The sequence below is a fragment of the Selaginella moellendorffii genome, unplaced genomic scaffold (genome assembly GCF_000143415.4).
Source record: "Selaginella moellendorffii unplaced genomic scaffold, v1.0 SELMOscaffold_107, whole genome shotgun sequence".
Classification (NCBI taxonomy): domain Eukaryota; kingdom Viridiplantae; phylum Streptophyta; class Lycopodiopsida; order Selaginellales; family Selaginellaceae; genus Selaginella; species Selaginella moellendorffii.
In genome coordinates, this window is record NW_003314368.1 from 81,518 (window position 1) to 206,024 (window position 124,507).

At 46.4% G+C, this 124,507-nt stretch overlaps 34 protein-coding genes and 3 long non-coding RNA genes across 52 annotated transcripts; 22 read left to right on the forward strand and 15 right to left on the reverse strand.

Annotated features, from left to right (window-relative positions):
• Window positions 1–2,358: 2,358 nt before the first annotated feature.
• LOC9630810 (histone deacetylase 5) lies at window positions 2,359–5,312 on the reverse strand. Its single transcript, XM_024664077.1, has 13 exons — window positions 5,173–5,312; window positions 4,907–5,111; window positions 4,697–4,843; window positions 4,495–4,604; window positions 4,224–4,435; window positions 4,099–4,163; window positions 3,864–4,034; window positions 3,673–3,753; window positions 3,279–3,620; window positions 3,036–3,229; window positions 2,855–2,981; window positions 2,743–2,807; window positions 2,359–2,687 (listed from the first exon to the last, which is right to left on the reverse strand). The coding sequence occupies exons 1-13, from the start codon at window positions 5,301–5,303 to the stop codon at window positions 2,525–2,527; spliced, it is 2,013 nt and encodes a 670-aa protein (XP_024519845.1). The 5' UTR covers window positions 5,304–5,312; the 3' UTR covers window positions 2,359–2,524.
• Window positions 5,313–5,314: 2 nt separating this feature from the next.
• LOC9631000 (4-coumarate--CoA ligase-like 7) lies at window positions 5,315–10,021 on the reverse strand. 5 transcript variants are annotated; one of them, XM_002990285.2, is made up of 8 exons: window positions 7,592–7,916; window positions 6,467–7,530; window positions 6,298–6,414; window positions 6,062–6,248; window positions 5,866–6,011; window positions 5,736–5,803; window positions 5,569–5,671; window positions 5,315–5,501 (listed from the first exon to the last, which is right to left on the reverse strand). In XM_002990285.2, the coding sequence occupies exons 1-8, from the start codon at window positions 7,806–7,808 to the stop codon at window positions 5,400–5,402; spliced, it is 2,004 nt and encodes a 667-aa protein (XP_002990331.2). In that variant the 5' UTR covers window positions 7,809–7,916; the 3' UTR covers window positions 5,315–5,399. The 5 variants fall into 5 exon arrangements, 4 of the variants coding, with proteins under 4 accessions (XP_002990331.2, XP_024519846.1, XP_024519847.1 ...); XM_024664078.1 differs by having other exon boundaries at window positions 7,582–7,819; XR_002990950.1 differs by having other exon boundaries at window positions 5,388–5,501; window positions 5,741–5,803.
• Window positions 10,022–10,183: 162 nt separating this feature from the next.
• Window positions 10,184–11,004, reverse strand: LOC9631002 (40S ribosomal protein S19-1). Its single transcript, XM_002990287.2, has 4 exons — window positions 10,869–11,004; window positions 10,723–10,813; window positions 10,471–10,654; window positions 10,184–10,395 (listed from the first exon to the last, which is right to left on the reverse strand). Exons 1-4 carry the CDS (start codon window positions 10,953–10,955, stop codon window positions 10,317–10,319), a joined length of 441 nt encoding a protein of 146 aa, XP_002990333.1. The 5' UTR covers window positions 10,956–11,004; the 3' UTR covers window positions 10,184–10,316.
• Window positions 11,005–11,093: 89 nt separating this feature from the next.
• LOC9631003 (ethylene receptor) lies at window positions 11,094–15,811 on the reverse strand. Its single transcript, XM_002990288.2, has 12 exons — window positions 15,711–15,811; window positions 15,518–15,630; window positions 15,185–15,402; window positions 14,952–15,118; window positions 14,674–14,755; window positions 14,002–14,562; window positions 12,872–13,876; window positions 12,450–12,818; window positions 12,138–12,392; window positions 11,947–12,074; window positions 11,683–11,880; window positions 11,094–11,562 (listed from the first exon to the last, which is right to left on the reverse strand). The coding sequence occupies exons 7-12, from the start codon at window positions 13,784–13,786 to the stop codon at window positions 11,178–11,180; spliced, it is 2,250 nt and encodes a 749-aa protein (XP_002990334.2). The 5' UTR covers window positions 13,787–13,876; window positions 14,002–14,562; window positions 14,674–14,755; window positions 14,952–15,118; window positions 15,185–15,402; window positions 15,518–15,630; window positions 15,711–15,811; the 3' UTR covers window positions 11,094–11,177.
• Window positions 15,812–16,108: 297 nt separating this feature from the next.
• LOC112342406 lies at window positions 16,109–16,449 on the forward strand. Its single transcript, XR_002990958.1, has 3 exons — window positions 16,109–16,128; window positions 16,218–16,311; window positions 16,374–16,449. It is a non-coding gene; the product is annotated as an uncharacterized LOC112342406 (long non-coding RNA).
• A 4,050-nt stretch (window positions 16,450–20,499) lies between these two features.
• On the forward strand, window positions 20,500–21,444 carry LOC9631004. Its single transcript, XM_024664128.1, has one exon. It carries the CDS (start codon window positions 20,500–20,502, stop codon window positions 21,442–21,444), a length of 945 nt encoding a protein of 314 aa, XP_024519896.1.
• A 2,470-nt stretch (window positions 21,445–23,914) lies between these two features.
• Window positions 23,915–26,936, reverse strand: LOC9630812 (malonate--CoA ligase). Of its 2 annotated transcripts, none has more exons than XM_024664117.1 (17): window positions 26,822–26,936; window positions 26,593–26,754; window positions 26,385–26,540; window positions 26,155–26,332; window positions 26,017–26,105; window positions 25,890–25,959; window positions 25,776–25,828; window positions 25,620–25,727; window positions 25,469–25,567; window positions 25,317–25,409; window positions 25,186–25,263; window positions 25,041–25,139; window positions 24,902–24,992; window positions 24,773–24,846; window positions 24,559–24,720; window positions 24,453–24,506; window positions 23,915–24,387 (listed from the first exon to the last, which is right to left on the reverse strand). In XM_024664117.1, exons 2-17 carry the CDS (start codon window positions 26,749–26,751, stop codon window positions 24,331–24,333), a joined length of 1,620 nt encoding a protein of 539 aa, XP_024519885.1. In that variant the 5' UTR covers window positions 26,752–26,754; window positions 26,822–26,936; the 3' UTR covers window positions 23,915–24,330. The 2 variants fall into 2 exon arrangements, with proteins under 2 accessions (XP_024519885.1, XP_024519884.1); XM_024664116.1 differs by having other exon boundaries at window positions 26,593–26,758.
• On the reverse strand, window positions 26,936–28,138 carry LOC9631005 (universal stress protein PHOS34). Its single transcript, XM_002990290.2, has 3 exons — window positions 28,059–28,138; window positions 27,122–27,677; window positions 26,936–27,060 (listed from the first exon to the last, which is right to left on the reverse strand). Exon 2 carries the CDS (start codon window positions 27,674–27,676, stop codon window positions 27,134–27,136), a length of 543 nt encoding a protein of 180 aa, XP_002990336.1. The 5' UTR covers window position 27,677; window positions 28,059–28,138; the 3' UTR covers window positions 26,936–27,060; window positions 27,122–27,133.
• A 1,312-nt stretch (window positions 28,139–29,450) lies between these two features.
• Window positions 29,451–30,684, reverse strand: LOC9631006 (peroxisomal adenine nucleotide carrier 1). The gene is made up of 5 exons (XM_002990291.2): window positions 30,554–30,684; window positions 30,270–30,501; window positions 30,065–30,208; window positions 29,849–30,000; window positions 29,451–29,786 (listed from the first exon to the last, which is right to left on the reverse strand). The coding sequence occupies exons 1-5, from the start codon at window positions 30,682–30,684 to the stop codon at window positions 29,507–29,509; spliced, it is 939 nt and encodes a 312-aa protein (XP_002990337.1). The 3' UTR covers window positions 29,451–29,506.
• Window positions 30,685–30,758: 74 nt separating this feature from the next.
• LOC9631007 (craniofacial development protein 1) lies at window positions 30,759–32,009 on the forward strand. Its single transcript, XM_024664175.1, has 3 exons — window positions 30,759–30,952; window positions 31,003–31,170; window positions 31,594–32,009. Exons 1-3 carry the CDS (start codon window positions 30,791–30,793, stop codon window positions 31,939–31,941), a joined length of 678 nt encoding a protein of 225 aa, XP_024519943.1. The 5' UTR covers window positions 30,759–30,790; the 3' UTR covers window positions 31,942–32,009.
• A 1,265-nt stretch (window positions 32,010–33,274) lies between these two features.
• Window positions 33,275–37,308, forward strand: LOC9630813 (pentatricopeptide repeat-containing protein At5g27270). Its single transcript, XM_024664129.1, has 8 exons — window positions 33,275–34,094; window positions 34,175–35,588; window positions 35,639–35,938; window positions 35,991–36,077; window positions 36,172–36,259; window positions 36,313–36,434; window positions 36,493–36,557; window positions 36,621–37,308. Exons 1-8 carry the CDS (start codon window positions 33,300–33,302, stop codon window positions 37,140–37,142), a joined length of 3,393 nt encoding a protein of 1,130 aa, XP_024519897.1. The 5' UTR covers window positions 33,275–33,299; the 3' UTR covers window positions 37,143–37,308.
• A 2,887-nt stretch (window positions 37,309–40,195) lies between these two features.
• LOC9631008 (villin-3) lies at window positions 40,196–44,458 on the reverse strand. The gene is made up of 21 exons (XM_024664081.1): window positions 44,132–44,458; window positions 43,962–44,061; window positions 43,826–43,894; window positions 43,530–43,766; window positions 43,303–43,480; window positions 43,118–43,253; window positions 42,883–43,045; window positions 42,680–42,827; window positions 42,529–42,629; window positions 42,323–42,481; window positions 42,204–42,272; window positions 42,090–42,158; window positions 41,879–42,016; window positions 41,691–41,819; window positions 41,478–41,636; window positions 41,287–41,427; window positions 41,102–41,227; window positions 40,987–41,052; window positions 40,763–40,931; window positions 40,567–40,703; window positions 40,196–40,503 (listed from the first exon to the last, which is right to left on the reverse strand). Exons 1-21 carry the CDS (start codon window positions 44,185–44,187, stop codon window positions 40,390–40,392), a joined length of 2,664 nt encoding a protein of 887 aa, XP_024519849.1. The 5' UTR covers window positions 44,188–44,458; the 3' UTR covers window positions 40,196–40,389.
• Window positions 44,459–44,639: 181 nt separating this feature from the next.
• On the reverse strand, window positions 44,640–46,377 carry LOC9631009 (syntaxin-32). 2 transcript variants are annotated; one of them, XM_024664084.1, is made up of 6 exons: window positions 45,989–46,377; window positions 45,667–45,914; window positions 45,472–45,593; window positions 45,354–45,392; window positions 45,065–45,289; window positions 44,640–44,979 (listed from the first exon to the last, which is right to left on the reverse strand). In XM_024664084.1, exons 1-6 carry the CDS (start codon window positions 46,245–46,247, stop codon window positions 44,820–44,822), a joined length of 1,053 nt encoding a protein of 350 aa, XP_024519852.1. In that variant the 5' UTR covers window positions 46,248–46,377; the 3' UTR covers window positions 44,640–44,819. The 2 variants fall into 2 exon arrangements, with proteins under 2 accessions (XP_024519852.1, XP_024519853.1); XM_024664085.1 differs by lacking the exon at window positions 45,354–45,392.
• Window positions 46,378–46,536: 159 nt separating this feature from the next.
• On the forward strand, window positions 46,537–49,359 carry LOC112342382 (pentatricopeptide repeat-containing protein At5g16860-like). Its single transcript, XM_024664082.1, has 2 exons — window positions 46,537–46,586; window positions 46,703–49,359. Exon 2 carries the CDS (start codon window positions 46,788–46,790, stop codon window positions 49,080–49,082), a length of 2,295 nt encoding a protein of 764 aa, XP_024519850.1. The 5' UTR covers window positions 46,537–46,586; window positions 46,703–46,787; the 3' UTR covers window positions 49,083–49,359.
• On the reverse strand, window positions 49,276–51,626 carry LOC9631010 (basic leucine zipper 6). The gene is made up of 4 exons (XM_024664083.1): window positions 50,801–51,626; window positions 50,288–50,363; window positions 50,084–50,210; window positions 49,276–49,990 (listed from the first exon to the last, which is right to left on the reverse strand). The coding sequence occupies exons 1-4, from the start codon at window positions 51,430–51,432 to the stop codon at window positions 49,626–49,628; spliced, it is 1,200 nt and encodes a 399-aa protein (XP_024519851.1). The 5' UTR covers window positions 51,433–51,626; the 3' UTR covers window positions 49,276–49,625.
• A 376-nt stretch (window positions 51,627–52,002) lies between these two features.
• Window positions 52,003–53,336, forward strand: LOC112340451. Its single transcript, XM_024664094.1, has 6 exons — window positions 52,003–52,412; window positions 52,465–52,607; window positions 52,664–52,729; window positions 52,801–52,998; window positions 53,064–53,192; window positions 53,251–53,336. Exons 1-5 carry the CDS (start codon window positions 52,010–52,012, stop codon window positions 53,184–53,186), a joined length of 933 nt encoding a protein of 310 aa, XP_024519862.1. The 5' UTR covers window positions 52,003–52,009; the 3' UTR covers window positions 53,187–53,192; window positions 53,251–53,336.
• LOC9631011 lies at window positions 53,258–53,961 on the forward strand. The gene is made up of 2 exons (XM_024664130.1): window positions 53,258–53,356; window positions 53,407–53,961. Exons 1-2 carry the CDS (start codon window positions 53,258–53,260, stop codon window positions 53,959–53,961), a joined length of 654 nt encoding a protein of 217 aa, XP_024519898.1.
• Window positions 53,962–53,965: 4 nt separating this feature from the next.
• Window positions 53,966–55,190, forward strand: LOC9630815 (nascent polypeptide-associated complex subunit beta). Its single transcript, XM_002990250.2, has 6 exons — window positions 53,966–54,092; window positions 54,188–54,255; window positions 54,319–54,467; window positions 54,682–54,738; window positions 54,798–54,836; window positions 54,910–55,190. Exons 2-6 carry the CDS (start codon window positions 54,188–54,190, stop codon window positions 55,098–55,100), a joined length of 504 nt encoding a protein of 167 aa, XP_002990296.1. The 5' UTR covers window positions 53,966–54,092; the 3' UTR covers window positions 55,101–55,190.
• A 41-nt stretch (window positions 55,191–55,231) lies between these two features.
• LOC9630816 (mitochondrial fission 1 protein A) lies at window positions 55,232–56,178 on the forward strand. Its single transcript, XM_024664096.1, has 5 exons — window positions 55,232–55,395; window positions 55,450–55,591; window positions 55,663–55,784; window positions 55,861–55,924; window positions 55,982–56,178. The coding sequence occupies exons 1-5, from the start codon at window positions 55,315–55,317 to the stop codon at window positions 56,068–56,070; spliced, it is 498 nt and encodes a 165-aa protein (XP_024519864.1). The 5' UTR covers window positions 55,232–55,314; the 3' UTR covers window positions 56,071–56,178.
• An 8,330-nt stretch (window positions 56,179–64,508) lies between these two features.
• Window positions 64,509–66,012, reverse strand: LOC112342385. 2 transcript variants are annotated; one of them, XR_002990952.1, is made up of 5 exons: window positions 65,680–66,012; window positions 65,359–65,631; window positions 65,122–65,306; window positions 64,892–65,066; window positions 64,509–64,820 (listed from the first exon to the last, which is right to left on the reverse strand). XR_002990952.1 is itself a non-coding variant. In XM_024664097.1 (4 exons), exons 2-4 carry the CDS (start codon window positions 65,527–65,529, stop codon window positions 64,994–64,996), a joined length of 429 nt encoding a protein of 142 aa, XP_024519865.1. In that variant the 5' UTR covers window positions 65,530–65,631; window positions 65,680–66,012; the 3' UTR covers window positions 64,509–64,993. The 2 variants fall into 2 exon arrangements, 1 of the variants encoding a protein (XP_024519865.1); XM_024664097.1 differs by having other exon boundaries at window positions 64,509–65,066.
• Window positions 66,013–69,204: 3,192 nt separating this feature from the next.
• Window positions 69,205–69,862, reverse strand: LOC9630819. The gene is made up of 2 exons (XR_002990953.1): window positions 69,589–69,862; window positions 69,205–69,506 (listed from the first exon to the last, which is right to left on the reverse strand). It is a non-coding gene; the product is annotated as an uncharacterized LOC9630819 (long non-coding RNA).
• A 712-nt stretch (window positions 69,863–70,574) lies between these two features.
• Window positions 70,575–73,170, forward strand: LOC9631012 (telomere repeat-binding protein 5). Its single transcript, XM_002990254.2, has 9 exons — window positions 70,575–70,966; window positions 71,054–71,192; window positions 71,296–71,421; window positions 71,481–71,537; window positions 71,613–71,692; window positions 71,748–71,962; window positions 72,015–72,443; window positions 72,527–72,590; window positions 72,656–73,170. Exons 1-9 carry the CDS (start codon window positions 70,862–70,864, stop codon window positions 72,812–72,814), a joined length of 1,374 nt encoding a protein of 457 aa, XP_002990300.2. The 5' UTR covers window positions 70,575–70,861; the 3' UTR covers window positions 72,815–73,170.
• LOC9630820 (oxysterol-binding protein-related protein 3B) lies at window positions 73,030–75,268 on the reverse strand. Its single transcript, XM_002990297.2, has 11 exons — window positions 75,122–75,268; window positions 74,961–75,057; window positions 74,760–74,876; window positions 74,638–74,710; window positions 74,455–74,573; window positions 74,277–74,398; window positions 74,045–74,221; window positions 73,846–73,990; window positions 73,609–73,787; window positions 73,252–73,535; window positions 73,030–73,132 (listed from the first exon to the last, which is right to left on the reverse strand). Exons 1-10 carry the CDS (start codon window positions 75,208–75,210, stop codon window positions 73,277–73,279), a joined length of 1,377 nt encoding a protein of 458 aa, XP_002990343.1. The 5' UTR covers window positions 75,211–75,268; the 3' UTR covers window positions 73,030–73,132; window positions 73,252–73,276.
• Window positions 75,269–76,709: 1,441 nt separating this feature from the next.
• On the forward strand, window positions 76,710–77,715 carry LOC9631013 (peptidyl-prolyl cis-trans isomerase). Its single transcript, XM_024664095.1, has 4 exons — window positions 76,710–77,067; window positions 77,125–77,239; window positions 77,309–77,386; window positions 77,467–77,715. The coding sequence occupies exons 1-4, from the start codon at window positions 76,855–76,857 to the stop codon at window positions 77,562–77,564; spliced, it is 504 nt and encodes a 167-aa protein (XP_024519863.1). The 5' UTR covers window positions 76,710–76,854; the 3' UTR covers window positions 77,565–77,715.
• A 222-nt stretch (window positions 77,716–77,937) lies between these two features.
• LOC112342383 (pentatricopeptide repeat-containing protein At3g24000, mitochondrial-like) lies at window positions 77,938–80,741 on the forward strand. 8 transcript variants are annotated; one of them, XM_024664088.1, is made up of 6 exons: window positions 77,938–78,130; window positions 78,202–78,487; window positions 78,544–78,896; window positions 78,951–79,124; window positions 79,183–79,296; window positions 79,356–79,468. In XM_024664088.1, the coding sequence occupies exons 2-5, from the start codon at window positions 78,480–78,482 to the stop codon at window positions 79,287–79,289; spliced, it is 642 nt and encodes a 213-aa protein (XP_024519856.1). In that variant the 5' UTR covers window positions 77,938–78,130; window positions 78,202–78,479; the 3' UTR covers window positions 79,290–79,296; window positions 79,356–79,468. The 8 variants fall into 8 exon arrangements, 7 of the variants coding, with proteins under 7 accessions (XP_024519856.1, XP_024519861.1, XP_024519860.1 ...); XM_024664093.1 differs by having other exon boundaries at window positions 78,202–78,482; XM_024664092.1 differs by having other exon boundaries at window positions 79,359–79,431.
• An 815-nt stretch (window positions 80,742–81,556) lies between these two features.
• On the forward strand, window positions 81,557–82,036 carry LOC9630821. The gene is made up of 3 exons (XR_002990954.1): window positions 81,557–81,674; window positions 81,725–81,857; window positions 81,912–82,036. It is a non-coding gene; the product is annotated as an uncharacterized LOC9630821 (long non-coding RNA).
• A 1,286-nt stretch (window positions 82,037–83,322) lies between these two features.
• Window positions 83,323–90,358, forward strand: LOC112342392. Its single transcript, XM_024664131.1, has 5 exons — window positions 83,323–83,468; window positions 83,583–83,640; window positions 83,799–83,897; window positions 84,038–84,178; window positions 88,460–90,358. The coding sequence occupies exons 1-5, from the start codon at window positions 83,323–83,325 to the stop codon at window positions 90,356–90,358; spliced, it is 2,343 nt and encodes a 780-aa protein (XP_024519899.1).
• A 9,048-nt stretch (window positions 90,359–99,406) lies between these two features.
• Window positions 99,407–101,400, forward strand: LOC9630822 (proteasome subunit alpha type-2-B). 2 transcript variants are annotated; one of them, XM_002990257.2, is made up of 12 exons: window positions 99,407–99,518; window positions 99,577–99,653; window positions 99,709–99,773; window positions 99,856–99,902; window positions 99,979–100,054; window positions 100,112–100,179; window positions 100,236–100,305; window positions 100,359–100,444; window positions 100,503–100,565; window positions 100,629–100,694; window positions 100,748–100,837; window positions 101,296–101,400. In XM_002990257.2, exons 1-11 carry the CDS (start codon window positions 99,484–99,486, stop codon window positions 100,794–100,796), a joined length of 702 nt encoding a protein of 233 aa, XP_002990303.1. In that variant the 5' UTR covers window positions 99,407–99,483; the 3' UTR covers window positions 100,797–100,837; window positions 101,296–101,400. The 2 variants fall into 2 exon arrangements, with proteins under 2 accessions (XP_002990303.1, XP_024519939.1); XM_024664171.1 differs by lacking the exon at window positions 101,296–101,400 and having other exon boundaries at window positions 100,748–100,872.
• Window positions 101,401–103,864: 2,464 nt separating this feature from the next.
• LOC9631014 lies at window positions 103,865–105,439 on the forward strand. Its single transcript, XM_002990258.2, has 4 exons — window positions 103,865–104,163; window positions 104,246–104,596; window positions 104,674–104,908; window positions 104,991–105,439. Exons 2-4 carry the CDS (start codon window positions 104,513–104,515, stop codon window positions 105,365–105,367), a joined length of 696 nt encoding a protein of 231 aa, XP_002990304.2. The 5' UTR covers window positions 103,865–104,163; window positions 104,246–104,512; the 3' UTR covers window positions 105,368–105,439.
• On the forward strand, window positions 105,421–106,490 carry LOC112342404. The gene is made up of 2 exons (XM_024664163.1): window positions 105,421–106,254; window positions 106,318–106,490. The coding sequence occupies exons 1-2, from the start codon at window positions 105,439–105,441 to the stop codon at window positions 106,483–106,485; spliced, it is 984 nt and encodes a 327-aa protein (XP_024519931.1). The 5' UTR covers window positions 105,421–105,438; the 3' UTR covers window positions 106,486–106,490.
• Window positions 106,491–106,498: 8 nt separating this feature from the next.
• On the reverse strand, window positions 106,499–107,431 carry LOC9630824 (ataxin-3 homolog). Its single transcript, XM_002990299.2, has one exon. The coding sequence runs from the start codon at window positions 107,391–107,393 to the stop codon at window positions 106,569–106,571; it is 825 nt and encodes a 274-aa protein (XP_002990345.2). The 5' UTR covers window positions 107,394–107,431; the 3' UTR covers window positions 106,499–106,568.
• Window positions 107,432–107,521: 90 nt separating this feature from the next.
• LOC9631015 (probable phospholipid hydroperoxide glutathione peroxidase) lies at window positions 107,522–108,687 on the forward strand. The gene is made up of 6 exons (XM_002990259.2): window positions 107,522–107,858; window positions 107,913–107,989; window positions 108,061–108,122; window positions 108,176–108,294; window positions 108,350–108,517; window positions 108,574–108,687. Exons 1-6 carry the CDS (start codon window positions 107,550–107,552, stop codon window positions 108,595–108,597), a joined length of 759 nt encoding a protein of 252 aa, XP_002990305.2. The 5' UTR covers window positions 107,522–107,549; the 3' UTR covers window positions 108,598–108,687.
• Window positions 108,688–110,772: 2,085 nt separating this feature from the next.
• LOC9630825 (homogentisate solanesyltransferase, chloroplastic) lies at window positions 110,773–112,578 on the forward strand. Its single transcript, XM_024664099.1, has 11 exons — window positions 110,773–110,921; window positions 110,980–111,054; window positions 111,111–111,211; window positions 111,264–111,410; window positions 111,471–111,696; window positions 111,749–111,822; window positions 111,875–111,967; window positions 112,043–112,160; window positions 112,207–112,269; window positions 112,328–112,360; window positions 112,418–112,578. The coding sequence occupies exons 1-11, from the start codon at window positions 110,835–110,837 to the stop codon at window positions 112,490–112,492; spliced, it is 1,092 nt and encodes a 363-aa protein (XP_024519867.1). The 5' UTR covers window positions 110,773–110,834; the 3' UTR covers window positions 112,493–112,578.
• Window positions 112,352–116,158, reverse strand: LOC112342386 (RNA-binding protein 28-like). Its single transcript, XM_024664098.1, has 16 exons — window positions 116,038–116,158; window positions 115,926–115,986; window positions 115,789–115,825; window positions 115,386–115,736; window positions 115,188–115,321; window positions 114,989–115,128; window positions 114,883–114,933; window positions 114,747–114,829; window positions 114,639–114,690; window positions 114,486–114,585; window positions 114,011–114,419; window positions 113,724–113,946; window positions 113,603–113,673; window positions 113,365–113,533; window positions 113,197–113,305; window positions 112,352–113,136 (listed from the first exon to the last, which is right to left on the reverse strand). Exons 1-16 carry the CDS (start codon window positions 116,128–116,130, stop codon window positions 112,496–112,498), a joined length of 2,724 nt encoding a protein of 907 aa, XP_024519866.1. The 5' UTR covers window positions 116,131–116,158; the 3' UTR covers window positions 112,352–112,495.
• A 10-nt stretch (window positions 116,159–116,168) lies between these two features.
• Window positions 116,169–118,922, forward strand: LOC9630826 (urease accessory protein D). The gene is made up of 10 exons (XM_002990261.2): window positions 116,169–116,310; window positions 116,370–116,435; window positions 116,490–116,564; window positions 116,641–116,685; window positions 116,750–116,980; window positions 117,035–117,117; window positions 117,177–117,312; window positions 117,371–117,669; window positions 117,725–118,009; window positions 118,082–118,922. Exons 1-8 carry the CDS (start codon window positions 116,197–116,199, stop codon window positions 117,488–117,490), a joined length of 870 nt encoding a protein of 289 aa, XP_002990307.2. The 5' UTR covers window positions 116,169–116,196; the 3' UTR covers window positions 117,491–117,669; window positions 117,725–118,009; window positions 118,082–118,922.
• Window positions 118,224–118,856, forward strand: LOC9630827 (germin-like protein subfamily 3 member 2). The gene has a single exon (XM_002990262.2). It carries the CDS (start codon window positions 118,224–118,226, stop codon window positions 118,854–118,856), a length of 633 nt encoding a protein of 210 aa, XP_002990308.2.
• A 975-nt stretch (window positions 118,923–119,897) lies between the features above and the next one.
• LOC112342393 (germin-like protein 1-1) lies at window positions 119,898–120,515 on the forward strand. The gene has a single exon (XM_024664132.1). It carries the CDS (start codon window positions 119,898–119,900, stop codon window positions 120,513–120,515), a length of 618 nt encoding a protein of 205 aa, XP_024519900.1.
• Window positions 120,516–124,507: the final 3,992 nt, after the last annotated feature.

Sequence of the window (124,507 nt, forward strand, 5' to 3'; positions counted from 1 at the left end):
CGCTTCGTGGTGTTATCCTATGGTAAATCACCATAGGATAAAGGGTCAAAACCACGTGCGCTACAACCTAAAACATTAGTTTGGCTTCCACTAGCTTGTGTCACTCTTTGTTCTATGTCTAACTTGGGTCGAAGCCCAAACTCCATGCTACTCTAATCGATACCCTCCTCCTCACGTTAGGCTACTAGTATGCTGAAATTGTGCCAAACACTGTCTAACACTATTTTGTATGCAAGTGTTGGATACGGGGAGCCAATGCTCATAGAATTGAGAGTGTACTACACCCTCATCTTGTAGTGCAACGGCCTTGAAGTTCAACTCTAAATTCAAGTGTGCTATAGTGATGCCTTTTGCAAAAACTCTATAAGGGTTTAAATATAGAAAAAAAAAGGCCCATAAATAAAAGTGCATCCCATTTTTTAATTAATTGGGATATTTAGGGTTAAGTGTCCTTGGATTTGAGTAGTATTGGGCTAGGTGACCTCATGGGAAGTTTGAATCAAAGAATTTACATTTGGTATCAGAGGGGTCTTGGGTTTGACTCTATTAGTTAGTTAAGTTGAGAGGAGCAAATGCCACTAGTGAAATTGCTAAAAACATTATCGATCTCAAGCCTTTAAATGGAGCTGCATATATCTTTCTCTCAAACATGGGGAACTACACCATATATTGAGATTGATATTTGGCAAGTCCAATTTGCCTCCAGTTGGGCTCGACCTAAGGGGTAAGTTGTCAACTCAATCATGATATCCCCTATTACCAGAGAAGCCTCGTGTCCTAGCAAAAATGGACTCTTACATGTGGGTGCTAGTATGAAAAACACTATTCCATGAATTAGGACAAGTCAAAAAAAATGTTGCGTGATGGATATAGACACTCCATCATCATAGATGCATAAAGAAAACCACATTGTATTGGGCAACTAATGGGGGATCTCACAAATAAAAGTGTTTCAAGTGTGGAGTATCATCCCACTAGAGAAATTCTTCAAATGCTTATGATTCAATAATAGCGTGAGCAAGCAACATTGATCTTGGTTTAAGAAAATAATTGAAAGTACATATTCTCTATATGTTCTTCTCTCAGACTTCTAACAAGAGCTCTTGCAAAGATGGATGGCAAGTGGATAACAAAAGTCCATAATTTCATTTTAGACTCACCCAAATTTTGTTCAAGTGAATTAATATGGGTTTGGTGCAATTCACAAAGCCCCTTAAGATAGCCCTCTAGTGGACTGCAGTTGACACTAGCCCCCATCCTTTCAAAGAGTCCTTGCAACCCATTTTTTTATAATCTTATGTGATTGTTGTAGAATGTTTTTAGATAATTAATACAATTGTCATCTAAGTCTCAAAGCATATGAAAACAGGAATATAGAATAAAATAGTTATATAGTTAACAACAAATGGTAAACCAAATATTCTAAAGATCCAGCAAAATACCCTTAGAATTGTTGTTCCACTTCACAAGAGAACATATTGGATCCAATTTATGTGTCTAGAACTATGGAATATCCTTCATGGGCATCACTTTAGAGAATCATAAATTGATTAGTCCCCCATAACCATTTTCTTCATCAAACAATTGTTTGGCAAATAATGGTTTTTGTTTGCCTCGCTAGGAGGTATGGTAGTGCATCCATTTTCTTATGTCACATTAGGAGTATAAGCAAAGGAGTGGGGATAAGAATAGTGCACTGTAAGAAAAGTTCTATAAAGTCAATAAAGTCATGGGCATTCTTGGAGGAGCTCTAAAAACACTTTAAAACCCACCCTCAATTATGCCATACCAAGTGAGACACTAGAAATTTATAAATCATAGAACTAACATGAACTTCAACTAAAAAAATTCACTACTTTACAAAGTTATCTTCCAGCTTCTCTTTCTTTTATTCTATGACATTAATGCTCAATAAAGTCTAGATTCAAAAACTTGAGGTATTTTTCCTTCTTATTTCAAATGCCAAGACAAGTCTTTTTATCCCCATTAGTCATTTTGAGATTGAGAAGGTTTGAAAGAACTTTGAACATCCCTTTGTTTCATTTTGAAGATAGCTAAATTATTAGAGCGCAAGAGAAATGAACCTTATACCAAGATTTGAATCTTGCTCATATATTGAATTTGGATTCTATTTTCTCAATGTTTCCTTGAAACTAGAGATCCACTTGGACTAAAGTGCAACTTCCATCACAATGCAATAAATATAGTAAAAAAATTTCATAACACTCAGGATTTTCAAAAAACTCATCTAAAGAATCTTACATGGGATCATTTACAGTGATATCTAGAATGGCATGGATGAATGGGATCATGATCCATAATGTGACCCATGCATGGCCCATTGGTGCATAGGATGGGTACATAAATATGAATGATATGGATATTAGATACCAAATATATACCATTCCATGTGAAGAGGTGTGGGCATATTTTACAAAATGTCCAATAGGTATAAACCACGTGGCATAAGCATAGTAGGTGTCACGCTCCATCTAATCCGGAATAAAATACAATGGCCAAAACTTTAGCTCCTTGGTGCTCGAGACGTCACGTACGCGAGGATTTGCTCGTGCGACATATCTCCCTTTTCAAGTAGGCCATTGATTAAAGTGTTTTGATACGCCACCGAAGGAGCCCGGGTGGGAAGCTCCCCACACTCGAAACGTTTTGCATCTCTTTGCGAGCACCTGGAGGAATGTAAAACATGCATTGCATACCACTGTGTAAAACAGAAGCACTTACGTGATTGTGAGAATCGGCGCTCCATTTTTGTCGCCAAGATATAAGACGCTGCCATACCACGCGTTCTACAACAAAAAACCAATAAAAACCATGCACAGTAACAAGAATCTACCTCAATGAAGTCCACAATATGAGGTGAACTTTTCAGCGTCTCAAAGTGGGATGGAGAAACCAAGCCGCTAGCTGCCACTGAGTCGAGCCTGTTCTCTTGAGCGAGTATACCATTGAACTGTTCTAGCCTGCACACAAAGGAACGAACATCAGCCCAAAATGGATCGGGTAGTTTGCCGGACGTTATTTTGTATGCTCGGAGATGGCAATTGTCGCCATCAGATGGCACTGGATTCAGGAACGCAACGCCTCCATTGCCCCACGAAAGAGATCTCTCTCGTCCAAAAAATAGTCGATGTGGAGCTGACAGCCAAAAGTCTTCCAGCGGCGGAGTTTTTTCAAGTAGACCTTGTCCTGGCACTTCAATACCTTCGACCTGCGAAGACAATGAGGAACCAGAAATCCAGAAGTAAGAAACACTATACCTTGCCACCTTGGATGTAGCACATCAACCGAGCTGGCCACATATTAGAGCCATAAGTTGCGTACCATATGTATGGACTCGGGCTGTGAGGACTAGAGACCTCAGAACTCACGGATATCTGGACAATCTCCACAGTTTCTGAGCGAACAAAAACCTCACCATCGTGTGTTTCTTCGACTGCATCAGCCTCGGTAGTAAGCCTTTCGAAAGCCTTAACAAGTTCTCCATGGCCCGTAGTATTGCTGATTTCTGTAGTCACGACCACCTTTTCATCGAAGCTAAGCTTAGGTGTCTCCAGCTCTTCCTCCACCTCTTCCTCTGATTCCTCTTCAAATTCATATTCCTAGAGGGATAAAGAAGCAATGGATTATGCAAGATTAAACAAAAGTTTGTACCTTGGGAGGAGAGGATCTGGAAGCCGGCATTTCGATCTTTTCACGCAGAACAGGCCAGTATTGACACAGCTCCTGTCGGACCTGCCAAATAGCAGCTACACTTTCTTCACTATCACTCACTTAAGCACATTGCCCTGTGAGTGAGTCCAGAGATAAATAAAGAAATGCAGTATCGCGGAAGAGAGTCTTACCTTGTCAATGGTAGTCCATGTAGACTCGTAAGCTTGCTCAATCTCGTGGCGCTCACTTTGAATATCTCCAAGTAGAACTTGAACGCATGCCAAATACGATTCAGCAATCGACTCAAGGTTGTAGCCTCCCTCAAGAGCTAGAACAATTTTTCCTCCAGCCAGTTGCATAAGCTAAGTAGAAAAACAGAAGAAAAAGAAAGATTAGAAGGCACAACGACAATGCTTAGCTACTTACTTCCTGTGTCATGATCGAGTAACCTAGTGGTGTAAGCTTACAGCCACCCAACGGATCTCCTCGAGCTGAAAACACAAAAAAGATTAGATAGTTCACCTTCTATTATAAACTCATTCAAATGCGACCTGAATCAAAACCTCCCGATATAAGAACTATGTCAGGATTGAACTCCCTGGCCACTGGCATCAATACGTGCTCCCAAACAGCGACATAATCCGCGTCGCTATATCCACCACGAGGCCACGGGACATTGATATTAAACCCCGCACCGGCACCTCCTCCAACTTTATCGAAATTCCCTTCCTGACCTCCAGGGTAGAAGTATCCATCGTCATATCTTTCGCATGAAAAACCGTTATAGAAACAAATAGAAACAAACGAGAGCTGAGTCCATACCTGTGGACAGAGAAGTATAAAACGTTGGGATCTTGCCAAAACATGTTTTGGGTTCCATTTCCATGGTGAACATCCCAATCAACGATCAAGACTTTGTGCGACCCCGCCACCTACATCGAACAAAGCGCGTAAAGAAAGTAGAAACTTAAAAAAAAAGAGCAAACGAACAAGAAAAAGCAAAACAAGAGAAAAGAACACTCACTTTTCCCGATGAAAGAATTTGAGCTGCTACAGCAACGTTGTTAAATAGGCAGAATCCCATAGCTTCATCCGCTTCAGCGTGGTGCCCGGGTGGTCTCACTATAGCAGCGGCGGACGCGAGCTCTCCTCGAGCAACTTTGAGAGAGAGCTGTGGAATGTGAAGAAAGAAACTAGATTTCATTCCACACGAAAAAAGAAGAGGGAAGGTTACCTCCACGACGGATCCGGCAGCTAGAAGTGCCGATTCCGACGAGCCATCGTTGAAATATATCGAGTTGTAGCGCCTCGCGAGAGCTGCTCGTCCTTCTTTCCCATAAGCTCTGCTGCTCACGGACGACATCTTCTCGATGTGCCTCTCCGTGTGGACTGTCGCGAGCTCTTCCGCCGTCGCTGGCCTCGCGTCCACTCGCACGCACCTGGCCAAGCATCCATCGCGCGGACGATCGAAATATTTCCACCGCGCAAAGAAAATGTTACCTGTCCAAGACGCCTGCATCCTCGAGGCGCTGCCAGATCGCTGTAATCCTCGCCGGCTGCTCTGGATGGAGCTTGTTGAAAGGATCGCGGTGCGCGCACATTCGCCGATCATACACCACTCCCACCGCCATTGCTCTCTCAAGAACCCTAAGTTTTAGCTTATAATGTTAAAAATCAAGCCACGTGTACACAAAAGCTATCCTACATGGCATAAACTATCTTCCACGTCACGCCTTTAATGCCAGATCCTTTCGCAAAATCTTCCCCGACGGCGTCTTTGGAATCGCATCGATGAAAGTCACTCTTCGTACTCTCTTGTGAGCAGCCACCTTTGTAAAAAATCCCCAAAAAATTCATGAGCGATCCAGGAAGAACACGAATCTAAAAGAATCTTACATTTCTAGCGACGAAAACTCTCACTTCGTCCTCCGTGAGCTCTCCATCAGCGCTAGGAACGACAAATGCCACGGGAATCTCCCCGGCCTCCTCGTCTTTGGACCTGATCAATCCATATCAGGTAGAACGCAATGGACAAAAACTTAGCTCGAGGAACCAAAGCTTACGCTACCACAGCAGCGTCCAAGACAAGAGGATGGGTTAATATCAATGCTTCTAGCTCAGCCGGGGCGACCTGGAAACACGAAAAAGAAATTTTTGATCCACAAGAACTTCAAGGCTTTCGCTTGGTGGTACCTGAAGGGTCTTGTACTTGATGAGCTCTTTGATCCTGTCCACCACGAACAAGTTCTCCGCGTCGTCGAAGTAAACAAGATCTCCAGTTCTCAGCCAATCATCGCTGATTATGCTAAGCTTCGTTGCCTCCGGATTGCTAATGTAGCCTGTAAAGCACACCATGCTTTAGAAACCTCAAACAAAAAGTTCCTTGTACCGAGCATCGTTGTCGGAGAGCGTAAAAACAATTCTCCCTGGCAGTTTGGAGGCAGCGCGGCACCGCTACGAACGTCAAGAACTTTGGCTTCCACATTGGAGAGAAGGGTTCCAGCTGATGCTGTGTTACCACTTGCGACTGTGTCGTTCAAGGTGAGAGCCCCTGTCGCTTCGGTGATGCCATAAAGCTGAGAAAAAAACACTAATGTACTCAGTCCGGCAGAGTGAAAGCCTCACCTGAAAGAAAAATGCGTTTGGAAGTAAATGACTTAGAGTAAGCACCAGGTCCTCTCCCAGTGGGGCTGCACCACATAAACTAGCTCGCAAGGATGTAAAGTCGTGCATCGTTGTGGTCTTGAGAAAAGAGAGCGTTAAAACACTGGAGTTCTTAGAAATGTGAGCTTACCTTTTGCAAAAACTTCGCGAGAGTGATGATCACCGGAGGAACGACATAGATGTGCGAGATCCGGTAGCTTTCGACCGCCGCTAGCATCGTACGCAGCTCAAAGCCCGGAAGGATCACTAGCCGGTTCCCAAGGTAGAGCTGCTTCAAAGTCACTGCAACCAGTCCAAAGATGTGTGACATTGGCAAGGCGCAAAGAGGAACGTCGTATGAAAGTTTTCGTCCGGCAAGAGCACTCTCATATAATTCTTCGCGAGCAAGCTGCAAGATTTGCGCGACGACGTTGGCGTGAGACAGCACCACTGCCTTGCTCATCCCGGTCGTTCCCGACGAGTACAAAATAGCTGCTGGATCGTCTCTGTGAATTCGTGGCTGGACAGTCGAGGAAGCTCGTACTTTCACTGCCTTTCCGGGATCTTCTGCTAGAGAAAACGATCCATCGTCATCCATGACTATAGTTTCCAGGCCCAGTCCTCTTGTCTTGAACAAGAGCTCGCTAGTTGTGATCACCATCTTCGCGTTTGCAAGCCTTGCTTGGAACTCGACGTCTTTAGCAGATCCCATTGGACTGGGAGTAGCAACCACAGCTCCAATCCTGGCAATGGCCATCACTGCAAGCGGATAGTATATCGAGTTTGGAGCCAGTAGCATCACAACATCCCCCTGCTCGATCCCCAAGTGATGGAGACAAGTTGCCAGAGATACTGTTTCTTCCATGACTTGATCAAATGTAAGCTCTCGTCCCGTGACTCCATCCATCAGCGCGACATTGTTGGCCGGATTTAAGATGTTTTTCGATGAAACGAATGTTGCAAAGTCCAGCAGCTCGCCCTCCGGAAACACGATATCACAGCGGTCACTGGCGTAGATCCCAGACTGGCGATCGTAAGCTGCGCTGGTGACTTTTCTTTTACTCGTGACGCCCATGCTACTGAACACCAGATAGCTCTTCCTCTGGCTTTGATGGCCCTTAAAGAGCATGGAGGTCTGGAGAGCGCACGAAGCAGCAGCCATTAATCCGCTGAGAAGTACATATCTTCGTATCTGATATACAAGGAGGGCGGTCTCTACAAAGAAGCTTTAGTGTCAGGAGGGAAAAATCCAGTACAATACTTAACTAGATTTTACCAGCGGAAATTCTTCCATTCCCGACGTCTGTGATCTTGTCTTTCCTCCGCCTGTGAAGAACAGCAGCTCTCGGCGGCACAATCTTCGCTCTCGCTCGCAGTTTCCCATTCGGATTCCTCCTGGCCCTCAGGGGCAGATAGATCGTCTTCCACTTCGCTGCTCGAGCCAATATCACCACCACCTTCTCGTTCGCCACCTTCGCATTGTACTCCTCCATGCTTCGCAGCAGCCTCGTTAAACAGCCATATCGCCTGCATCTGCTTCTTGATCAGCTGATCCACGTATCTGGGAACTTTGCTGTTTCCCTTGCCCTCCGATTCGCCAAAAGACTCGTTGACGAATAAGATGGCGTCCAAAAGGCTCTCCTTGGCCAGTCCCAGGCAGTCGTAAGCCTGTGATCTTCTCCACAGGCTCTTTCCATGTCGGTTGACTGGGTTGTGAATGCACAGCGCTCGGGTAGTGTCGCTGATCGCAGCCTCGGGATTCTGGAGAAGTAGCTGGCACTGAGCTCTGTTGCTATGAAGTGTGACTCTTTCCTTCTTAGCCTTGATCGGACAAAGTGCTAGAGCCTCGGTGTACTTCGTTGCGGCTCCTTGAATGTCACCAGCTGAAAAGTAGGCGTTCCCCTCCAGCTTGCTCACGAGAGCTGCTGCGAGCCTGATTTGCACGTCCTCTTTCGGTAAATTCTTCTCCATTCTTACTCGATCGTGAAAGGCCTCCAGCTGCTTTATCAAAGATCTTGTTCGCGGTTGGAATTTCTTGGAAAGGTCGACTTCGTTCTTAAACACTAGGTTCTGCACGAGTAAATTTCCAAGCCTCTTGTATTCCCCTATGGTTGGTAGTTCTGCCAAATCAATAAGAGCAAGAAGTGCTTTGTCGAGAACCTGGCAAAAAAGAAAATTTTAAAAGAAAATCAGATTGAAACGAACTTCCAAAGAAAACATGAACTTGCCTTGGACCTACTGTCAACGTCTTGGATCAACCACACAAGACAGTCCACCGCCATGTGTTGCCAGTCATCCGACGAGCGAGAGACGTTGCATAGAGTTTCAATCACCGCATCACACTCCGCAACAGCCTGCTTACCCAGCCTTCGATGGCATAAAGTTCTTATCAGCCCGACACCAGCGGGCGAGTTCTCGTTCGCAAGGCCTCCCCACGTACCAGAAAGCTTGATCAGATACTCCGGTTGACAGATGGTCGACAAGAACTCATCCTTGAACGCAAAGCAGTTGATGAGTTGCAATGACCAGCACTGAAGCTGGCTCGCCCAGGCCTCGGCATTTCTCGACTCAACCTCCAAGCCTCCAACTCCTCTGGTAAGAAGGTCACAGTGGTAAGCCAGCCTCTTGTCCACGAACTGGAGGAAATGCGTGTAGACAATCTCCGGAGCATCGACTGATAGTTGCATGGAGAGGTCCAGAATCTCACCATAAGCTGCAATGTAAGGAAAGGTAACGTCGTAGCTAGCCAGGTGACCAAGAGCACGCACCGCCACCCTCTGTTCCACCCAAGTCATCCTCCCTCGAAGAAGCTCCAGAAGCGCTGGAATCACTCCCGCCGAGACTGCTCTCTCGGCAAAGTCCTCCACCACCATGGTATACGAGCCGATGATGTGAGCTGCGTAGTAAGGAATAAAGATGTTTTGGTCGTGCGCCAGCCATCGCCTGTTGGTGAGGCCTTTCCAGATCAATGCGGCCATGCATTCGAAGACCCCGAGATCGACGAACTCGGCATTGCTTGGCTGTGCCATGGCGCTGTTCCATAAGCCGCTGATCGGGATAACCTGTCCATCGTCGTCTTCACCGGGGAGATCCTTGAAGAACTTTGCAATGCTGGGGCGGCGCTTGGATGGATTTACGTCTCGCATGAGGCAGAAGAAGCATCCGGGGTATGGACAATCGGAATCGCTCTTGTCCATCCTTGCGCCTATAAAATCCTATAGAAGTAGCTCCATCAGACCTGGAGAAGGAAGAAAAACAAAGTTTGATCACCCGATCATTGCTGAGAAGTGAAAGGAAATCGAATGGGAGTACCTTTTGGATCACAAGCTTGGGCAAATCGGCATCGCTAAGTCAACAGCTCCACTAAATGCTATCACTCGGGCCGTCCGGCAGCATTGACCTCTTGGGGGAAGTATTGGAAGGAGTGAGAAGATCAGAGCAGGGAGTGGACTTTTTGACAGAAATATCTGGCGCTCCTCACCTCGATCGCTGCGCAGGGATCAAGAACACTGGATCTTGCGAGGCGCGGTAGCTGAATGCTGATGCCAGGCTGAGAATCACCGCAATGCCGCTACGGCGCCCGGCAGGAACGAGCGGGCGATCGATGGATCGTCCGGGCGCCTTGCGCGCGAGTGACCTAGGGTAGACTGGTACCTGCGTGGCCGCATTCAATACTACTCTACTACCACGGCTGTTTCAGTGGATTTCTATATGCAGAGAATATCTTTACCATGATCAGGAATATTCTAGCTTTTGCTTTTAAATTTTCTTCAGCTCGCGTGCTCAACGTCATGGACCATCGCATTTGGACGGATTTTGTTATGACATTGACGGGCCCATAGCCATGACATCGACGTGTAAAGCTCTATTTCGACGTGGACAGCTGGACTATAAAGGTTAAAAGCTAAACGAGAAAAAGCTTACTGCCAGATAAGCTGCTGACTAGTGCCAGCGTGGCAAAACTTGATGACATGTCATGAAAACAAAAATCGTGGTGCCACCTAAGCAACCGGCGGCACAGCCACTCTTCCAGCCACTTGATCCAAGTCTCTTCGTCCCTGGGAGGTGATTCTCCGCCCACTGCGAAGAACACACAGAAACTCAATCCCCCAAGTTTTCTTTCGATCGATCGAGAGAGATTTTCTCTTCGCTTACCCCTTGGGTTCCTTCTCAATGATGTCGATCTTCTCAAGCTGCTTTAGAACGTGCCTGGCGATGGCACCGCTGCTTTTGCAGAAATGCGAAGGCCGGGCACCATTCCTCTTGCTGCCGCCATAGATCTTCTTGAAAGCCCCGACGCCAATGCCGCCGCGGAGGTAAATCTTCCTCGCCATGGACGCTGTGATTCAACCCAAATCACGAATCAATCAATCACTCGATCAAAAGCATTCTCTCTGTAAATCTCACCAGCGCGCACGTAGAACCAGTCCGGATCGTAGGGAGCGAGCTCCTTGGCGACAGAGGTCTTGACAATGTCAGTCCAGGGCGGAAGCTCGACCTGAATTGGAGCAAGACAGTAATTTCCATCAATCGAGTCGCGAGCGCTGCCATACCTTGCCAGATCTCTTGAGATGCGCAGCGTAGGCACGGACGAACTCGTGCGAGGAGACATCCTTCACCGTCTTGGAAGTAGCCGCCATCGCGCTCTCAAGCCCTAAGCCCTAACCCTAAACCCCAAAAAGTAGATTCCTCTCGTATATACCAAGGCTTTATATATTGAGCTTGTTGAACGAATATTTGTAGGCACAGTCACAGAATATTCAAAAGAATATTCGATATTTAAGAACTTTTGAACGGGAAAACGTTTTGTTCTTGCGATTCAGTAGGAACAAAAAACTCTCTTTTCTTCGTTTCTTGCCAAATCACGAGGACAGCTTTCTCGGATAGCAATCATCAAAGAAGGAGCCCTTATCGACGAGCTGTGCGAGCGCGCTTCTCATCTTCTCCAGCGAGATTGGCTTGAAGATGACACCGTCCATGCCGATGCTGGAGCACCGCTCGCTCGTTTGCCGGTCGTGAGCCGCGGTGAGCGCTACCACCAGCGGCCTCTCGTGCCGCTTAAACATGTCCTGGATCTTCACAGCCACCTCGAATCCGTCCGACTCCGCCATATATACATCTACCAGAACTAATCTAAAGCTTCTACCTGGTTGCGCCAGCAGCTGGAGGCACTCGCGAGGAGATCCCACCGCAAAAGCATCGCACCCCAGTCGTAGCAAAAGACCCCTCGTCACCATCCTGTTTGCTCTGTAGCGACGAAAAGGAAAAAACGAGAGTTTTAGAGTTTCTTCTTCTTGCTTTCGATCGATCGAAAGAGCAAATCTCTTTCGACCGATCGGAAGAAAAGAAAGCGCAAACTTGACGTACCCGTTGGCATCCATCACCAGGACCCTGAGACCGGTGACGCTTGTTCTTGGAGACGAGGATGGTGGTACTTGTTGGAGAGCGTACGAGACCTGATCCACTGCGTCTGGGATCGCAAGCCTGACAACGTAGGAAACTGTACAGCCGCGATTTAATCCCTCGCTTTCGAACCATATGTTCCCGTCCATCAAGCTCACGAGGCTGAAGAACAACGATCCTCGTCTTAGATGAAGATCTAGCAATACAAAAGGAGGATGAATCTAGTACCGTTTGGAGATGGCAAGGCCGAGTCCTGTGCCAACTTGCTTTCTCGATGACACTGCCGGCGCTTGGATAAACTTGTTAAAGAGTTTGGGAATGTCTTGTGGATTGACTCCAATGCCTGTGTCTTGGACCTGGAAAACGGAGCAAGCAAAAGTTAGATTATGGAAGGAGAGAAAAAACAAAGCGAAAGCTACCTGTACTCTTATGTAGCAGTGTTTTTCACTCGGGACAACGTAATCGGAAGCCTGGAAGGACTCAGGTTTTTCCAAACGTACTGTGATGGAGACGCTCCCCTCCTTTGTGAACTTGACAGCATTGCCAACAATGTTTAAGGCGATTTGCACGAACCTCTTGTCGTCCCCGCAAACAAACTCCGGAAGCTCTGATCCCAGGCAGAGCGAGATTGCCAGCTTTCGCAGCGAAGCCACAGGCTTCACCAAGTTTAGTACCTGCAACAACTTCAAAGTCTTAGATCGAGACTTCCTTAAAAGGATCTTTGTACACACCTCTCGAAAAGTCGCAGGCAAGTTGAAGGTACGTTTCTCCAGCTCCAAGCTGCCGTCCTCGAGCCTTGAAACGTCCAGGACATCATTGATGAGCGTTGCCAGTAAGTTGCTGCTGTTGAGAATGGTGTCCACCATCGCTCGCTGCTCCTGGCTCAAGCTCGTATCTTGCAGATGCGACGACGCAGCAATGATCGTCGACATGGGAGTCCGCATTTCCCGATCCATGACTGCCAAAAAGTCGTTCCTCGATCGCAAAGCCATCTCGGCCTCCCGCTTGGACGCGTCCAGCTTCACATTCTGAGCGATGAGAGTGTCCCTCTGCCTGATCGATTCCTCGAGTATAGCCGCGTGAGAGAGAGCCACGGCCACCTAGAAGAACCATTGTGAGAAACAAAGCAAAAAATCGGTTTTTCTTCTCGTACCTGGCCAGCCACAGCTTCGACGAGCTCGAGCTCGTGTAAGTGCCAAGTCCGAGCACTGTCCGAGGGAAGCATGAGCACCAAAAGCGCGTAGGGAACGTCGCCACCTTCCGGCCAGTAGCTGATGTTAAAGTTTTCGACGTGTAGAAGCGGTACTCTGACGGCCACTACCTCTCCCGGGAGATACTTCCCAGCTCTCGGTCTGATAGCAGCCACCGGACTCGTCGCTGGGATGTTCCTCGCTCGGTGCGTGCAAAAGACCGGCTGGATCGAGGGGTGATGCACAGGAACCGTAACTCGTCCGGGATTTGTACTGCCGAGCGTCCGGCAGAGATGAAGTTCTAGGCCATCCCTTGATGGCATCCAAAGAGCGCATTCTTCCAAGGCTAGAGCTTTCCCGAGCTCCACCAGAGTGGTGTTTAAGATGGTGTCTCGGACGAGCGTGAAACGGATCTCGTGAGTGAGCATCCGGACGTGCTGGACTGCCTCGGCCTGTGTCCGGATCAGTCCCATCTCTCGGTCGAGCTCGTCGGCCTTGTTCTTGAGAAAGAGCTCCCTGGTCTTGACGCTGAGGAGATCCGGGATGATGGTCACGAGTGTCACTGCCGTGGCACACGAAACGATGGCCGTGAGGATCTTGGACATGATCATGATGAAAGCCACGGTTCGCGAGTGAGAGGTCATAGTGAGCATGTTGATAGCGTGAGTGGAGCCGCAGAGAACGATGAAGGCCCCGAACTGGACGAGCACCCACTTGTATGGAAAGACTGCCGATTTCTTGACGAAGTAGATGAGCTCGCAGGGAATGGAGAAGTAGGCCAAGGCGATGAAGAAGTCCGACACATACTGCGACTTTGTGTAGATGTCCTCCGGCAGCCACGGCCAGAGCGAGTCCATACAATTGCAATCCATATCCATGATCCAGGAGCTGAGGTGAGTGTTGTCGATGCTCAAGGCGTGATTTTTCCACCAGAAAAACGCGATTTTGCTCACACCATGGAGAAGATCCTGCACACCACCGAGAGGACCATCTCCGTGAGAAGAGTTTTCTCAAGGGGCTTCTAGCTGGAATGGCTTGTAGACTAGTAAGTGATCCTGAATCTAGCAAGTCTAGGCGCAAAACCGAAGCTTACCCGGATGTGTGGGATGCTATCGGGACAGCCTGAGCTTCCACCTGAGCTTGGGCCAATTCCAGCAGCTCTTGCCCGCCTTGGGAGTCCCGAGCATCAACTTCTCCATCGAATCCAGCGGCACCAGAGAGAACAGCTTCACTGCCGCTGGCCCCAAAACGCTTCCTTCCCCGGACAAGCGGAGGCTCTGAAACGCTCCCGGAGGAAAGAGTAAGAAACCCGCCCCCTCCCTTGTTCCTGCTCTCGTCGCGGGCCAGCAGCAGCAGCAGCAGCAATGGTAGCAGCAGCGCCAACAGATTGAGCAAACTTCCCTTGAGATCCGAGCAGAAAAATGGCTCTTTTCTGAGCCGCAGTGCGTTGTAGGCGTCGTAGCAGTGCTGCTGTGTGAGCAGTCGAATGCTGGAGAAGATGACCACTGTGTGGATGCATATAGTCATGGAATGAATACTACTAGTTGCCTTCTCCTGTTCATCCCCCCTGGATCAGCGTCAAAGCAAAACCCTGCTGCTTATTGTTTTTGCGAGAGTGCGTGTAAACGCTTTTTCCAACCATTTTTTTCCGGCCCTGTAGGTAGATTAAATAAACACAAGCCATCAGCAAAGCGATCAGGCAAATGACTGTAGGTAGAAAAACGATCATCGTAAATCTTAACTCAAGGAGAAAAACTTATCCTACCTCCTGCCACTTGCAAGTTTGCTTTCGCTTCCATTCCGCGTCGCCGGTTCGTAGCAAATTGCAACTCCAACTCTCGAGATGCCTGTGAAATCAACATTCCAAGTTGCGTAAAACAATGCTAAACCTGACAAAACAGGAATCCTAGATCGACAGTAAGAACCATAGCAAGAACAGAAACAAAGAAAAAAAAAAGGATGACAAGAACAACTTACTTAATTCACTCACGCAAGCAACCAAGCAATCAGTCGATCGAGAGTGCGAAAAAGAGAGGAACAGACCAAGGGATCAAATTGCTACGGTCTTGGTTGCAACGAGGAGGTGCCGCAATCACTCGAAGGCGCGTGTCCCCAAGCATGCCTTTTCTATTCTTTTCTCTTTTCCTCTCGCGTTGCTCTACACAAGCAACTTTGTCCGTTGGCCTATTGTCAACCAGTTTGTCAGCCACCTTGTATGCAAGATATATTCCACGATGAGAAGCACAGACATAAAAAAAGAGCAATAAAAAGCTTACCCCGCACCGGTTTCCTGACGAGATTCAAGGCACTGTGATTCATTTCGGTGAACTAGAAAACGATTTAGATGAAATCAATGACGACGGACCAGCTAGCAGGACCGATTCGATTACTAAACAATGGAAACAATGAATCCAGAGGAGCTTAAGTTACGAGTTTTCTGGGTATCGGGATTATCTCTCACATGGCAAGCAGGTTGGTACAACGAAAACAGTGCCTGCAACGAGAACGAAACAAAAGGGAAAAAAAATGTTAACTTTGATCCATCAGTCTCGAAGAAGGCCAAGAGAGAGAGAGGGAGAGAGAGAGAAATTGATCTAAGCGTGGCTTACCAGTACGTGGTACGAAGTGCGAATCGAGATGATCTCATTCCACTTCCTGTAGCTTTTGGCATGGTATAAAGAATTGGGAATCTTTGCGCTTTGGAAATGGCCAAAACAAAGATCTGATTTGTGCAAGGCATTCAAATCGACCGTGTGAGTGATGGATGGATCAAGAAACGATTAAAGAATGCAGCACACAAACCTTGTTCCTTGATGCGCAGCATAAAAAACTGGAAACCAGCGCATCCCCTTTGGCCGCGTATCGCAATTCCTGTTCAGTCATTGCGACTGCCAAAAGCCCTATCCTAAGAACCCTAAAATTTAAATTTCTGGGGTCCTCATTTTATGTCTTGGATTGGCGGGGAGGTTACTCTCCTGCTGGAAATCACTGTGTGATCCTCTCGATCCTGCGGCGCCAGTTTTTTCTTCCTTTTTTTTCCAGCGAGTTCGTGGAAGCCATCGAAAAATCTTCCAAGGATTACTGTTTGAGAATGCTCGCCTTTTGGTTTATTGCAGCGATCCTATTCGCTAACGCTGCGATCAAACTTCTATCCAGATGATGAAAAGCGTCCTTGATGCTCGCACTTTGGGCGAGAGTTTTTGTGGATCGCAAGCATGAGGTCAGTGAAAGGGTTTCTTTCTTCCTTGTTCTAATCTTGTCTTTCTTTTTTTTCGTTTTGGTCACGCTCGAGAATGAATGATCCAACAGGGGGAATTTTCTAGAGAGGATCTTTCAGTAGAACAGCGCTGCAAGCATGACGAAGTCGAGCTGGTCCAGCGGAAAAGGAGCGTACACTGTTTTGGTAAATTTTCTCACTGTTAGATCTTGTGCTACTGCTGATCAAACGTCGCAAAGTTTCCACAGAAAATCTGTCAAATCTGGACGACGTAGAGAGGCGGTATGAGAAGAAAAATGGGAGCGTATCACGAGACGCTACATGTATGGTGATTTACTCTCGCGTCTGCTGCTCTGACTCGTCTTTGTTTTTTTTTTTTTTTCTTTCTTGTCCTTGCTTTGCTCATGTTCTATTCCTATGCAGGACAGGACAATCTATGTTCTTGCCTTTCAACTGTCGAATGCTCTGCTTGTGATCTTTGTTTTCTTGTGATGTTGGGTTTCCATTTCTGACTTTTGAAAGCACACCAGGCTGGGATGAACGATGCCAGGAGAGAAGTTGTGGAAGTTTCGACAAAGAAATCATGGCTCGCAAAGGTACGTGGATCGAAGTTTTGCAGTAGGACAATTGGAGTTTTGGAAGGTTGATCAAAAAAGATATGCTACTTTGAGAGGATCGAGTTTATGTGTCACCCGCATTTGCATCATAATAGTCTATTCGTTCCTTTTTTGTCAGCGAAAGGACTATCCATCCAAATAAGCGGCTGGCCATGCGAGATCGACGCTATTCCTTACAGGACAAGAGGTTACGGTTGATCAAGTCATGGAAGAAACAGTAACTCTAGCAAGGCGTTGGCGGGCAAGGGGATGTTGTCATGCTACTGGCAAACTATCCGCTCGCAGTGACGGTCATTGCCAGGATTGGAGCTGTAGCTGCAACTCCCAGTGATCTGCTAAAGACGTCGAGTTTCCAAGCCAGGCTTCCAAACGCGAATATGACTAGCCTCCTGGAAACTATAGTTGGGGACGAGGATGGATCGTTTTTTCTAACAGAAAATCCCGGAAAGCCAGTGAAAGTACGAGCTGTCCAAGCTGCACAGAGAATCCAGCAGCTATCCTATACTGAGAATTATATGGCAGTGCTCTTCCCGGCCATACAACGTTGCTCTCTGCATCTTCTCCGGGCTGGTAGCAGTGACTTTGAAGCAGCTCTACCTTGGGAACCGGCTCGGTTGTGAGCTGCGTACAATGCTAGCGGCGGGCGAAAGCTCCACCGAATCTCGCACTTTGCAAAGTTCTTGCGAAAGGTAGCCCACATTTTCTAAAACCTCCGGTGTTCTAACGCTCTCTCTTTTATCTTCTCAAAACCACTACGTACGAAGCTACATCGTTTTGAGTTACTTCCGTTCAAATGCTTCTTTCTTTCAGGTGTGGCTTTCTTCTGCCGGACTGAGTAAAATGTTTTTTTGTCAGCTGAGCTCTCACCTTGACCGCAAGTGGTAACACAGCTTCAGTTGGAACTCTGTTCTCCATTGTGGAAGCCAAAGTTCCCGACGTGCCTTGGAGGACGGCACACTGTTGGGAGGAGTACTCTTCAACAACAATGCACAAGGAACCTTTTATTTTCTAAAGTACGGTGTTTATCCAGGCCACGCCTTTACAGGCCAATCGGGGTGATCTTGTTTTACTTTGACGGAAACTTGTTTGTGGTGAACAGGCTCAAAGAGCTCATCTCCCTTCAGGCCTCCAAGATACTTTTTCGTAGGACGACGATTCCAAAGACGCCGCCAGGGATTTTTTTGCATCATCCATCCGACCGGATTTTTGCACGCACCAAGCGAGGAACATCCCAGCGAATGAGAGCTGGCCAAGTATCTCTCCGAGGCCGGAAGTTGACGACGTCTCTTTGGACAGTTCTCGGGCTTGGCACTTACACGAGCTCGAGGCATTGGAAGAAGAAGATTTCTTGTTTCATCCAATGGTTTTTCTTCTCGCATCATAAGGTGGCTGGCTCTCTTGCACGCGCCTATACTCGAGGAATCGGAGGAACTAGTTCATGATCGGAGATGCGACTATCATTGTTGCATCAGTTGCCAAGATCCGTACGCAACAAGCGGTATTCTCAACAGCAGCAATTTACTGGGAACGCTCATCAATGATGCATCCTTCAACTCGCCTGCAACGCAAGGGGTGGTGGAGGAATCTCGGACTTGATGCCCGAGCTTGTATCGAGGAATCGTTGGCAGGCTTCCATTCTCGGGTGTCCTCAGCTCCAGATGCGTGTGCCGGGCGTGGAAAACGAGCCCAGCTTCCGGACCTCCTACATGGACAGCACTAGGTTCTTCCCTCATAAGGATTGTATCCAGGACGGCAAGGTGATGCACTGGGATCCTTGCAGTGACACAGTGTGCCGTCTCCCAAGACTTGCTCCACAAAGTTCAGAAATCTCTACGTCGGGAATCCCATTGCCAACAGGTGGGAAGAGATCCCCTGGGGATATGTCGAGGGTGTTCCTCTTGGCCATTGCAGAGCAGGAGTTCAGGGTTGTGGTAGATCGTCCACACGTTCACTCGCGAGAGGCAGAATGGTGTCAAACCATGGTGTCTCTTCTCTGTCAACCGCACCCAGTGCTCATACAAAACAAACTGGTATGGACTCAGCGTTTAGCAGGTTTGTTCAGTTTGATGTGGCAACCAACACGATCACGTACAAGAATCTCGGGATCACGCTATACAATAAGCTTGGGCTGTCGTGTACGGTAAGTCTGGCTAGCTGGAGGGGAAAGCTCTACATAGTGTGGCTAAGGCAGGTGTTTGGTCAGAATGAAAGAGGTTTGTGCTGAGTCGAGTGATGAGTGTAGAGTATTTGAAAGGATTACATCCCAAGTTTGGTGGTCAAGCTGATAACTACTTGAATTTTTATTATTATTATGGATGTAATACTCCTGATAAGCAGTTTGCGGACGTTCTGGAAAGTTGGGATGAGTTGGATGTTGTTGTGCTTCTGGCCAGTGCCTTCTCATTCCTCAAAGGACTGCAAAAGATGGATCCAATCCCAGATGGAAGATGAGGAGATTGTCCCAGAAATAATAGAATACAGGCACACCAAGTCCGTGTCAATGGACCTTCTCATCACAACAAAGATTATGTAATTTACTATTTGGATCGTGCAAAGGTGTAAGGTGTATAAAGAGCTTCTAGGAGCTGCTAAAAGAAAGTGACAAGGTCCTGCTACTTTGCGTGGACGAGGCTGCTGAACTAAGTTCTCTAACTTTTGCGCATGCTCAAGTATGTGTCTACAGCAATGTGCTTTTTCAGCATTGTTATTGGGACAGACAAAAGAGTGGCAGAATTTATGGCCAAAGCTCGCGAGCAAGGCTGTTAAGCAGCATGAACAAGCTGTGGGAAGAGCGACGTGCATGCAGGCAGTGAAACGAGCCCGAAACGAGTGCTGCAACACGGACGGCCTCTCTGGGATGCCTATATGACTCGTGTTGAGACGGAGAACAAGGTCATGGCCACGGCTAATCTAAGAAGCTCATTGAAAAGGATGTCACTTTTCCAAGGTGGGTTGCTGTAGAAGTTGCGGTTGCCGTATTTGCATGCCTCATTGGGGGCGCTGCCACAGCAACTAACTGCTGGCATGTGAGGACCATTATCAAGATTTCTAAGAACAGAAGACGGGTGTACACTGCTAGTGCTGTAAAGCCTGCTCTTGCTGTTGCAGGTGCTGATTTGCTTCACTACAACGAGGATATATCCAAGCTGATAGAGGTTTGTGTGGATGGGCTGGTGCTGGAAGGTGTTCGTGGAGAGATGGCAGACTTGTCATGCTCTTGGAGTGCACAAAGTCACAGCAGTACATCAAACCTGTCAGTATCTGGAAACTTTGTTTGGTAAAGTGGCCATGGAGGAGCTGATGCAGTGCTGCGGTGATTTTTTAGGCAGCATTGTCTTCTTTAATTGTTTCATTCCCCCTTTAAACAAACTATATAGTAAGTATTACAAAAGGTAGGAGAAACGAGAGCATTCTGGACCTGATCATTCCAATTAAAACCTCTGAACAGTCTGGTCTTTGAGTTTGAGCAGGAGCCCAATAAAATCCGTCGGACTGGGTATAACTCAACCATTTTCTGGTTTTTTTTTTCCTTTTTTTCCCTTTTTTAAATTTGCAGTAAGTGGCCATTCCACCAAGGAAAGTAAGTTGGACGAGGAAAGACTGGATCAACAACTTAGCATGCCTTTTCAAGCTGGAGCAACTGAGTGGTACAACTTTACCAAAGATCAGAAGGTGACGGATTTGCTATATTCAAAGATGCAATCTTTGACCTTAACCAATAAATAAATTCTTTCATAAGGTTCTTTGCTAGGGTACAATGTCGGGCTTGATGCCAGAGCTTGTGGGATATATCCTTCGCAGGCTTCCAATTTCGAGTGTCCTCGCCTCCAGATGCGTGTGCCGCGCGTGGAAAGCAGCGGTGGATGACCCCAGCTTCCAGAGCTCCTACACAGACAGCGCTAGGTTATTCCCCGAGAATAATTATATTCAGGACAGCGGTGGCAAGATGATGTGCTGGGAGCCTCGCAGTGACAACGCTCCCGACTGGCTGTGTGCCGCCTCCCAAGACAACAAGCACCTTGTGCTGGCTCGCTCCACAAAAGTTAGAAAACTCTACGTTGGGAATCCCTTCTTCAACAGGTGGGAAGAGGTCCCCTACTTGGAAATTTGGGACGTGTCCAGGGTGTTCCTCTTGGTCACTGCCGGGCAGCAGTTCAAGATTGTGGTGTGGTTCTGGGATGGCACCATCCACACCTTCAGTCGTGGCCAGACGCAATGGTGTCAACACATGGTGGCTATGTCCCCGCTGAGCCCGGTGCTCATACAAAACAAATTGGCTTGTATAGATGCCCTCTATCGCGAGTTTGTTCAGTTTGATGTGGCAAGCAACACGATCACAATCAAGGATCTCAATCCCTTTCCCGCGGAGGTTCAGTCCATCTGCCTTGCTAGCTGGAGGGGAAAGCTTTACATGGTATGGCTGTTTGCCAAAGGCCCACGTTTCAACACTTCTATGTTTACAATCCAGGAGGTTTGTGCTGAGAGTGGCGATCCCATTGCTGTGGTGAGCACCCATGTGGTACAAGAATTGCATCACTTCACCTTTGATGGCCAAGCTGATAACTATTTGAATGTTTGTGGATATAATAAGTATAAGGTTGTTAAATTGTACCCATTTTCATATGATTTCGCTACAGATAGTTGGGCTGATAAAATCTATAGTCCTCCCTCAGCACCTCTAGATGTGAGGCTTTGTAAATGATCATACAAAAATATATTAACTTCCAAAATCTATAAATGTATATTAATACACTTTGAAAATTAAACGATCATTTATATGATCATTTAATACTTATAATATAATAAAGTTATAGGAAAAATAAATAAATTTATATGTAACAGTTTTATATGATATGAAATATATTAAAGTTGCCTAAACTATAATACAGAGACTAATTTCCAAGTTGCGAGATCATGGCCGCACCCTTGAAGATTCAGGGTGACAAGAAGCCTGGGGATACATTCCAGGTCTCTAAAGAACGTGTGGTTTTCCTTAATAGCTTCTTGGCTATGGAGCTATGTATTTCAAGATGTTCTCACCGTTGTTCTACGGCAGATGGGTATCGAGGGAGATACAGGGATTGCGTCTTCGGACGTCGGCAACGATCTGCCGGCACTTGTGCTTGCAAGACGTACGGTGAGGCGATTCTTTTGTTTCAGCTCTCAGACCCAACAAAGGCTGCAGCGATGGCTTATCTCGGGCAAGACATGGATGCGGCCAGGAGTGCTTGGAAGATTGATTACACTGGATATGGCGTTGTGGGGAAGTGCGTGAGGAGATATGCGGCTTGTTGGCATCCAGAAGAGAAGTGCGTTCCTTTGGCACCTTCGATTCAGAGCAGTGGCAAATCGCGACTCGTGTACGAGCTCTGGCGCGCAGGCATGCATGCATGTCCTGTACATTTCCTGCCTCAAGGAGAAGAGCACGGGCTTTCCTCGTCGCACCAAGCATCTTCCGGACATTCTGGAAAGTTGGGATGAGTCGGATGTTATTGTGCTTGTGGCCAGCGCCATCTCAGTGCTCAATAGATCCTCAAAGGACTGCCAAGCATGGATCCAGTCCCAGATGGACGATGAGGAATTGTCTCGGAAATAATGACAGAATACAGGCACACCAAACCTCTTGTCCACGTACCTTCCTGTGACAACAAAGACGATGCAACTTACCATCTGGATTGCACTAAGGCATATGGGAACCTTCTAAAACCGAAGCTAAAGCTGCTAGAAAAAAGTGGCAAGTTCCTGCTGCTCTGCGTGGACGATGCTGCTGAACTAAGTTCTTTGATCTTTGCACGATTCAGGAGGATGCTCAAGTATGTGCCGGCAGGAAAGTGCTTTTTCAGCATTGTTATTGGGACAGACAATGCTGGCAAACTTTAGGACTTCCAATATTATAGCCACATCGTACAAGGACGATCCAAGCTTTGCGAGCAAGGCTGTTAAACAGCGTGAATAAGCTGTAGGACCCAATTTGGTTGATAGGGAAGAGCGACGTGCTGGTTGGCCATGCAGGCAGTGAGATGAGTCCGGAACATGTGTTGCAATATGGACGGCCTCTCTGGGCCGCATACATGAGTTGCGTTGAGACAGGGAACAAGGTCGAGGCCACTATTCAGCTGGCCATAAAGAAGCTCCTTGGAAAGAATGTCAACTTGAATGCTCCAGGACTATCGTTAAGATTTCCAAGGACAGCACTGCTAGTGCTGCGGAGCCCGCTCTTGCTGTTGCAGCTGCGGAGTTGCTTCACTGCAACGGCGATGCTTACCTGTGCGAGTTTATATCGAAGCTGATTGAGGTTTGCGTGGACGGGCTGGTGCTGGAAGGTGTTTGTGGAGAGATGGCGATCAGACTTGTCATGCTCTTGGCCATGCACGAGTGCACGAAATCACAGAAGTACATCAAACCTGTCCGCCTGCAAGAGTACTTGGAAACACTGTTTGGGAAAGTAGCCATGGAGGAGCTGAAGCAATGCTGCGGTGACTTTTCAAGCAACATGGTCTTCTTCAACTGTTTCATTGCCACCATGTCAATGCCTTCAGTTAAACAATATAGGGACTATTACAAGAGGGCCTCTGCCATAATCTGTAGGAAAAACGAGAGCATTCTGGGCCTGATCATTCCAGCTAACCAGGAACCCTGTCAGGCCTTTAAGTTTGAATGAGATTCGTCAGACTGGGTATATCTGATCAACGCTCTTTCAAGCTGGAGCAAATGAGAGCGAAATAATTGTGGAGGATGGTTGTGTGGTTGCCAAAGGACTGGATTACAGTTTCACCAAAGATCCGAAGGTGCAGGCACAAACGATTAGGAGAAGAGGTTTTAGAGGGTTTAATTCCTTTGGTAAACTATGATTCATTTATTGGTTCCACACTGATAACATCGCCAGCTTCTTGTCATTTCCTCAAACTTCTTAAAGAAGGAAAGAAAAAAAGAGAAATTTGGGCAAAGAAAGCAAGCAAGAAGATGCATAGCCACTGGATCAGTGTCACCAACATCATCATCCGGTTCCTGGGGATCATCTTCTCCCTGGTCGCATTCTCTTTGATGGCTTCCGCAAACAATGGAGCTCACGACGATTCCAGGATCTCTTACGCTTCCTTCAGTGCTCTCAAGTAAGAGTTTCTTCTTTCGTCAGTCCATCCTTTTCAATTCCCTCGTTCCTAGATATGTGATAGCCGTCAATGTTGTGGCTTGCCTCTACTCCATCATCCAAGTCATTCTTTTCATCGTACACTTTGTCTCCAAAGGATGGATCCACGTCCCCACTCCCGAGCTATACTACTTCACATACTTTTTCGACCAGGCAAGATCTCGCAACCTCTATTTCTTTTTCTCGTGTCGACCGTGTCCCGAGAAGCAATTAAATCACTCACGAACGAATCAAATCTCCTCGTCTCTATCTTACAGGTGTTGGCGTACCTCTTGTTCTCGTGTTCTTCTAGCGGAGCCACGGCAATCGACATGATCGCCGATTTCAAGCCAGCCGAGCTCTCGGGTTTCTACTCCAATGCCGCTGCTTCAGTTGCTACGAGCTTCATGGCTTTTGCCGTGCTCGGCGTGTCTAGCTTGATGACGGGCTACCACCTCGTCAAAAGCGGCTAGACGCGATTGTGGTCAACAAGCTTTTGAGCTCTTTTTTGTTCACCTGGAAGTACAAAGTATACGTTAGCCAAGAGCTCAGTAGAAATTCTTTGTTTTAAGTTGCTTGACCTTGCCCATTGCATTGCGGGGAAGTGATTCCCATACGTGTAGCCTCTGAGGGATCTGAAAGGAAGAATAATTTAAAGAAAACAAGCAAACTCTCTTGGGATATTACCTTGTATGGGGCCATTCTTTTCAATGCCCAGTCTCGGAGTTGAGGCAGCGTCATCTTCACATCGCTTTGGTTCTCCGTGTCTAGAATCACGACCGCGGCTATCACCTCGCCGTAATCCTTGTCTGGAATCCCCAGCACAGCACACTCCGATATATCTGGGTGCTGTTACGTAACACATATATAATAAAACGGTAACAACACACAACACAAATACCTCTAGTAGCATAGATTCGATTTCCAATGCTGAGAGCTTGTATCCTCCTGACTTGAGTATATCCACGCTTGTTCCTTCATTCACAATGTAAAAAACGAGAAGAAATAAGTTAATAACAGCTAAGCTTACTCCCAAGGATTCGAATGTAGCCATCACTCTCTTGCTTGACAAAATCTCCTGTTTTGAAAAATCCATCCTCATCAAATGCTTCCTGTGTGACCTGGGCGAAAAGGCCATTGTTGTTTGCTACATACATATAGGAGCATACCGTAGGTTGATTCCAATATCCACTGAACATGGATGGACTCTTAACACACAGCTCCCCAGTGCCAGGCTCGGACTCAGCACTTTCTGGCTCAATCTTCACCTGATAAAATCCGTAAGAAGCTGCAAGGAACTGAGTATGTACTAACCACTACACCTGGCAAGGGCACTCCAACACTACCAGGCCTGCGTTCTCCATCAAGAGGATTTGACAGTCCCATTCCAAACTGCATCACTCAAATTTGATTATCGAAGGACAAATTCCATAGCCATTGCGTACCTCAGTCATTCCGTAACGTTCCAAAAGCCGATGGCCTGTTACTTTCTCCCAATGTATAAAGACTGGCAGCGGAAGAGCGGAAGATCCACACATCTAGCCATATCATCATGAAAGAACGATCGATACAGAAATAAAAATAGCTATTGTGTTACCATAAGACGCAAACGACGCGCTGCGGAAGCAGCGGCCTCTCGTGACGCAGCGTTCATTGATTCGTAACCTTGCAACAATCTTACGTACATGGTTGGAACCTGAAAAGAAAGAAAAATCAGAATACAGAACCTTTTATGACACGTTTCTTACTCCCGTGAAACAAGTGATAGGATTTTCAGCTTGTGAGTTTTTACTCGGATAAGATTCACGCCAGCACTGCCATACTCCAGTCACACTGAACTTTGGAATGAAATGGACCTGGGCGCAAAAAGAAATTACTACCTTACAAGTAAAAGCCAACGTTACCGAAGAGCCAGCATAAAGAGGTGCAAGCAGTGCGTTGAAAAGGCCATGAACATGTAGCTACACTGTCAAGGTAAACATTCCAGCAAAAAACAAATGGAAGGAATGTAAGGATATGGTGCAAAGGTAAACAGTGAAGGAACCGATCAGACGGCTTATATTGCCATGCACTAGAGAGCATAGCAACCTGTTTGCATGAAAATGCGTTAAAGCTTTGTCACATGAACGTGGAGATAAGTTATACCTGCGCAGCCAATGCACCTTGCGAATGAACAGCTCCCTTCGGCCTACCAGTAGTGCCACTAGTGTAAATTATCAGTCCTAGCTCCTCATCTGCAAGAAAATTGAGACTGTGCCAAGAGCAAAACCAAGAATGTAATACCTTTGACATGCGACAAGGACAAAACTTCGTCCAAGATTTGATCGTATCCTTCACTTCCGTCGGCACCTTCTTCGAGTGAAGGGATTGAAGGCAGGATAAAAAGACGAGCAGCAGCTTTCTGAGAAACACCTTCAACCAGGCTTTTGTGATCATCTGTAGAGATGACCAGTGTTATATTCTGGAATGGAAAAGCGTAAAGACACAGATTTTCAAACACTTGCAGAGCTTACCGCATCAGTGAAAACATGGTGGAGTTCGCTCTCTGGGTGACTCAATGCCAAAGGCACAGCGACCCCACCGCTCAACCACGTTCCCCAAATCCCCACTACAAATTCGGCAGAGGGAGCTGCCACGATTCCAACGCGAGCACCTTGTAAAGCCTTATTCTATACAGAAAACCATTTACAACTCCACCATCAGAATCAAAAGACATCATACCTTGTGCTCTAGGCCATCACGGTCGTCTCGCAGCTTTGTCGAGAGCTCCCATGCAGACCGCAGGAGCTGGGCATAGCTGTGAGTCCTGTTTCCGGAGGTTACAGCTGCAATTTTGTGTGCTCCAGATCCAAGCTTTACGGCTGCTCTTATTACTTCCATCGCCTGTCTGATCGGTAAAACGATGATTCCAAGTCAGTGAAAAGCAACAAGAAACAAAGGACACGCATACCCTCGAATCTAGAGTGAAGAAGATGCAAATGGGTAGCGCCTATCAATTGAATTCCTGTGAACACCTGGAATGCATGGCGGCTGTCGACTAATGCGAATCGAACACGAAGTCAAAGACAATCCAAAGCAAAATACATTTCAAAAGGAAAGCCAACACCAAGCTGGATGGAAATATCTGGACCGAAAACAAGCACAACCCAACCTCAACCTAGATTCTGTTCTCTTGTCTCTCTCAGTTCACTGCAAAACATTGAGAAACTTAGAGCGAAAAAGCTACAAACAAAACGAAAAGAAAGCTTACCACTGAGAAGTATCAAGCGACATCAATGGAGGAACTCATCTCCCTCAGAGAGTTGCCTTGCTTGTTCTCCGGAAGCCTCACCACCACAACCGCGCAATCGCAGTGATGGACACAGTAGTCACTGACGCTCCCGAGCCTGGCCCTGCGGGTCCGCCTCTCAGCACCAATCCCTCGGCTTCCCATGATCATCACGTCCACGCCGAGTCTCTCCACTTCCAGGCAGATCCTCTCCTTCATGTCGTGGTCCTTGACGATGTGAATCCTGAAAGGAATGTTGGCCTCCTCGAGTGGCTTGGCGAGCTCGGTGCTCTTGGCCGAAGTGAAGGCCTCCATGTCCTCCTCCATTTTTTGCTGGACTGACGCATCGGGTCCAGCGGTAGTGTCTGCCGGTCCCCAGTCGGCTCCATAGAGAACGCTCGTTGGCTGGACGTGAAGAACGATGACACTGTCACCTTGTCGAAGGTAGTGAGCGACGGCCCATTTCACTGCGTACGCACTCTCGGCGCTCAAGTCCACGGCTATGGCGATTTTTCGCTCTCCTGGTGTTGTTAGCATCCTATCACAGGAAGAAATCAATCAGCTATTCTTTTCTCCTCTTGTGGAGCATTCACAGATGAAGGTATCACACACAAAACATTTTTTTCTTCAAGCGCCAAGCAAGAAACTCCATGGATCAATCGAAGGGGCTAAGAACAAAGTTTTAGTACATATTTGATGCAAGAGCTCACACCATGCAAGGCTCCCGAGCTCCAAAGAAAGAAAAATCAAGAAATCCTTGGAGCCAAGGGTGAAATACGGGCATTTCAGCTCAGGGAAGAGATCGATGGACGAAATATCGTCCGGGAGCTGGAAACTGCCCTGACTTTTGCCCCGGATGGAAACAATCGATAAAAAATGCAATCGCCAAGAAATACCGGGCGAGAGAGAAGTAGCATACCTGATCGAGGATCGCACTGCGCTGCTCGAAAACCTAGCTTGAGCGCAAGAGCTCAATAACGGTCAGTCGAAGAACCCTAAAAAGACACTGAAATTAGACAATGCGCTTCCATTTTATTTACTTAGCCGCAAAAAGAATTTATCGGAGGATACAAATTTACTCTTTACTAATTCTCGTAGTAGATTGTAGATGGTGGTGGTGGAGATTGGTACCAGTAGATTGGTGGCGATGGCGGGGGTGGGGATTTGTGGTGGTGGTGGGGTGGTGGCGGCGGTGGGGATTTCGGTGGTGGTGGTGATTTGTATTCGTATGGTGGTGGTGGTGGTGGAGACTCGTATTTATACGGTGGCGACGGAGGTAGAGACTGTGGTGGTGGTGGAGATTTGTACTCGTATGGAGGTGGCGAGTCCTCACATTTTGGTGGTGGTGGAGATTTGTACTCGTACGGCGGTGGCGATTTCTCGCATTTTGGTGGTGGAGGCGGTGGAGATTTGTACTCGTACGGAGGAGGTGGTGGCGGTGGGGATTTCTCATATTTTGGCGGTGGAGGTGGCGGAGACTTCTCGCATTTTGGTGGTGGTGGTGGTGGAGACTTGGGTGGCGGAGGAGGTGGAAACTTCTCGCATTTCGGTGGTGGTGGTGGCGGAGACTTTGGTGGCGGAGGAGGTGGAGACTTCTCGCATCTCGGTGGTGGTGGTGGTGGAGACGTGGGCGGTGGCGGAGGTGGAGATTTCTCGCATTTCGGTGGTGGTGGTGGTGGAGATTTGGGTGGCGGAGGAGGTGGGGATTTCTCGCATTTTGGTGGTGGTGGTGGTGGAGATTTGGGTGGTGGCGGAGGTGGAGATTTCTCACACTTTGGTGGAGGTGGTGGCGATTCAACAGGCGGTGGTGGAGATTTGTGATGGTGAGGAGGTGGTGGGGATTCAACTGGCGGAGGTGATTCTACCGGTGGTGGCGGGGATTTGTAGCAGTACGGAGGTGCATTAGGAGGGCACAAACGATTTGGAAACCACCAGGGCCTTCTCAGCCACGGCCTCCAACAGAAGAAATCGATCGTGCTCTTAGGAATTCCAAACCCGAAGTTCTTGGCATCTCCAAAACCTGCATTTCGATCCAAAAGCTCCTGATCACACCTGACAGTAGAAACCAGGAGAAGCAGCAAAAGCATGCTGCATGCCTTGAAGAAAATCATTGCGCTCTCCAAGATCACTGGAAAGAGAGACCTTTTCTGTGATGCTACAAAAATTTCCAGCTTATAAAGCCTAGCACTGTGTCTTGGAACCCACAGCTTTCAAAATAGTAATCCTTTAGAAATCGATGGCTCTGTGCTATTTAGCGCCTGGTTATCACATTTTCGTGTAAATTTTCTCATCTCACAAATTATTTCTAATATTTACTAGGAAAGTTATTTATTCACTAATAACAAATAACTTTAATCTTTTTTACTTTTATGCTTTGCTGCCTTGCAAAAGAAAAGATCGTCGCCTAGAAGAGTTCCATCGTTGAAAAGCAAGCATAAATACCCATGTAGCGCGCGAGACCTTCTCTTTGATCATCATGAGAAAGGCGGCACTTAGAATTGTCTTAAGAACCTGTGCTTGGATTCCCTTGTAAAATCCGAGAATTCCTTCTTGTTTCTGGATGAGAGTAAACGCGTCCACCATTCTCTTTGGCCTCGAGTACTCTTCGTCGTCTTTCTTGTCACCCGACTGGATCATAACTTTGCACCTAAAGCCGGAAGAAATCCTGAATTGAGAACTCTTCTTTACGGAGTAACCTGAGGACTTTACCTGATTGCTGGATACGTGATGAGAGTTGCCACCGTCTTAGAGATCGCTCCCAGAAGAAACGCGTGGAATGCTGATAGAACCAGCGGCGATGATCCAGCTTTTCTCACTCTTTGCTGTAGCAATCGCGTTTTGAGTTGCTCAAAGACTGTGTACTGGCAAAACCAGAGCATTATCAAGTCGAAGCTAGGAAAACCAAGGAAGAAGAAAAATGCAAACCTGGATTGCCGGATTACATGTAAGAAAAAGAGAAGCTCCCAATCCATCGAACGATTCCTTCCAGTTCGCGGACAAAGTAGCCCAGAGTCCCTTGGATTTTCCAAAGCCGCTGGTTTGCATTCGTGAAGAAGCAGTGTCAAGAGGCTAAAACGAGAAACGAAAGATAGTTATCTTCGATCGTCAATCTCGAGCTAGGAAAACTTACTTGAGTGACGATCGAATTGCAAGCGCCGGCAGCAGCAGCGACGACGAGATTTGCTCCCAATCCCATGCTCTTGTTCTTGCTCCGCTGGAGATATAGCCGCTTCAAGTAGCTATAGCTGTAAAAATAGATGAACTGCGAGAGGAGCGATTGCAAGTTCTTGGCGCCCAGGCCCTGATACAGCGCCAGCACCCGGTTGGATGCAATGGCTTCGCGAAGAACATCCAGGAGCGACCTACAATCGCCCCCAAAATCTGAAATGGATAGTTTGTGCGATCGCTTCTTACCGATATTTGTATGAATTCCCCGCCTTGAGCTCCGCTTGATACTTGGATTTGCACGTATCGAGGGGATAGAGGATCGTCGTGGTGAAGAGGCCGCCGATCGCGCCCGCGGTGGCATCGGCAAGGGCCTCCATTTTGCTCTAGAACCCTAAAACTTTCAAATAATAGAAGTTCCTTTAGCCCATAAGAATACGAAATGTACGAAACGGCTATGGAGGCTAGGGTTTTGAGAGGCGGCGCATGGCACAGGTGGAGGAGAAGACGAAGGCGAGCGCGGCGTGGGAGGAGCTAAGGTCGAGAGATTCTTCTCTAAAGGCGAGGGCCGAGGCTGTCCTCCAGCGCGCGTATGGGCGGAAGGATTCGCCAGCAGTGAAGCCCACGAAATCGTCTTCGTCTCCACCAGTAGGGCTTGTTCTTGCAAGATTTCGTCTAATCCTCGCAGTGTGATCTAGGGATGGATGATCAGCCTTGGAATGGTGCCCAAAAAGAAGGATGCGGCCGAAATTTCTTCCACCGATCCGCCTGAAATCGACAATGTTTCAGATGCCGATCGAGAGGATACTCGCAGGATAGCGGCTGCTGCTCTCGCGGCTACTAGATCTGGAGCGCCAGCGCCAAAGGTATTTTCTCGATTCTCTTTCTTTCTATAGAGCCAACAGGTATCTAGATTCAATACATTCTCGTATTGTCTCTTCGTGGTTTGGCTGAGATTATCCCGGGTTTTGCGACATGGAGTGGAGCATTACCTCCACGTCCATTACTGATTTGCCTGGAAAATGTCCCTTTTTTCCTTGTTTTGCTACTAGCCAACGGTATCTTGATTCAATACAGCTTCTATGCATTGTTTCATCGAAGTTTGGCTGATAGTTTTCTCAGGTTTTGCGACATGGAGTGGAGCATTACCTCCTCTTCCATTACTGATTTTGCCTGGAAAATTGTCCTTTGTTCAGAGACTCCATTTCGGAAGATCTTTCTTAGCGCTAGTTGTGTGTTCGTGGCTTTTCAAGTACTTGGTTCGTCGATTTTGATCACCTCTCTCGCAGGTTGTTGCTGCTGCTGCTGCTACTGCTGTGCCTCCCCAGAGCGATGCAAAGTCTAGCGACGCTGGAGAGAAGCGTAAACTATCATCCGGACTGGACAATCTGCTAGAACAAATCCAGAAGAAACCGAAAGCGAACATCCTGGACAGATCGAAGAAGGATTGGGGCGAGTTTAAAGACGAGAAGGGTCTCACGGAAGAACTTGAGGCATACAAGAAGAGCGGTGACAAGTACTTGGACAAAGTAGCGTTTTTGCAGCGAGCGGACGATAGGGAGTACGAGAAAGAGCGTGACGCGCGTTTAGAGTACCAAGCAAAGCGTAGACTAGGAGCAAGCTATCAAGACGATTAAAATCTCTTTAATCATGTTTATAAGTTCTCAAATTAAGCCAAGTTTTACCAAAATGGTTAAAAGCAAAATTTCTCTAATAGGTGTTTTGCTAATAAAAACGAGAGATTGTGAGGAAAAGATGAGGAATTCTCTATCAAAAGCTTTTTGTGTTGGGAGAGTAGGACGAGAAAAAAGAAAGACACACAAAATGTTGTTGTGTATCTCTTTTATTCTTGGTTTAGCTTTAGCATCGAATTCTTCTTCTTCTTCTTTCACTTCTAGATCGTCAGTACTAATTTCACCATCGGATGCATCTTCAGCAGCTCCGACAGCCAGTCCGAGCAATGTGTCGCACTCCGCCACTGCCCCATCCATCGAGCAATTCGATGCCAGTGACAGCGATTTATATGATGACGACGATGATGGTCCCAAGGATCGGCTCCATAGATTCGCCAAGCACACATTCAAGCTCGCCATTGTGTGTGTATGTGGTGTGGCGTTCTTGATTCTTGTGCTCGCTTTCTTCTGGGCGATCGTGAGCATTGGCTGGAAGAGCATGTAAGTTTCAATCTATTCCACTATTGTTTCAAGTCATGCAGTCGATTTCTCTTCCAGGAAATCTGGATGCGCGAAACCATCGCAAGACGCGGAATTTGGATCAAGAAGGAGCGAAGATCTGATGGGGAGAGGTAGAAGTCATAGTCATCCATTCGACTGTAAATTCTAGATTTTTTCCTCCGATCATCGGCTAAATGATCTATTCTTTACTGTACAGTGAAAGAATAAAGAGGAATGTTCTTCCCTCGCTCGCATGGAACTTGTGATCCACTATTGTGGGAAAGGATGGTTGATTTGATCGTTTCCATTTGGCTAGGGATTGGTTTGCGCGATTGAATTCGAGAATGGATCGTCTGGCTTGGATCGCGCTGGTGTTCTTGGTAGGATTTGCGATTCTGGCGACAATTCCTTGCTTTGCGCAAGAATGTGATGCTCCATGCTGTGGATACCTCCCGCAGGGCGGGAATGGATTTTGCTACGATGGCTACTGCTGTAGCGAGAGTGGATTTTGTGGAATCGGAGAGTACTACTGCGGGAATGGCTGCCAGCGAGAGTTTGGCGATTGCTACGACTTCTAGCAAGATTTAAACGAGCGAAAAGATTCTCGAATAATCATGTACGAAAATATTTCTGGAATGTACGGTGCTGGAACTCGCGGGAATTCATCCTTCACAGGTCTCGTACGTGACGACAATGAATAAATCTCGAGCAAAGTATAAAAGTGTTCTTGTCTTTCAATCGTGACGTGTTCGTTTAATGTGAAATAATGCCGCTAGCCGAGCTAGCTAGGGTTTGGTGATGACGCTTGGAGAGGGAGAGGGATGAGTGATTGCGCTGCTCCGGTAAGCGTTTCCTCGGCTTGTTTCCTTGCCGGAGCCAAGAATCTCTCTAGCGCCTCCAGTTTCTATCGATTCTCAGATCCTCGCGCCAGAGGATTCGGAGGAACAGGGAAGATTTTGAGGACTGGGAGTAGAAATCAATGCAGTTCTTCTGAGATTCAAGCCAGGGATGGAAATATTTCGATAGCTGGAGCTCGACATCGGCATAGCGGCGACCGATCGCCAGACTTCCAGGCGAGGGATGGAAATATTTCGAGAGCTGGAGCTAGGAATGACGAGAATCGATCGAGTGACGATGGAAGCCGCGGCATTGTCCCCTTCCAAGGCGCCGGTCTCGAGCAATGGAAGCTTAGCGATGCCAGGAGCAGTGAGTGGGTGTGGCGGCGGCAGCAAAGGAAGCGATTGCTGCGTCGTGTGAGAAGGCCGCCGAGTGATCCTGGAATTCGCGATCTGATACAGCGGCGGCGAGAATGGGAGAAGCGATTGCGAAGAGCTCAGCCACAGGCAGTGGCTCCAAAGTGGACGCGCTTGACTCCAGAGCAAATGGCCGAGTACCACGCTCACGGTGGCTACGCTGCCTATCCCATGCGGTATAAGAGTCACGTCGAGTCCGCCATCGCCACGGTCCGCGGGCTTGCAACTCAAGAATCTTACGACATTCGTCGCGTGATGGCTCCTTGGGTTGGGAGATTGACGTTCCGGGAGCTCTGCACGGTGCTCAAGTGGCAACAAGGATGGAAAGAAGCCCAGGAGTTCTTCGCGTGGATGAAACTCCAGGTAAGACTTGTGATGAAGTTGGAAGAGAGAAAAGATTAGAGTGTCTTGAGATTTACTGACTGCGAACTTTGGTTTTGCAGCTGTCCTACATTCCAAGCGTGATTGTTTACTCGATGCTGCTCAAGGTGTATGGCAGGGACAAACAGATTGGTTTGGCCGAGGCCGCGTTTCAGGAGATGCTGGATCAGAAGCTGGATCCCGACGAGGTGGCGTTCTCGACAATGATCCTCAACTACGCAAACGCGGAGATGTTCGACGAGATGCTCACCATGTACGAAGCGATGATGAGCCGGGGGATTGTTCCGTCGTCGGTGACGTACACGACGATGCTGATCCATCTCAACAAGGCCGAGAGGCTGGCGGATGCTGCTTTGCTGTGGGAAGATCTGGTGGAGGAGTCTGTGGAGCTGAGTCCTCTGGCTTATGCGTTGATGATCACCATCTATAGGAAGCTGGGGCGGTTTGAGGAAGCCTTGGAAGTCTTTGAGGCTATGCTAGGTGCTGGCTATTACCCGGACTCTCTCATCTACAACATGGTTCTTCATATGCTGGGAAAGTTGGGACGCTATGACGAGGCGGTCGACGTTTTTACCGCGATGCAGCGGCAGGAGCTGTGTACCAGTAAGTACTCGTATGCTACTATGCTGCACATCTGTGAGAAAGCTGACAAGTTTGAGCTCGCTGCGTCGATCTTCTCTGACATGCAGATGAAGAGATGCCCGGTTGACGAAGTTGTCTACACGAGTGTGATCAGCATCTACGGGAAGGCCGGGCTTTATGACGAAGCGGAGAAGCTGTTCCAGGAGATGAATGAGCTACGGCTTTTGGTTGACGTGAAGACGTTCTCGGTGATGGCCAACGTTCGTTTGAAGGCTGGCAAGTATAACGAAGCTGTGCAAGTCATGGAAGAGCTGCTTGCTAAAGGGCTCAACCTGGACGACATGGCATGGAAGACGCTGCTGCATTGTTATGTCAAGGCTGGGAACGTAGAGCGTGCTACGAAGACTTTCAAGACTCTGGTGGAGTCTGGAATTGCGGATCTGATGGCATACAACGATGTGCTCAGCCTCTACGCCGAGTTTGATATGTTGGAGGATGCCAAGCTCCTATTCCAGCAGCTCAAGAGCTCGTCCATACAGCCAGATCAGGTGTGGTTTGGGACCATGGTGAAGCTTTACTGCAACGCTAATATGGTGGCGGCCGCGGAAGAAGTTCTGAGGCAAATGCGAGAGAAGGGGTTCACGCCGGATCACATTACTCAGGGGATACTGATCAACGCTTATGGTGAGGCAAACAGGATCGAAGAGGCTGCGGGCTTGTTGGAAGCGTCGGCAAAAGAAGATGAAAGCGAAGCTGCCGCGATTTCGAGGATTTACTTGTGCCTCAAATTTCGCCTCTTTGACAAGGCGACCTTGCTGCTCCATCGCGTTCTGGAATCCTTTACCCTGGACTCTGCCGCGTACAACCAGCTGACCATCAATTTTCTCAAGGCTGGTATGTTTGCTGCCTGTGTTTTACTTGCGAGTGAGCGTTTGATTGTGCAGGCCAAGTTCTACCAGCGGAAATGTTGCACTCAAGGATGCAGGATAAAGGTTTTGACGTGGAGGACTCGACACTTGGCCATTTAATCGCGGCCTATGGAAAGGCAGGTCGCTACGAAGTTCTGACGAGGCTGAAACCCGAGTTGCCGAGGAACAATTTTGTCTATTCGTCAATGGTTGGAGCTTTGATAAACTGCAACCAGCTGGAAGAAGCTGCTGGATTGGTGGAGAAGATGAGGCAGATCGGTCTCAAGTGCGACAGCGTTTTGGTCAGTATACTTCTCAATGCATACAGCAAAGCTGGTGAGCAGAAAATCTTTTCTTTTTCAGTCTATCTAAAAGCCATTTCTTGCAGGACTTGTGGAGGACGCCGATGCTCTAATTCATATGGCCAGGGGCGATGGTATCCTGCTGGATATTGTTGCCTACAACACGATCATATTGTTGCCTACAACACGATCATAAAAGCAGATCTGAGACCTGGTCAGTAGTACTTCTTTTCTACCGAAAGAAACTTGTTTGATTTTTCCTTTCAGGTCGCCTAAAGAAAGCAATAGACACATACTCATCACTTACAAACTTGGGGCTGCGGCCGTCCCTTCAAACATATGATACTATGATAAGGTACTTGGCCTCCTGTTCGTCACAAGCTTTAAACATGGAATTTGTTCGTGCAGTGTCTTTGCGAAGTCTGGAAGGACACGGGATGCAGAGAAAATGTTCAAAGATCTAAAGTCCGCTGGCTTTCAACCGGACGAGAAGGTGTACAGTCAAATGATGAACTGCTATGCTAAATCCGGTTGGTATTCAAGCGTTCCTGTATCCTAAAGTCATGTGTGGATGGATGGATGGATCAGGCATGTACGAACATGCTGCGGATTTATTTGAGGCCATGAAGCTGAGAGGCCTGAGGCCACACGAGGTGAGAAAGCTCGTTTTGTGTTATGGTCTGTGGCGTAACAGCGCTGGTTTCTTTATTTCACAGGTTAGTTACAACAATTTGATCGATGCTTACGCTCGAGCTGGCCAATTCGCGAAAGCAGAGCAGCTGCTGGTTGAAATGGCCAAAGCCGGATGTCCTCCGAGCTCGGTCACGTTTCTTCTTCTCATCTCTGCCTACGCACACCGGGGGAAATGCAACGAGGCTGAGAATGCTTTAGAGAGGATGCAAACGGCCGCGATACGCCCAACCGTGAGGCATTACAACGAAGTTATGCTTGCTTTCTCCAGGGCCAGGCTCCCTAGACAAGCCATGGAGAGTTACTTGAAGATGGAGAGGTCAGGAATCCAACCCGACGTAGTCTCGAGCAGGACAATGATCCGGATACTTCTCGAGGGCTCGATGTTTGAAGAGGGACTTTCTCTGTACAAGAAAACCGAGGCAAAACTCGTCAGCGACAGCCTGAGCCGGGAAATGGTGGCGAAGCTGTATCAAGGCGCTGGCAAACACTTCGAGGCCAAATACATATTGCGGCAAACATCTGGTGCGTGTTTCTGGCTCTCTTAAAACTTTGATAAACGTTCCTTTCAAAACAGGTGATAGAGAGGTGGTTTCCTAGCGCTAAAAACATGAACACGCGAGAGATGAGAAGAATACAAAAAACGACCTTGGAGTTCTCAGCTACAAGAAAGATGAGCTCCAAGCAAGACGCAGCAAAACGAAAACTAAAAAACAAGAACCAAAGCAACACGGGACAAAGCAAAAAGACAACTAGAAGAGCTGTTGTCTGTCACATGAGGCATTCCACCCGAAAGCCTTTGTCTTCGGCGAACCAGCACTTGCAAACGCGGTACTCGACAAGTCCTCCAACCTCCATAAAGTTCTCCAGCGCGGCCTCAAAGTACGACTGAAGAACCTTCCAGGCCAGGCAGGCGCACTGCGATCCATACGCCGCCGTGAACTCGTCCATAAGAAAGTGGCAGACGTCCGAGGGGCTCTCCCGGAACCTCGCAAGATACGACATGAACACCAGCGTCTTGGGGTGGCCGGGAGCGGTGGAGTGCAGCAGCCGGAAGAGCCTGTCCGGGGTGATGAGCTTGAGAGCCTCATGGCCGCCGGAAGCATCAGCCGACTTCTTCCCGCTCACGGACAGGGGCCCGTAGAAGTCGAAGAGCGTGACCCGGATCAAGTCTTTGTCATCCTTGGACATCCCGGCGACTCGTCCCAGCCGCTCCTCGACGCTGGCCAGCAGCTGCGTACACTTCTCTATGCTGTCATACTTGAGCGAGTCGTCCAGCGGCAGCAAATCTCGCAACAGTTCCTTGTTGCTCCGCTCCAAGCAGCACCTCCGGCAGTGGCACTCGAACCCCCAGTCCTCCACCAGCGCCTTCCTCCGCTCGGTGCTCCACGGAGCGTATGGATCCACGTACGAGATGAGCAGCTCGTCGCCGGCGTGCAAGTCCCTGGCCGCGTGAAACATGGTGGCCTTGCCAACCTCGAGCTTGGAAACGTTTGGAAGACACGAGTGATTGACGAACGCCGGCAGCCCCCACACCCGCGACTTGCTACACTCGGACTGTCCCAGCATCGTCCACGGGAAGTAGGCCGCCTTGACGGCCCCCTGGATCCTGGCCACGTCCAGCGGCGGAGCTTCTTCCGGCGGCATTGCTCCTTCGTAGCCGAGGTTTGGCCGGAAGATCTTCATGCTCGGCACCGAGGCCGCATCGTCGATGGCGTAAAGTTGGTGGATGATCTTCTGCGACGAGCGGCACGCCTTGAGCGCCCCGACCAGCAGCTCCGACTCGGCGGCCCCGGCCTCCTCCTTGACACAGCTCGCGAAGCTGATGTTGTTGCTCACCAGCAGGAGCTCTCCCAGCCGGACCTTCTTCGTCACAAACAGGCCCCGGCCGCGACCGTCCCTCGTCAGCCGGACCTCCACGGGGCCGACGTAGTCACTGCATTTTGGAGCGTGCTCGGCGTTGCAGCCGCTCGAGACGTAGTCGCCAACGTCGTACACTCCCTTCTGGCTCTGCTGGAGGAACACCTTGCACTTGGCCAGCGCTTCCAGGATCTCCTTCTTGGCATCACCATCGGACGAGTACTTGGCAGCCGACTTCAAGCTGACGCGGGCCTCAACGTGCTCCTGGATCGCCATGAGCGCTCGGCCCTTCCGGTAGAAGCTCTTGGCGTGGAAGGCGTCCATCCCGATGGCCCGGTTGGAGTCGGCGATGGCCTTCTCGTACATCCCAAGCTTGAGCCACGCCTCGGCCCGGTTGGAGATGGCCAGCACCGCCTCGAGCTTCATCTCCTCGCCGCCATCTTTCCTGCCGAGGCTGGCGGCGACGCAGTCACTGTAGTACTGGATCGCCACCAAGTAGCTCCCCTGCGCGAAGAGAGCGTTGCCTTCCTTGCGGAGCTCCTGGGGTGGCATGGCGACGAGCTTCTCGGGCGGCGAGGTGGCGACGCCGACGAAGTCCAAGTTCCCGGGGCTCTGGACGTAGAGAACCACCGGGGTGACGCTGGGGTGGAGGCAGCCGATGGAGGGACGCGTGATCACCACCTTGATCCCTTTCGGGAACATCTTGCGGAGCTCCTCCTGGCGGGAGGAAGGCTGCATGGCGTTGAAGACGTGGAGGATGCAAGTGGTTCCATCGTCGGCCTCGACGACGGTGAGCACGGAGATGCCGCGGCGGGTGGCGTCGACGCAGAGGCTGCCGAGGAGGAGGCGCTGCTCGTACCAGCGGTGGAGGAGCAGCTTGTTGTCCTGGAGGAGCTTCTGGTTGTTGCGGGCGCGGCGGTAGAGGTCCTGGACGATGTTCTTGAGGTGGACGGGCTTGAGCTGCGAGGCCGGGGTGGTGGGGGGGACGCCAAACAGCTGCTGGCTCGAGAGGCTGGCCAGCTTCTTGCAGCCCGAGCAGCGCCGCCGCTCGATGCATTTGAAGGTGCCGTTACACATGTCGTAGTAGTCGCGGAGAACGTCCTCTTTCTTCATCGACACCGCCGCCACCTTGCTCGCTCGATTCGATCGTCTTCTTCTATTTTGCTTCCTTCTTCCGTGAAGATCTTTCCTTCTTCTCTACTTCCTCGCGATCTTCTTCTATCACTTCCTTGTTCTTCGAAGATGATCTTTCTTCCTTCTTACTCGCTGAAGAGATCTTCTTCGTTTTCCTTCTTCCCAAGCGAAGTTCTCCTCCGCTACTAAGTACTGCCTTTCCTTCTTTGCTACTCTTCTTTTTCGTTCCTTTGCCACTTCGTTCTTTGCTTAGAAACTACTTCGCTGGACTGGAATCACTGATGAAATCTCTCCAATCCACTGGAATACGGCCAGCGCTCGCCGCGCAAAAGTATTTTTCCAGCAGCGATTTTGGCTCTGACTGACCTTGGAGAGTTTTGGCGGAGATTTGGCGAAGCCCGAGCAATGGTGGCGGCAAAATCTCTCTGGAGAGCTGTGGTGGCGAGCAGGGATCGAATGTAGGAAGGGAGCGAGAGACTTACGAAGAGAGCGATGAGAGCGCAGCGCCCCCAAAATTCCTTGGAGAAAACCCTAGGAAGAGCTACCAGATCGCACGGCCGGGAGGGGGACACGTGGCACGCCTAGATCAGGTTATACTACTACACAAAACTATGACGCTTTTTTTTTTTATGTATTTATTTTACTTTACATCTCGTCTCGCAACTCGCAACGCCAAAAACTTTGTCAAAACCTCACCTTGGGAAAGAGAAGAGAGGAAGAAAAAAATAATCCACGAAGACAATGCCAACCTCGAGAAGATGAGAAGATGGGATGGAAAAAAAAAGAAGAGAGGACAAAAAGTCAGAAGAGATCCGCTGCTTTCTTGTATTGATCTTGCTTCCACTTTGGCAGTGCTCGGAACTGATCCACTTCCATGCCGAAAACGCTCTTGAATTCCTCGGGCGATAAGTAGCTCTGCTCGGCGACAAAGGGAGAAGTTAATCTCACTCAATCAAGATCAAGATCTTGCGTAGTTACCTCTCGTTTTGTCACGTCGATTCCAGGAGGATTGCTCGAGGATTTTACCCTGAGGATCTCATAGCTGAAAGGCCCAGTCGCCGCAGGAGGTGGTGGAGCGTCTGAGCTCTCGGAAGTTGTAGGAGTTGGATCCACCACTGGACAAGATTCGAAGGCGTTAGACAAAGGTTGGAAACAAAGAAAGTTTTGGTGTTACCAGGTTCTGGAGATGGCTCCTTGCTCTCGACCGGTGACTTTCTCGGCGTGAAAGATGGCCTGGGTGTGAGGGGCGATTGTCTTTGAGAGGACGCCATGGGAGATGACGAATCCGCGTCGAGTTTTGGTTCGTTCGCACCATTGGTAGCTGTTCGTTTCTTTGGAGGCGTCTGCACGAGGAGAGAAGTAAGCGACACAACGTAGAACAAAAAAACTGTGGCGTACATCGTGTCCTTGCGCTGGTCTGCCCTGTAGCGCCGCGAGTCGTCTCTCAAAGGGATCAACATAGGCCTGTGATTTGTTTTAGAACAAAACAACAAGAAGTAAAGAACAAGCTTACAGCTGATTTTGATGGATCCCAGGCAAAGTGTCTTGTAAAAAATGCTGGCTCACTGCCCTCTAGAATTTTGAATATTGGGATGTCTTTGGAAAGACCATCAAGTCTACTGGCCCGCTCAACGTATTTCTACACACACACACACACACACAAATATCAAGGATGTTTCCAGAAATTTCAGAACAAACCTCGGCAATTGCAAATCCCTGTTTCTTGTCCTTGGGGCTAACGTTTTGACCAATCCAAACACTCAGTTCACACCGGGTATCAAGGATCATGATGTCGTCACTCAGGAGATCGTCTTGAGTGAAATTAAAAGTTTCTTCAAACTGTATGACACAAAGTTACACATACTAGCCCCAAGTTCAAGAATGCGTACCAATAGATTGCCTGGCTTTCTTGTGTACTCAAACAAGCGTGGATCCTTATCGGAGTCAACAAGTTCTCTCTGGCTGGGATATACCTTCTTTCCTCCAAGAGCATTCCAAAATGTAGGAGGCTCAGAACCTTCTTTCAGTGACTTGGGAGATGATTCACTCTATACATCATTTAGAATAAGCATTAAAGACGATACCAAAAAGATGGGAGTTACCTTCAATGACGTAGCAATTCGTGCGGCAACTTGTTGTTCCTCAAGGGTACTGAAACTTCCAAACCATAGCAAATAAGTCTTAGCAGACTGAAAAATGAAGCAGTCCGAGGAGTTTAACGAGGCAGAAACCTGCGTAGCATGACGGTGTCACCATCTGACAGTTTCTGGCAATTTCAAACACAGCTTACGGGCTCAACTTGGACGGCCAGACTGTTGTAAGGCTTTGTTCCACGTACTCGAAATAAAGCAAGACCGTCCTCTGTGTATGTTTCGTCTTCCGACGCACTCTCTGATACAAGTGTCTTGTATCCCGAGCTCTGACCACCCTGATAATAGGAAGGAATGCACCAGTTTTATCCATGCAAAAGATAGTAGTTGACGAAAAATTGTGATCGATACCTTGAAAATGACCAGGCTTGAAAATAACGCAATAAACTGTGAAGGCTCCTTGCCTTCAAACACACGGGCCTGCCACCAGGAGTTTATCACAAGATTATGGAAAGAACTACTCACTTGTACTAGACGTCCTTTAAAAGAAGAGGAGATCTCTTCAACGTGAGAAAATGCTGAGCTTTGATCTTCCTGTAAAGAGCTTTGAAGAAACAAGTAAAGAATTTTATAGGAGGCCATACCTCTGCACTTTGATTTCCAAGCCAGCAGCAAACAAAACACTCTGTTTCCTTTTGATCTCCTTGGTAAGTGTAACGCACAACAAAACAGTCACCAGAATAAAAATGCCCATGGGCTTCCGAAGGGACGGGAGTCTTTGTCTTTCCATCAACCCGCCACACCTAAAGCAAGACAAAGTTTTAAAAGTAATGTGCACGGTTTCAAGCACCTCTAATTTTCCTGAGGAGTTAAAAAGGGATGGTTCATCTTCCTTGACAGAAGCACCTTTCAGAAGTCCCTTGACATCCACGCCTTGCTGCTTGAGTAAAGCTGCGCAAGTCTTAATTCCATCAGTGAATATGACTCGATAATAATCTTACCCGCAACTTTTCCTCTGCCTTCTTCTGAAACCACAGGAGCACCTCCAGCCGTTGTCCATTCGCCAAAATAAGATTTAAACGGCAGAGTTTCAAAGCCTTCGATTACTCGTGTAATTCGTGTTGTTTGTGGCTTCTTAGCAATATATTCCTGCATAGACAAGCGCTTTAAAAAATTTATAAGAATGCCACAATGTCCTCCTTACCTCCGCTGCCTTGGACGCAGACTTTCTTTCGTCTAAAGAGGTGGCACGACCCGTCCAAACATATACTGTAGGTCCACCATCTAACAAGTAGCACTTGTCTGTTTCCAAAAGCTCTCTCGGCAGGGAACTAGCGCTGACTTCTTGCACGTTTCCATCCACGAGACTTCTAGTAAGAAGCGAACAAGCGAACGACGTTCAGAGTCAGTGGACGAAGGAATGACGGACTAGCAATTACCATATAAACAGCTTTCCACTGCCAGGATCTTCGTCTTCGTTCTCCTTGATCGAAGCTTTCTTGCCAATGGGTGCAAAACCTCCAAACAATCCCCAAAATTCGCCAGCATCCGCTTCAGCAGCCATTTTTCCATCCTCTGTCCCACGGCAAGTCTGAGATAAAAGATAGAAAAACACAGTACTCACCAACAATAGCAACTGCGCATTTGCCATCGTGATCATTGTCCTTGATAAACTGCACAACTTCCAGGGCCTTTGCTCGCTCTTGAATGCTCGAGTTGACGCCATTAAACTGATAAATCTTCACGTCTGTGTCCAGGATGAACACATCGTCGTGATTGAGCGACGATCTCGAAAATGGCACCTGAGAAGAGGAGTATAAAGTTTTACGTCATAAAACAGCAGACACAAACCTCTTTTACTCGAACGACTCGCCTCCCTTTGCAACAAAACAACCGCGGCTCGATCTTTTCGACTTCCGGCTTTTTAAAACCGGAAGCGCAGCCACCTTCGAGTGGAATAATACACGGCTTGAAATAAGTTAAAAACTTATCGCTTTCGGATCCTTGGACTTCCCTGTATTGAACAGCTCGACCTCCCAAGGCTGCATCAAGCTCTACAGATTTTATGGCAGCAGTGCCAGCTTCATCCTGTGTGAAGAAGACAACATTATATAACTTCGATCCAAATTCACGCAACACAAATTTACCTGACTTGTTGCTTTGCCAAGCCAGAAATGTATATCATACCGGAGAGCTCCACTCTTCAATGCGGTAGTCTGGGAGAAGTAAGAAAGTAGAAATTAATCATCCATGAAAGAAAGTGCAAGAAAAGTTAGCACCGACCTTTAAGATGATATATGAATCACCAGTGTAAAACTTTCCATGATCAGACTTTGGCAGAGGGACAGGAACAAAATTTTCGATTCTCCAAATCTCCAGCCCGCTAGCAAACGAATTAGATTGATCAAGGAACCATCAAATACCAAAATAGAAGATGAGAAACCAAAGGATACGCTTTCTGTCCAATGCCCTGGAAGGCCGGATCAACGTTCTTCATAGAAACAGCCATCGCAATATCGATGCTGGATCCTCACAGCAGCATCTAGCGCCAGGAATGATCGAAATATCGCAGATCGAGCTCACAGAAATCTAGCTCGTTCCAAATATCCCAATCCTGCTGCCCCGAGGTTAAATCTGGAGATTTCTCGTACCTCTTCACCGGATTCGTGCGCACTCGCAGCAGCGCCTCGATTTGCAGTGGCGCTCAAATGCGCGATCGATTCCTCCACGCCGATCGCCCTGGGATTGCGCAAGAAAACCAACAATGTATGCCTAATCTATCACTCGCAACAGTGCTACGAGCTAAACCTTTCCAGCATGTCTTTAGCATGACAGCTCAGAGCCGTCGGATCCACGAATCGGACGCTCCAGGTGGATCTGAGTTGGCATAGCGTACCACTGCCACGTGGGGCCCAGGATGCTAGGGCCGACACACTAAAGAATACTTTAGAACAACCTGGATCAAAGTAAAGACCATAGAGATTTTCTTCTTTCTCAAAACAATCGCAAGATCGATAGCGAAGAAGCTCTCGGAAATTTCGGCCTAGATCTACACATCTTAGAAGTATACACGGGGATGTTTTATTTTTTCTTTCGATTCTCTCGTTTAAACGGATGCTCTGCAAGGCCTTCGATGGATCGTTATGCTACAAAGAAGACGAAGACCAAGAGGAATACCAGGAGCACGAAGAAGATCTTGACGATGAGCCAACGGTTGGAGGAGATGCCATTAAGGTACTTGAGAAGCTGGCCTTGCGCGGCATCCACATTCGATAGCGTATCATCCATGTTTTCATCGATCCTGCGAGAAAAAGAGAACTTTGGGTGAGTTCCATCTCCAAAGAAGCTCAACTTCCTGCGGGATCACGCAAAAGAGCGTTTGTTACCTGATCGCAACTTCGCCTTGCTCCGCAACCATCGTCGCCAGCTGCGAGAAAATGTTTCCCAGCTCCGCAATGGTCGACTCCACGTTTCGCAGCGCCTCGGCTCGGCTGTGCAAGTAGTGATCTTGAGTTGGAACGAGCTGTTGCGTTTGAGTTTGAGACTGCGAGGAGGAGATGCTGCTACTCGAGGCTTGAGACGTCGAGCTCTCAGCACCACCCGGCCGCCTCCTGAAAGACCACGAGAGAAAGATCGATCAGCGAAAACAAAGAAGATAAATGAATCTCCAGACACCTTAGATGAGTTGCCTTTGGCATTCCATCAGTCACACCTCTGCATGCAATGCAAAGAAACATACTCTCCGTGTCTGTGTGGATAGAAAGCTTTTCTAATCAACTTTTCCTTCACAAACCTTGAATTGAAGAGCTCCCTCGTTGTGGCTCCGTTCACTGGAACTTGTTTGCCAAAGCGCCTTGTTCCTTTCTCGGCCGAGGTCGAGTAGATCTTCATACGTTCTTCGTGAACTTTGAGACTCTAGAGGCGCAGAAGAAAAACTTTAGTCACGCAAACTTGGATGGAGAGAGATCGAGAGAAAAATAAAAAGTACCTCGCTTCGCAACGTCAAGACATCCTTGAATTCTTTGGTTGTGTCCATGAGCCTTGTTTTGAGATTTCCTACGACGGTGGTGGAGTGATCGCTGCTATGCTTGTTTCGATTGATCTCGTTACGAGCGTCGCAAACACGCTGGAGATCCTCGATCGCGCTGTTCAATGCCTGGATATCTTGCCTGATCACAGCAGTGAGCTCTTGGATCTCGACTGCTGGGTCGTCAAAAATGGACGTCTTCTTCGCCACTGCAAGGAGAAGAAAAATTCTCACCAAGCTCGAAGAGATCGATCTAAAAGGCGCTAAAGCACGAAGAACTTACATTGGGTGAGCTTGTGGAGCTTGTTAGATGTTTGGTGGATGCTAAGCCCTATCTGCGAGGCCCGGCGATTAAACTCCGAGTGCAAGGATCCGCTGGATTGATGCTGCTGTAGAGGCCCTCCTGCTCTCGCCGATGATGATCCCTCCATGGAGCCATTCGCCGCGGAGAATGCCGGCGACCGTTTCAATCTCTCGGCAATCGCCTGGAATTCCGACGTTCTATCCCTACAAGACGACGCGCCGCTCACCGCCACTGGCATCTTTGCGCGCCTTTCCTCCCCCTAGAGCCCTAGAATCGATTCATGCAGCTTGCGCGCCTTGCCTGTGCCTAGATCCAGCTCTCGCGCTCCCAGATCTCGAGCTCCCAGCCCAGCGCCTTCCAATCTAGGTCTAACCTCGCAATGAAATGGCATGGGCCGTTGGATTGGGCATCTAACGGACGAGAGAACGCGTCATACGTGGCGCCTTCTTCCACCTAAGATTAGGGTTCTTGGGCAATGGCGCGTTGTCGCGCAGCTCGGTCGGAGGCGCTGCCAAAGGAGTTTGGAGCGATGGAAGACCGAAAACGCGAGATTTCTCGTCTTCTCCAGGCATTGAAGGTGTGTAGCAAAGCCCGGGATCTGGAAGCTGGGCGAAAGATCCACGCACAGGCGATCCAGGGCGGCATTGCCCCGGATCCTTTCGTCGCGAGCAGCTTGATTCATATGTATTCCAGGTGTGGCAGCACGGAGGACGCATCGGCCGTGTTCTTCGATCTCACTCCACCGCAATGCCGCGACGTAGTTTCTTGGACGGCTCTGATGCTGGGATTCGTGGACAACGGCCAGGGCGATCGTGCGATCGAGCTATTCGGTGAGATGATCCAGCAGCAATGCCGGCCAGACGCTCAAGCTTTCGTGGCAGCGATCAAAGCGTGCTCTAGCATCGCAGAGAAGGGAAATTCCGGGAGGAACACTGATAGAGGGAAGCTGCCAGATCCTCTGGAGGTTGGAATGGCTCTCCATTCTCATGCCGCTAAGAATGGGCTCGTGAAGAACAACGTGTTCGTCGCCAACGCTCTGGTGGATATGTACGCGAGGTGTGGGAGCGTGGCGGATGCTAGCAGGACCTTTCACGGCATTGCTCGTCGCGATGTGGTGGCTTGGACGTCGCTGGTTCTGGGAGTTGCCGAGAGAAAAGACGGTGGCCAGGAAGCTCTACAGATCTTTTCTCGGATGATCGAGTCTGGGGAGTGCGAGCCGGATGCTCGCAGCTTTGTTGCTGCGCTAAAGGCTGTGGCGAATCTAGCAGCACTAGAAGAGAACAAAGGTGGCGGGCAGGCTAGAAGCGAGGTGAATTTTCGGTGCCTGGAGAAAGCAATGGCGCTTCACTCCGAGGCCGCGAGGAGACGATGCCTGGATACATTCGTGGCCAACACCCTCATCGACGTCTACGCCAAGTGTGGGAGCTTGGGCTTGGCTCGCAGCGTTTTTGAGAGCTTGTCCCGGACGAGCTCTCAGAAACGCTGGGAGGCAGGGTCGAGCTCCAGGAGCTTGGTGTCCTGGAACGCGATGATCCTGGCCTACGCCGAGAACAACGAGCCCGAGATGGCTCTGCTGCTCTTCACTCACCTGGATCATCCTCCCGACGCTCCGACTTTCACCGCGGCTTTCAAGGCCTGCGGGGGGCTGGCGAGAAGAGAAGCTCCCAAGAGCTTGAGCGATGGTGGTGCTGTGAAAGTCGCGGCACTCGAGAAGACCATGGCCGTGCATGCTCGAGCGGTGAAAGAGCGGTGGGACTCGCACGCTTTCATAGCCAGCAGCGCCATCGCCGTGTATGCCGAGTGTGGAGATATGGTGGACGCTCGCTGGAGCTTCAAGAAGATGGCAGTGAAAACTCTGGCCGCGAAGACGGCTCTGCTACAAGGATACGCCGACAACGGACAGGGAGAGGCTGCTCTCGAGCTCCTCTCGCGCGAGTTCAAGCCGGACGACGACTCGTGCTCTTGCGTCGCCGCTCTCAAGGCTTGCTCGAGCTTGGGAGCTCTAGAGGCCGGGAAAGCCATCCACGGAGACATCTCCCGGCGTGGATTCGACTCCAACGCGGTGGTGGCAACTTCTCTGGTGGATTTCTACGGGAAGTGCGGGAGCATGGTGGATGCCCAGCTGGTTTTCGACTCCACGAGCAGCGAGAACAAGGATTTCGCAACTTGGAGCTCTCTAGTAGCAGGCTACGGCAGGCAAGGTGCCAGTGAGCGAGTCTATAGCTTGGTGGACAGGATCCAGGAAGAACAGGGACAGCATCCTTGCGAAGTTACGTTCTTGTGCGTCCTCAACGCTTGCAGCCACGCTGGTCACGTCGACAAAGGCAAGAGCTACTTCGCAGCGATGTCGTCCAAGTATGGGATCCCTCCCGGGATTGAGCACTATCACTGCATGGTCGATCTGCTGGGAAGAGCAAACCGGCTAGACGAGGCTCTCGAGACAATAACAGCAATGCCTTGGAGAGCCGACGTGGTTACATGGACGACGCTGCTGGGAGCGTGCCGGAAATGGAAGAACTCGCGAGTCGGGAAGATAGCTTTCGAGGAACTTGTTCGCCTGGACGAGAAGAAAGCCGCGGCATATCTCCTCATGGCGGGCATCGCCGGGGAAGAGATGGAGCTCTCGAGAGGAAGTTCTTCGAGAGCTCAAAGCTGGTGGACGGACGAGGAGGGAGTGGTGCACAGGTTCGTGGCCGGAGACTTCCATAGCCCAGGAAACTCGAGCTTCGTCAAGAAGCTCAAGGAGATCCCAGGAGCTCCTCCACTCTCGGACGAGCTTTGTGGACACAGCGAAAGGCTGGCTGCGGCGTGTGGAGTCGTGAGGAGCAACGCTCATCCAGGTAGCGTGATTCGCATTGTAAAGACTCACGAGAATGTTTGCCGCGAGTGTCACAGGATCATCGCAGCTCTGTCACTGCTCGAAGCTCGAGTGATCGAATGCGTAGATCCTGCTGGCTTTCACACCTTTGATAATGGAAGAAGCACTTTCCATCGCCAAACTCGCCGATCACCACGAGCACTCGCTTACAGCGATCTAAAAGCGGTGCGCTTTTCTCGAGTGAGAGGCATTTAAGGAGAAAGAAAACCATCGCTCATCTTGCATTGGTTCTCCATTTTTCCCGATCAACGAGCGAGCTCTGGACAAAATCTTTCCTTTTCTTCTTTTTCTTCCTCCTGTCGAGCTCTGCTAAAAAAAATTCCTATTCTCCTCCCTTCTCCACCGCCATTTCTTCATAATCCCAGACCAACACTTCTTTTTCTTCTCCTTCCACCTTGAGAAATCTTCTTCCCATTCCATGCTTACTGTTATTCCTTCCTGTCTTTAAAATCACCGAGGGGCTAGTCCCAAGCCAAGCCACCATCTCTGTCCACCACCAATCCGATCACCCTCTACTCCAATCCCTGTGTCGCCAGCCGGAGTAGAGGAAAAAAAAATGTACAGACTAATAGAAAAGCTCCCAAACTTCCAAGTGCCACCGCTTCTTCTGAGCCTGTTCTAGTTTTCCTCCTCTTTTTTTCCTGTTCTTTCACCCGTGTCCCTGTCTCTGTTCCATTAGTTTTTTTTTTTTTTTTTCTTGCCTGTCTTTCCTGCTGTGCCTCTTCGTCTTGATCGTCTCTACAAATGGTTGTGGACGATGAAACCTGGTGGTGCTCCGGAGAGCCTGCTCGCTCCAACTTCTAAGCTCTTGCCATTCCCGGCCATGGTGCAGCTGGAACGCAGCACCGGACTGTCAGTCTTCTCGACAAACTTTACAAAGGAGTAATCGAGGACGTCTGCTGCCGCCGAGGAGCCCAGATCCTGGACTGACCCCGCGCTTGCTCGCCTCACATGTTTCGTTGTTGTTGTTGTTGTTGTTGTCGTCGTCTCTACATTATTTCCTGCTGCCGAAGAAGCTAAAGCCAGCTGCTGCCTAAGTCGTTGCTGCTGCTGCTTCAAGAATCTCAACCTCTGGATCTCTTTCTTCAGGGCCTCGTTGTGAGCTGTAAAGCGAAAAAAGAAAAAGAGTGAAAGTTAAACAACGACAGGCCAGAAAATATAGGAAAGGAGATTTTGCAAAGTGGTGGCTGCTTTACCATCTTTAATCCGGGCATCCTGAGCCAGACCAGCAACGTTCTGCTTGAGGGCTGCGTTGTCCAAGTGAAGCGCCAGGCGCTGGTGCTCGAGCAGTGCCACTTGTGTCGACAGCCCAGACACCTCATTCTGGAGAAAAGAAAAGCAAAACATTAAACGAATGATTGATTACAAGTGCTTCAGCACAAAGCTGCACACAGCGGTACCTGTAAGTCACTGACGTTACCCTCCAGCTCATGAATGTATTGAAGTTTTCGCACTCTGGAGCGCTGGGCTGATTGCCTGTCCCGCAGAAAAGAAAAACAGAAACAACAACCATTAGAATGATAGCCAGAAAAATCCTAGAAAGCAACCAGAGAGAAAAGAAAACCACAACTAGAATGACACAGATAAATCTTAGAAAGGAAGCACATATAAAATCGAGAAGCAAACACAACCATAGTAGCTAGCAAAACGAGAAACAAAGAGAAGGAACAGAGTTATTACCACCTTAAAGCATAAAAACCAAACACAAAGGTAAATTGAGAAAAACGAGAAGGAAAAAAACAATCAGACAAAACGAAATGAGCTACTGTCCTGAAAAATACGAACAAAGAGAAGAGAGAGCCACAGTTAGTATGACACAGGTCCTAGAGGAGGAACAGACCACCACCGAAGTGCCCAGCCTACCAGCAAAAGGAAGCAAAAAAAAGAAAAAAACTATCTAAACAATATCTTACCTCTTGGAGCGCTTGGAATCAGCGCTCTGATCGCCCTGGAGCTGTGACTGCTCGTTGTCATGCTGCTGCTCGGCGTCATTCCCCATCCTTGATCCACCAACGTAGCTCAAATCTCCAGGAAAAGTCCGGAAGGGATGAGGAGCTCTTCGATCTTGCTGAGACCATCCTCCATCGGATATCTGGACGACGTCGCTAAACATGGCCGCGAGCTGCTGTTCTTCCCGATCGAAGTAGCACTCGTCCTCCTCGGCAATGTCATCGATCTTTCGGAGGTTGGATGGAGCCTCCAAGAAGGTGATGCTGTCGCTGGCGGATCGCCTGTGAGACGCGCGCGACGGCCTCTCGGGCGCCTTGGGCGAATCGAGCAGCTCCTCGAGCCAAGAGGGCTCCACGTCCGGGACAAAGCTCGCGGATGGGCTCCGGCGATGGTGATGCGCCACGGCCGCGGCGCCATAGCCAGGAACTCTCACCACGCATCCAGGGTAGGGCGGCCCAACGCACGGCTGGGACGACGAAGTAGAGGATGGAATCGCTGGACTCTTCGGCGGGAGGTGATTGAGCGCCATGGAATGCCCCCAGTTTACACACCTTGAGGAGGATTTGTCGCTTCGCCCGAGCTGCGAGCTCGACATTCTTCGCTGCGATGGAGTGGATTGATCGATCCCTGGAAGATAAAAGAAGGAAAAAGCATGCAATCCCGGGAATCGCCGAGCTCCACCGAGCAAGATCTAGGGTCCACAATCCAGATCTAGAGCTGTGGATCCCTCCTTGGCGCTAACCCTAGAAATTTCTCCAGTGAGGCCGCAGCCATCGTCTACTCCCTCTCTCTCTCTCTCTTCTCTTGTTCTTTAATGTGTAATTTCAAGTATAAAGGACGTCACGGGGTAAATTCCGTGATGGACGGTTGCGATTCATAGTTTTCGAAAGAACGGTCACGATTTGGTGAAACCCACGAGGCGATGACTGGCTGGGATGAAATGCCTGGCAGCAGACGGCTAAGATCTGATGTAAATTTCCTGTCAACAGCTGGATCCTAGACGATGTATGTGGCGGAGTTTACATTAATCCAGTTGTTAAGTGGCAATGATAATGATGAATTTGTCCGTGATACAAACATACCATGTGAATGTGGGTAGATCACGCTGATTAAAAATTAAGTGTACATACTATTTGATTTTAGGGCAAAGTTCCAGCTAGGGTTTTGGGCTCATGGAAGAGAATGCAAGGCGGTGGAGGGGAAATTTGCGCGCGATGAAAGAGCGAGTGAGGGATCGCCTCTGCGCAGCGCAAGCACACAGTTCTCTCAGGCAATCGCAGCAAAGATCCGGTGTGGTGCGTGGAGCAGCGCTTGGCAGGGCCAGGACGGGGTTCGTAGTCGCCAGGGTATTCAAGGGAAACGTCGTGTTTGCGCGGGTTGCCAAGAATCTGCGGCAGCGAGAGCGGGCGTGGAGGAAAATCTCGATCGCCGATCGCATTCCAAGCTTCCGGAATCTCATCGCTGGAGCTTTCGGTGGAGCGATTCTTGTCGGTGGCTCCTCCGCTCACGCCGAAGCGCATGAAGCTCCACAGGGGTTCTTGGAAGAGCTGGCCTCCAGAAGAAAATTCTTCAAAGGTGAGTGGAAACTTTCTCTACACAGTCCATCTTGATCTTATCTTTTGGACAGGCCGGGGCGCTGCAACTATCGACGATGATCTAAAGAAGAAAATTTCCGAGGACTCTCCAACCGTCCGTGTACTTCGTGCCATAGCTGTTCCAGTTCTCGCAAATGTTTGCCATGTTTTCATGCATGGACTTAACCACACTGAGGTTTGTGGCTCGTCTCTTCTCTCGATTTTTTTTTGCCACTTCCTTCTAGCAAACAGGTCTATGGCTTGGAGAAGCTTGAGAAAGCACTTCTACATCGCCCTCAAAGCACGGGTCTACTAACGGTGCGCTTCTCTTTTCATTTCTCTCCTGTTCTCTGGTATGATGTTCTAACGGTGTTTTTACTTTCGTGTAGCTGAGCAATCACGTTGCCGCAATGGATGATCCTTTGGTCACAGCTTCTTTACTATCGCCTCAGATTCTACTTCATGAAAGGATGCTAAGATGGACGTTGTGCGCTACTGACCGATGTTTCACGTCCGTGCCCAAGTCTATCTTCTTTACGTCTTTGAAGGTGCTGCCAGTTTCTCGCGGCAAAGGCATTTACCAGGAGGTATACTTTTTTCTTGTCTCTGCAACCTTTGGAAACTCCACTGACGCGTAGTAAATCTCTTACAGGGCATGGACCTTGCGCTGGAGAAACTCAACCACGGAGATTGGGTACACATTTTCCCCGAAGGCAGTCGATCTCGAGATGGTGGGAAAACCTTGGGAAATGTGAAACGAGGGGTTGGGAGGTGATCTTGTGTGAGCTTTTTCTGACTTGCTGCGAGTTATCTAATGCCCCTTGTTTTGTGTGATGAAGGCTAGTCATGGATGCGAAGGAGACGCCTGTGATCATCCCTTTCATGCACGAAGGCATGCAAGAAGTTTTGCCGATTGGTAGCAAGTTCCCGCACATCTGCAAGAAGGTATTCGTCTCGTTTCGTGTTCATGTTCCTTCACAGAGCTTTCTTTGCAGGTGACTGTTCTTGTGGGAGATCCAATTCTCGTGGACGATTTGCTTGCCAGATGCAAGGACCAAGAACTCACAACCGATGCTCTCTACGACGCCGTCGCACAGCGCGTGGAAGAGAGAATGCGGGCGATGAAAGGCGAGCTACAGCAGCTGGTGACAAACGAGAGACTAGCGCGCGAGAGAGATCGCAAGCTCTATCTGGCTCGACGAGCGAGCGGGATCTGGGAGCACATCGACTGGGAAATGGAAGGCTTTTCACTCCACAGCGACGACGAGACGATTGATCACTCCCAGCATCAGCAGCAGCGCGAATTCTCTGAGATCTCTTCCGAGGACGCAGCAAAAACGAGCTGGATGGATCATCCAATCCATTCCAGCGATCGCGCGCTGGATTCCTCGCCAAGCATCGCGGCGAGATTGAGAGCTTTCGGCGATCCAGCAGCGATGGTTAGCTTCGCGGCACGGGGCATCGCCTGGAACTGGAAGATGCCCGAGTTCAAATATGGTGTCGGCACGTGGACGGCCAGATTGTGTGGAAATCAAGGGCTGGGATTGTAGAGGATCTCGGGCTTGGGTTTGTGGCGTAGGGTTTGTGCGTTTGTGTTTAATAGCGAGCGAGCTGGTTTGGCGTCGCCAAGGGTTCTAGGCGCTCATATCTCTTCACCGGTTTGCCACACACAGCCGCAAAGGTACGCGCCTCCAATCCACCGATTTGCGGCGTGCTAGGGCGCCGCCGCGAGGCATTTCTGGAGATTTCTCACTCGTTTGCTGCGGATTTTGCTAGATGAATCGAGAGAAGCTGATGAAGATGGCTAGTGCTGTGCGCACCGGTGGAAAGGGCACAGTGAGGAGGTATTTCGGCGGCATTGGATGATTTCGTTGTTTGAGCTGATGGATTTTTGTTTTCTGGCGCAGGAAGAAAAAGGCAGTACATAAGACGACGACGACCGACGATAAGCGTCTCCAGAACACGCTCAAGAGGCTGGGCGTGAACACCATTCCCGGAATCGAGGAAGTTAACATCTTCAAGGACGACATTGTTCTTCACTTTGTCAGTCCCAAAGGTTTGGAACCATTTTTTTTCCTCCATTTTCTTCCAGGTTTTTTTTTTCTTAGATCCGATCGACCAACCTTTCTTTTCTTCATTACTTATTTTCACCTTGTTAAATTCTTCCAGTTCTCCATTCCCATTGATTAAGTTCTTCCAGTGTTCTCTTTTCCATTCTTGTTAGTCGAACAACTTCTTCCAATATTTACTGACGCTCTCATGTTTTACAGTCCAAGCCTCGATAGCTGCTAACACTTGGGTCGTGAGCGGACCCGTCCAGACAAAGAGTAAGCTCCAGAGAAAGTATCAAAGTGTTTAGCTAATCCTTTTTTCGATCGATCGCCAGAGCTCACGGAACTGCTGCCTGGTATCATCAACCAGCTCGGTAAGTGTTGGCCATTGTTCTCGCTTGGATTGGTATTGATGTTTTGCGATCGAATCAATCCAATCGACTGCAGGTTTCTCGGGGCCGGATAACTTGGAGAACTTGAAGAAGATCGCGCAACAATTCAAGCGGCAAGAGAGTGGCGGCGGCGGAGCTCCGCTTGGCACCATCGAGGACGACGAGGATGTTCCCGACCTTGTTCCTGGCGAAACTTTCGAAAAGCCTGCCGCCAATCCTCCCGAAGAGGTTGTGGCAACCGCGTGATACTAGCAGAGAATATTCTTGCTATGTACTTGTAGCCCCTAGGGCATATTTTCCTTTTTTTCTATTGTACCTATCACGCGTTACATATTATTTTTAGGATTCATTAATCTAGCCCATCCGGTCGCACACGTGGCGCGAATCCGAGAGCTTTCTTTTTGTTGAGAACCCTAGCTCCAGGGTGAGGACTTTTGGAGGAGAGGTCCGAGCGAGAGCGATGGCGGCGATTTTCAACAAGCTCTCTACTATTTTCAGCAGTGATGATACGCTGCCCTGGACAGATCGCGAGATGATCAGTGTAAGCTTCGATCTATGGAAATTTCGGGAGAATTTGATGAATGCTTTGGAGCAGAGGTGCGAGAGCGAGGTCGCCAAGGAAGGAGCTGGAATTACGCCGGACAAGGATCGCAACGAGAGCCTGATGCGCCTCGCCTGGGCGCTCGTCCACTCGAGAGAGCCGTCTAATGTTCTTCGAGGCATTGCGATGCTGGAAGGTCTGTGATGTTCTTTGTCGCCTTTGGTTGGATTTCTGGCAAGAATTTAGCTCGAGAGAATTTACAAACAGCTGCGTTTGATAAGAAGGCTGGACCGCTCCAAACGCGAGAGATTCTCTACTTACTGGCTGTTGGCCACTACAGGAATGGTGACTACGTCAAGAGCCGGCGATTGATCGAGCAAGCTCTCGAGGTAAACTTTCTCGTTCTCCTTGCAAGTTGTTTAAATCCTTTTCTCTCTGACGATTGAAAACTGTGTTTCTTCACAGATTGCTCCGGATTTTCGCCAAGCTTTGATGTTGAGGTCTCTGATCGAAGACAAGATCGCAAAAGGTTAGAACTTGTACTGGCTTTTCAAAGTGAGAAGTTAATTCCTGGTGTATTTCTCAGATGGAATTATCGGGGTGGGAATTGCGGCAGCAGCCGTGGGACTGGTAGCGAGCGGGGTGGCTTGTGTAGTGGCCTCCAGGAAACGATAACTTCGGACAAGTCCCCGTTATAATTATGGTAACGTTTTTTGTGTAAAGTGTATGCATACCAGATCCAATTCTATTTTACGTGAAGCATAGAGACGGCTTTGAATTCAATCGCCTAGAGTGGTCTCTGTGTGATTCTCTCTGAGCGAAAGCTAGGTTTGGTGATTGGTGACTTTAGTGATAAATTAAAGAAAATAAAATATTTAAAGTCATAAATTAAGAATTAATCATTTATAATAATAAAGAGGAGTTTCTTAATTCTCTGGGCTGCCAGATCCAACCAATGGCAGCCGTCTGATGGGGGTAACTCTTAAAAAGTTATTTCTTTAACCATGTCTCTGTAAATAGCTAATGGGAATTCCTTGGGAGAGAAGTAGCATGTAATGTGTTTGACTGGCATTGACAGTCAATTTTTTGAATTGTGTCAGATATTATAATTTGCTAGAGAAAACATATATTTATAATTACTTCCTTAATTCTTCTTTCAATTATTCTAATTTATTTTGAATGTAACAAAATTATAACAATCAAAACAGTATTTATTAACTAAGTAGCATATGTTAGATAATAGCAAATAATTTTTAAATATGTGAGGTCCAAGTGGCTGTATACTAATATTAGTATAATGGGATTCTAATAACTACTGGATTAGTTTTAATCCAGACCACTTGGTCCTGTATAATTTAAAATTTTTAAGTGTGAGTGCTTGGAGAGAATACAAAAAATATGCATATCCATTATCCCAAAAAACCCTAGCTTATATACAGGAGCGAGTAGTCCAAATTGAAACCAATCTAATGGCTACCAAAATCCCACTATGCTAATATTAGTATATGGCATCGTAACCATACACTTGGCCCTCACATCATCCCCTCCTCTCGGAATAATGGAAGACCATCAAGGTTCTCTTGTAAATGGGCCAGGATCTAGAGGAATGTCAGGAGGAGGCATCGGCAGATCTGTAGGTGGTAATTGCTCTTGATCCCTTTGTATGAAGCATTTCAACCGTTGCACATGCACAATCTTTGGAGGATAGGCCTGCTGGACATCATGCCGAACCTCATAAATTTGTGGTCCAACTTGCCGCAACACCCGATATAGTCCTTTCCATTGTGCAAGGAGCCCCTTAAATAAACCACGTACCATAAGATAGGGAAAACAAACTAACACCAAATCATCCACTTTGTACTCCGCAGGTGGATGGTGATGGGAGTTGTACCATCGTTGTTGTCCTACTTGTACACGGCCTAAGTGTTCAGCAGACTCCGGTCGGACAAGTGGAAGAATGCTCGTCAAATACTGATCCCATAACCTAGCATCCGTAGCTCGTGGCAATTGCGAAGGTAAACCTAACTCCGTTGGTAATATTGGATCATGACCATATAGGAATTTATATGGTGAAGCACCAATAGAACTCTGCACCCCTGTGACATATGCATACTAAAGAGATGGCAAATAACCATCCCAATCCGAATGCTAAAAGTTTACATACTTCACAATCATCCCTTGAATGTCCGAACGAGCCGTTCCACCAGATCGTCTGATTGTGGATGATAAGCGCTCGTGAAAGTGTGGCGTATCCCCAACCGAGACGTCAAAACATGAAATGCCTCAGCCATAAATGCGGGACTATTATCCGAAAGAATCTACTCTAGACAAGAATGCTGGAACACCACTCAACTGAGGAGGAAGTATCCAACAGCAATTGCAGAAGCGCTAGCAAGAGCACTAACTTCCACCCAACGAATTAGGTAGTCAGAAGCAATAATAACATACTCATTGCCAGCAATTGACCATGGAAAATGTCCCATAAGATCAAACGCCACCAACTCAAATGGATGGGAAATTGCAATTGACTCTAACCGTCCTTTCACAACCCAAGGGGGAGTATTACGAGCTTGGCACCAAACGCAACTATGCACATACCGGATAATATCACGTCGCATCTCCAGCCAATAGAAAGACTTGCGCAGCTTCTTAGTTACACGACGATGTCCCATATGCATACCTAGAATAGGAGAATCATGGTAGGCATGGAGAAACCGCGGAATAAAAATAGAAGGCACCACCAGCCGTAAATGATCATCAGGATCCGTCCCCATAAAATAAAGAAGGCCGTCTTCAAGGCAATATTGAGAATGTAAATGCCGGAAAGGCAAGTCATCAACAAGTGATGCAGGATTCTCAAACCCATCTCGAAGCTTTCAAATCCATGGCTCAAGCTTTTGAGCCTTGCGAACCTTGTCAAGAGAAGGTAGATCTTGCTCGGTGCCTTGTGGACACTGAACGTCAAGGACAGCAACCCCCGACAGCACAAAATCCTCGTTTAAAAAATCTACAAAGGCTGGAACAACAGGCTTGTCAGAAATATGAGAAGAGAATGGAGAAGGAAGAGGAGCTCGAGAAAGGGCATCAGCATCAGCCATAGAACTTCCTGGGCGATGAATAACATCAAAATCATATATCTGAAGCTTTAAAGCCCATCGAGCAGTACGACCAACCAGGTTCTTCCACTTCAATAATGAAGTAACAGTAGCATGATCACCTTCAAGTAACGTCCGAGAACCATGTAGATATGCATGAAGTTTCTCAAAACCCCAAACTGCTGCTAAACACTCCTTCTCTGTAGTAGAGTAGTTCATTTCCATTGGTTGTAATGTACGGTTTATATATGCAATGGGATGGCGCTGACTAAACACACTCGAGCTCTCTTGTATCAACACACCTCCAAGACCAATGTCAGAAGCATCCACGCGCAAAATAAAAGGTCAAGTGTAGTCAGGATATGCCAAAACTAGAGGAGTCGTCAATAGCTCTTTGAGATCCCCGAACGCCCGCTCACAATCCAAAGACCAGATGAAAGATGATGTTGATGACTTCAGCAATGCTCACAACGGTGCAGTGCAATCAGAAAGATGATCCACAAAACGACCAAGATATTGCACCTTGCCTAAGAAGCGTTGCACATCATTCACACACTTCGGAATAAGGAACTTTAAAACAGCCACAAGTTTGTCAGGATCAACTTGCAAACCCTCACGAGAAATACGGTACCCAAGATAAGTTGTATCCTTGGACCCAAACACGCACTTCGACCGCTTCAACTTTAAACCAATGTCGTGTAGTTGATCCAACACTTTACAAACATCACGAACGTGCTCCTCCCACGTCCCCTCTGAGTGGATCAAGACATCATCAATGAAGTCAGCAGTCACCTCCGGCATATCGCAAAGAACCTCGTCCATCATCCATTGGAAAGTTGCTGGAGCATTGTTCAAACCAAACGGCATCACCAAGAATTCGTACAAACTAAATGGTGTATGAAAAGCAGTCTTAGGAATATCTTCTTCAGCCATTGGTACTTGCCAGTACCCAGAAGCAAGATCTAGCTTGGTGAACCAACGACTTCACCCCAAACGATCCAAGAGATCAGCAGTGTGAGGAAAAGGGTACACATCTGGGATTGTCACTTCGTTTAACAAACAATAGTCAATGCAGAAACGAATACTCCCATCAGGCTTCATCACAAAATGAGGTTCACATGCCCAAGGACTCCGCGACTTCCGAATAACACCCTTCTCTAATATCTTCTTGACATTTGCACGTAAAATCTGGATCTCCTTGGGTGACTGACGACGAATAGGAACCTTGATTGGATGAGCATCCCCGGTTGGAATTGGATGATGTGTGGCAATCTTGGCCCCAGATGATAGGTCAAATTCAAAGAGATCAGAATACTCCTTCATGAGCCGGTCCACCGCTGCAACACAAAGATCGTCGGAGGGATCGGAAAATGGAAGAGCAGAACAAGATGGAAACATAAGAGGAAATAGTGGGGGAACAAAAGTAATGGAAACAGAGGTAAAAGTAGAGGGATAAACAAGGACGGAAGTAAAAAGAATGGATGAAACATAAAGAAGTATGAGACAAGGGGGAGAAGCCTCAAAGTCACACTTGGCATGATTGCGCTACAACCAATCCATACCATGAATGAGGTCAAAAGCTTGACTCAGCACCACCCGCAATGACTGCAACTCAAGCTCAAGATCGCCCACACGCACAACCAGGTCCGCCTCATCCTGTGCACATGCATGTGTACGGCCGTTGCCATAAAGAATGAAAACTGGTTCCACCGTACGATGCAAGTGTAGACAGCAACATGTGGCAATAGGTCGAGCAATAGAAGATAAACTCGAACCTGTATCAACCAACACGGAGAGAATAATAGGAGACCTCATGTTATAATAACGAATTTATAAAGTAAACACTGGATGAACTGGTGCCGAGTGATGATACACCCGAAAGAAAGATGGAAGGGTCACTGACTTATTTGCCCAAGGTCCCTTCGTTACTCGCGTGACTCCTCATTTCCCAGATGCATCTCGGTGTCCAAACCTTCCACTGCAGTAGCACCAACGGGACATTGCTGACGCCAAGGTCTCCACCCAGGAAATGGAGGTCGCCAATCCGGAAAACTCCGACAATGCCGATAAGTATAACTAATTTCATCACACACCCAGCAATGAACATCACGGCCATGACCACATCCTCGCCCTTGTCCTTGGACTCGAGCAGAAGCAGCATCAACCTCCATTGGAACAGGACCATCACTTATAAGAAGAGGAGCTGAATGATGTGTAGCAAGAAGTGGAAGAGGCGATGTCTCATAACGTTGTGCCAAGCAAAGAGCATCGTTAAGGGTGGCAGGAGCAAGTGCATGCACAAGTCCGACAAGATTTTGATGAAGTGCTGGCCACAACATTCCTAGCTTGATCCACTCCGACATATTTGGCTCCGCACAAAGTAAAAGACTTCGAAAACGAATGCCAAACTGCATCACCAACTCAGATGGCCCTTGGCGAAGATGATGCAATTGTTGGAAATCATCATCACAATCATCGGCATGTCCGAAAGCGCGTTTGAAGACATCTGAAAGAACACTCCAATCCCCGTGAGTGGTGGCGCCCAAACTGTTGTACCATTGCAATGCCGTCCCTTGGAGACACGTGGGAAACTCATGCAAACGTCGAGCATCATCCCAATAATGATATGTGGCAATCATCGTGAAGTGATCAAAGCAATGGTACACATCATCCCCAGGATTCCCGCGAAAGAACTCTGGCCGAACGCGAGGATTGGCACAAAGAGCAGGAGGACTTGTACCATATGCCATGAATGCCACTATCAATTGAGTTTGGTTGTTCAATTGCAAGCGCATAGCATCAAGCAATTATACCAACTGCTACTCCAGAGTCAAAGGAGGAGATTGCTGATCTGCCATGAAGACGAATGAAAAAGAAAGAGCAAAAAAAGAGAAAAAATCTAGAAGGAAATGGTAGATCTAGGCAATGCAAAAAGCTAGATCTAAACCAAAATCTTAAAAGGAAAAAACAAAAGAAAGGAAATGAAAAAAGCTAGATCTAGACAATGCAAAAGCTAAATCTAAACCAAAATCCCAAATCCAAACACTTCTTAGGGACAATCAAAGGTGCCCTTTAACTCCACCAATGTGAGTGTTTGGAATATGGAAAAAGAATATAGAAAATATGCATATCCATTAGTCCAAAAAACCCTTGCTTATATATAAGAGCGAGTGGTCCATATTGAAGCCAATCTGACGGCTACCAAAATCCCACTACGGAGCTGAAGGTGGCTGAAAGTGGCATTTCCGTGGTTGCAACAAAAAAGGATATGAGGCATGCCTTAGATTCCTCAAAACTCACATTTTACAAAAAGTATCCTCATACTCGTCCAGAGAGAGCAAGGTACTAATGGATATCACTTGGATATCACTATGTATATTTATATTTCATTTTTTATTAGGAAAAGAAGCTTGTGCCATTCGGGAGAGAAAAGCTGGAAAACATTTTTGTTTGCTTCAACAAGAATGTCGACGGGAAAATCGAAAAAGATGAACTGGAGGCATTCATGGTTGGCCTTGGGATCGAAACAAACAGGTACATGAGTCCCATTCTTTTGTCGCTCATTGTTTTGAGCACTTATTGTTTCGATTATATCAATATATATATAATTCCATTTTCATATTTTTGTAAGCAACCAATGAAAATGACTTGGAAGATGATCTATCGGGTTCAAATATAGAGAAAAGGGCTTATGAATAAGAGTGCACTCCCTTTTTAATCGGTTAAAAGTCGGGATATTTAGAATTAAATGTCATTAGGTTTGAGTAATACTGAATTGGGTGAACTCTCAAGAAGTTTAAACTCAAGAGTTTATATTTGATATCAAAGAGGTTTCAAGTCTGACTTTATTAGTTAGCTAAAAGAATCCCACTACATGTTAATTAACATTTGGCAAGTCTAATTTACTCCAACTAAAGTTTACCCGAGGGGTAGGGTGTTAATAGAATAAGGTTTTTAGCAAAGTTGTGATTTTTAACTTCTATTTATGAACTTACGTGGAAGTGTGGTGAATTGTAAACAATCAAAGAGAATTATTTGAAAAATGATCCATAAAATTCAAAAATAAAAGGAAAAGGGCTTATAAATAAATTTTGGTGATGTCATATTGTCTGGGATGACATGTCATGGCCCATGCATACATGGTATGCCCCATGACAAAAATACTATACACACAATCATGCTTTGATTGCTTAATCAAAAAGTGATTGTTAGCATAATATTTTTTGCATGAAATTTTTAAAAAAAACATCCACACATTTGTAAATATATAATACTCCCATGTGCAATCATATATTCATTGCTATAGATTCAATCCAATGCAAATTTCTCAAAGCCAGAGCCAGATAGATCATGCAACAATTCAATCAATGCTAATAGAGCTCCACTTTAGCACCATTGAGCTCTTGTTCTTGGCCAAACTAAAAATATCCACGAATATTTTTGGTTTGCAAATATAAAATATCCAAAAAGTTTGGCGAAGTTTCAAAAGTAACAAGGTCAGGAGCTCCTCAATAGTGCCAAGTGGAGCTATGCTGCTGCTGCCTGAATTGTTGCATGATCTATCCAGCCCTGAGAAACTTGCATTGGATTGAGTCAACAGCAAAACGTCAAATCCAACCAAGAGCAATGGGAGCTGGTTGATCAGTAAGCATTGAAAGAACTTGTGAAAACTGGAAGAGGGAATGGATTATTGGAAGAATTTAGCAAAATAAAGCAAGAAAAAAAAAAGAAAAAGCTACTCGTTAAAGAAAACAAAAAAGAATGAAAAGCAAAAAGGAAAAACAACGTCTTAACTCTCACACCGGTGAATAATCCATTAAATCACCTTTTCAGGGATCTAATGGTCTCTAGGGTTTAGTCGCGAGTTGTGAATAGGTATGGCAAAGGAAGAAAAGAAGAAGTCCACACGGAGGTACGCTCCTTACAAAGCCAGGACGTCCAAGAACCGAAGTCATGACATTGTGGAGATCTTGAGCAGGCTGAGGTACGCTCTGGTGTACGAAGATGGCAGAGTCTTGGAGGTCTGGGACATGGAGAGGGATCGCTTTGTCAACTACAAGCTGCCATATCCGTCCCAGATCAAAGGTAATTTGTGTGGAGCCGCGGGTGGAATCCTCTTCTTCAAGGAGCGGACAACTATATCGGCTTGGAATCCGGTGACTGGCTTCACCAAAGAGATCGATCCTCCATCACTGGACGCGGAGTTTCTCGTTATTGCAACGCCTATGTCCCACAGGCTGTGCAAGCTAAACTCGAGCCTCAAGCTCGAGGCAGTGGACGACGCTCCCCCGGCGCAAGAGTGGACGGGGATGTGCTACCTGGGCGATCGATTCAACCACGACTCGGGCATCAGGCTCGAGTGTTCCACACGCCTGATGTACTCCCACGTCCTTGACACTTGCTCTCTGCAAGCGCTGGACGTTTCGAAAGCCCACATTCTGCCAAGAACAATTGGTGTCCCCAGGCCCGTCAAAGGGCGCAGCTTTCATCTCCCTCCCAGCGCCGGGAGCGTCAAGTACCGCTTCTTCCAGCTCGAGCACGACGTTTTCGCGTGTGTTTCCATGGAAAAGCGTTTGCACTTCGAAGGGTGCGTGAGGATCTGGCTCTACACCCCCAACAAGAAAAGAACGAAGTTGGGAACATGTCCGGCTTGCCGTGCTACAAGGATGTCCCAGGGGCGCGTGGATCTGGAGCAGCCTTTCTGCGCTTGCAAGAGCAACGAGAACTGGGAGGATGTATCGAGATTGCCGGACAAGTACGTGCATGGGCTGATGGCGGAGTCGGGCTCGCAGGGTGGCGGCTGCAGCTGGTTTGCCTTTGGGACGGGTAACGTTGTTTTGGTGGCTTTTGTTTCCACCAGTGGCGATTTGAGTGGTTGCAAGGACGTGTTTTGCTTCAAGCTGGCGTCAAGAGATTGGAGTCGTGTGGCCAATCCATTCAAAAGATCTCATGGTGTCAAATGGAACAACATGAGCTCCTGGTGCCCGAGCTACTATGATCTCGACATGGACTAAGGGATATAGCATATATCCAGGGACATTCTTGTCTCAGTAACAGCTGTGAAGTTAATAAGAACACAACCAAAGAATACAAGATCTTATCAAAATTCAACACAAGATCTTGCCTTGTTACTCCAGCTAATCAAAGTCAATCGATCGCTGCTCCACTGTCCTCCATTTTGTGAGAACGGCATCGTCTCCACGATCTTCATCGCTTCTTCCAACCTGATTCCCACGGCCCAGAGAACCGGTATGCTCTGGAGCACTGGATCGATCTCGTACTGATCACCACGTTGGTTTTGAGGCGGCCCTTGTCTTCCAACCTTTAAAACTGAGAAAACACGAGCTCGGTGCTTCAACCTGCTAGGAACGCGTATCCGGTCTAGGAATGGAATCAAATACCTGGTGAGCTTGAGACATGCTTCCACACTTGCCGTAAACATCCACCAGAGAATTTGCAACGATCTCATGGAACAGCGACAGATTTCTCCGTGAAGTTTCCGTTCACTTTGCAGCGCTACCAGATTCGCAGAAGCATTGAGAGCAGCCACAAAAGTTCCAGAATCGGGCCGTCACGCTGCACACGAGAGAACAAGTTTAGAGCCATCGCGACGTCACCGTTTTCTACATACCCCAACATCAAAGTGTTACCATGCATCCACCATGGTCGAGTACATTTCCACCGCGCGTTCATCACAAGGAGGTCCAAAGGAAACCCTTGCTCTTCGGCTTTTGAGTGAATGGCAACTCCTTGCTTCAACGAGAACGACATTTCCATCAACATCCTCGCCCTCCTCTTCCGCCGCCTCCCGCAGGCCTTCAAAGCAGCAACTTAATTCAGAGAAATCGGGATTCAAGAGACAACTTACTTTCGACTTGTTCGGCACCATCGTAGTTCCACGGCCTTCATCTCCTGCGGTTTTCAAGCTCCATACCACGAAAAGGTCCGAGCCATAGCCACGCTTCGCCGCTTGCTCTCGAGCTTGAGGGTCTTCCCTTGCCTTCTTCTTTTCCGAGGGACAAGTGCATCGTTCTAGCATCTGACGAGCAGATCAAACCATGCTCAACGTTCCACATCACAACATCATCGTGGACAGAAGTCCTCTCGAACAGCCTGCGACCATCCATGTAGTATCGAGGTCCTGACAAAACAGTTCGTGTCACCGCAGCCTCAACATGAACAAACATACCTTTCGAGCTTGTCCGAGCAGTGCCTTTGCATGGATGTCTAGTCCCGTCCCTTAAAGCATCCGCTACGAAATCTCCTCAAACGGCTCCATTCTGTCAAAAACCATTCGAGCATCAGTCATCGCCGAAATGAGCTCGAGAACGATTCCCCAACAGCAAGGCATTCCACACGACGACGTCGAAATTCTGGACCGATCGAGCGATTGATAGGGATTTGGGAAGGAGGAGAGCGTTCCTGTAGCGGAGGGGAGATTATCTTGTCGCGGAGCTTCAGCGAGGACTTGCTAGTCAGAGAATTCCACACCCGAGCTTGTCCTACCGCATTGCTTCAATGCGCTCGCCATGATCCTCCCTTGAGTAAAGAACCCTAGAAATCTTTTAAATATGGAAGTCCAAGGAATCGAACTCCGCCTGAGGTTTAAAGTTCCCCCCTTCTTCTCTTCTCTTCAATCTGGCATTCCTCCGGGGGCAAATTCTAGGGCGCGACGATCGTTCCGGTTGAGCTTTCTCGCCCAGGCAGGTGCACTCCTGCCTAATATTCTCGCTTTCTCTAGCTTTCTCGCCATTCTTGCTCGATCTTATTGTGCGAGCGATGATCTTGTTTGTTCTTCGCGATTGCAGTGCCACAGCAGAGCCAGACAACCATCGCGATCTGGTTTGTTGTCGGATCGTGCCAGGCAAGTAGAATTTCTCGTTCTTGCTCGATATTTTGATCGATGATCTTGTTCTTGCGCTTCCAGTACCGGCCAGTGCCACACCGGAGCCAGACATCGATATTTCAATCTTATGTGCGACCGATGATCTTGTTCTTGTGGAATCACAGCGGAGCCAGACATCCATCGCGATCTGGTTCATCGTCGCATTCGCATCGTGCCAGGCAAGTGGAATTTCTCGCTCTCTTCATTCATGTGCGATTGTCGACCAATGATCTTGTTCTTGCGCTTCTGTGCGATTCTAGTGCCACGGCGGAGCCGGACATTGGACATCAACCATCGCGATCTGGTTCGTCTTTGCATCGTGCCAGGCAAGTAGAATTTCTCCATTCTTGCGAGCTGATATTCGTTCTTATTCGCGACCGATGATCTTGTTCTTGCGCTTCTACGTGATTCTAGTGCCACAGCAGAGCTGGACATCGGGCATCAACCTTAACAGGCTGTGGCTCGCCTATTAACTTGATCCAACCATTGGCAGTTATCGGATCGAATCAGGTTTTTTGCGAGAACATGGCTGACAACTGCCAGGTTCTCCAGAACCCAGCTGCCAGCTGCCAGGTTCTGGAGAACCAGGTTACCAGCTGCCAATTCTGGAGAACCCTCTCATCCTTGAATAACATTCTTCCACATGTCCGTTAACAGTCTCACCACAGCCTGTTAAGGCTGTTCCCGGGCATGGGCTCGCTCGTTCCCTCCAGAACGTGCTCGCCGGGCTAACACCCGGCTCGCCCGTTCTAGGTGGGAATGTGCTTGCCCTACCCAGGAACTGCCTCATCAAGATCTGGTTCGTCTTTGCATTGTGCCAGGCAAGTAGAATTTCTCCATTCTTGCAAGCCGATATTTGTTCTTATTCGCGAGTGATGATCTTGTTCTTGCGCTTCTGCGCGATTCCAGTTCCACAGCGGACATCAACAACCGCGATCTGGTTCGTCTTTGCATCGTGCCAGGCAAGCAGAATTTCTCCATTCTTGCAAGTCGATATTCGTTCTTAGGTGACTGATGATCTTGTTCTTGCGCTTCTGTGCGATTCTAGTGCCACAGCGGAGCCAGACATCAGACACCAACCACCGCGATCTGGTTCATCTTTGCATCGTGCCAGGCAAATAGAATTTGTCCATTCTTGCGAATCGATATTCGTTCTTATTTGCGAGTGATGATCTTGTTCTTGCGCTTCTGCGTGATTCCAGTTCCACAGTGAAGCCTGACAGCGGCCATCAACCATTGTGATCTGGTTTGTCTTTGCATCGTGCCAGGCAAGTAGAATTTCTCCATTCTTGGAGTCAATATTTCATTCTTATTCACGAGCGATGAGGCAGTTCCCGGGTAGGGTGAGCACGTTCCCGCCCAGAACGGGCGAGCCGGGCATTAGCCTGGCGAGCGCATTCTGGAGGAACCAGTGAGCCCGTGCCCGGGAATGACTTTAACGGGCTATGGCGAGACTGTTAATGGGGAAGAATGTTATTCAAGGATGAGAGGGTTCTCCAGAATTGGCAGCTGGTAGCTTGGTTCTCCAGAACCTAGCAGCTGGCAGCTGTGTTCTGGAGAACCTGGCAATTGTCAGCCACGTTCTCGCAGAGAACCTAACTCTATCCGGATTAAGTTAACAGGTGAGCCACAGCCCGTTAAGATCGCTTTTGAGCAATTCCAGTGCCATAGCGGAGCCGGACATCGAGATCCACTAGCGCGATCTGGTTCGTTGTCACATTGTGCCAGGCAAGTGAAGGTTTCCCTCTCTCGCCATCTTTAGTTCTTATTGTGCGAGCAATGGCACTTCTGTCAGATTTCAGTGCCACAGCAGAGCCGATCAACCATCGCAATATCTGGTTCTCACTCCGTCAGCTCATCATGCCAGGCAAGTAGATTTCTTGCGCTCTCTATTCTCTTTCTTATCGTGCAAGCGATGATCTTGTTCTTGCGATTTCAGTGCCACAACGGAGAGCCTGACATCGAACATCAACCAACGCGATCTGGTTCTCACACCGTCGTTGGTTCGTGCCAGGCAAGTAAACTTTCTCGCTCCCTCCATTCTTGCGATATTTCGTTCTTATTTGCACGTTTCCAGTGCCACTGCTATACGAGCGATCTTGTTGGTGTGCTTATTTGCAATTCCAGAGAGCCTGACATCAAACATCAACCATCGTGATCTAGTCAACTATCATCGTATAGTCACAACACAGGCAAGTAAAATTTCCTGGCAGGATCATTCTTTTTATCTAGATTCATCTCTCACTTCTGCTTAGAACAGAATGGATCTCATGTTACTACCAGACAAACCAGAACTTCCTTACACAGTTTGGCGACCAACAAAAATATCTGACCACCATAAAAAATGTAAAGTGGTGCTTCTCATAAAAGAAATCATAATGAAACTCTTCCATTGGAGTGGTTTTGTCTTAAAACCAGAAGCCCACACTATGGAAACCAAGGCGTGGCTTTTTAATAGCAGGTATTAACATGGTTTCTTTGGCTCCAAAACTAACATTTGAATTGTAGGCTTTATCCCATGCTATGCAAGCTTGTCTTTGCAAAACGAAGCAAAAGCTACCTCGACTGCTCTCCAGGCTTTTGGAGCATTGCTCTACACACAATTCCAGGCTCTCCTTTTGTTGAGCTATTCACAAAAATCCCATGGTGAGTTTTTACTCTTTCTGTTTCTTTTATCATAGGGATTGACTTTCCATTCCAGGATACTGTTGGGAGGCTTTCCAAGTCTTGTCCCACTCCGAGCAGAGTACGCTTTCTTTTGGGTGGCCATACGAATGGCTGGAGTCTCTGGTTTTTCCGCAAATTGTTCCCGTTTCAAGAGATCAACTATTAAAAGCTCAATGAAGAGAAGAGGTACGTTCATGGCTGTGTGAAGTCAATTACAATTTCTCTTACAGGAAGAGTGACTGAACTGTTGCCAAACGTCGAAATTGAGTGAGATCGAATTCCATTTTTTTTATATCCCGTGGCTTTCGGCGGAGAATTGTTCTTGTGTTCGTCCGGCCTTGTCAGAACTTATCGAGTCCCACGGCTGCTGAGGAAGATGCAAAAATTAACTTCTCTGAAAGCCAACCTTTTGCAATCTTGTTTTCTATCAGAGACCTCAATATCAAAGCTTGGAGCAATCGAATCTGCGAAGAAGGATAGCTTTCAGTCGAGCGAAGAGAATTAAACAACTTGCGAGCAGGAAAACGAGAGAGTTTGCGATCGTACCTCGAGAGCTTGCTCGATCAATCGCCGGCTCTTGACGTAGTCGCCATTCCTGTAGTGGCCAAAAGCCACTGAGTAGAGAATCCCTCGCGTTTGGAGCGGTCAGCCTTCTTATCAAACGCAGCTATTTGTAAATTCTCTCGAGCTAAATTCTTGCTAGAAATCCAACCAAAGGCGAGAAAGAATATCACAGACCTTCCAGCATCTCAATGCACGACCGCCCAGGCGAGGCGCATAACTCCGTCCTTGGCGACCTCACCGCTGAAAATCGTTGCTCTCCCTGGTAAAAAGTCCTAGGGTTCTCAAAAAAAAACGCCAACGTAAATGCATTATTCCTATTTCTGGTTTAAATAAATCAGAAAAAGGCTAAACTTCCAAGTGCTAATTTGGAACTTGTCTTACAAATTACCCCCTCCCTAATTTTACTTTTGGAGATTGATTTCAAATCATATAGAGCTAGATCTAAGCATATGGGCGTCATTCCCTTGGGGGTCATTCAGGAGCTCTAGCAATTCGAATTCTCCTGCCTTATATATCTTAGGGTTTCAAAAAGGATGCTGGAAAACCCGGGAGAATTTAAATTTGTATTTAGTTTAGAAAATACAATTTCAAAACCCGAGAAAAAGAGGAAACGTTTGAATGGGATAATCTTGGGGCGTGTATAAAACCAACCAATTCGTGAGGTGCACTCAAAGACTGGGCTCTTTGATGGGAGCCATGGCCACTGGCCATGACCGTACGGAGCACGTACGAACCCGAGCCTGGCCCAGGCCCGGCAGCGGTTTTGCGGTTTTGTTAATCTTGGGCGAGCGGTTAAGTCAAAAAAGGATGGTTTTTACCCTCGAATTCTTATCGCGGGAATATCTCGGCCGTCGGATCGCCTCCGTACGGCACGCCGACGGACGTGATCATCCGGGGGTGACCGGCAGTTGCCGGTGGTGTACCTCATCTCCCCGTATCTCTCATTTTCCGGTAGACCCTATACCCTATGTTTTTTGTGTGTTCTTCGATGTTGCGAGGTTTTTCTTCTCCGCAGTGATCTCCCCCTCGCTTCTTCTTCCAAGATCTTCGACGAGGCGGCGTAATTTCGCGGGCGCGATCCTGTTGCGTGCGCGATCTGTTCACGCCCCAATTCGCCCAGATTCGGGCAGAGGTTTATGGTTTACCGGGGGTTCTGCCAATGATACAGTATCGAGGCGCGGCAATTGGAGCAAGATCTGCGCTGCCGGCAGCCGATTGATCCCAGCTTCCCCTGGAATGTGAGTATTTTCCTGGAATGGATCCACAGAATCGAGGCAGTGGGAGCGCTAGGTTATTGGGATACACGAGTAGGCTCGCCAGGCCGCGGTCAATGCGTGCGCGACGAGTGCGCTGTCTCAAGGTTTGTATCGTTCTTCCATTTGAGCGGAATTTTCGAAAGAAGAGAGGAAAAATATTTTGCTACTAATTTCGTGGGTTTGTCTTCCAGGAGAAGAGCGGTACGATCCAGCAAGTGAAGCAGGGTACGGAGTTCTTTGAACTTCTGGCAGCGGTTGCTGGGCAGTTCCTTCAAGATGGAGGCGAACCGGAGCGCGGTGGTGATGGATCCAAGCCGGCCTCCAAGCATGGTAAGTTTGGAGCATTCTTTCTCTTCTTTTTCGCTTGTGGTCGGTTGTCTTGAGTTGGTTTTTTATCTTATGGTTTTTTCGTTTTCCTCTTTTGCTTACCTAGGTGGTTCGTTTCGCAAGAGACGGTACTCTTCTTTCTCACACAAAGGATCAAAGAGGACAAAGGCAGCGGACGATCTGGGGAGCGCGTCGCAGGCATCTCCAAGTATGATGAGCCTCGACTTTGAAGGTTGGTCTAGTCAATATTGTCTCTCCTTTTTACTGTTCTTACTGCTGCCGTACTTGCAGCCAAGCCTGGTACCTCCACCCCGACGTTGAGTGGAGCGTCTTCACCTCGGAAAACAGGTAACTCTTCTAACCTTTTACTTTGCTGGAGCGTTATTTTAGCTTTCTCATGTCTGTGGTGGTTGGTTGGAGCAGTCAAACTGAGCATCAAGTCATTCACGGTTCCGGAGCTGCTCATTGATATGCCCGAGTCCGCTACGGTGGCTAGCCTCAAGGCAAGTTGAAATACCTCTCCGCGTCATGAAATAACCTCGTGCCTGCTGTGCACAGAAAGCGGTTTTGGACGCAACTACTAATCTCTTGGGTGGCGGCCTGAAGATCCGTGTGTTCTTGCACGGGAAGAGAGTCCCAGATGAAGAGGCCACGTTAGCCCAAGTTGGTCTTTCCCAGAATGGCAAGGCTGGATCGCTGGGCTTTATGCTAGAGCCGGCGTCTTCCTCGAGCTGTGAGGGGCCGCTTTTGGCGCTATCTCAGCAGGGATCATGGTAAGGAGAATTACAAACGAAATGGTGGCTAAATCGCATGTTTGAACTACAGGTACACAGCCGACGGTAGCTGGGTGGTGGAAGATCAGGAGAAAACGGAAGATAACGCCGAGCAGAAGCCGGACATTGACGCGAAATGGACTGGTACTCATCTGGTTTTACAGGGCTATAAGAACAAGTTCCAGAGTGTGACTGATGAAAGAACATATAAAGCACGGTTCGGGGAAACCACATCACCACAGCCGGACATCAAGCAGTGCGAGGCTACCAGTCCATCGCTGATGCGAGCTTTGCCTCTTTCAGAAGCCGAAGGCCCTGGAGGACTAGTGCAGCGCGCGGCGGACAACTCGCAGGGCTTGGCGCTGGTGTCGCTGCAAAAGCAAATGTCGCTGGAAGGCACGAAGAGAAGGATACGGAGGCCGTTTACGATCGCCGAGGTGGAAGCGCTCGTCTTCGCCGTGGAGAAACTCGGCCTTGGAAGGTATGGGCTTTTCGCTTTTTCTTTTCGTTTTTTTTATTCCTGTTACTTATCCAACCTCCATGTGTGCCTCGTGTCTCGTGTAGGTGGCGCGACGTGAAGTTATGGGCATTTGATCAAGCAAAGCATCGCACTTATGTCGACTTGAAGGTAAAGCATCGGTTTTTTCTTTCTCCCTCGCGCAAAGTCTCATAAACGCTTGCTGGTTCTAACAGGACAAGTGGAAAACTCTCGTGCACACTGCTCGGATCGCTCCCCACCAACGCAGGGGCGAGCCAGTGCCGGAAGAACTCCTGGAGCGAGTGATCAAAGCACAGGATTACTGGACTGCGAGGCAGGCCAAGCAACAAGCCGAATCAACCGCGGCAACTTAACTTCCACTACCTCGTGAGGTACTGCTGGGCTGTGTACATAGATATATAGATGATCCAACACCACCAGGCTAGCAGCTCTTGGAAGTAATACTAGCGTTACCTTAACATCGTCATCGCCATCATCGTCAACACCACCACACAGATCAAAACTCTTCACTCTCTCGACTCCAACTCTACTCTCAAGCTAAACACCAACGAAAGAAGAAAAAGAAAAAAAACAGGAAGAAGAAGACCATTCTTTTATTTTTATTCTTGTTGTATCACCTCTTTAACTCCCCAATTGTTCTGTACATCTATTTGTATAGCAGCAATAAACATCTATACAAAAACAAAACAATAGAAACATCAACATTGTGAAAAAATGCAAAGAAAAAAAAAATCGTTACTTTAGAAGATCTCTTCTCTACACGCATAAAATATGAGAGTGTTTTACGTACGCGACTGTTCTTCTTGGATGGCTCTTCACTCGGCGGCTGCTTGCACCGAGGAGTCGTCGTATTGCCACGGGTTGAAAGTGATCCCTGTCTGATCCACTCTGTCGCCGCTGGATTCCGCCTCGACCTTGGCACGGTGCTCCGCGTACTTGCCGTTGAATTCGTAGATCTCCAAGTCACCCCACGGCGTCGTACTGACATCTTCCGTGAGAGTAAACCACTTTGGCGTGAACTTCTCGGATCTCGACTCACGGACTTTCTTCTCGGCTCGCTGCTTGTCTTCCATCCTAAGTAAAGAGCATTTGGATTAAGTCAATGTCAATCGAGAGTGCTCGAAACGAAAGAGAAAAGTGTGCTAACCTTGACTTCTCAGAGCCGGCTTTGCTCATCTCGCCCTTCTCCAGAGCGTAACGGTCCGGTCTCAGGCGTGAATCCGACGGAAGTAGCCCGTTTGGCGCCGTGTCGAAGCTGTTAATCTTGTGAGCAAAATGCGTGTACTGGAACTTATCGTTCTTGGGAACGTCCGCTACTCTCCACACCTGCATCAATTACAACCAGGTAAAAGATCCCTATATAACGATTCTCCATATCGCTCACCTCCTTCAGCTCAGATCCTGCTAACGGCTCGCCTTCGGAATCGCAGGGCTGGTAACTCATAAATGAGTTCCACTTCCCCGTAAGCAGAAGCTTGGGCTCCTCGTCCTTGTTGTAAACGTAGCCATCGACCTCATAACGACCAGATCTTTGCAAACAAACAGTAAGTACTACGCACATCAAAGAAAGACTCTGATTTTACCCAAACCAGCCACAGGGTTGAAAATAAAGGATCACTTTGTCGCCAGTCGTGAGATTTGTCACAACATAATCTCCGGGAGAGTCTATCCACGTTCTGCCAAATATCAAATTATGCACCTTTGTTGGTGGCGGTACTAGATCAAGTACCACGCCAGATTTTTTTAGCACAACTCGCGTCCTGAGAAAAAAGAGGCTCAGCCAACATTTTCAGGCATCCAGAACAAAAATCTCACCTTCCAACTGGGTAAACGTCGACAGAATTCCCGAGAAATTTTGTTTTCAGCTTCGAGGTGATGTCATAGGTGAAGTGCTCGTTCTCCGCATGTCCAGAGCTCATCGGAGGATGGTGACTGACCTACAGAACAAAAACTTATAGAAGACCAGCCACAAAAGCGAGGAGATCAAAAGCACCTGCTCGGCGAGGAACGTTATGCCACTATGATTCACCATTTCATACGTCTCCCCGAGAATAGGATTGAAAGGCTTCCACGGCCGCTCGTAAGCATAATATACAGAGATAGCCCAGCACGCTGTAGAAGAAAACAATCCGAATCAGCACCCCAGGCTGAGAAAGAAAGAGAATTCACCACTTACAAGCATAGACCATCCTCAAGTATGGATCTTCGCACTGATCAGCGAGGTCCAAAAGGTGTGCATACTCCATCAACTGTAGATAGAATTTACAGCTTTGCATCAAGGAAAAAGTTTTTCTTTACCTCGGCCATTCTTTGGAGCATCGTCATGGGCTCAAAAATCAAAACTGGCAGTGTCACCATGGAAGTGACGTCCGATCCAATATACTTGTGCATCATTTTCCAGTAGCTCTCACGATCCTATCGATCGTAAAGACCAAAGAGTGAGGAAACAAACAAAAACAAGTATTGAAAGAACAAGAAAAAGAACAAGGGAAGACTTACTTCTTGCTTGAAGCGGCCTTTGAGTGCTTCGCTCTCGGCATCCTCTTGGCCGCCTTCGGGATTGATAACCTCTAGACCCTCCACGCCGCCCAGCATACTGGACAGAGATTCCTTCAGCTCTAGCTAGAATTGGACGCTGGATCTGATCGATAGATACGCACCTGGAGACCGTGGCGCTGCTCCACGACCTAATGCTCGAGATCCTGTTCGAAATCGCGGAGAAAAATCCGCCATTCGCGTTGCTCGCCATCGCGGCGCAAGACGATCGAAATATTTCGCCCTCTCTCTTTTCCAGGGTTTCTTGGAAGATGCCCGGGGATATTCCGAGCGCGTGAGATGGGACGATCGTACGGATGTGGAAGAACTGCAAACAACGGCTATGATTGCTAGATACTTTAAATTCGTAAAGTGCGAGAATATTCACCAAGAGATGGTTAGTTTTTAATTTTCATTTTATAAAGTAACTCATATAACTCAATTATCTATTTAATTACCTATTGAATTGTACATCCAGAGGTGTTGAGGAAGGATTCCAGGTTCCATAAGCCCAACACCTTGTATCTAAATCATATGAGAATGAGTACGTTTCATGTACATGACAACAATGTCCATAAAAGTTCAAGTAGTTATCTGCTTGACCACCAAAGCTGATATGCAATCCTTGCAAACCTTGAACCACATCCGTACTCACCACAGCAATCTCACTGCCTGTCTCTGCACAAACCTCCTTAACTACAAACATACACTTGTCTTTCAGCCACACCATGTAGAGCTTCTCCCTCCAGCTAGCCAGGCAAATGAACTTACCCTCCGTGACAAGACGGAGATCCTTGATTGTGATCGTGTTGCTCGCCACATCAAACTCAACAATCTGACGATGGGAGGCATCTATACAGGCCAATTTGTTTTGTATGAGCACCAGATCACTCAGTGGAGAGGTTTCAATCGTGATGGATTTACACCATTCTGCCTGGCCGCAAGTGAAGGTGAGGATGTTGCCACTCCAGAACCACACCACAACCTTGAACTGCTCCTCGGCAGTGGCCAAGAGGATCACCCTCGAAAAGTCCAAGAAAGGGATCTCTTCCCACCTGTTGGCAAAGGGATTCCCAACGTAGAGTTTTCTGGCCTTTGTAGAGCGAGCGAGGACGAGGCGCTTGTCTTGGGAGACAACACACAGCCAGTCGGGAACGTTGTCACTGCGAGGTTTCCAGTGCATCACCTTGCCACTGCTGTCCCGGATACGATTGGTTTCCGGGTAGCAGAACCTAGCGCTGTCCTTGTAGGAGCTCCGGAAGCTGGGCTCGTCCACGGCTGCTTTCCACGCGCGGCACACGCATCTGGAGGTGAGGACACCCGAGAATGGAAGCTTGCACAGGATTTCTCCCACAAGCTCAGGCCGATATTCCTGTGCCATTCTTTGTTGACGCCATAAGGAAACGAACCCTAGGCCAACTTCCCCAACCCTTTTCAACTTTAAATACCTCAGGCATAAAACATTCTCAAAATATTCTCATAGCAACTCTTATTTAAAGTTTGAGAATAGGTTTGAGGGTGTTTCACCCCCGATGCCTTTAATCATTCGCTTTACCCCACAAGAGTTCCAACCATCCTGAGGGAAATTATTCAGGAGAAGAAAATGCAATGAAAATCAAAAGAAAGAATAGATCTAAGCACAACAATTATTGATGTACGAATATTCACTTCGGGGCAATTAACGGCTGCGATCGTTATAATTAAGCTGAGAATATTCGCCATTTTTATATTTTTAGGGCTCTTCCGCATTTTTGTAGCTTTGAGTGGATTAGATCACTAGGCAGCGATGGATCTGATCGATCTGGGATCCAGCATTTCTCCTCTGCTGTGCTGCTAGGGCGTACAAGAGAAGAGGTCGATGGGATGCGTCCTGGGCGCGGCGCGGGATAATCCCAAGTGCTACCTGGATATTTCGGCAGCTGGGGAATCGCTGGGGCGCCTGGTGATCGAGCTGCGCAAGGATGTGGTTCCAAGAACAGCGGAGAATTTCCGGGGCCTGTGCACGGGTGAGTATGGCGCGTCCTATAGGGGGAGCAGCATTCACCGGATTGTCCCAGGCTACGTTGCGCAGGCAAGAGATCTAGATCTGTGTGCGAGCTTGCGCTGAGATTTCTATTCTTCTTCCCAGGGGGGAGATTGTGGCAAATCGATCTATGGGAAGAGATTCGAGGACGAGAATTTCAAGCTCTTGCATACTTCCAAAGGGACGCTTTCCATGGCAAACAATGGCCCTCACACCAATGGTATAGCCCCTTGTTCTTTCCAAAATCTCTTGGATTCATCTCTTATTTGATCCATTCTCTTGGTCTCAGGGACACAATTTTTCATCTCTTTGGGTAAATGCAAGCAACTAGATGGAAAGCACGTCGTGTTTGGCAAAGTCATCCAAGGTATAGTGCTCGTACTTTTGTACTTTTCTTTTTTACCTTCTACTACCACAGTGTAAAGTTCTCGCTACGTTGATTTTCAGGCATTGAGCTTTTGGACTCGCTGGGCAACTTGGGGAGTAGCGAAGGAAGAACGATCAAAGAAGTAAAGATCCATGACTGTGGCGAGCTAGTTCAGTAAATACTGTTGAAAAGAAAAACTATTCTCCTTTTCATACCTGTGAAAATAGGATATAGCGCAACAATATATAGCAAAGAGCCAAGCAACAGTGGAGTTGCTTCAAAGCTTAAATATATCTCAGATATACCTTGAGAGAAAGATCAAAATACAATATTGAGTCTATTGGATGGAATAAAGAACGCATAAAATTTATAACCCATCTTGTGTAGGCGTGGGGACCTTCAGTCTTTACAAATATCATGAAGACCCATTCGTTTTCGTCTTCCACCCAAACAATTTGATGCATCTCACAAGGAACACAAGGGTATATTCGATGGATAACCACTAGTGTCGCAAAACCCTAAATTCTCTTCTTAGGGTTCTTTACATTTCTCTTCCTCTCAAAGGCTACGATAGCGACGACGCGGCAACGATGAGCCTCGATCTGGCACGCCTGGATCATGGCGAGCGCTCGGATGGGCAGCTTGCTGGCTGCATTGAAGCAATGCAGCAGCTCGAGAGATCTGGCAAGAGGAAAGCTTGTCCACGCCGCGGCGATCGAGCGCGGCGATGTCTCGAGCATCCGGGTATGGAATTCTCTGATTAGCATGTATGGAAAATGCGGCAGCCTCACGGATGCGCGCCTTGTGTTTCACAGGATGCCCGGCCACAGCGTCGTGTCGTGGAACGCATTGCTGCTGGGATTCGCCGAGAGCGGCGAAGGAGGCATCGTTCTCGAGCTCTTCTCGGCGATGCAAGCCCAGGGCTGCGCCGCCGATCGATTGACGTACGTTGCGCTACTCAAGGCTTCTGGAAATCTCGCAGAGAAAGAGAATGGCAGTTCTTTCCTCGTGAAGCTCGGGGCTTTGGAGAAAGCAATGGCGATCCATTCCATGGCTCTCAACGAGGACCCTGTCGTCCATAGCTTCGTCCAAAATGGTTTGGTAGAAACTTATGCCAAGTGTGGGAGCTTGACTGATGCTCGAATGGTTTTCGACAGGATGGAGCTCCACACGGTCGTCTCTTGGACGTCTTTGATTCTCGGGTACGCTGAGAATCGCGAGGAAAGACTGGCTCTGGAGATTTTCTCTCGAATGGAAGCGGATGGAGGCTGTGTACCAGATTCTCGGACTTTTGTTGCTGCTGTCAAGGCATGCACGGGATTGGCTGCTCGAGAAGAATGGAGAAAAGCTGACGGCAAGGTGGTGAAAGCTCTGGCTTTAGAGAAAGGACTAGCAATCCATGCTCAAGCTGCACAGCGAAGGCACGACTCGGACATTTTTCTGGCAAGCTCGCTGGTAAACATGTACTGCAAGTGTGGGGGTCTCGATCGCGCGAGCAGAGTCTTCAGTGGTATGCCGGTTCATAACATTGTGACTGTGAACGCTTTGATGCTTGGCTATGCAGAGAATGGAGAAGGAGGCAGAGCTTTCGAGATCTTTATGGACATTAAGGAACGGTGCACTGGACAGGACTATCTAACTTTCCTGGCGGCAATCAAGGCCTGTGCAAGCCTTGCGACGAGAGAAGTTGGAACTCACGTCGATGGGAAGCTCTTGAAAGTGGATTCGCTGGAAAAGGGTATGTTTGTTCACGTTGAAGCTGCAAAATGTGGCTGTGACACGAACTCTTTTGTCAGGAACTCCATGCTGGATATGTACACGAAGTGCGGGAGCCTGGTGGATGCTCGCAGGCTGTTCGAGAGGACTTTTATCCGCGATGATGTTGTGTTGTGGAACACCTTGATTCTTGGGTACGTTGAGAGTGGAGAAGCGCAAATCGCTTTGACATTGTTTGATCGGATGACTTCAGAAGGCTGCTCGCCAGATGCTAGAACGTTCATGGTTGCTTTCAAGGCGTGCACTTGTCGCTCGGAGAAAGAAGAAGGCAAGCGAGTTTGCGGCAAGACCGTCAAGCTTGAGACCATGAGAAAGGCTATGGAAATTCACTCTCAAGCGGCGAAGTGTGGCTATGACTCGGACCTTTTCGTGGCAACTACGATGATCGACATGTACGCCAAATCTGGGAGCTTGAAAGATGCTGAGAAGGTTTTCCAGGAGATGAAGAACCGTGACGTCGTCGCCTGGACTACGATGGTTCTTGCCTATGCCGAACAAGATGCAAGTAAGCACTTGGCTTTAGAGTTGCTCGACCGCATGCAACGCGAAGGCTGTGCCCCGATCTCTCTTACTTACGTTGCTGCTTTGAAGGCCTGCGCGAGCCTGGCGATGGAAGAGGAGGGCGAGAAAATTAATGGAAAGGTCGTGAAGGTGCTCTCGTTGGAGCGAGGAGCTGCCATTCACTCAAAAGCCGAGGAACAAGGATTTGATTTGGACCTCCTTGTGATGAACGCGGCGGTGGACATGTACTCCAAGTGTGGTAGCATGGTCGACGCTGGAAAAACTTTTGACCGCATGGTTCTTCGCAGCGTGACTTCCTGGAACACTTTGATGATGGGGTATGTAGAAAACGGTGAAGCATCGATGGCTCTAAGCTTGTTCTCTCGCATGCAGCGTGACGGCCCGGCTCCAAATCCTGGAACTTTTGTGGCTGCTCTCAAGGCCTCTGCGAATCTGTCAGCGCTGCAAAGTGGACGGCAACTTCACAGAGAAATCTGCCGCTACGGTCACGAGTTCCATGAGATCGTCGCAAATTCTGTGGTGGATGTTTACGGCAAGTGTGGAAGCATGACTCGAGCTCACCAGGTATTTGATTCCATTTCTAAACCGGATTTAGTGAGCTGGAACACGCTGCTAGCAGGTTACAGCCGCGAGGGGAACACCGAGCTCGTGTTCTCCCAGTTCCACAAATTGGAAGACGAAGGCCGCCTCAAACCAAACGTGGTGACCTTCGTTTCCCTCCTCGCGGCTTGCAGCCACGCCGGGCTGGTCGATCGAGGCAAGAGGCTTTTCCAGTCGATGGTGTCCAGGTATGAGATCGATCCAGTGCTGGAACACTACCACTGTTTGGTGGATTCTCTAGGCCGTGGGAATCAGCTGGAAGAAGCGATGAAGATCGTGGAGACGATGCCTTTCTCGCCGAATGATGTCACCTGGAGGACAGTGCTGGGCGCGTCGAGGAAGTGGAGCAACGATCGAGTGGCAAAACAAGCATTTGATTCGCTGGCAGGCTTGATAGGTTCATTGGGACAATGAAGAACAAAACGTAATCTCCTATGAATCACTGTTCTTGGCGCCATTTAGATTCAAAATATTCTTTCACAAAGATTCGCCCATGTATCGAGGTCATGGATTTCGCCTTGTTCTCGACTTGTCCTAGCTTCCACTGATCCAGATTCATCGCAGACGATAAATTTCTTTCAAGTGATCAACACTTCTTTGCCCCAAAAGAAATGTTTGCGATCAAACTCCTTTTAGCACTCTCGTTGTTACTCGTTGCAATTCTCACGTTTTTTCTTGCAATTTCTCGAGTGGATCCACTCCCTGCTGCCTGGAATCCAGCTCCAGAGCGTCAGGGGATCTACGCTGCAAATGCCGCGCTCCAGCGGGTCGAGAAGATTGGGGTTGGGTTTTTCTCCGGAGCCGAGGATCTGGCTGTGGATCAAGAGGGCCGGATTTACTCCGGTGGGAAGGATGGATGGATCAAGCGATATTTCCCCGCGACTGGCAGGATCGAGAACTGGATCTACGTGGGAGGGCATCCTCTGGGCATGGCGATTGGGAAATATGGGGAGCTCATTGCCGTGGAGCCGGTCATGGTGAGAGAATCTCTTAGAGATTTTTTCCTTCGCTCTAATCTATTCCTTCCATCGCAGGGGCTCTTGAATGTGACCGATGCTGGAGTGGAGATTCTCTCAAACGAGGCCGATGGATTGAAATACAAGTAAGAACTGTGGATATTTTTTCTATTTGAGTGTGGGAACTTTGGATTTCTTGCTCTAGAATTGCCGATGAATTGGTCGTAGCTCGAGACAACACGATCTACTTCACGGATGCCAGTACCAAATTCGATGTCGCTGATTGCCGGCTTGGAATCGCGACCCAATGGCCGGATCCTAAAATTTGATCCATCCTCAAGAACAACATCGGTGTTGCTCAAGGATTTGTATTTCCCAAATGGAGTAGCGCTGTCACGCGACGAGAATTACCTGGTTTTCTGCGAGACCTCCAAGTAAGTTTCCTTTTGCTTTTCTCTTGTTTCTCAGATGTGTTTAATTATAGAGCCAGGTGTAGAAAATACTGGCTCCGAGGAGAAAAGATGGGAAGCATCGAGAATTTTCTGGACAATTTGCCAGCGTTTCCAGACAACATCCACATCAACGCTGATGGGAATTTTTGGATCGCCCTCGTATCGGTTAGAAGATTCTTTCTTCTCCACTTTGGTTCCAAAGTTTAATTTTTTGTACAGGATCGTCTATGGCACATTGAGCTCATCTCAAACTCGCCGCTACTAAAGAAGCTCGTCTCTCATCTGGTGCCTTTTCTCCCGGATGAATCGCTACAATCAGCTAAAGTTTTGGCTGTGGATCCAGATGGAAGGCCTCTTGAATTTTTCGAGGATCCGACCGGGAAAGAGATGGCGTTTGTCACAGCTGCTCTACAAGTTGGAGATCACCTCTACCTGGGAAACTTAGCAAAGAGCTACATTGGAAGGATCAAGTTGTCCTCGAGAGAGAAAGGGACAAGATTCTCAATTTAGCAGAATAGTTTTAAGCTGGAAAACAAGAACATGAGGCAAAGAGCTTGAACTGAAGCTACATAAAAATGATCGCAAGATCTCAAGCTTGTAAAATTACTAGATCTCAAGCTTGCAAAATTAATGTCATTTCTAACTTTTTAAATATTTAGAAAACTTTCTTTTATAAATGGAAAGAGAATCTATCTTGATGGTAGAGCCATTTTCGTGCTATAAAATGCTAAGTGTAATAAATTTTGAAAAGTAGTATGTAGTTGATATATGTCCTCATTGAGGTGTGATTTAAGCCCTTTATGCGCACATCCATGCTATGAAAGAAATCCAAAGGTTATTGGTAAGTACTGTAGTTGAAAGACCAGTAAGATTAAGGTTTTGGGTAGGTACGAGCATTTTTGGAATGGAGAAACTGTCAAATAAAGATAATGTTGCTGCACTTAAAAGAGACCTTTGAATAAATGCTAGAAGTAGAAGATTATGCTCTTATAGATACTCTAACTACACTGAAAAGGGTCATGCTTGAAATCACTCGCAAAACAACAAGTTACACTCTTTTGTGAAAAGATGTGATGAAAGTTTTAGTAGATTCTTGGCTTGCAACAATAGCCAACCCATAAGTGCTTAAAGTTGAAAACACATGTCCTAGAACCAAGAAGTGCCAATTAGCTGGAGGAATGAAACTGATTGGCACTCTGGTTCTAGAATATATATTCTGAACTTTAGGCACTTCTAGGTTGGCAGTGTATGGTAGACTGTTTTATGGATGAACCATGTATGACTTGATGCTGAAACACCTATTCCAAAGAAGAAAAGACAAAAAGCCCACTCTATACAGTGAGAGTACAGCTTCGAAAGAATAAATGTTTCAGCATCAAGGAAGTCATCTTCCCTTCAATAGGATGCTCATCTATAAATAAGAAATTTTAAAATCAAAACTACTTTACTTACTTGAGTTTGGATGTGAAAACTTGTTATTCCAATGTTCTTGAACAAGCTTGATCCGTAAATTGATATACTCCACCAAAAACTCTTGTGCTATTCTCTCAACTAAATTTCGTCCATATTGAATAACAAGTTTAGACACTTTGCAATCGACAGACTTTAAATTGTACTTATTTTGGCAACGATGGTATTGGTAGCCAAAGCATTCAGTTCTAAACCATGGCTCCTTTTAAGAGCAAATCCAAGGCCTTACAAAAATACTGCAACTGGTTCTCATTTTTGCCCATGGAGCCTGGGCCCTGTAGTTAGGCCGTTCTCTGCCAGTGGCTCGTATTGTTTAAACATATTTTGTCATGCAATTAATTTTAGGTGAGTTTTATAGAATTTATCATGGAATAAAATGTTCTGTTGCTCATCGTGCGATCCCACGTGCATGGCTTTTAGTATGAAGCCGAAGAGTTTTGGGCATGCAGTGCACGGAGTTGCTCTAAACAGATCTCTTGTTAATAGGACCTCGAAAAACTAGCCACCTCCTAGATTGAAATGGCTTACACTTGGTGGGAAGCAGAATGGTGGCTTCAATTTCTACTTCTCATTCTCGTCACTGTTTTATCTCTTCATGCTGCTTCTGAATCGCCGCTATCTGCTTCCAAATGACAGCTACTCGATCCTCCGCCCCCTGCAAGAAGAAGAGAGCGCATCCTCCAAACCTTGAGTTTCCCGGCAATCTTGGAGCTCTGCATTGCCACCACGTGTTATGTTTGTAAACGATGAGAGGCTCGGCTAGATGCTGCTGTGCAGGGCTCATCGTTGCCGAGATCATCGTCGTAGTAGTCACGATCGTGTGGAAGCGTTGAGGCTCCTGGATGAGGAGTTGTTAACGTTCAACAATCTCGCAGGCTGATCGTCCATTCGCGGTACTCCTTACGGATGGTGAGCCCATCATCTCTTCCAATCTTTCGAAAGATTCTGTTGGTAAGTGCCTGGAGCTGGTTGCCTTCTTCTTGCTGGCAGACGATGGAACTGGTGGAACTGGAGTCGTTTGAGATTTCCTGGATCTTAGGAAGAATAGTTGCTGCTAGCAAAACAAAACAAAACAGAAATCGATCAACCACGCCATGCATGCGGAGATAGTCACGTATCTCTCATGACTGTCCATATCCAAATCCACTGTTGTTCTTGCCAAGATCTCAATTATTCCCATTGGAACTCTCCACTTTACGATGATCACCTTTCTCGATTACTTCCTCCTCAAGCTACTCCTCCTTGTGAATCAAAATGGTCCTGGATTTGTTGCGACCTCAGCCTCAAGTATCTGAAGTTCTTGAGCAGTGTCTTGAAAATTGTGGATGGAAAGCTTAGCTATTGTCAAGGGGAGACAAAGTCAAACCATGCTTTGTTTTAGACTAATCATGGTTAGTGTGGGATTAGTAATAATCTTAAAGCTAAAATACAAAAGAAGGTTTAGTGAATAGTAAAGAGTGTGATCAATGGCATTGTTAAAAAAGTCGGTATTGAGTACATTTTTTTTTCCAATCAGTTAAGGGTTTTGGGATATTTAGGGTTAAGCGTCTTTGGGTTTGAATAGTACTGGGCTGGGTGACCTCCTGGGAAGTCCAAATTCAGGAGTTTACAGATAGGCATGTAAGCGAAAGCTAAACTATGCCTCAGGTTGGTCGGCCATGCTCGACTGTAGCGCACGTGGTTTTGACCCTTTATCCTATGGTGATTTACCATAGGATAACACCACAAAGCGGAACCTAAACCCTTCATATGCCACGTGACATATGCCATGTGTCACATACCACGTGTCCAAAGGAACGTGGTGTGGAACCCGAGGTTCAAGCCCTTGGGCCACTGAACGAACGGTGCCAAACCCCCAAGCATGGAGCCAGGGAGTGACGGAACCGAACCATGGAGGAACTCCCAAACATGGAGCCAGGGAGTGATGGAACTGAACCACGGAGCAACTCCCGAACATGGAGCCAGGGAGTGACGGAACCGAACCACGGAGCAACTCCCGAACATATAGCCCAAGGAGTGAAGGGACAGGAGCCTAGAGCGACTTGGAACAATCTTGGAGCAACCAGCATCCCAATGCTAGGACCAACACGCAAAAACGGAGCTAAATAGAGTCTGGTGCTATTTCAACATACCGGTGGCCTAACACGAGGACATGTAGCATGGAATGGAATTTGGGCTTAGACCCAAGTCGGACGCAGAACAAGGACAGGCACGCAAGCGGGAGCTAAACTATGCCTCAGATTGGTTGGCCATGCTCGACCTACCCACTATCCCTACTATACGAGTCTAGAATACCGCCAAGGAAACAACTCCAGAAAAAGTTCACGGTACTCACACTATATGAAAAATGCACCAACTTAAATGAGTTAGGAGGCAACCTCTTTGTTTAACGCGGATGCGCTACCAGCTCAGACACTTTCCGGCCATCGCCGACAAGGAAATGACTAACGGAGTCAACCACCCTTGTTGCTCTGGGTGTCACCCAGCTACAAAAGTGTGATACGCCCCTGCCCATAAGGACATAGAGAAAGAAGCCAGAGGCCCCAACCCTCATGAGCAAAGAAACCAAACCCGTCGGTAAGGTTTAGATAGACTACTGTAAATAGGCAGTTAGAGTTGTTTACACGGTCACACCCTTTCAATGGAATAAGGAACATTGACAGAGAGGCGGGTTATGTGACCAGTCGACAGTAGCTACCCCATGACTAGAGATTTCACCATGCACACGAAGTGCCGAAGCCAGTTTGCTTATACTGGCCCAAACTTCAAAAATCAATAAATGGACAATATCAAAGTCATAAACAATGATATCTTAGAGACGTAATTATCAATGAATATATTTTAGATTAGAACACAAAAGTATTCCAAGTAAGTTATCATCCGATAAACTAGTATTATAGTATATGAACCACCAAGATCAATATAGTTGGAAACATAGAATGCACTATCCAACAAAATGCAATAGCAAGGATATCATCAAGGAAACTCAATGATAAAACTTAACTATCAAAATTTGCAGATAGAATGCTAAACAACTTACGAAAGATAACTCAAAGAACACTAAATATCATTGACTAGCAAGCAAAATGGTCGCGAATGTATCACCCGAAGGAAATAACATCCCAACCTAACAAAATTAACTCGAGCAATAATCAACATAATAGAATGAATATGGTAAAACCAACAAACACTTGTTCATGCCAATTATTGCACTAGTCAATCAGAATAGATCCTAGTCAAGAATACTAAGGAACCAGAGTTGCTCAAGCAAGTGTTAGCAACATCCTATGGATGTCTCAAACCCAAAAGACTAATCCAAAGCAAACCACAAAGAACATGTGGTATTGCAAAAAGCCATAAGCCATCAAATAACACAACTAACCATCATGAAAGAACATCAATCATCCCATCAATGAAGAGATGCATAATCATTGCTGAAGAAGGAATCTACCATCTCAAAGAATGGCAAATCATTCTATACCAACAATAATCAAGCAAAATCTTCGACAAGGATAATCAACTATCCTAGATGACAGTCAATCATTATTAATGATTGCTAGATGCAAATATTAACTTCAACATCGAAGCTAAGAGCCAAAATGCTTTCCCCAACAACTTCTAACAAATGGAACAATGAGCACAAAATTCAAGGAACCAAAAGCTCGAAGAAGCCTATAGCCAAGTCTTGCCTAACAACGATCACGAGTTTTGTAGGAACTAACTTCAATGCTAAAGAAGAAATCATGGTATAACCCACAACATCTTCCTTAACACATCCATAAGCTAAACTTCATAATGCAAAAGAAAATGAAAAGCATTTTTGCATCAATCCAAAAATTAAGCATAACGAAGTTATGCTCAACAAGTGATCACCAAACCGATCCTCAATGAATCCATCTACAGCAAGACGTAACTCACCTCATAACAAGCACAAGAAAAATCATCAATGATCAATATATCCCAATTGAAATCCAACAAGGATTCAATCACTTCAATACTAATCATTAACTCTTCCTCTCATAGAGGTAGCATTGTCCACGACTAAATCACTTTTCAAGGAAAAGCTAAAGCTCAACCTCAACTAAGCAATTTCGTCTAGAACACAACTAACTCAACTTGCCACTCAGTTCATTTGAATGTCAATGCAGTTGCTAACTAGCAAATGTATGAATGCGAACAACACAAAGCTAAAGCCAAATCATCAACACTATTTTCATCAAGACTAATGAAACTCAATATCAATCCTTGGAAGGATATCTCATTTCACTCGAATCTCAATATCAACAATATCAATGACAAGGCATCATTTCAATGCCATCAACACCATAACAAAACTAAAAGAAAGCAAGAGTGAATCACCACTCAGAGCTCTTTAGCAACTAAGTTAACCAAAGTCGAAGATACCTTAGTCAGTATGTGAGACTAGTCCTTCAGCAATACTCAGTTTTAGATAACACATCATCAAAGAGTGTATCACCACATCCAAGACTCAATGAAATCCAACACTATAGACCAAACATAACCAAATGATTTTGACAAAGGAATCGACAAGCTAACATGGAAAAACCATGCAAGCTAAATGACACGATCCTCCGCAACACCATTCGATAAAGCAAGCCCATCACTACTCAATCTTCATTGAGCGAAGCAAGTGTTTAATAGTCCTCGACGAAGTCTATAAGTAATCACTAGTCGCAAAGCAACTAACAATCACTCCTCAACTTGCCTTCACAAGACCCAAACACCAACTCTTGTCATCAAGTTATATACTTGTCTAACATGAATGTGATACCCCAGGTACGAGATAAAAGTTCATAGATAAGCACAAACTCAATGACCACTCGAATCCAACTCAACTGCAATAAGCTCACTAAAACATTTAGCCACTAGCTTTGAGCATGCCTTGAAGAGGCTAGCTATAAGATCAACACTTAGTCGAAACTAAAGTGAAGACCATAAGATGGATTCATATTGGTACACAACCTCCTCATAAACAAAGCTATAGTACAGGTACTAATATCTCAAACTCAAACAACTAAGTTGGACATCACCATCCTTAACCAAGGCGCAGGGCCACCAAGACTAAGTCAAGATCAGTGAGAGCTCACTACTCTCATAAAGTTTTAACAAAATGCAAGATGCAACCTGCCACCGAGCATAATGCTACAAAAGAAAGGCACAAGGGTCACCCTTCTTAGAGAAGCTGTGTTACGAACACGGCCGGGATCCCGGCCGTGTTCACCGTGTTTCATGAACACGGCCATGGGTCGTGTTCCCACGGCCGTGTTCGTGAACAGTGGTCCGTGTTACTAACACGGACCACTGTTCAGAATATTCTCGCACGGAATATTCTGGTTTTAGGGCGCACGGCATCACACGACAATCCAGCCAGGGTGCACCATTTCAGGGCACAGCAGCAGCAATCCAAGGCAAACAAGCATGGCGCAGCAATCCAGCATACTGCGAAAGCATCCTTCTTCGTGAGGTGGGATGAGGTAAGTGTTCTTGAGAGCAGGGGGCATGGCCACAAATTATGGTCATGCAAATACTGCCCAATGGTGAACAAACTGAGTGGTGTTGATCGTGTGAGAGCTCATCTGTTAGGAGAAGGCCCAGGCAGCAAGGATATTGTGAGTTGTCCTCTCATCCCAGGTAACAAGAAAGCGGATCTGCTCAATATGCAAAAGGTTATTGATTCCGAGAAAGGGGCAAGGGGGAAGAAACGGCCGAATGAATCTAGTGGTGCTTCTATGAGAATGGATGGCAATGTCCAAGGATTTCCACCGGTGGTATCATCCCAGTCAAGTGGAAGTGGCTGTAGTTTCCTGTTTTTTAGCAAACAGAGTCAAGTCCATATTGTTGATTCGATGGATCCTGAGCGGAAGAACCGAGTTGATGTGGCTATTGGAAGATTTTTCTGGAATGAACACATTCCATTTGTCAAGGCTCGGTCACCTTACTTCCTCAACATGATACAGGAAGTTGCCAGGCATGGTGTGCCTTATGCACCACCAAAATATGATGATCTCCGGGATAAGCTTTTGGTGAAAGAGAAACGATTCATTGACATTGAGATGGCGTCCTTGAGGAAGCAGTGGGAGCAGAGGGGTGCAACCATATGCGCAGACGGGTGGGCAGATAGGAGGAATTGGCATATCATGGGGCTTGTGGCATATAGTCAAGGACGAGGAGCTTTTTTGAAGGCTATCGACATTTCCTTAACAAGAAAAACAGCTGAAAATACTCTGCGCTGCTGGGAAGAAGGCATTAACATTGTAGGTGCAGAGAACGTTGTCATGGTTGTGACCGATGGGGAAAATGCAAACAGAGCAGCAGCAGCACTTTTGCAACAGAGGTACCCGAAAATTCAATGGGCAGCATGTTTTGCCCATTGCTTGAACAATGCCTTGAAAGACTTCTGTGTACTTCCATGGATGGCAACACTTCTGGAGCGTGGAAAGTCTTTGGTGATCTTCGTTAGAAACCACTCTCATATAGTGGCACTGCTGGCGGAGTTTACTCACAAGCAATTGCTGCGTTATTGTGATACCAGGTTCGGCTACAACTTCATTATGATGGAGAGGCTGGTGGAGCTCCGAGAAGCTTTACAACAGATGTTCGTATGCCCTGCGTACAGAGCAAGGCCTGAGTCAAAGTCGAGAGCAGGAAGGGACAGTTATGCAACGGTTTTTGATGACAGTTTCTGGCAACAGGTTAAGGACATGCTAAAGGTGTCCAAGGATGTTATGCTACTTCTTCGTGTTGTGGACGGTGATATACCTGGGATTGGAAAGATATATGAGTGCATGAACAGGTTGGATGCAAGTTTAGAGGAAGGACAGTCGGATTATGGCAGGTACAAGGAACTTTATCAGATCATGTCTAATAGGTGGCATGAGTATCACTCGCTCATGCACTCAATGGCGTACATGTTGGACCCCGAGTTTCAGGAGTATGAAAAGCATGCTAACAGAGAGGTCATGAAGGACTGGAATGCTTATCTGCTGGCCATGTTTACATCCAGTGAGAGGGATGTGATACGTGATGAGCTTTTAACTTACCGGAGGATAGGAGGCATTTTCAACTCATATGATGCTAAGGCTGATCGCACTAAGAGGGGAGCTGTACGTTGGTGGGAGGACTATGGTTATGAAACTCCAGCTCTTCAGAAGTTGGCCATTCGAGTTCTAAGTTAGGCATGCTCGTCGTCCTCGGTGGAGAGATTGTTCAGTACTTTCGAGCATGTTTCTTCAAAAAAGAGGAACAGACTTACCATGGACAGGACAGCGGATCTGGTTTTTGTGGCTTGCAACACCAGGTTGTTAACCTGCAAAAATGATCGTGATTACGACAAGTTTGTAAGCTACAAAGTCCTGGAGACAGTTCCTCATCCTGAATACGAGCTTGAGTCAGGACAGGAAGAGGAAGATGGAGATGATGTCGAAGATCGTGAGGTCGAAGATCATGAGGTTGAAGATGACGATGAGATGCAGGATATTTGAGTAGTTTAAAAGTGTGAAGTAGTTTATGTGCAAATAAAAATATTAAGAATAATATAATAAAATATAGCATATTCCTATAATAATATAATAAGAAATAGAATATAATTTTTAAATAACATATTCTTAGAATATTCAGTAGAATATTTGTGAGCCATCGTGGGCCGTGATCGTGTTCCGTGTTCGGGTTCCTGAAATCTGAGGCTCGTGTCCGTGTTCCGTGTTCGTGTTCGTAACTATGCTCCATCAACCACTTTGGGGTTGATCATTGTCTAACCAAGCAACTTCGTAAACACATTACTCATTATCACATGGATATGATATGGAAATCACAATGTCTTAATCATCAATCAAGCAACACTATAAGCAATGCCCATGTCATTACTGTAAAGGTTTATGTGAATATCAAGTGTCAACTCCATTTGACAAAATGCAATATAAATACCACACCCATCGATAGAGATTTACAACACCCAACACCACTAACTTTTGTTCACAACATGGACAAACTCATGCCACTCTCTTTCTGACCAAACTCAACACTAATCCAACACCAAGCTACTCAAGGAGCAATAACAAGGTTCCCCGGAAAAGAATTGAGCATTGCAACCCAAGTCTTCCAATAACAAGCCTAGACAAAATGGTATAGCACTTCACTGCTATCCATCCCAAAACTCACCATTGTATGACCACCATCTTCAACATGCATCAAGATAGAGACTCTTGATTGCATGATGTGAATACAAGCAATGAGTTAACACCTCATTGTAGATCATCTTTCCAAGAAGAGAAAATGATTTACGTATTTGATCCTCCGTCCCCAATGACTCTCTTTTCGGTCTCATCTTTGACCAAACCTCAAGCTTGCTTTTGCACTGCTTTCAGTTCAATCGAAGAAAAGTTTATGAGAGAGAGTGCTCGCCATGATCCAGGTGTGCCAGGTTGACACTCATTATTGCTATATCGTCATTGTGATCGTATCCTTGAGAGGAAGAGAATCTCAAGGAGAGATGGGCAACAGTCAGTACTCACTTACTACTTTCAGGTAAATTGAAAGCTTTGATCTAGCTACTGCTAAGCTATTGTATGCTCTCACAGTCGTGACTACTAGGCAGGGTCAGAGGTAATTTCTCTCTTTCCTATGATCTTACGTTATTGTGGCATTTGCAATAGAGTTGTCATTAGAGTTAGTCTTTGGGACTATCATGAAAACTTATTAAATATAGATTGGTGCTAAATTGCAAATTTGGACACAGGAATAACACTATCATGTTTAGGACAATCTTTACATTCCATAGATATATTAACTAGCAAATTTAAATAATTTCCATAAATACCTATTGGGAGTAAATGGGACCAATATATAGAGCATGATAACGAGAGTGTTTTAGCGAACATAGTAAGCTACCATAGAACGAATATTGAGGGACCAAATTTAATATCACAGGGGCTTCCAACACTAACAAGTGAAAGCTAATAACTTGAATTTCTTATCACCATGTCAATTATGCTTGAATGTGAGTAGCGTTTTAAAGAAAATGGTGTTGGAAACAATTGAGGCTATAATTTTTCCATAATAGACTTGGCAATGTCTAAGGAGTGTAGATGTTGTTACATTGGTGTTTGATTGTCAAGGCAATACAAAGTATACCATGATGATGATGGATCACCTGTATCACCAAACATTACACGTGATAGTAATCCAGTAAAGGGCATATTATTATCTTGCATGACAGTCATGGGCATTCAAGTTTATAGTGACAAACCTTCTCTATGTATTTATATTTGAGCTTTTCTTTTGGTAACTTTTAATTTGCTTGACCAGATCATTTTGACATTGAGTATGTAGTTATTTATTTATTTATTTTCTTGTTAATGATAGCTTATTTATAGTGGCTGTTATATATGCAAACTAGAAAGTTATAGAAGGATATAAAACTTTGGCAGCTCTTTATTTATTTCTATTGAACCCTTTTGGTCTTTCCTTGACAAGAGCCCATTACTAGAAAATCCATGGACTATAGCTTGGTGCATGATAAGCATGAGGAAGTGCACATCCTCTTGTAGAAGGATCTGAGACTTTGGATGGAAATTCTTGTAAAAGAAGTAAGCAATGAAGTTCAACATTCACTATAGATGAGAAGTGATAGAACATAATAAAACTTAGATTTCCTTCTTTAGTGCCCTTTGCATATGTGATTATCAATTTCTCAATTAGATTGGGTGAAAATTAATAAAGGGTTTCGCAACACCGACCTCCCACTATCATAGCAGTAATATGAAAATGTTTAAAATAAGTTGCCGACAAATAATTTTTGATACCCATAGTCATATTCATGACACTCTCCCCTCTTTAGTGAAAATCAATGTCCTCCTCGATGCATATTCTAGTCTAGAGCATTACCAAATAAACAACTCTAAATTTTTTTTATAGTGTTCACACTTTGTGAGAAATGCACAAACTTAAACTAGTTAGGGGACAATCTCTTTGTCTAACGTAAATATACTACCACTCAGACATCTTTTGATTGTCATCAACAAAGAAATGACTAATAGAGTTAGCCACCTTTGCTACTCTAAATGTCACCCAAGTTATAAAAAATTATATATCTTTGCCTATAGGTGATATAAAAAAGAAGCCAAAGGCCCCAACCCTCATGAGCAAACAAATCAAACCTAATTTAAATAAATTATTATAAATAAGTAGTTAAAGTTATTTATACAGTTATGCCCTTTTAACGGAATAACGAACATCAAGAGAGAGGCAATAATATGACCAATCGACAATAACTACCCCATGATTAAAATTTTTAATATACACACAAAGTGTTAAAGCCAGTCTATTTATACTAGCCCAAAGTAGAAGATCAACATATGAACAATATTAAAGTTATAAACAAAGATATCTTAGAGACATTGAATTTTCAATAAATAAATATTAGATTAAAACATAAGAGTATTGCAATAAAATACCATCCAAGAAACTAATATAGTAGAGGAACTACCAAGATCATCATAATTGGAAGACATAGGATTAACTATCTAATAAAATTTAATTGTAAATGTACCATAAGATTATAGATAGTAACTTATGAAAGGCAACTAAAAAAATATAAAGTATAACTAATGGACAAACAGAATGCTTCCGAATGTATCACATGAAGAAAATAACATCTTAATCTATTAGAATAATAATCCATAAAACAGAGTGAATGTCGCAAGGGCCAACAAACACTTGATCATATAAACTATCATATGAGCCAATTTAAATAGATCTTGGACAACAACACTAAGGAACTAAAGTTGTTAAAATAAGTTTCAAAAACATTTTACTAATATCTCAAATCTAAAAGACCAATCTAAGAATATATGATAATACAACAAGCCAAAATCCATAAAAGAGAACAATAATTATCATGAAAAATCATCAATCATTCTATCAATAAAAAGATGCATAATCATTATTGAATAAATAATCTACTATCTTGAACAATAGCAAATCATTCAAATCAATAATAATTAAACAAAATTTTTAACAAAGATAATCAACTACCCTAGATAATAGTCAATTATTATTAATGATTGCCAAATGTAAACACTAACTTCAACATTAAAGCTGATGAGCCAATATACTTTCTTTAACAACTTCTAACAAATAGAATAATGAGCATGAGAATTCAAAGAACCAAAAGTTTGAAAAAGCATATAGCTAAATCTCACTTAATAATGATCATCATTCTCGCATGAATTAACTTCAATGTTAAAAAAGAAATCATAGTATAACCCATAATATCCATATCTATAAGCTAAAGTTCATAATATAAATGTTAATAAAGAATATATTTGCATTAATTCAAAATTCAAGCATAATAAAGCTATGCTCAATAAGTGACCACCAAACCAATGCTCCATAAATCCACTTTTTATATCAAGGTGTAACTCACTTTATAAGGAAATACAAGAAAAATTATCAATGATTGATATATCCTTAATTTAAATTCAACAAGGAACTAATAAATTTAATATCGACTACTAACTCTTTTGTTTACAGAAATAGTATAATCCATGAGTAAATCACTTTTCAAAGAAATACCAAAGCTCACATAACTAATTCAACTTGCCACTTAGTTTGTTTGAACACCAACATAATTGCTAACTAGTAAAATGCACAAATGCTAATAACATAAGGGTACAACTAACTATCAACACCATCTTTATTGAGACTAGTGAAATGAAATGTCAATCTTCATTGAGTATAATCACTCACCAATCATATAAACCACAGATGGAAAATTCAATATTTTAAATATATTTTTAGAGACAATAATCTCTTCTCACTTCAATCTTAATTTGAATAATATTAATATTACAACATCACTTTGATGCCATCAACACCAAAATAAAGCTAGAAGAAAGTAAAAGTGAATCATCAATCAATACTCTATGGCAATTAAGCTAACTAAGGTTGAAGATACCTTATTCAGTATTCAAGACCAATCCTTTAATAATATTCAGCTATATATAATGTATCATCAAAGAATGAATCACCACATCCAAAATTTAATGCAATCCAACACTATAAACTAAACACAATTAAACAATATCAAAAAAGGTGAAACCAATATGTTAATATGAAAAAACCGTGGAAGACCAAGAACACACCATCTAGTAAGTAAGCCCATCATTGCTAAATCATCATCAAGCTAAGCAAGTGTTAATGGTTCTCGACAAAGTTTATAAGTAATCACTAGTCACAAAATAATTAACAATCACTCGTCCACTCGCCTTCATAAAACCTAATCACAAACTCATATCATCAAGTTATATATTTGTCCAATAGAAAAATAACACTCCACTTATAATATATAAAAACATGGATAAGTATGGACAAAATGACTATTTATAAGCTCACTAACATATCTAGTCAACAATTTTAAGCATAAATGAAGACACTAGTTAGACATGATCAACACTTAATAAAAACTAAAGTGAAGACTATAAGATGGACTCATATAGTACACAACCTTCTAATATACAAGACTACAGTATTGGTATTAACATCTCAACCATAAACAACATAGTTAAACATTATTATCCTCAGTCAAGGCATAATGCCACTAAAACCAAGTAAAGATCAATGAAAGTTCATTAATTTCATAGAGTTTAATGTAATGCAAGATGTAACTTGTTACCAAACATAACACAAAAAAATAAAAAGCATAAAAGTCACTTTTCTAGAAAAGCGTAACAATCACTTTTTTACATTGACTTTAAACTTTATCCAACTCAATTGCCTTAGCCTTAAAAGTTAGCATTCATTTTAGGCTATATCATATAAACTACCTACTAATATTTAAACTAACCAAAGTCAAATTCTAGCCCCTTCATTAGTTTGCAATTGCTTAGGAAAATAGAATACAGCTCTAAGGAAAAATCCTCATCACTCAACATAACAATGCCACTCTAATTAACACCAATTGCTAGTAATGTCAATACCTTGCTTACACACTTTTTCCATCTAACGATCTACTCCAAGTACTAATGGATCCACCATCAAATTATAATAAATAAATGTTATAACCTTTCTAAAATTTTAATAGGTAAACTCTCAAGGAACCATTTAGCATAAAATAAATCACTCTTAAGAATCGAGTTAAAGTTATTACAATGTTATTTTGTGTAAATTCATCATTAACCACTTTGGGGTTAATCATTGTTTAATCAAACAACTTTGTAAACACATTGCTCATGATTATATGGTTATGATAAAGTAATCACAATGACTTGAGTGGGCACTTGATATTTGTATAAACCTTTATAGTAATGATATAAGTGTTGCTTATGATATTGCTTGATTGATGATCATATTTAATTTGACAAAATACAATATAAATACCACACTTTGCCAATAAAAATTTATAATACTTAACACTAATAACTTTGTTCACAATATAAATAATTCATGCCACTCTCTTTCCGACCAAACTCAAAATTAATCTAACATCAAGTTACTCAAGGAACAATAGTAAAGTTCCCTACAAAAGAATTGAGCATTGCAATTGAAGCCTTTAAATAACAAGCCTAGACAAAATGGTTTAATGCTTCTCTACTATCTATTTTATAACTCACCACTTATAAAACCATCATAACTAACATGCATCAAAGTAGGGATTCTTGATTGCATAATGTAAACATAAGCAATGAGATCACATCTCATTGGTAAATCATCAAAAATTATTTACATATTTAATCCTTTATCCTTGATTACTCTCTTTTCAGACTCAATTTTGACCAAACCTCAAGTTTGCATTCACACTATCTTTAGTCCAAGGCACAACTAAGGCACAATAATAGGCACAACAATAACTATTTAAAGGGGCCAACAATAACTACTTAAATCAATAGACTAATCCCTATAATCTTAATTGATGCACTCATCATCATGCCTAAGAAAGATTCATTAATGTTGTGTTAAACAACCACGGACTAGTATATATGTTATTTATAGTAAACCTAAGGAAGGTTTATTTTTACCCACGGTAACATAGAATAACTTATGGTAATTACTAATAAGTTAACATTAATCCCACCAACTCAAAATGTAAGCTCAAGTTGCTAATGTGCACTTATGAGCCCAAATGAAAACTTGTGTGAATGGAATATCTCAAAATCATCTTATGAACCTAAGCAAAGGCTTATACAATGTAATATGAAATAATAACCAAAATCTATACCCATGGAATGCATGTGAAGTTATAGCAACCAAACATATAAGTACTTAAACCACCGTTTTCATCTTTGCATATATAATGAGACTAATCACCTAACCTTATTGGATAGTACTCGCTGAAATATATTTTGAATACCAAAAAACTTGATTGCAAAAATTACATTTTCAGATATTTATATTGCATTAACATTTTTCTTCAATCACCATCAAGATTAAATATAAAGCCAAAACAATTATTAGGCTTAATATTGTCAATGCAAGTTAAAAACATAAGTTTTTTATCACCATATCAAATATGTTTGACGAAATGATAATTTAGGATTTCTTTCCTAAATGCCCTTGAAGTCTAAATATTTTAGCGATACTAACTTTTTGCCATTATGGTAGTAAGGGAAAAATATCCAAAAAGACTTACTGACAAGTAACTTTTAATACTTGTAATCACATTCATAATAGAATATTAAATTGCATAACTAACTTAGATGCCCCTTGATGAAAATGATATAATTATTAAAGCTATTATTATAGTTGTTTGGGAGAAGACTCCAATTTAGATAAGTTGTTGTAGTCAAACCATTATACCTCATCCCAAGAATGATAAATAGCAATCTTTCCAAATTGATAGAACTAAATCATATATATCATCCCCAAGATTCCCATAGAAAAAATCTGATCAAACATAAGGATTAATAATACAAGCAAGAGGAACTACACCATATACATGAATGCCACCATTAATTAAATTTGATTGATCAGCCACATAACATTGAGCAATTACACTAATTATTACTCTAGAGCTAGAGGATAAAGAAGTTGTTGCAAAGGAGGAATATGTTATAAAGATTGAACAAAGGAAAAATTGAAAAGAAAAAGAGAAGAAATAAAAACAAGACAGATTTACATTATATAAAAGCTAAATATAAACAAAAAAATACACAAATCTAAACACTCTTCAGGGAACAATAAAAACTGCTCCTCATTGAAAAGCCTCTTGCCTCAACCCGGCTAGGAGGGAAACGAAAGTCACGACGTCTGGTTTCAGGCATTACAACTTGTGGAACTGGGAGAACACGAGCTCGCGGCTGTAACCTGCTAGCAGTAGCAGTGCGTTCCAGCACACGAAATCCGGTCTAGATACCTGGTGAGCTTCGGTCTTGCCATTACGTCCACCAGAGATTTTGCGCCGTAACTCGTGACCGTAGCGGCAGATTTCTCCCTCAAATTGCTGTCCACTTTGCAGCGCTGACAGATTCGCAGAAGCCTTGAGAGCAGCCCCAAATTTTCCAGAGTTTGGAGTACATACCCCATCATCAAAGTGTTCCAGGAAGTCATGGTGCGAAGAACCATGCGGTTGAAAGTTCTTCTAGCGCCCCACCACCGCCGCGTTCAGCACAACGAGGTCCAAGTCAACACCGAATGGCAGCTTGACCTTACCATGAATTTGACAAGTGGCGAGCAGCCTTCCCATCCGCTTCCATTCGAGAGAAAAATCTCCAATGCCAGTCTTTCCTCGCGATTCTCAGCGTACCCGAGAATCAAAGCCGTCCAAGAGACGACCGTGTGGACGAAAACCATTGGAGCATCAGTCAAGCTCCCACACTTGGCATAAGTTTCTACCAAACCCTTTTGGACGAAGCTATGGAGGACAGGCTCCTCGTTGAGAGCCATGGAATGAATCGCCATTGTCTTCTCCAAAGCCCCGAGCATCACGAGATAAAAACTCTTTTCGTTCCCTTTCTCTGCGAGATTTCCAGAAGCCTTGAGTACGATCGGCCTAGGCTTGCATCGCCGAGAAGAGATCGCCTTCGCCGCTCTCGGAGCAGCCGACACAACGCTGTGACTAGGCATCCTGGCGAGCATCCGTGAGGCTGCGGCTCCATACAGCTAGAATTCCCCGGATCGCCGCGTTCGATCGCCGCGGCGTCGACAAGCTTGCTGATCTCTCGATCTGCCGCATTCCAAGCAGCTGCCGATCCAAGCGCTCGGGCGTGCCAGATCGAAGCTCATCGTTGTCGCGTCAGAAAGAGGGAAATATTTCTATCTAGTAAAGAACCCTAACAAGAGATTTTAGGGTTTTGCGAGAGGGAGAGAGATGGGCGACAGTCAGTACTCGCTTACTACTTTCAGGTAAATCGATCGCCTCGCCCTAGCTGCCGCTGAGCTGATCTTTTTGCACGCTTGCCAGTCCATCGGGGAAGCTCGTCCAGATCGAGCATGCTCTCACAGCTGTGGCCGCCGGGCAGACCTCGCTCGGGATCAGAGGTAATTTCTCTCTTTCCTGGTTCTATGATCTTTTCCCTTGTTGTGGCATTCGCAGTCCGGAATGGAGTTGTCATTGCGACCGAGAAAAAACTTCCATCGATTCTTGTCGATGAAACATCTGTAAGTTTCCAATTTTTTTCTCCTCCTTTTCTTTTTCTTTTGGGGCGAATCTCACTTTTTTTTTTTGGTGCTGTTTTCTTAGATCCAAAAGGTCCAGAATGTGACTAGCAATATCGGCAGCGTATACAGGTTTCCCGTTTTGTTCTTGCTTAGTTTTGTTTTTGTCATTCTGGTCGAAGTTCTTAGTAAATCTTTTTCTTGTCAGTGGCATGGGTCCGGATTCACGGGTGCTCATGCGTAAGAGCCAGAAGCAAGCATTGCAATACTTCCGTCTTTACAAGGTAGGGAGACCGTATTACGTTTGTCGCACGGTAATCCTACCAAGTCTTGCAATACAGGAACACATTCCTGTCTCCCAACTGGTCAGAGAAATCGCGGCTGTCATGCAGGAATTCACGCAGTCGGGGTATGTTGGCATCTTCTTTTTCTGCTGGTCATTTCCGCTTGATATTTAAACTACAGTGGTGTACGTCCATTTGGAGTGTCGTTGCTTGTCGCCGGCTTCGATGACGAAGGTCCGCATTTATATCAGGTATTGTAATGTTATTGGCTCGCGCGGGCACCTGTAATAGTGTCACTATTCAGGTCGATCCGTCAGGTTCATACTTTTCATGGAAAGCATCCGCGATAGGCAAAAATGCTTCCAACGCCAAGACCTTCCTGGAAAAGAGGTTTCCGACTTGTTTACTAGTTATGTCCGACACACTCTCATGCTTTTTTTCTCTACAGGTACACGGACGACCTGGAACTGGAAGATGCAGTCCACACGGCAATCCTGACTTTGAAAGAAGGGTGCGACCTTTCTCCCGCGACTGCTTTTCTTTCCCAAGGGATAACGTTTTTCGGTTTTATCAGTTTCGAGGGGCAAATTTCCGGGAAGAATATCGAGATTGGCATCGTGGGGTCGGACCAAAAGTTCAGGTATCTTGTCCATTATCGCTGCAACTTGATGGCAAACGGAGAAAGCCTTGCAGAGCCCTCACGCCCGCTGAGATTGACGACTATTTGGCGGAAGTAGAGTAATTGGATCGAGAATCGGGACTGTTTTAAGCCCTCTGTTCAAGGTACTTATTGTGGAAACACTCATGCTGGCCGGTGAGAACTTCTTGCATCTTTTTGTCTGTCAGTTGCATGCTCTTTTACCTCATCTTCTTCTTGAGAATATTTGTGGCTTCATGCCATGCTGATCCCAAGAACACAAAGTGACTAGATAACATTATCTGTTGGCATCCGTGTCATGATGCATTCATTCGCGTTTCTGCGTGGCGAAACATCCGTTCTATTCTCAATCATGAGCGCTGCTGGTTTTATTGTTTCCTTGGCGATTGCGAGATCAGGGGCTTTATGTTGTTTAGCGATTTCTATCGTTTTCAAGACGAGAGTCCGGTCCCTCGGGGTGTGGCTGGGCTTTCGTCAGCTCTTTGGCTGACGTATGATTGAGAAATGGACACCTGTGTGTGCTTGCTTTTCCCCCTGTTTGTTCTTCTCGAACGCTACTTAAACTTTGACGTGATTCGTCCAGTGAACGAAGAACAGCAATGATATTTTCCGAATAGTACTCAAGATGTCACTTTTTGCTTTGGAACACTGCATCTATTATCTATCTGGGTGGCATTTTGGAGCTGTTTTGCTCTTGCTTTGAGACGAGCTTGTGTGTGAATCTGTATTTTTGTGGCCTGGCTGAATCATCTCTCTCGAACATCTCTCTCTCTCTCTCATTCCTCAATCATCCGCATTTCGGGTTCCGGAGATTGCGATTGCAATATCGAGCTTTTTGTGTATTTTACTCGTCAGTGGACGCCCCGGGCTTGGGTTCTATCCATTTTTTTTCTCTTTTCTCGTTGCTTACTCAGCGTTGTCATTCCAGGAATTCTCCCCCTCTCCTTTTTTTTTTTCTCATAGTTATCTCTTTCTCTACTTTTTTTTCTTCTTCTTGTTCTTGGTCCTAATCAAAGTGTGAGTGGGGGACCCTTAACTTTGATTTGTGCTTTTGCATCGCAAGAACAGCACGAAGTCCTTTTCTCGGTTAACGCTGATGGATCCAAATCTTTTCCGATCGACGCACAAATCTAAGCACGAAATCGACGTTTCTAAGTGCACGTCTTTATATTTTCTATAGTCTATAGTCGCTCATTGTTGACAAGTTCCACCTCCTTGTTTGATGGTCTAATTGCTTTGGTGGCGCTTTTCGCGTGCTTAAGGCCAGCTCCCTGACAAGCATACAAAGGTGGCGTATTTCTATTAGATTTTTGTGTCGTTGCGTGTGGCCTAATCGTTTTCAGACACATAAATTGGTCGGCGAAAATTCACATGTGCCTGAAATATAGCGGCTATAGATGTTGAAAATGCGGCATAGATTCGCCAAGCGAGAAAATAACTATTTTCTAAAGGTTTCAAGGGCTCGATTTAATTTGCTCAAAGCATAACATGCCGCGGGTGGCCACCTGGCCTCCCAAAAGACCAACAAGAAGCATCCGTACGTGCAGCCTGGACCGTCGGCTCTTAGGCGATCTTGACCGCTGGATGGGATGCGATCCGGGCCGTTGCCTGCGCGAAGGGGGAAAGAAGGTCCGAAAGAATGGGCAAAGGTGAAAATTTTTCGTGTAGAGTTCATCATTAATATTCCCAAGCCTTGTGAAGGGGTGACCATCCATCAATCAAACTGAAAGAGAAGAAAATAAGAGCAAAGATAAAAAGCAATAGAAGTGATAGATTGTTCGATTTGATATGCAAATTCATCACCAAAAGAAAAAATCAATCACAGAAAACTTTGCGTCTTTATGTAAAATTTTAGCTATTTACACTTGCGATCAAGCTCGAGAAGAGCTTGGACGTGAAAATTTTCACCCGGTCAAAAAAAGGAGAAAAAAAGAAGTTACAAAAAAAGAAGGAAGTTTCTCTTTTCTCCTTATGTTGTCGCCTGCTTGAGTGATCTCTTGTTCTTGGCGTTTTTGGACATCCATCGGTACTTTAACTTAAAAATCTTGTCGATGCATTTGTGAATCGCGACGAGCTGGTGATGATCTTTCTTCGGGGGCTGTGATTCACATCCAGTGGCAGCGACATTTTGCTCTAGAGCAGGCTGGATCGTGCGAGAATTCATCGAATTCACTGCAAGAACAGAGCACCAAAAACAGAGTGAGCAAAGCCGAATGACTATATAATCCGAGAATCCGAGCACTTGGGCTGGCATCTCACCTGGAGAAATCGATGGCGATGGACTCGATTTTTTCTTGCTGGATCGCGGCCCCAGGCCGAATGCGATTCCGCTTTTGCTACGGTAGCACTTGAGCTCCACTGCCTGCGCGTGCTGGAAGAGATTGTCGCGGCAAACCGACGCGTTCTTCTCCAAGTTCCCGATGATCACAGTGGCTTCTTTGCTGAGGCGCGCGATTGCCGAATCCACTTCCATTCCAATGTGCTCCACCATGCGGTCCACTTTGTTGCTAATCTTCTCCAGTGTGGAGATCGTTCTCGCCACCAGATAGAGCACTGCGACCGTCGTGATCCCAAACCACACGAGATCCATCTGCGTCGTCTCAATCTTCATGGCAGCTGCTGTGATGATGCAATCCAAAAACTTCTCGCCCGAAGAAATTCGCTCAAAGGCTTTGCTTGATTTAAGAATACTCTCTCTCGACTCTCTCTCGACTCGCGTGATTTGGGAAATCTTCTCTCTTTTTTTCTTCTTTCCTTTCTTTGGGAATCTTTGCACTTGCCTTGAAGAGAGCTTAATAACCACTGAGTCGTTTATATACTCGACCAAGTGACAGGGTCCCATTCAAGCGCCAAAAAAACACAGAAGAAAACGAAATAGAAATAGTTAACTTAGCTTTAAGCTTTGCTTTTCTCGATCTAATGTAGATTAAGATCCCGTTACTCCTTTGTGATTTTGCTCTCCAGCTCCATAAAGCAGCCATTGTTCCAATTCACGTGGTAATTCCTTAGAGTAATACGAGGACCAACCTGGAGCATTGACTACCGTTGAATAACGAAATTTTATCTTTTGACCAGCCATTCACCTAGAGACTCGTGGTCAAAATCACTGTGGTAATGCCGGCCTGAATAATCTATCCCGGCAAGCACGAGAAGCATATTCTAAGAGAACATTCAAGGCATATTCTAGGGCTAGGGTTTTTGGAGCTCGCGAGCAATGGGGGGCGATCCATCGCATGGCGCGGCTTCTTCTTCGGGGCATCATCCACCGCAGGGGCACAAGGGATGGCCGGAGCACTGGCCCAAGGATTACTCGGGATGGAACGACGACATCTGGACACCATTCGGCGGCCCCTACTGCAATCCCAGGAATTGGCGCCGCAACACCGCGCTCACGCTGCTAGGGATCTTCCTGATTTGCATCCCAATCGCCCGGCTCTCGGCGCGCCTCGAGGTAATCCATCCTACATTCTCTCCTCTCCAGATTTTCGCGATCGACCCTGATCGATGGGCTGGTTTTGATCGATGTGGAACAGCAACGCCCAGTGCCGCCGCATTTCCCGATTCCCTCGCAGCTCTGGTGCAAGAATTTCGGGCCGCCGTTGGATCAAGACGAGGAGGACGAGGACAGCAAGATCAGGATCTCGTAGAGCAGTGGTGGAAGCCAATAAGTTTTTCCATGTAGCCACGTGGACGGCTGAGATTTGGAACTTCTCAAACGAAGATGTTCAGTGCCCACGCGGGTCAAGAACTTTAGGGTTTCTGGAGCTTTCGAGAATATCCCGGAGCTCCTAATCTACGCGATGAATCTCAAGCGCAAGGGGCCAGACGATAGCGATCCCAGCGCAGCTCTCTACGGGCTGCTCCCCAGCAAGAAGCTGCGACAGGTATGGATTGATCGCCTCGCGCTGATAATGCGGTGAAATTCTCGCGGTTCTTGACGCGATGGGGCGGGATTTCGCAGGAATCGGAGGATTTTTTGCCCGATTTCTCCCGGAACGGGCCCGTTGCGATCCCCGAGGTCTGTCCCGTAGAGATCCCCAGCGATACACCAGTGGACTCTACACCTATTTCTTTGATCGTTACAGAGCCCGATGCTGATGAGAGAGCTTTAGTCTTGTACAGGCCCATGGATCTTCCCGATCGCTCCAAGCCTCGGCTTAGACAAGTGAATGGATCCTTTCCACGCCACTACAGAGGTATGTTTCCTCTGAAACTTCCGTGAGCAAAGAGAGAGAAAAAACACGATTTTGCTTGGTTTGTTTCACTTCTTTCATCCAGATTTCCAAGTCTCCGATGCTGTGGAGTGGTTTTCTCCATCCAAATCGTTCAAGCACGATTTCGCATTGTCGAGTGGAATGGGTATGAACAACAGCTTGGCGGTGATTCCCTACGTCGCGCCTCCAAGTTTCCGCGACGGTGGACGAGTGATTATCGAAGATATCACCGACCAAGTTCGCCAGGAGGAGGAAGACCAAGCGAAAGAACAAGCCATGGCTATGGAGGAAGAGGCGACGCCCATGGACGAAGAGATGGCGGATGCTACAGTGGACGAAGCTACTCCCCAGTTCATCGTCCAGCAGCCGTGCGAGGTTCCATCGTGGCACCTGTTTGATCCAAACTTTGCTACTCCAGTTATGTGGTCTAGCGGATCCTGATTGGAAGTGTCACCTAGTTTTCTTTCTTCTTGATAGAGCTAGCTAGCCGTAGGCGTTAAAAGTTTTAAATCATGAGGGGCTATCGTCTTATTAGGGTTTTAAAGAGGGATGCTAAAGCTGCGATGGCGGCGATAGCACATCTTGCGAGGGATGCCGATGGAGACGATAGAAATGCGCGCGTCGATCCGAGAGATGTCGAGCAGGTGTTGCTGGCAGCGGCAGAGACGATCGCGTCGTGCATGCAAGCAGCGGCCGAAATATCGGGGCTTGAATCGGCTCGAGATGCTCCAACCAGGGTTTCTCCAGCCTCCAGCCCGCCGGAATCTCGGATTATTTCTTCTTCAGAGGGAAAGATCGATTCTTTGGTTCCGATTAGCCACCGGTCGAGCAAGAATCGCGACGCTAGCACCGATTTATCTCGATCGGCGGAGCAAGATGGGCGTTCTTCCAGAAAAGCGGAGGCAAGGATCATCCAAACAAGCCGCGAGGGGCATCCAAGCAAGCGCCTTCGATCTTCTTCTTCTCCATCCGGTGTCAGTTGCAACGACGACGCAAAGAAATCGAAGCACCAGCGAGTGTCAGTGTTTGAGAGGCTCGCGTTTCCACCAGTCCAGGAAGGTAATGGCGATTCTTTTCTCGAGCCCGGGGCACTGGAAGGGATGATCTTTGGATGCACAACGGAGACCAAGCGCGAGTGTGAGCGGCGAAAGCTTTTTGGGCTCCCGGCATCAAATCAAGCCAACGTTCTACGCGTCGCTCCAGGTACTGTGCTCTTTCTTTTTAATTACGACACGAAGGAACTCTCGGGAGTGTACGAGGCCGTTTCGCACGGGGCCATGAACATCGTCGCCGATGCTTTCGAGGAATGGGGATCGTTTCCAGCACAGGTTCACGAGATTTTCGTTTCCTTTTCGTTTCACCGATTCCAATTTTTTCTTCTTTGATCCAAGGTGGAAGTTCGCCGAGTTCTCAAATGCCAAGAGCTTCCCTTCAGTCATTTCAAGCGTGCAATCCTGGAGAACTTCTTCACTGACAAGAAGTTTCACTATGATCTCACGGGCTACCAGGTTCGCTCTACTTACGTTGCCATTGTTTTGTTGTTCTATTGTTTTGAATAGGTGGATTCTCTGGTGGAAATGTTTAGAGCGCTTCTGCTATAGTGTAAGTAATCGCTTCTTCTTTACATAGACAATAATGAACTTCATATAGGTGGCGGCTTCACGTCGGCCAAGCTCGCGGCAATGGCTGCAGCCAGCTCTGATTCATCAACTTCCACATCGTCCTCTCTCGTCGGAACCGTCGTCGTCGTCTTCGTCCCATCCGGCTCGTCAAGATCTTTCAAGCTAGCTTTGATGGCGGCCTCCAGCATCGGATCCGACTCCTCCGCGGCGGCCTTCTGGCTCTCCTGACTGGCGGCCAGCTCGAGCGCCTGCTGGGCTTCCTGGGGAGTGAACCATCGCCCAAAACTCCCATCATCCGGGGAAGAAGCTCCGGCCGCATTGAAGTCCCGGGGGAGCTCGCCCTGCACGGCGAAGATGCTCCATCCCTCGTTCTTGAGCGAGTCGAGGAAGGCCGAGGCGTAGAAGCTGGAGAGGTGCTGGGGAGCCGGCAAGAGGCTGTTGAAGTTGTACCACTGGGCTCCAATCCGGCGGAGCGCGAACCAGTGATCGTGGAGGTTGCAGATGTAAGCGGCGATCTCGGTGGTGGCGGTGGCGAGCTCGGGGGAATTGAGAGGGAGGCACTTGAGATCGAGCGCGGCGAGCGCGCGCTGGAGGACCTGGATGCTGAAGTTGCCGTCGAGGGCGACGTTGGAGGAGGCCTCGGAGACGAAGCGGAGGTAGTCGGGAGAGTGGGCGTCGCCGCCGCCGCTCTCGAGCATCACGTCGCGCTCGCTCTGGTCGAGGTCGCGCGCGATGGCCGCCAGCTCCAGCTCCGAGAAGTAGGGGCCCTGGAGCACCGCATTGAGGCAGTGCACGGCGCACAGCTTGGATTCCTGCGTCTCGTGATAGAGCAGCGGGCTCGCCATAGCTTCACAAAGCCCTAACCCTAATCGAATACTCTGGTATCTTTAGTTTCATGCTTTCTACGTGTCTCGCTGTGGTTGTTACATGTGGCAAATTAGGAGCCGTTCATTGCTTTGAGTGCGTGGCGGGCTTTAGGGCATAGCTTTAGCCTTGTGACTATGCGTTGTGGAGCTCGATCCATGGCGCTTGTCTCGGTATCGCTCGTGCCCTCGTCGCGTGGAGCTCTCGTCTCCACATCGGCCACAGCTGTCTCTGGATCCAGGCCTCGCAAGGTTTGGCTCCCGCATTTCCCTCGAGCTGCCGCCTCGAATCCGGCGCTGGTAGCGTCGAAATCGAGCGTGTTTGGGAGGAGATTGGCCCTTGGCGCTGTTGGAGCTGGCGTTGCAGCTCAGATTGCTTGGGGCGCGGGGAAGGCGTTTGCTTCCACGGCGACCAAGGAGAAATCCATCCACGATTTCACTGTCAAGGTATGGACGGGTCGATTTGATGTTCGGGATTTTGATGATTTGGTAAGACATTAGAATATCGATGGGAAAGACATAGATTTGAGCATGTACAAGGGGAAAGTTCTACTCGTTGTCAACATTGCTTCTCAATGGTGTGTGCTATAAACGTTTGAAAGCATCGGTTTTGACAAGGTTTTCTTTCTTTTTCTTATGATGTTTCCAGTGGATTGACTTCCGGGAACTATAAAGAATTGGTAGAGGTTCACAAGAAATACAAAGACCAAGGTAAGCTGTAAGCTACAAAATAAAACACTGCTCTTTCTTGTCTCTTGTCTCAGGCTTTGAGGTTTTAGCATTTCCATGCAACCAGTTTGGTGGCCAGGAACCAGGAACTAATGAGGAAATCAAGCAGTTTGCGTGCACCAGATACAAGGCAGAGTTTCCAATCTTCGACAAGGTAACTGCTTAAAGCGTTTTTTTTCCCTTCTCTAAGTCGTTTTTTTGCGATGAAGGTGGATGTGAATGGGCCATCGACAGCTCCAGTTTATCAATTCCTCAAGAGCAGCAAAGGCGGATTGCTGGGCGATAGCATCAAATGGAATTTCGGTAAATTTCTAGTGAACAAAGATGGGCAAGTTGTGGAAAGATATGCTCCCACCACTTCTCCCTTCCAGATCGAGGTAAGAACTCTTCCTGATTTTTTTGTCTTTTCTCTCTAAACTATTGTCCTCCACAGGGCGACATTAAGAAGCTGCTATAAAATTCTAAACCCAGGTTTTGGTGTAAATCTGATTGTGAGCATAATGAAGGAGCATGCGACTCTAATCCTACATGCATGCAATTCAGTTCATTCTAGCAGCACGGAAGAACTTATTTTTTGAGAAACCTTTAAACATGGAGTGTCCATAGCCTGTTATTTTGGTGGCTCGCGGAGCGAGGAATTCGTTTTCCGGTCGGCTTAACATGCACCCAAGATTTTGTTACAATCAAATGGTTATCAGCATATATATGATATCATGTACAGTATCAAGCAACAGGAGCGGGAGCGGGAGCAAGCTCCACACGATTTCGCTCAAGGCAAGGTCCGCTCGACGCTACACTCGAACTAGACCACACAATCACATCCAACGAATTTCGAAGCGTAAGACCTGTACCATTAAAAATCGTCATGGAACTCGCGCCTTGTCCATCTGTGTCGCTCCTCCAGAAGAGCGAAGAAGGACGATTGCCCTGGCGCTCCACTTGCAGCTCGAGCTCCAAGCTCCCGTTGGTGGTGAAGCGAACTATGCAAGTAACTGGGCTCGCCGGGGGTGCAAACAAACAGGCGACCCCCACACAAGGCTCTGCCGTAGTGGCGGTGGAAGGATGGGAGCCTCTTGCTGGAGTTGGATCTGGCAGCTGCTGGAAGTGGTGTTGAAGAAGAGCACAGCCACAGCGGAGTTGTCTGGAGATCTCAGCCACTGTTGTCCTCCTGTTATCGAAGCTGTGCCATTTCCTTGAACAGTGATGAGTGCCGTGCTGAAGTTGCCATCGATTCGATCAGGCGTTAGTGATTCAACTTGAGCGCAGGTCATGGACGCAGACATCAGCAGTGCTGGAAGCAAGAGAAGGATTAGCTGTCTAGTCCTAGTAAATTCAGCAGGATCATCACGTCCTCCTGGACGGCATTGTTGGAGAGATCAAGCTCCGACAACCAACAAAGGTTTCCAAAGCCAGAGACAGGAGCTTGCCGGATTTGCCATCGTATACACTTTGAGCTGCATGGAGGAGATTAACACTCCAACTTGAGGCACCCAAGGAAGATCTGGAGAGGATCTAGAGACGTGTGTTGGAATTGGTTGCAGCACTCTTCTCCATTTACTCTACTGCGATTTTGCACCGGAAGAGTGTCAGATGGAGCTGATTCCAAGAGTAGTGGCAAATGGAGTCTTCAAGAAACTTTTGCAACTTGTAAAAAGCAGTTCTTTTTATTTAAGAAAAGAATTCAGTTTAGCAATTGTACGAAAGCAGTTGTCCTGAGATAACATACGAATGTGTTAAAGATAAAAAAGGTCAAAAACATTAAGGCAACCTAAGACCGTTTAATTGTTCCTTGTCACTCGTGGAATAGGATGATAATGAACATTTGGAAATATATAGCCCATATCCCCTCTCCGTCGTATATGTCCTGGAAACCTTGGTAACTTGAGCTCGCCTGTGTCTTTCCTTACAAATGTCATAAAGACCCATTCATCTTCGTCTTCCACCCAAACAATTTGATGCATCTCCCCATCACGTTTATTCTTGACAATTGCACAAAACATAAGCATCTTGCCATAGTACACCATTTCAGGAAGAGAAGGGTATATTCGACCCTGGACAAGTTCATACTTCATAAAATACACCTTGGCAGTTGCATAGGGTGGATCAAACTCAATGGAATGCATTGCCTGCCCAAAACTATCTTCTTCAAGACTGCCCAAATGCATTCCCATGACTTCTCCAAACCCCATCTTGCTGGCAATCCTTCTTACCTTGCTCTCCATCTGTCAAAACCCTATTCCCAAAAGACCTTCCCATAAAACCTACTTTTATAGATGGTTGAAAAGGGCGAAATAATCTAGATTGATCTTCTTGTTTTCTCCAAGCTTTGTTAAGAATTCTTCTTATGCTATCAAAGATCTCGATTGTGTTTGCCAGCATCAGTTCCCTACTCATCCCTGCTAATTCTTCAAGAAGCTAAACAGCAAATGGAATTTTGGGACAGGCTTTGGGTGAATCCTCAAAGGGTGTTCTAGCTCTAGAAGAAAAAATGGGGTGTGGGATCACTTGAAGTAGATCGATGCTACTGAGAATAAAAAGCATCGAGCCAAGCATAGCAAATCCCCGCGCTTCGCTTCCATTTAGGTGATTCCGCAAAGCAAACCGCCCATATGCGCGGCGGCTGCTGTAAAGACCACCACACATAAACCCTAAACCTTGCCCACAAATTAGGGTTCTTCGTTGGGAAGAGAGAGAATGCAGGTCGGTTTCAGGGTTGGAGTGGAATGCTTGATACGAAATCCGCAGCTAGGAGCTCAGATTTTTCCCCGGCAGGGCCTTAAGGTAGAGATTTTGATGGAATTTACGCGTGGATTTGGAAATTCTCATTCCTGTGAGGCAGGAACGAAGAACCAGAGTAATTTGCAGCGTTTCTTCTGGAACTGGAAGCGATTTTGCTGAATATAAGTCGAATGAGGTGTGGTGGAGAGGATTTTTTTTGGATTTCTCCGTGCACTACTAGTTTTCTTTCAGGAGGAAGAAGCGTCGGTGAGGCAGAGATTGGAGAATTTCCGAGACGCGTTTTGGAGGTTCTTGCGTCCTCACACTGTTCGTGGAACCATCATTGGAAGCACGTAAGCTTTATCTTCTCTAGTTTTTGCTCGTGACACTTCAAAACTTTTTTAGATCTTTGGTAGCAAGAGCTCTTTTGGAGAATGCTGATTGTATCAATTGGTTCCTCGTTCCAAAGGCTCTCAGGGGTCTTCTAGCACTCATCTGTGGAAACGGCTACATTGTGGGAATCAACCAGATCTACGACGTTGGCATTGACAAGTAAGCTTTCTCCTCGACGATAAGAACGAAAGAAAACTTACAGAATTCTCTGCTTTCTAGAGTGAACAAGCCTTTCCTGCCTATAGCAGCGGGAGATCTCTCCGTGTCCACTGCGTGGACTCTGGTACTGTCTCTCGCTGTGCTCGGCACTGGAATAGTTGCTACAAACTTTGGCCGGCTCATCACGTCGCTCTACGTCCTTGGCTTGGTTCTGGGAGCCATGTACTCGGTGCCTCCATTGAGGCTCAAGAGATTCGCCGTTCCAGCCTTTCTGATAATTGCTACGGTAAGAACTTATTTGTTTTACACACCAGAAGTTTCTAAGTTCCTCGTCCCAGGTTCGTGGATTTCTCTTGAATTTTGGTGTATACTATGCAACGAGAGCTTCTCTCGGCCTTCCTTTTGTTTGGAGGTATACAGCTTTGGATCTGGTTTTAACATAATTCGTGTTCCTTGTGGTACAGTCCCCATGTCATCTTTATCACGGCCTTTGTGACTTTGTTCGCGACTGTGATAGCAATCACCAAGGATCTTCCTGACGTTGAGGGTGATCTGAAGTAAGCTCCTAACACTCAGCCCCAGATAAGTGTTCGTTTTACTCTAGTTTCTCATTGGATTCTTCGTTTGTACAGGTTCAAGATCTCTACCTTTGCAACAAAGCTCGGCGTACGCAATATATCCTTGCTGGGAGCAGGACTTCTGCTAACAAATTACATTGGTGCAGTTGTTGCTGCTTTTCGTTTTCCACAGGTAGTGCTGAAGAAACTTTCCAAGGTTTCCTGATTCTTTATCGCAGGTTTTTAATACGGGTCCTATGGCTATCACTCACGGGATACTGGGAGTTTGTTTGCTCTACCAGGTTCGAACTTTTCTTTGTAAAACTTGACAAACAAACTAAAATGTTTCTCTTCTCGCAGCTATGGCTGCTGGAGTCTGCCAAATACTCGAAGGTAAGTCAGTTACTTCCAGACAAAACTTTCACTGGCTTTTTAAACCTTTGATCGCAGGAAGCCATCTCTACATTCTATAGATTCATCTGGAATCTATTCTACGCAGAGTATTTAGTCTTCCCAGCCATCTAGAGCTTACTCTTCATACCACCTGCTGAGATTTTTAGCGCCTTCACCTGTGCCGACATTGCTAAAGTATTTTTTCCGATACTCACTCACCAGCCTGTCGAGTTTGTCTTCCTCTTCATTCCCTTCGTTTTTTCCCCTTCGTCTCTTCTTCTCATCCGGTGCAGCCAGAGTCTCCCTGTGCATTCCTTCACCTTGTTTAAATCCCTTCTTGCCATGTGGTTTCGCTGGAGTTTGAGCGTTGTCCATCTTCCTCTTTTTGCCCTGCGCTTTTCCTTGCTTGCCCGCCCCTCCCTGTGGCTTCTCTTGTTCGCCTCCCCCATTTTGAGCCTTGTCCCTCTTTTTTCCCAGTGGTTTTTCTTGGTTGCCTTGTCCTTGATTACTGTCACCATTTTGAGCTTTATCGTTCTTCCCCTTTCTCTTCTTTCTTTTCGACTTCCGTCCATCAGCTTCCACTCCATCATCGTTCGGTTGCCTTTTACGTTTTCCTCCGGGGCTTCCATTACCAGTATCGTCGACTCTTTTGCTTGTTGGTCCCTTTGAGTTTGGTCGTAACTTCTGTGCAGCTAGCCGACTCTCCCTTTTCTTCATCCTCGCTACATTCTCAATCGCAAACTCTACGATTGGTCGTTTCTCCGAACCGAAAGTTTCTGCGTATACACAAACGGCCGAGAAGAACTTGAACCAGATAGATTAAAAACAAGGAGTACCTGGATTGTTATTCAAAACTCGCAACCCGACGATCGCGTGTTGGTGCTCAGCAAACTCTACAAAGCCTGTTCCTCGGGAGTTTTCCTTATCGTCAGTTAAAAGTTTCACCTGCCAAGAGACTCGTCGACGTTAGAAAGGAAAGTTTTCGAGAAGTAGAAACTGCACACCTGTTTGATCACAGGACGCTGCTTTGTCGCCCGCGAAACAACTGCATTTATAAACAGCTGCTTCACGTCCTTCTCGCTCAAAGTTCTTGGAAAGTTATGTATCGCGAGCCTGGTTTTCGAGACATGAAAATTCGGACTCCTCAGTTTTGTTGCCTTCTCTGTTTGAAGCCTGTCCAAGGATCGATCAACAAACAAAAGCAAACAAGAAAATAAAGGGAGAACGAAAGAAAGAACATACGCTGAACGCTTGAGTAAGTCGGATTTTGAAACACCATGCGCGGCTTCTGTTCCTGGTTCTATATATCCTTCCTGGAAGTTTAATGAAGTTAATCGTGGACAACGCTACGATCATCACGTACCTTGAGCAAGTGGAGGTTTCGTTTATCATGATCTCTTTCCTCGATGGATTTCTTCGTGGAGATTTCCCGGGCAGCGCCCCGATCGACAGCAAAATGAGCGATAGGATACTTTCCAGCAACCGAGAAACTAGAGTTCCCTTCTTCGGCGTTCTTTGTGGCTCTGGCTAGCGCTTCGGCGGCTTCTCGAGTAGCAAACTCTACAAATGCTGTTCCTTTTGGTTTTCTGGAATGGCAACCATTGAGAAAACAACAGGTAAAATAGAGTAAAAGGAAGAGAAAATACTTACTTTGTTGCGGGATGAAGCACGAGACGTAACGAGGTCACGTCTCCAAATTCCGAAAACTTTTTTTTCAAGTCGTGTACTTTCGCATCCGGTGGAAGGTTGCGAACGAAGAGTGTTCTCTCCATGGAGTTTTCTTCCGGTGGCTTCGCAGCTAGAGGCTTTTTCACCTCTCGGGAGGCCGCCATGGGACTCTTTCGGTCCTCGTCACCGTCCTTTGCTTTGCCTGGCTCTGTCACAACTTTGCTTAACACTTTACTCACCAAGTTCTTCTCGTCTAAAGGTTTCTCCTCCTCTTCGTCATCTTCCTCGTCGTCTTCTTCATCCTCCTCGTCTTCTTCTTCGTCACTCACAATTCCATCCGATTCACTCGCTGTTTCATTATCAAGGTCGCTGTTCTCGGCTTTCTCTTCTTCTGCGAGCAGCCAGAAAGGAGATCAGCGTTTGGACTTGCTGGGAAAGTGAAAGAGTAAATATTCACCTGACTTGTGGACAATGTTCTCATAAGTCATTTTCGCCACAGCCCAGTCAACAGCTATAGTTCTGTTTGCAATCTTCGTGCCGTTCAAAGCCTTGATGGCCTGAAAAATATGGTGAGCTAAAACTGAATATCGATTTGCTGGCGAGAAGGAACCTTTTCGGCGTCATTTTTGCAAGTGTAGCCTATGAACGCAAAGCCTTTCGATCTAAAACACTGAACACAATTACTACTTGCAAAAGGGAGGATTTTTCGTTTACTCACCGACCATCCGGATTCCGGGGTACTGTGGTCTCCCAGACAAAGCCAGCAGCTGAAAATTTTTCTTTCAACATTGCATCCGTCACCTGGTTAGAAAACTCGACGATAAGAAAATGTCGCTAAAAAACTAACGTTCTACCTTGAAAGGCAAGTTGCGAACAATGAGCCTCCACTTTTTGAGTTTTGAGCCCTGCGCGGATGCAAAACCACAAGCTTACGAAAAGTTGTTTAAGACAATTGTCTACCTCTCCTCCCAATTGCCTGGCCCAAAACACTTCATTGCCGAGTTTTTGGAGATGGTAAGTTGCAACGGCCTGCCGAGCCGCCGTCACTGATGTAAAAACTATAGCTGCAGCAGGAAGCTTGCAGCCATCCCGTGAAAGTCCTGATATAAAAGAAGTTGAAACTTTGGAAGACACGAAAAGATGATGACAGTAAAATTACCATGCTGGTTGATATACGCTTCCGAGAGATTTTTCTCGACACTTTCGACAGTTCCCAGCTTCTTGGCAAGAGTTAAGACTGCTTCCGCTGTTTCCGAGTCTCCCAAGTTACCGATCACTACTGTCCTTGCAGGTCTGCAAAGACAACAAAAGCCTCATAGAATGTTAGAACTTTGAAAGGAAGAAGGAAAACGAGAACCTTTGTTTTTCGGACGCTGCATTCTGAGAAGAGTCAGCAGTCTCTTGGAATTGAGAAGTCCTTTTCTTTTTGGCTTTCGCATGACTTTTTGCGGTGGCCTGCTTTGGCTTTTCTTCTTCGTTGATGACAGCAGGAGTTTCGGGTTCTTTCTCACCACCATTTTGCACTGTGTTATTTGCAGCCTCGGCCGCGTTCTCCTGGCCAGCCGCTTCCGTGGTTCCACCCTGCCTTTTCTTCCTGCGTTCGTTAAGCGATGGACGCTTCCTTGCAACCTCGACTTTGATTCTACGACCCTCCATGGAACTATCATTCTTCGAAGCCACAGCACGCTGGGCATCCTCAGCAATCGCACTACATTTTTGCGAAACAGTCAAGGAAATCGAAGAGAAAACATAGCACTTACAATTGCACGAATCCAAATCCCCGGTGCTTGTCCGTTGCTTCATCCAGAAAACAAGAAAATCAAACAAGTCAGCAATGCGGGAGGACGAGAGCGAGCGAGCGAGCAGCACGAAAAGAAGAAAACAAAGAAATACATACCTTTATCTTTCACTGTGAAAGCGCGACGAACGGGACCAATATCACTGAATGCCTCTTCCAGCTGCCAAAAGAGAGAATGAGACGATCATACAAAGACGAGGCGCCGAAATACCTGCGCATCGGAGAGCGTAAGCGGCAATCCTCTGACGAAGACTGTTCGCGCATCGATCTCGTTTTCTCGCTTCGCCTCTTTCTCGTCTCCCATTGAGGCTCGCGAAATTAGGGTTCTTCGAAGAGGGGTTTTAGCATTTAGGGTTCTTGGCTCTAGATCATGGAAATGCGAGAGAAATGGACTGGAGAGCTCACTGTGGAGCAATGCTGTAGCCGCGCTGCTGCTACGCGCGCCTATGCCCGCTATCCGCTCAAGCTCGTGCTTCCATCCAAGGTAAGCTGGATCCAAAACTTCGCGAATTTGCGGTAAGAGTGGAAATTTTCCATTTCCAGGTCGCTTGCTCGGGGATCGATGCAGTCTGGGTGTATTTAGTGACTTATGGCGGTGGAATCGTGTCCGTGAGTGTTGATTCTCGTCCTTTTTTTTCCTTCTTGATTCTTTTTTTCTCACAGGGAGACTCGATCAGCTGTAAAGTTTCTGTGGGAGATCATTGTACTCTTGTTCTTACGACTCAATCTTCGACCAAGGTACCTACATTTCTGTGCTACGAATTTTTCTTCCTTGTTGAAAGCTTTCTTTCGTTGTGTATGTTTTTTGGTGAAGATTTACAAGGCAGTCCAAGGCAAATTCTCCGAGCAAGTTTTCAAGGTACCAGTGTCATTTCTTCTTCCACATTTCTAGCTAAGATCTTTTTCTTCTTGGTTTTGTCAAGGCTCTCGTAGCGAAGGATGCTCTTCTCGTGATGATGCCGGATCCCGTCACATGTTTTGCAGCCGCGAAGTACAAACAGATCCAGCACTTCTTTTTATCGCTCGATGCCAACCTCGTTCTTGTGGACTGGTTTACAAGCGGGCGAAGAGAACGCTGTGAGGTTTGGGCGTTTGAGTCCTTCAGAAGCACCAACAATGTTTACCTGGATGGCAATCCCGTCTTCCTGGACACCGTAAGCTTTCCTCCTTGTTTCATTCTTCCCTAACTTTCTCGTTTTCTGTTGCAGATGAACTTAGAGCAGGACGTAAGTTTGCCAATATCGTCGAGGCTGCAAGACTTTCACTCGGTTGCGATGCTCGTGATTTACGGGTAAGTTTCTTTTGTTACTTCCGTTTCTCTATATTTTCCTCACACTCTTGGCCTAACAGTCCTCGCTTATCTTCGATCCGGAAGCGCATTGAAGAGAGAGTTGGAAGTCAATGTGAGGAGGCTGTAAGAAAGAAGAAGCACAGATCATCAACGCATGGAAGATTGTTGTGTTCGTTCAGTTCGTTTGGACCATCCGTAAGTAAATATCTGTTTCAGCTTGCGGGAGGAAAAATAATTGTGACATTGTTTGCAGGACGCTGGCCTCGTAGTTCGTGTTGCAGCAGTCGAAACAGAACTGATATATGACTTTCTCAAGCAGGAACTGGCCGAGCTGTCGGACTTAATAGGTGCTCCTCCATACTATGGCAAATAGTCCACACAAACGCACGTTACGAAGCAGGAGAGAGCATCGCAGCCGTTAGACAGCTGCATCCTACGGTAGTCCTTTGCAGCCGTTAGAGTCATTGCTTGGGATCTCTTCTTCTCTTTATGGCCAAGAAGAAATGGGAAGACAACGACTTTGATCCACATTGTCCAACACTTCTCCAACAGGTGCGTTTTTAATCCTCGCGCGTCTTCATCTTTTTCCTCCTCTTTTGTTTTGCAGGTCCTCACGTACAAGTCAAAAACACGTCGCCTCTTTTCTCCGTGGACGACTTCGTCGGACTCCTCGGCTTCGATCGAGAGCTACGGGTCCACCGAATCGCGGGGCTCGTCCGACAGCCGTCTAGACGATCTCATCAACGCTGCCAATATCTCCTCGTCATCCTCTTCCGAAGTCTCGGCCATTCTAAAGTCACTCGCAAACTCCGACGACGAAGAAGACCTATCCATTATTAAAGCACCACCAAAAGCACTCACGCTGACGAGATTGGCCTCTTCAAGTCCAGACGTACGTATGCACCGATGCTTCTCATTATTTTTTCTAAACTCCACCTCTTTTTCTTCCTTTCTTGCCTCACAGAAAGAAAAGGTGGAAGACAACAAAGCACAAATCATATCCACGACTCCTCCTGTTGGTAGTCAGTCACCGTTGTAAAGGGACCCCACTCTACATAGTAGCCTTGGACTGCATAACTCGAGCACAGCTCCTCCACTCCACTAGAATGGCCTCGTCTTTCCAGGTTCTTCTCATCTTCTTTGCTCTTACAGTCACTCTCTCCAATTCAGCTGATCCAGATCCACTCCAAGACTACTGCCTTCCTACTCAAGCGCAGCAGCACCAGTGCAAGAGCTCGCCTTCACCCAGTGACTTCGTCTCCAGAGTCCTGGGAAACGCCCCCAATTCCCAGCCACCGCAGACCTGGAACGCCTCTCTACTGTCCTCGGCAAACTTCCCAGCTCTCAACACCATGGGCCTCTCCATCGTCAGAGCTCGCCTGGGAGTCGGAGGCACGGTCCCGCTGCACTACCACCCCCGAGCATCCGAGCTCATCTACATCGCGGAAGGAGAGGTGGAGGCCGGGTTTGTCGACTCGAACAACGTCCTGTTCGCGCAGACCCTCCAGCCGGGAGACGTGATGATCCTTCCCAAAGGCATGCTCCACTACCAATACAATTCTGGCAGCAGCAGAGCCACGGTGCTGGCCTCGTTGGATAGCCAGAGCCCCGGAATCGTCCTCCCTGGCCCCGGTGTGTTTGGCTCTGGGATTCGAGACGAAGTTATCGCGTCGTCCCTCGGGGGACTGGACCACGCCACGCTTGAAGCGGTGAAAGCTAAGTTCAAGCCTCGGTCGTGATAGAGTCTGTTTGTGATTGATTCGAATAAGCAATCAAAATTGACTACAAAATTGTCGTTTTTCATATACTACGCATTTTCATTAGAACCCTAAATCAGATTGTAGCCGTCCAATTTTAGCGTCTTAACGTGGATCAAACATTCTCGGATTCCACATGCTGCAATGTGGAACCAGCAATCCCGAGAATAATATCGCCGCGCTCTCAAAAATGGGGACGCTCAAGCTCGTAAGCTCGTCGGAACGAATATGGCGGTGGAATCCCGTGAATGGTCGACAAAGGTACCTACATTTCTCTGCGTACTTTTCGACCAGGATCTGGCCGAGCTCTCGGATTTGATTGGCGCTATACTATGGAGCAAATAGTCCACACGAACGCGAGCCCAGCGCGATTCGATGGAACCGTAGCAGGAGTCTGACGAAGTCGTCCATGAGGAAAAGAGCCAATGAGTTTTTGACTATACGGAAGGATCTAGAGAGGAGGAAAAAGAAGGAACTTAAAGTCGAAAGTGATCACCAGGTTACCACGGCACTCTGAGCAGCATTGTGATTTGTTAGATTCTTGAGCCGCTGCTCTCCAATGTCCCGCGAGACGATATGATACTCCGCTCTCCACCCACAAGTTTGTGCTGGCTCACAAAAAGGGCCGTCAAGGCCTAGGTTCGACAGAGTTTGTTCGTCAAGCCACTCTGGGGATTTGGATTTTCGTGCCGTTCTAAGTGCCAAGTGCGGGAACGAAACAACACGAACGAAGAAGTAACGGTACGATTGATGTTCTCTCATGGACGAACTAATTTTGTAGTGATTGAATCATTTTATTTTGGTGCCAAAGTACATTACTTCTCGTCATCCTCTTCCGAGGCCTCGGTCATTCTAAAGTCGCTCATGGTGACGAGATTGACTTCTTCGTACGCACCTATTCTTCCCATTTTTCTTCTTTTTTCGTCCCTCGCAGCAAGAAAAGGTGGATGCACAAATCATATCCTCGACTTAACCTCGGACTTCAAAACTCGACCGCCATCACTCGAGTTCCTCTGCTCCAGAATGGCCTCTTCCCTCCAGGTTCTTCTCGTCTTCTTTTCTGTCCTCGCCGATTCAACTGATCCAGGTTCACTCCAAGACTACTGCCTTCCTACTCAAGAGCAGCAGCACCAGTGCAAGAGCTCGCCATCACCCAGTGACTTCGTCTCCAAAGTCCTGGGAAACACCACCAATACCCGGCCTCCACAGACCTGGAATGCCACTCTGCTTTCCTCGGCAAACTTCCCAGCTCTCAACACCATGGACCTCACCATCGCCAGAGCCGAACTGGGAGTCGGAGGCACGGTCCCGCTGCACTACCACCCCCGAGCATCCGAGCTCGTCTTCATCGCGGAAGGAGTCGTGGAGGTCGGGTTTGTCGACACGAGCAACGTCTTGTTCATCCAGACCCTCCAGCTGGGGGACGTGACGATCGTTCCCAAAGGCATGCTCCACTACGAATACAATCCTGGCAGCAGCAGAGCCACCTTGCTGGCCTATAGCCAGAGTCCCGGTATCCTCGCCCCTGGCCACGGTGTCTTTGGCTCTGGAATTCGAGACGAAGTTATCGCGGCCTCCCTCGGCGGACTGGACCACGCCACGCTTGAAGCGGTGAAAGCCAAGTTCAAGCCTCGGTTGTGATAGAGTGATTGATTCGAATAAATCCTCGGCTGTTCAGTTGTTAACCATTAAAAGCGCGCCGCGATCTTGTGACTTGGAACATACAATGGCGTCAAAAGATGGATGCTGGATTGTATCCCCCTATGGAACTCCTTGCCAAGGCTCGCCTAAGAAATCCTCGCTCTCATGCCCGCATTCTCCCACCGCGGCTCCAGGAATCCACAATATATAGGGTTTTGGCCGACTTATGGGCTAGAGGGAGCAAACAAATGATCCAGAGGAGCTGTGCGAGGAAAAGCACGACTGCACAAGAAGGAGGAGCTTCTCCGCGAGGAGAAGCTCATCTTACTGAAGTACGAGGGTATCGCACTATCCACAAGGAGTTGCCTTTTACTTGCTGCTTAAACAACTCTCGCTCCCTTTTCTGTTGCTCTTGGTGTGTGATCGTAGTCGCAGTGATCCTGACTTCGATTAAAAATTTGAGCTCCAACTTGGACCTTGGATTAACTCTCTTGGATTAACTCTGGACGAAGTTGACACACAAGATGCAAAATGCCGCGCCTGGGCATCTTGGGGCGCCTTGGCCGGTGTTGGGCATTTGCATTGACGTCCTATCTCTTCGCCGGATAACCCGCTGGGGCTCGGAAAACAAATGTATTACATTTAATTAGTGTTCTAGAGAGTTGTGCAAATTGTGCATCTTCATGAGCGCTGTCTCTTTCCTTCTCTTTCTCCTCGGAAGTGGAACGGACTGATCTTCTGGCACGAAAAGAAAAACAAAAGAACGTGAGAGATCATATCTGGCACGGCATTGTGACTGCTAAGCTTACATGCGTTCTGGAGTGTGAGACGCCGGCGCCTGAGAGCTTTCGTCCTTTTTATTGCTGTGTAAAAACAAGAAAACATGTTTTCGTTCTGGACGTGATCTTCAAAGTGAAGAGTGATTGTACCTTAACTCAGAATGACCGCATGAACATGGTTTCTCACCCTGGAGGCTCGCAAAAGAGAAGACAAAAGCAACCCTCTTCGTCATCTTCCTCGTTGTCTTCTTCATCCTCCTCGTCTTCTTCTTCGTCACTCACAATTCCATCCGATTCACTCGCTGTTTCATTATCAAGGTCGCTGTTCTCGGCTTTCTCTTCTTCTGCGAGCAGCCAGAAAGAAGGTCAGTGTTTGAAATTGCTGGGAAAGTAAAAGAGTAAATATTCACCTGACTTGTGGACAATGTTTCATAATTCATTTTCATCTGAGCCTAATCAACAGCTATAGTTCTGTTTGCAAGACATTGCCCTTCTAATGCATAACAAGGTGCTATAAGTTGACTAACCATTCATCTGTTTTGCTGTAAAGAGGGTCACTAACCAATTTTCATGCCGTTCTTGATGGACTGAAAAATATGATGAGCTAAAACTGAATTTCATTTGTTGGTGAGAACGAACTTCTTCGGTGTCATTTTTGCATGTGTAGCCTATGAATTCAAAGCCTTTCGATCTAAAATACTGAACACAATTACTACTTGCAAAAGGGAAGATTTTTTCCGACCATCCGGATTACAGGGTGTGGTCTCCCAGACAAAGCCAGCAGCTGAAAATTTTTCTTTCAGCATTGCATCCGTCACCTGGTTAGAAAACTCGGCGATAAGAAAATGTCGCTAAGAACTAGCGTTCTACCTTGAAGGCAAGTTGCGAACAATGAGCCTCCACTTTTTGAGTTTTGAGCCCTGTGCAGATGCAAAACATCGCAAGCTTACAAAAAGTTGTTTAAGACAATTGTCTACCTCTCCTCCCAATTGCCTGGCCCAAAACACTTCATTGCCAAGATTTTGGAGATGGTAAGTTGCAATGGCCTGCCGAGCTGCCGTCACTGATGTAAAAACTATAGCTGCAGCAGGAAGATTGCAGCCATCCCACGAAAATCCTGATATAAAAGAAGTTGAAACTTTGGAAGACACGAACAGCAAAATTACCATGCTGGTTGATATATGCTTCCGAGAGATTTTTCTCGACACTTTCAACAGTTCCCAGCTTCTTGGCAAGAGTTAAAACTGCTTCAGCTGTTTCTGAGTTACCGATCACTACTGTCCTTGCAGGTCTGGACAACAAAAGCCTCGTAGAATGTTAGAACTTTGAAAGGAAGAAGGAAAACAAGAATCTTTGTTTTTCGGAGGCTGAAGATTCAGCAGTCTCTTTGACTTGAGAAATCCTTTCCTTTTTGGCTTTCACATGACTTGGCAAAAAGGGAGCCAAGTCAACAGGGCAAGACAGTTGACTAAAGAATATTCTGTTACAATATTCATTACTGTTTAAAGAATATTTTGAAGAATATTACCAATTTTTATTGCTTTTTCTGAATATGCTAAGAATATTATTTTGTAATAATTTAATATTCTGTCATTACAACTATATATTAAATCATGTAATTACTACAACTATACTTTATATTGTAACTATAAACTATTATATAATATCAGATATTATTATAACTACAATAAATTATAACTCACATCTATACACAATCCATATATATAGAAGAATTAAGTTGCTTTCTTCTTCTCTCTCACGTTTCTTGCTTCTCTCTCTTCTTCTCTTTGTGCATGATCATCAACAAACTTTGATATAAAAGTTGACTTTTCCTTAATGTACATGTTATAATGCTCTGAAGGCCTTTTCATAAACTCAATTACAACTTTCACATGGGGAGGTATATCATTAAAAACTTTCTTCATAATAATGTGTTGAAACCATTATATGATGCTAGGATCACAATCTATTCCTAAGGCATTGTGACCATAGTGTTGAGAAACAACTAAGAAAGCCTTTATGCCACTGAAGAAGTCAAGGATACAATCACTCTCATAGCAAAGGCGTCGCATAACCATGTTTACCAAAGCTTTTGACTTTTGTGAAAAAAGTTGCCTATAAAAAATATTATAGGTATTTTTTTGTTTAAAAAGAAATGATTTACCAAGTTTTACATTCAATATCATCCATAATAATGTTAGCTAGTTCATGTTGGAGGAGATTTGATGAAAGGTTTAAAGGCAAAGCCACTTTTTCCCTTATTTCCATTCTCTTGTAGAACAATAATATTGAGATAGCTTTGATCAATATTGCAAAATCAATTACTAATCAGGAAACACAAAAACTTTAAACATAACTACTTCTTGCCTCTAAAACCAGCCTATTTATAACTCTAGTATGTAGTCTTCAATTAAGACAAAGTGAGTTCGAGAAAACACCTCTACCATCCCAACTATCTGTGATGTCGTCCCAAAGGTTAAACACCAACTAAAAGTCCCATAAAATTCATTTGCAAGATTAATATTGGAATAAAGCTAGGTTGGATCATTATCGTCATATTTCTTCATTATCCCCCCCCCCCCTCGGCAGCTCTAATGAAACCAAAAGGAAGTCAAGGATAACCAAGTCTAAAAAGTTATTCAATAAATGAGCACCAAAAAGATTAAAAGAAAAATTTACTTACTCAATGTGAAAGTTTATTAATAGAGAAACTCTGAGACTAGCAATACATAAACTTCAGTTCCTTGAGAATTAATTTATGCTGCTTAAAAGTCTCAATATCTAGAGCTTTCTTATCTTCACCAATCTTAAAATCGTCATCAATATATTTCTTATATGTTTTATAGCCTCTTGAAGAATGAATTTAGCCAAGTTTTCTACAACTCTATACTAGACAACAAAGTGGCCAAGTGCTTTTGGCATCTCATCTAGATCATTAATATATAGTTTCCACCCAAGCTTTCGAAAAAACTTTCTTCCATTCTTCTTTGAAACTTAGACCTCTTCCACCTTAGGACTAGCAGGAAAAACACAATTAAATACAAATTAAATAAAGAAATTTTGTTAGCTTATTAGATGTAGTAAATGCCTCTAGTGTAGCATGCCTTCTCCTCTTCTTTTCCGACTGTGTCTTTACTTTGGTGGGTTTGTCAACATTGTCAAATTCCATAAAAAATCCCTTCTTAATGGTCGTGAGTTACTTCTCCTTGAACC

Coding starts and splice junctions, on each gene's coding strand:
- LOC9631009 (XM_024664084.1), bottom strand. CDS start 46,247: ATGCCAGTGGCGGTGAGCGGCGCGTCGTCTTGTAGGGATAGAACGTCG. Junction 45,393..45,471: donor AGGGAGCTCTTCAATTCAAG/GTTTGTGAAGGA, acceptor CATTGCATGCAG/AGGTGTGACTGATGGAATGC. Junction 45,290..45,353: donor CCAAAGGCAACTCATCTAAG/GTGTCTGGAGAT, acceptor GTGGTCTTTCAG/GAGGCGGCCGGGTGGTGCTG.
- LOC9630810 (XM_024664077.1), bottom strand. CDS start 5,303: ATGGCGGTGGGAGTGGTGTATGATCGGCGAATGTGCGCGCACCGCGAT. Junction 4,436..4,494: donor TTATACTTCTCTGTCCACAG/GTATGGACTCAG, acceptor TTCATGCGAAAG/ATATGACGATGGATACTTCT. Junction 2,688..2,742: donor GCGCCGATTCTCACAATCAC/GTAAGTGCTTCT, acceptor ACATTCCTCCAG/GTGCTCGCAAAGAGATGCAA.
- LOC9630812 (XM_024664117.1), bottom strand. CDS start 26,751: ATGGAAGTAATAAGAGCAGCCGTAAAGCTTGGATCTGGAGCACACAAA. Junction 25,829..25,889: donor TCACTGTTTACCTTTGCACC/ATATCCTTACAT, acceptor CAGTGTAGCTAC/ATGTTCATGGCCTTTTCAAC. Junction 25,264..25,316: donor AACGTTACGGAATGACTGAG/GTACGCAATGGC, acceptor TGAGTGATGCAG/TTTGGAATGGGACTGTCAAA.
- LOC9630822 (XM_002990257.2), top strand. CDS start 99,484: ATGGGCGACAGTCAGTACTCGCTTACTACTTTCAG. Junction 99,774..99,855: donor TTCTTGTCGATGAAACATCT/GTAAGTTTCCAA, acceptor CTGTTTTCTTAG/ATCCAAAAGGTCCAGAATGT. Junction 100,566..100,628: donor ATCCTGACTTTGAAAGAAGG/GTGCGACCTTTC, acceptor CGGTTTTATCAG/TTTCGAGGGGCAAATTTCCG.
- LOC9631004 (XM_024664128.1), top strand. CDS start 20,500: ATGTCGGGCTTGATGCCAGAGCTTGTGGGATATATCCTTCGCAGGCTT.
- LOC112342392 (XM_024664131.1), top strand. CDS start 83,323: ATGGTATTGGTAGCCAAAGCATTCAGTTCTAAACCATGGCTCCTTTTA. Junction 83,469..83,582: donor CCGTTCTCTGCCAGTGGCTC/GTATTGTTTAAA, acceptor CATGGCTTTTAG/TATGAAGCCGAAGAGTTTTG. Junction 84,179..88,459: donor GAACTGGTGGAACTGGAGTC/GTTTGAGATTTC, acceptor GTTCGTGAACAG/TGGTCCGTGTTACTAACACG.
- LOC9630820 (XM_002990297.2), bottom strand. CDS start 75,210: ATGGCGAGCAACGCGAATGGCGGATTTTTCTCCGCGATTTCGAACAGG. Junction 74,877..74,960: donor AAGGCCGCTTCAAGCAAGAA/GTAAGTCTTCCC, acceptor TACGATCGATAG/GATCGTGAGAGCTACTGGAA. Junction 73,536..73,608: donor GCCGGCTCTGAGAAGTCAAG/GTTAGCACACTT, acceptor CTCTTTACTTAG/GATGGAAGACAAGCAGCGAG.
- LOC9631011 (XM_024664130.1), top strand. CDS start 53,258: ATGGATGCGAAGGAGACGCCTGTGATCATCCCTTTCATGCACGAAGGC. Junction 53,357..53,406: donor TCCCGCACATCTGCAAGAAG/GTATTCGTCTCG, acceptor CTTTCTTTGCAG/GTGACTGTTCTTGTGGGAGA.
- LOC9631007 (XM_024664175.1), top strand. CDS start 30,791: ATGGCACAGGTGGAGGAGAAGACGAAGGCGAGCGCGGCGTGGGAGGAG. Junction 30,953..31,002: donor AATCGTCTTCGTCTCCACCA/GTAGGGCTTGTT, acceptor AGTGTGATCTAG/GGATGGATGATCAGCCTTGG. Junction 31,171..31,593: donor CTGGAGCGCCAGCGCCAAAG/GTATTTTCTCGA, acceptor CCTCTCTCGCAG/GTTGTTGCTGCTGCTGCTGC.
- LOC9631003 (XM_002990288.2), bottom strand. CDS start 13,786: ATGGATATGGATTGCAATTGTATGGACTCGCTCTGGCCGTGGCTGCCG. Junction 12,819..12,871: donor TCGAAGCTGTGGCTGGCCAG/GTACGAGAAGAA, acceptor TGGTTCTTCTAG/GTGGCCGTGGCTCTCTCTCA. Junction 12,075..12,137: donor ACTGCTACATAAGAGTACAG/GTAGCTTTCGCT, acceptor TCCGTTTTCCAG/GTCCAAGACACAGGCATTGG.
- LOC9631013 (XM_024664095.1), top strand. CDS start 76,855: ATGGGATGCGTCCTGGGCGCGGCGCGGGATAATCCCAAGTGCTACCTG. Junction 77,068..77,124: donor TCCCAGGCTACGTTGCGCAG/GCAAGAGATCTA, acceptor TCTTCTTCCCAG/GGGGGAGATTGTGGCAAATC. Junction 77,240..77,308: donor CAATGGCCCTCACACCAATG/GTATAGCCCCTT, acceptor TCTTGGTCTCAG/GGACACAATTTTTCATCTCT.
- LOC9630813 (XM_024664129.1), top strand. CDS start 33,300: ATGAGTGATTGCGCTGCTCCGGTAAGCGTTTCCTCGGCTTGTTTCCTT. Junction 36,078..36,171: donor TGCCTACAACACGATCATAT/TGTTGCCTACAA, acceptor TTTTCCTTTCAG/GTCGCCTAAAGAAAGCAATA. Junction 36,435..36,492: donor GAACTGCTATGCTAAATCCG/GTTGGTATTCAA, acceptor TGGATGGATCAG/GCATGTACGAACATGCTGCG.
- LOC9631008 (XM_024664081.1), bottom strand. CDS start 44,187: ATGGCTGTTTCTATGAAGAACGTTGATCCGGCCTTCCAGGGCATTGGA. Junction 43,481..43,529: donor GAGTCGTTCGAGTAAAAGAG/GTTTGTGTCTGC, acceptor TCCTCTTCTCAG/GTGCCATTTTCGAGATCGTC. Junction 42,017..42,089: donor CAAGCCTGGTCATTTTCAAG/GTATCGATCACA, acceptor TCCTATTATCAG/GGTGGTCAGAGCTCGGGATA.
- LOC9631014 (XM_002990258.2), top strand. CDS start 104,513: ATGAATCTCAAGCGCAAGGGGCCAGACGATAGCGATCCCAGCGCAGCT. Junction 104,597..104,673: donor CCAGCAAGAAGCTGCGACAG/GTATGGATTGAT, acceptor GGGATTTCGCAG/GAATCGGAGGATTTTTTGCC. Junction 104,909..104,990: donor CTTTCCACGCCACTACAGAG/GTATGTTTCCTC, acceptor TCTTTCATCCAG/ATTTCCAAGTCTCCGATGCT.
- LOC112342386 (XM_024664098.1), bottom strand. CDS start 116,130: ATGGGAGACGAGAAAGAGGCGAAGCGAGAAAACGAGATCGATGCGCGA. Junction 115,129..115,187: donor AGCGTATATCAACCAGCATG/GTAATTTTACTG, acceptor CTTTTATATCAG/GACTTTCACGGGATGGCTGC. Junction 114,420..114,485: donor GAACATTGTCCACAAGTCAG/GTGAATATTTAC, acceptor GGCTGCTCGCAG/AAGAAGAGAAAGCCGAGAAC.
- LOC112342404 (XM_024664163.1), top strand. CDS start 105,439: ATGAGGGGCTATCGTCTTATTAGGGTTTTAAAGAGGGATGCTAAAGCT. Junction 106,255..106,317: donor GGGGATCGTTTCCAGCACAG/GTTCACGAGATT, acceptor CTTTGATCCAAG/GTGGAAGTTCGCCGAGTTCT.
- LOC9630824 (XM_002990299.2), bottom strand. CDS start 107,393: ATGGCGAGCCCGCTGCTCTATCACGAGACGCAGGAATCCAAGCTGTGC.
- LOC9631005 (XM_002990290.2), bottom strand. CDS start 27,676: ATGCTAACAACACCAGGAGAGCGAAAAATCGCCATAGCCGTGGACTTG.
- LOC112342382 (XM_024664082.1), top strand. CDS start 46,788: ATGCTGGGATTCGTGGACAACGGCCAGGGCGATCGTGCGATCGAGCTA.
- LOC112340451 (XM_024664094.1), top strand. CDS start 52,010: ATGGAAGAGAATGCAAGGCGGTGGAGGGGAAATTTGCGCGCGATGAAA. Junction 52,608..52,663: donor ATGGACTTAACCACACTGAG/GTTTGTGGCTCG, acceptor TCTAGCAAACAG/GTCTATGGCTTGGAGAAGCT. Junction 52,730..52,800: donor AAAGCACGGGTCTACTAACG/GTGCGCTTCTCT, acceptor ACTTTCGTGTAG/CTGAGCAATCACGTTGCCGC.
- LOC9630816 (XM_024664096.1), top strand. CDS start 55,315: ATGGCGGCGATTTTCAACAAGCTCTCTACTATTTTCAGCAGTGATGAT. Junction 55,396..55,449: donor CAGATCGCGAGATGATCAGT/GTAAGCTTCGAT, acceptor GCTTTGGAGCAG/AGGTGCGAGAGCGAGGTCGC. Junction 55,592..55,662: donor AGGCATTGCGATGCTGGAAG/GTCTGTGATGTT, acceptor ATTTACAAACAG/CTGCGTTTGATAAGAAGGCT.
- LOC9631015 (XM_002990259.2), top strand. CDS start 107,550: ATGCGTTGTGGAGCTCGATCCATGGCGCTTGTCTCGGTATCGCTCGTG. Junction 107,990..108,060: donor GTCAACATTGCTTCTCAATG/GTGTGTGCTATA, acceptor TGATGTTTCCAG/TGGATTGACTTCCGGGAACT. Junction 108,518..108,573: donor CTTCTCCCTTCCAGATCGAG/GTAAGAACTCTT, acceptor TGTCCTCCACAG/GGCGACATTAAGAAGCTGCT.
- LOC9631000 (XM_002990285.2), bottom strand. CDS start 7,808: ATGGAGGAGTACAATGCGAAGGTGGCGAACGAGAAGGTGGTGGTGATA. Junction 7,531..7,591: donor GAATGGAAGAATTTCCGCTG/GTAAAATCTAGT, acceptor GCTTCTTTGTAG/AGACCGCCCTCCTTGTATAT. Junction 6,415..6,466: donor TCGCGAAGTTTTTGCAAAAG/GTAAGCTCACAT, acceptor TCTTTTCTCAAG/ACCACAACGATGCACGACTT.
- LOC9631012 (XM_002990254.2), top strand. CDS start 70,862: ATGGATCCACAGAATCGAGGCAGTGGGAGCGCTAGGTTATTGGGATAC. Junction 71,422..71,480: donor GATGAGCCTCGACTTTGAAG/GTTGGTCTAGTC, acceptor CCGTACTTGCAG/CCAAGCCTGGTACCTCCACC. Junction 71,963..72,014: donor CTATCTCAGCAGGGATCATG/GTAAGGAGAATT, acceptor TTTGAACTACAG/GTACACAGCCGACGGTAGCT.
- LOC9630825 (XM_024664099.1), top strand. CDS start 110,835: ATGCAGGTCGGTTTCAGGGTTGGAGTGGAATGCTTGATACGAAATCCG. Junction 111,823..111,874: donor GGCCTTCCTTTTGTTTGGAG/GTATACAGCTTT, acceptor CTTGTGGTACAG/TCCCCATGTCATCTTTATCA. Junction 112,161..112,206: donor CTGCTTTTCGTTTTCCACAG/GTAGTGCTGAAG, acceptor TCTTTATCGCAG/GTTTTTAATACGGGTCCTAT.
- LOC9631006 (XM_002990291.2), bottom strand. CDS start 30,684: ATGGAGGCCCTTGCCGATGCCACCGCGGGCGCGATCGGCGGCCTCTTC. Junction 30,209..30,269: donor GCAATTCGATCGTCACTCAA/GTAAGTTTTCCT, acceptor TTCTCGTTTTAG/CCTCTTGACACTGCTTCTTC. Junction 29,787..29,848: donor ATCACGTATCCAGCAATCAG/GTAAAGTCCTCA, acceptor TTCCGGCTTTAG/GTGCAAAGTTATGATCCAGT.
- LOC9630826 (XM_002990261.2), top strand. CDS start 116,197: ATGGAAATGCGAGAGAAATGGACTGGAGAGCTCACTGTGGAGCAATGC. Junction 116,565..116,640: donor CGACTCAATCTTCGACCAAG/GTACCTACATTT, acceptor TTTTTGGTGAAG/ATTTACAAGGCAGTCCAAGG. Junction 117,313..117,370: donor TCAGTTCGTTTGGACCATCC/GTAAGTAAATAT, acceptor CATTGTTTGCAG/GACGCTGGCCTCGTAGTTCG.
- LOC112342393 (XM_024664132.1), top strand. CDS start 119,898: ATGGCCTCTTCCCTCCAGGTTCTTCTCGTCTTCTTTTCTGTCCTCGCC.
- LOC9631002 (XM_002990287.2), bottom strand. CDS start 10,955: ATGGCGGCTACTTCCAAGACGGTGAAGGATGTCTCCTCGCACGAGTTC. Junction 10,655..10,722: donor CTGGTTCTACGTGCGCGCTG/GTGAGATTTACA, acceptor GTTGAATCACAG/CGTCCATGGCGAGGAAGATT. Junction 10,396..10,470: donor ATTGAGAAGGAACCCAAGGG/GTAAGCGAAGAG, acceptor TGTTCTTCGCAG/TGGGCGGAGAATCACCTCCC.
- LOC9630815 (XM_002990250.2), top strand. CDS start 54,188: ATGAATCGAGAGAAGCTGATGAAGATGGCTAGTGCTGTGCGCACCGGT. Junction 54,256..54,318: donor GGAAAGGGCACAGTGAGGAG/GTATTTCGGCGG, acceptor TTTCTGGCGCAG/GAAGAAAAAGGCAGTACATA. Junction 54,837..54,909: donor TGGTATCATCAACCAGCTCG/GTAAGTGTTGGC, acceptor AATCGACTGCAG/GTTTCTCGGGGCCGGATAAC.
- LOC112342385 (XM_024664097.1), bottom strand. CDS start 65,529: ATGCTAGAACGATGCACTTGTCCCTCGGAAAAGAAGAAGGCAAGGGAA. Junction 65,307..65,358: donor TGGTGCCGAACAAGTCGAAA/GTAAGTTGTCTC, acceptor GCTGCTTTGAAG/GCCTGCGGGAGGCGGCGGAA. Junction 65,067..65,121: donor GGTAACACTTTGATGTTGGG/GTATGTAGAAAA, acceptor TCTCGTGTGCAG/CGTGACGGCCCGATTCTGGA.
- LOC9630827 (XM_002990262.2), top strand. CDS start 118,224: ATGGCCTCGTCTTTCCAGGTTCTTCTCATCTTCTTTGCTCTTACAGTC.
- LOC112342383 (XM_024664087.1), top strand. CDS start 79,190: ATGCTGGATATGTACACGAAGTGCGGGAGCCTGGTGGATGCTCGCAGG. Junction 80,002..80,056: donor TGGAACACTTTGATGATGGG/GTATGTAGAAAA, acceptor TCTCGCATGCAG/CGTGACGGCCCGGCTCCAAA.
- LOC9631010 (XM_024664083.1), bottom strand. CDS start 51,432: ATGTCGAGCTCGCAGCTCGGGCGAAGCGACAAATCCTCCTCAAGGTGT. Junction 50,211..50,287: donor GTAACGTCAGTGACTTACAG/GTACCGCTGTGT, acceptor TCTTTTCTCCAG/AATGAGGTGTCTGGGCTGTC. Junction 49,991..50,083: donor GGATGCCCGGATTAAAGATG/GTAAAGCAGCCA, acceptor TTCGCTTTACAG/CTCACAACGAGGCCCTGAAG.